General features: G+C 40.9%; 1 protein-coding gene across 1 annotated transcript; it reads right to left on the reverse strand.

Annotated features, from left to right (window-relative positions):
• Positions 1-3,081: 3,081 nt before the first annotated feature.
• TUB (TUB bipartite transcription factor) lies at positions 3,082-58,769 on the reverse strand. Its single transcript, XM_030451438.1, is given in 17 exon segments — positions 3,082-4,208; positions 4,634-4,805; positions 5,212-5,310; positions 10,216-10,330; positions 11,425-11,537; positions 12,105-12,296; positions 13,156-13,277; positions 14,179-14,250; positions 17,110-17,277; positions 25,344-25,481; positions 34,638-34,800; positions 36,208-36,259; positions 58,208-58,356; positions 58,358-58,441; positions 58,443-58,524; positions 58,526-58,671; positions 58,674-58,769. Coding segments are annotated over 17 exon segments (2,097 nt in total). The 3' UTR covers positions 3,082-4,074.
• Between the last annotated feature and the right edge of the window lie 55,689 nt (positions 58,770-114,458).

The following is a 114,458-nucleotide window of genomic DNA, read 5'->3' on the forward strand; positions in this document are numbered from 1 at the left end:
CAAAGCCAGAGAGTTTGCAGTGATGACATTGGACCATCACGACTGATAAAACTCAGTGGTGTCATTTGACTACACAGTGGTGTTTTTAAATTGTCATTAACTAGATTTTACTTCACAGCCCTTTTTACAAAAGCTCTTTCAGTTCTAGTACTTCATGAGGACAGCCAGCTGGGAACTCCATACTATTGTAAGGCAACTTGAATAGTGAGATGTTTGTCCAGTAATTATTACAAAATCACTCACACAGACTTCTTACCACCACAGTTTGTAACAATGGCCACAACATTACTATTTTATGTACCATTTATTATCCTACAAAAGTAGTAGAGTGATGTCTAGCTTCTAAAAAATTAACTCTATTTTAGGGCATCTACACATTTCAGCTCACAAAATCACTTTCAACCTTTTGAGAAAGGAGAAATAAGGCAGCACTACAAAGGGAATCTATCTGCCTCTGGGCTTGTGGACAGTTCTGCTCATTGATTTGCTACTAATGGTTTGGAAACTCTGGTAACAGAATGTTTACTGAGAAAAATTATGATTATATTTTAGGCAGGCTTTTTTATCTGCTACCTTTTAATGTGTTAATTTACTTTACTGCAAAGCCAAAGGGCCAAATTCACCCCTCTGATAAGGCTTCTATTATAGAAGCATCACTGGATGTGCACCAAAGGCATTATTCATCTGTGACGAGATCACTAAATAATATTGTCAAAATAAACACTTCTGAGTTACACACCCTTAAAGAAAAGATAAAGGGAGAATGAGAACATCAGAGATGAAGAAAATTAGATAAAGGGCCAGGAGAAACTGTTTGATGTAAACAGAGTGACAAGTTAGATTAAGAACTCTCATTAAAGCATGCAGTATTTGCCTATAAGCAATTCAGGCAAGGAATCTGTTTACAACTCTCTGCCAAAGTCAACAACAGATGCAGAAATCATCGATATTGGGACTTCAAATAACATCCAAACACTCACTAGGACTATGTGAAGGAAATACACAGCTCAGCACCATTACATTCTTTGTCACACTAAGTAAACAAGGTTATGCCCTGTTGCACATTGATATTCAGGCCCTGCAGAAGCTGCTGCTGTTATGAGTGTGCCACTGCAAAAGCAGCAGCATTCAGGGCAGATGCTGATGGCCAAGTGAGACTCAGAAGAACCCCATGCCTTGCTCAGCAGCTCTGAGGAATTAGGATTTTGGCAAAGGCCAACAGTGACAAATCCTATTGTAACTGAACCAGATTTAATGAGAGCTCCTCATTCCTTAGTCTCAGCTTAACATCCCCCTCTAGTGACCTCAATTTATGGTGGGGACTTTTTCCTCAGAAGCTCTTTGGCTGATGTCCCTCGTATGATTCTGTTGGGAATTTGAGATGATGGGAATTTGTCACCACCTTCCTCCTGGCATGCTTACAGGTCCAAGAAAACATACCTAGCTGGGAAGAACATGCAGTGAAAGTGAAGTTACACAATGTGCTGGCAGCAAAACCATTCCAAGAGGCTGAACTCTCTGCCTTCCCCAGCCCTCATTCTCACCCTTGTGCAGGAGTTCACTGCACACGAGTTTCCTTTCCGTGCCAATTCCCTGTGGGACCATGATGCAAGTCAGACCATTGTTAGGATCTGCGTTTAAAATAACCCTTCATAAACCAACTCCACTAATAAAGCCAACAGATTGTATATGTGTACCATAATACACTTTGTTCCTTTGACACAGTGTTGTGCACAAAGAGAGGCAGAAAGCTGTGTCAGGTGTCACCTTCTCAGGCATTAAAGAAAATATATGACTGGTGAGCCACAGAATGAAAGCCATGCAGATCCATCCGTTCCCATGCTGCAGAGCTCTTGAAATCCACATCCCACCTATATACCAGCAGTGGGAATTCCTGTCTGGTTTCACTGTACTCTAAACAAAAAATTCTGGTTATGGCTGGATCTAGTTTTCAAAGGTTGGCACAAGGTAACCAAGGACCCTCTCTGTTAAAATTTGAAGTGAGATCATGGATAGGGATGTGAAGTGGTGGGAAATCACCAACTACAGAGGAAGACAAAGCCCAAGTATCCCACTGCAGCTCATGACATCATTTTGATCATTCAGTGAGGGAACTGACTGCTCACTTCTCTCAAACAAAAGGTGTCTTTACATTTTATACCACTGCATGGAAAGATTTCTTAAAAAAAAGTTTAAAGAAAAATGACAGAACCTCTTGTTATTTCAAGATGACATTTGACAGGCTGAGTCCATCCACAAAATATTGTTCAAAGCCAGCAGACTTTTTTCCATAGATTTTTAAAAAGATTAGAAAAAATGCTGACAATTGCTTATTTGCATCGTTTAGCTGAGATTTCATTGTCTGTGTGTCTGGGAATGAGACCTGAAGGCAAATGTGAAGAAGAGAGAGCATTTCTTTTATTAGTTGAAATTATACAGTCCAAATGGCACAACCTCTCCTTATGGCCTGTCCCCTATAGTCAAAAAGGGACTGACAGCAATGAGGCACACAGATTTGATCTCATTTTCTCATTACATAACCTTTGGTTGTGCAATGCAAGAGTCTATAAAGAGTAAAAAGGAGGATGTAAATACACACCATACAAAACACAACTACTTCACTTTACTTGCATTTCTCTATCTTTCTGGTGAACTACATAAGAATTCTGTTACTTTGTGTGGTGTTTAGGGTAACAATGCAGAAAGACTCATTATTTTTAAAGGCATTTTACAGTGTGCTTTCAGTTGCAGCTCTTGGCTTTTGAGATGGTCAGAAGAGGCGAGAAATCGCTTGCTCTTTGCTTATGTTTTGAAATGGTGTTTGTTTGTGTATTCCAGATAAATCAGGGAAAAAAAGAAACAAAACATCCACACTATTTTAAACTATTCTGTGTCCTGCCAGTGTCTCATTTGTATGCAGCATACAGTATATTTGCCTAGAAGGATTTAGCTCAGTAGCTGGCACATTTACATTAGAGAACAACATACACAGTTTCGGTCGATTTCAAGCATTCTTACAATGGGAAATAAATATGAAAAGTTGTTGTTGCTGAAAGTTCAAAAAATGCAATCAACAAATTGTAAAATTGCAAAAGGCCAGACAGATTTAATAAAATATTTCCATTTACCTTCCTCAGCTTTACACAGCCTGTTCAAAATTATAAGATTCTCTGCAGAGAGCCTTTATCCAACTGTTTATATCACTTCATACAAAATATGTGTTTGAACTGCCACAGCAATACAAGGATATAAATTCTCAACACATGACATGCCAAACTCAACATAAGTTATGCTTTCTTGGCATCTAGACATTTTCCTTCTCCTTCTCTGTACTCCAAATACATTTTCATTTGAAACAAATTAAAAAGCATAGAGATGTTAGAACATAATGATAGCTTAGAATTCAAGTGACTTGTGCAACATTATTTTGTGCTTTCTACTTCTCTGTTTCCTCCTACTGCAATTAAAATTCACCATGCCCTTCTACATAAACAATAGCAATGCATCGAGTTCAGTCCAGTATAGGTTTTCAACCCTCAGACTTGGCTTTATACTACACGAGATCCTTGCAAAATAAAAAAAAAAAAAAAAAAGTGCATCTTTCTTTTACGTTGGATGATGTGGAGCTCTGATTAGTCGATGTAGGAATGCAACCTTGAGGTACGATTGCAGCCTCAGAATCATTCTTAAATGTAAAAAGACATTTTTTCGAGCGTGCACGCCCTTTCTGGATTTAAAAAAGATACCCTTGTACTGGTGCTATGAGAGCCACGGTACAGTACATCATGGCACATCTCCATAACATAATCAAGGACATGAGATAGAACTTCTATTTACACAAACTTTGATGCCACTTCCAGAAAAACATGACAGAAAAAAAAAGGAAAAATATTTATTATTTCCTGAATGTCCTGAATTTTTAGAAGATTCCTTTTACTCTCTCTTCAGCAACAGAGTGGTCCTCCACAACTGCATTTTCCCTGCACTGTTTAGTATGGATCATAAGTGACACCAGCAGAACTGGGAATCATATGGCAAACTGCTTCCTTTGAGAGGATGCTCACCCAGGCCCCTTTACTCACAAGCCAGCTTGCTGTCAAAACTTGAAAGGGCAATAGCAAAGGCTTGCAGTGCACACATTGGGTAGCTGTAGTCCATGGTGAAGACATCCTCAGCCACCCGGCCAAACTGCATCACTATATAGTCAGCTGCAAGAGAGGTCATAAAAAGTGACAAAGCATTATTTTTGTTTGCAAAAAAATTACTAAATTTGTATTTATCCCACAACATCCCCTGGCCCAGCTGAACAAAGGAAAGATGCACACTCATCAAACACTGACTGATGCAGGGGGGTGTGCAGGGGGATATCCTAGGGAGAAGCAAGAATAGCTTGATTGAGGAAGTGTTGAGTGATAAAGTTACACAGATAAAAAATGTTTTTCTCAAATGCAGAGAGAAAATTGCTCTGTAAAATGGTTAAGACCTTTATTTAGACCTAGTGCCAAGTTTCCCATGTACCAGGACCAATTAATCCTATTCCTATCCCATAACTGTCAGGCTGTACATGAAGTACTTTTTCTACACATTAGAGAGAAAGAGAGAGAGAGAGAGAAGGAGAAAGAGCTGTACTTACGATCATTATCATGAATAATTTGGAAATTTTTCACTGAGGCTTGTGTGACTCGACCATGGAAATTTAAAACATAGGACTGGGTGTCATCATTCCAGACTGGTGTTTTATTATGCAATTCAATGACACTCTCTGTATTTTTGTTCTGCCATCTTGCAAGAAGTGTCTCATGTTCCTGCAGACATCACAGACACAAACTTCAGTTTAACACTCTCACCAGACAAAAAAAAAAAAAGTCACAAAAAAACCCCTGTTCATAAATCATAGCCCAAAGACTAAAATGTCACCCTGAGCCCTCAAAAGAGTATCTTCAAATGAAACGGGGACCTCAGAGTATCTTAATGCAAATGTGCATTCAAGTTCTTTCCACAGTTTGGAAAAAGTTGTACCTTTTGTTATCAAAATACATTATTGTTTGTAGTGCTTTTGTGAGTCACAAAACTAGTCATGCATCCCATTGTTCTGCAATTGTTCAAATACTTTTTTTTTTTTACCTCTAAACCTCCAGAAAAGCAAAACAAACAACTCTAAATGAAAAAGAATTCAAGTAATTTTTATTGTTGACTGATGGTATGACTTACATTTCGTGGTCTGATGGAAACTCTTTCATGGTCCATATTCATTCCAGGTATGATCACACTCATTTTACGAGGTCCTTTAAACCCCAAGACATTTGTTTCCTGAAAATGTTTAGAGAAGAGATCATCATGTTCTCTATTCTTAAAGTTAATTTCTGCAACAGAGAGACACAGTGGCAGCCCAGGGAACTTATTTGTGCATTAACACAGAAAACATCTTGAAATTCCTACCTTCATTGGCACTGCCAAACATTCTAGCTTTGTCTTTGAAGCTCCGACAACAGGGAAAATGGAAATAGAGAGGTTTCAAAAAACACTCCTAGCACTGGCTGCCAGCAACCTTAATACGATTAAAAAAAAATTCCTTTGTTAAAAAAAGGATATGAACTAACCAGATTGCTTGGCCACTGCTAGATCCCAAAATAAAGTAGTTGTAATTTAAAAATCATAAAATGGAGTCACACATCACAGAATCACACAGAATCACAGAATCCTAGGGGTTGGAAGGGACCTCGAAAGATCATCTTTTTATGAAAAACATTTTTATGAAAAACAAAATTAAATATATGGGACCAACTCAATTTATTCCAGAGCCAGCAAAAAAGCAAACAAGAAAAAGGTGCCAGCAGGAGCATCTGCTACCAGTGCTATGGTTTTCCAAGTCTCCAGATATGTTATGCTTAGAGATGAGCATGGTAAAAAACAAATACATTAACATGAATGTAAATTTTTGAGCTATGAAGTCAGGGAAAGTGAAGAAACAACACAGGCAGCAAAAAAACCCAAAACATGGAAAATACAAGTTCCTCCATGAAACTTGCCTTTCTGAGCAGCTTTTCACAAATGCATTCCAATATGGCTCTATCCTCTCAAAACACGACTAAAGATCTAAGTAAGCTTGAAGTCTTATTTTTATCAAAGGCTTTTTTTTTTTCCACAGAAGCAACTAAGTGTTTCAGTAACTCATCATCTGCTTCTGAAGAAGGTGATATTTTCCAATCCACTCAGTAAAACTTAGCTGTCTATTTCAGCATTAACTCCAGTAAATGAAACAGATGCTTCTGAAAGTCCACCATGGGGGTTTTTTTGTTGTTTTTTTCCCCATTTACATGAATTTTTTCCCCTCTATTTTTTCCAAGTGAAGGGCTGGGGACACACACTAAGGAACCTCAGGAAGGAAATTCCCATTGGCACTATTCCCAGCAATGTACCAAAAGATGCCAAGAACTGGACACCCCCAGGCTCCAGCTGATGTGGCTCTACCACTGGGACATTCAGAAATCTTTGCTTTTATATATTCAATAAAAATGTCCTAATTTTAAGGAACATTAAACTTTCAAAAACATCTCTACTTTTCCAAGCAAAAATTCCCACATCTAAACTCACTGGAAACATCTGAAAATGCATGCCTAAAATTCACTTGTGTAGAAGTTTTGTCATCTGTCAGACCTTTGAAATAGCTTTGGTTGCCTCAGAAAACCATCTGGAGATTTTACACAGCTCACTAAAAAGATTTTCATGCATGCAAGAAAAATTCCACTGAGTTATTTTACTGAATACTCTTGAAGCAATCCAGGTGTATTCATATATCTTCCTAACTATATAAATAAATGGGAAGATTCTGCCTCTTTTCTGAATCATTTATGCCATAGCCTTTGGCAGAGGTAACCCCTGTTATCAGTTCAGCTGGAAGTGTATACTTGGTTCTGCATCATGGTGAGACTCAATCTAAAAATTCCTTCCAGCAGATTTTAAAAGCAGGAGAGACTCAGCACAGCAGAGGACAATTTCAAATAAAAGATTCATGTTTATGCTTATTTTCCACTAACCACTGACTTCTCTGCAATGCCTTACAAGCTCGTCTTCTCATCAAGCTGCAGTTATGCCATATACAAATAATTTAGGATACGGATTGGTTAAAGATACTGCTCAAGGTGTTGCTCACTTCCCTCCCAACAAGCTGTATGATCACTGAAAAAATATGATTATATTCCTTGGATGTACTCTGAAAGACTAAAATCAACACTTCTGTCAAATGATAAGGGAATGGTTTCTAGGTGCACATTACATCAATCACCAATTATCTCAAACATTCTATTGGCAAATGCTACCCTTTTGCTAAAATCAAAATACAGAATTGAAATTCTACAAACATGGAATATACAAGGAAAACGGTAGCAACAAAAGAGGAGCTTTAACTAAGATCAGACCTTTCCTATCTACCTGCAACCAAATAAAATTAACTCCCCTGATACATCATCTCATCTCATTCCCTGCTTCTCCTTTATTTATATTCCCTACCATTTTGTGTGTGAAAATACAAGACTACAAATGGCATTATTTGGGGAACATAGGCCAGATTCTGATTTTACACCATTTTAATGTCATGGATAGTCTTAGTTTACAGAGGAACACAAAATAAGGGCTGTTAGCTGGCAGAGCTCTATTGACTCAACCAGCAACAGCAGTGACTGAAATCTGCTAAGGACCTGGCCCAGCACTGCTCAGAATCTGCACTCTGTGTCTGAACCCAACAAGCGCACTGATCCTGCAAGCATGTGTCACCATAATCCAGACCAAAAGAACAAAGTACCTCTCTCCAGGGTTGCTTTTAAAATCCTACACACTTTCATAAAAACATGTAAGCATTTTGCTATGGTAGCAACAGCTGGCAGGATAAAAGCAGTGAGGTGTAACACCCCAGCAGGTCCCAGGAGATCCATGAGTTGAGTACCCCAGTTTCAGCCACTTCCCTTTCTGGACTCAATTCCCACAGCTGTGCCCTGTCCTTACCCCAGCCTGCAGAACCCAACAGGCCACAGAAACCAGAACAGAACCCACTCCTTTGATGCTGAGTGCAAGTGATTGAGACCTAGCTGGAAACACGAAGCTTTATTGCTTTCCTGAAACCTGAGTGACTCCTCACAGTATCAGCTGAGCCCCCTGCCTGCAGAATCTGACACAAACTGAACTGGAGGGCACAGATACAAAGGAATCCAGCACATAAAACCCTGCTACAAATACTCGAGTTACACCTCCCTGCTTCACAGCCTGCCAAGCGATTCTGAGATCAGCCATTAGGTGCTGCTGGTGGTTTATTAATACACTGCTCAGCCATCAGCAAGGACAGAGTCAAAATGGTCAACAGCACCTGGTAAAACTCATCCCTGCCCCAGCTTTATTCCTGCTGTTTGAAATATGCTGTAAGGTGAGCTCCACAATGAGAGTTCTCACCAGATTTATCCCAGAGTTGACAACATTCACCACCACCTTCTGCCTGTATAAAGCAGAGAGGTGATTCCATAGGTCAGGCTCAGTAAGTTGGTGGCAGCAGGTACAACTTGCTCTTCAGATGGGTACCTGATCAAATGAGCTGAGAAACAGGGAAAGGCACAGTGGTGCTTTCAGAAGTATTGTTTATTGTATTTTTTGCTGCAGGATAAATCTGGAGGCAGGAACTGAAAGGTTACCTTAGGACAAGGGTGGTTTAGGAGTGCTCTTTCTGGCATTCTTTGCTGTGGTTCTGCTGCAGCCAGGAACAATCATCTCACTTTAGCAAACCTGGCTAGTAATGAAAAATCATTCTGTTTTTCTTCTGTCCTCTGGCCATAGCACACCTGCAAACCTGCTGCCTTTATCCATGAGTATCAAAATATCAATGAAACGAGTCATTTTGTTATGGAAATGTACAAGTTGTAAGCAGCTGATCTCACAACAGACACAAAAGTAGCTTGTCTCAGACACATTCCAGTGTCCAGAACCAGTGGTCCTGGTTCTGTTCTTTCCAACACTCACACTTCTCATTTCCTCTGCTGACTACAACTGAGGGTTTTATTTGTATTCTTCAGTTCAGTTCTGTATTCTTCAGAACAGTTCAAATGTCATTGAATTACACAAAAAATGCCACCATTTTTTAATATTTAGCTTTTTTTTAAAACCATCTTTTGTTTACTCCTTATATTTCAAGTTTGCACCAGCAGACTAGTTGCCTAGCTCCGGGGAATGCCCTCCTATGTAAACCAGTGAATTTACCATTTATTAAATATGCAAGTTCTTCACAGTTCCTACTGAAGCTTCAGTTAAACTCTAGAATGACATCAAACACTAGATTTTCTAGTTAAATCCTGTTAGCTGGATTTTCTGAAATTCACTAAGAGTTTCAAATCCAACAGGAATGTGGGGATATGAGTGTGCCTGTCTGCAGCCATGGGCCATGTGTTAGGGTAATTGCACACATGAGCAAATACACCATTTTTACTACATTCACAGAAAACCTGCAGCTGGAAAAGAACACATTAGCAGTTACTGCTGTCACCCCTCAGTGCTCTCTGCACTTTGCAAGGAAAGGATGGACTTCTGCTTTCTTTCTCCAGTGCTAAGGCTCCCAGGTGCATTGCTCCCTGCATCCTGAAGCTGACGTTTCCAGGAGTGTGTTCTGTGTGTGCCCAGGGAAGCACTGGGGTGCCTGGACCTCCACCTGTCACAGCTCCAGGCATCCTTGATAAGAGCATTTTCTTTAGTTTTTTGGTTTTTTTTCCTAGTAGAAAGGAGTTTTAGTGGCTTTATTCCCAAAGCTCAGCTGCAGACCTGCAGCTACCTGTGTTTTGGATCAGAGGCCTCCTCCAAAATGCCATTACAAATGATCATACTTCAATGCAGTAATTCCATGTGCACATCTCTTGCACTTCAGGAGGCTCCCTCGGATGGTTCCTGCAGGCTGTGAAGCATCCTGCCCCTTCCAGAGGGTTACGAAAAGATTACAGTTCTTCACCAAAGATTACAGTTCCTTCTGACCAAAAGTGAGAACGGAGAAACCTTGCTCTGTGCACATCTTTAACCTCTACTTTCCACCGAATTTCCTGGTTTTCTCTAGTGAAGATCAGATGTTGGGTTACACAGAAGTATGAATACTGATTTACATAATCAGAAGTGAGAAGGAAATTCTCTATGCTATTTCAGAAACTGAACTGCCCTTTCTTGCCCCTTTTGCCTGTGAGCAGTACTTACATAACAAATAGCAGCCAGCTCCTGACGCAGGACAGTCGCCTCCAGGGTTGATGTTGTTTTTATTGGATTTACTCCATTGTCATAAACTGTAAACTTAGTTCCCATAAGATTTGATCTATCAAAAAAATGGAAAAGCCAATCACCATTTGTCAGTAATGCTGCCTGAGACATTTATCCTTCACTGCATTGTAGCCCTAAAGAAAAGACAGTAACAAGTACAAATAGTTGGTAATTCCAATACCAACAAAATGGTAACTCCTGGACTAAAGGCAGTAACAAAATGTAAAGGTGCACTACAATAGGATATACTAAAGGTCCCTTATTATTACACTGGAGACTTCTCATGACATCTTGCAAACTACTATATTCAAGAAAGCAATAGCTAAACACTCAGGTGGGGTTGTTTTGTTTATTTGCTTAGTTTTTAATATTTTAAAAATAATTTAACTATATTTACTTCCTCTCTACAAAACTGTCTGCTTTCTTACCCAACCACTAACTCCATTAGAATACAGAAAGTGATTTTCATAGTTATAAATAAAATCAGTCTTTCCTATGCAAATCACACTAGGGAGCACAAAATACAACTTAGAACACATTAAACCCACATTATTCTCATTTTGTGTCTGCACTACAATAAATTGCACATTAAGTTCTGAGATCCAGGCAGTCCAGTGGCAATTAGCAGCACAGTCTCTTTCCTCAGGCACAGATGATCTAAACACGTATCTGAGAGGCTCCACACAGGTATCAGCAACAGACTGGTGTGTGACAGGGCGACAGAAAACAAACCAGTGGTTCTGAAAGGAGTCCATTACTTGTAAATAATTAGTATCTTAAGAAATGGGCAAAACCAAAGAGATTTTCAGATTGCCCCAAAGAACTTCCATTCCAAGGTGTTTATATCAATAGAGGCTAGACACAATCATGCACTTCTGAAAATCCTATCAAGATCAGCTGTGCTCACAAACCCTTGAGAACCTGGCCTTGGAGCATTTAAGAACAGTCCCACTGACTTTTAATGAATTGTCATCTTGTAAATACTTGGGACATTTTGAAAACATGCCTTGGATACTGCTCAACTTTAAGACCCTTATCCCATGATGTAGTCGAGCCTCTAAGAAGTCACAGGGTTCTACAGGCTTCTTAATTTCAAATTCCTCCTATGTTCTATAAAGAATATTTCTTAGATGTATTTACAGTGTTTACCTCAGTTTTCCGATAAAACTCTCTCCACCCCGAGACAGGTCGGTTGGGTCTATGGAGATGAGGTAATTCGAGGTTTTACTCTTCTTTCGTTTCCTTCCAGCTAACAGAAACACCTGAGCAGAGCAAGAAAAAGATATTCTAGAACGCTGAAAGGGTTAGTGCACACCCCTTCCTTCTTTGATATAAGGAAACCATAGACAATTTTTCTGTATTCTAGCGTCATTAGTGAAGTAACAAAGTCTCCTAGAATTTAGCAAATCCAAATAAAAATCTGGAAAGGGAAAGTGACTTCTCAACCACTCAGTCCATTATTTAGTGCTTAAGTAATTAAATTTTATCTCTTTTGTTAAATGTATAATTCTAAGTTGCTCCAGCTCTTCCAGTTCAATTGACAATAGATGTGTTTCAGGCCATGAAATGCAGAGAGCCTCAACCACTGAATGTCACACAGAGGTGCTATGAATGGATTATTTTTATGTCAAAGATGTGACATATGAAGAAAGGCAGTAGAACAGAGTGGTACCATAGTTTTGCTTTTGGAAGACTGTAGGACAGATCTTAGTGAAAGTAAAAATATATTTAAAATACAAGACTATCTTTTCTTTGTAAGAATTCTTCAAATTTTAATAATCTTTTTATATTCAGGTGCAACTGGTATGCCATTCAAGTAATTTTATGACCTTTTTACCATGCTCCCTTTCCAAGTGGAGGTAATAAGTGGGGTACATCCCTCGGTCCATTCCCTTCTTGTCTCTTGTGATTCTGCATTTGACAGTGGCACCCTGTGGAGCAGGTCTCATGGCAAATTCCTCCAGGTCATCAACATCTATGAGAGGCTCATTTGTGCAAGGACTGGGAGCTGAAGCCACTTCCTAAAACAGTAAGCAAAATGCAGGTTTCCTCAACTTTGATGTTGAGATTTTTAAGGATAACAGAATGACATTTCATAGAACCAAACTTAAATTAAATACAAGGGACAGAATGTCTTCCTTGTTCTGATTCCTCAGCAGCCTGAAAGGCAGCTTGTCAAACTAAGGGTCAAGTTCTTGGCTACCAAAGGCCTAGGGAGCAGGTCCCCATGCCAGTGATGCTCCATGTACAGACACACCTGGTGAAGCAGAGCAGGGCAGCTGCATAGCAGAGTGCTGGGATATTACACAGCAAACCCTGGCTAACACCTTCCAATCTCACCACACTTCTTGTTGCTGAAAGGCCATACCCAAGGATAGTGATGGTCTTTCATGGAAGGAAGAAATGGGATGGGGACAGACAGATAAGGCTGGCTAGAGGTGTAACAGTGATGGGAATGCAGTGCAGTATATAAAAGAGTGAGGCTTCACCAATGGGTTTAGCGAGAACTTGTGATTTAAAACATCTGAACAAGTCGAAGTCTTATGTTTGAATGGTGGCAGTGAGATAAGGGTTGAAAAATGCTCAGTAAAAGGCAATAAAAACAAAAGATCCTTCTAAGCACCTTCAAGAGGCAGAATGGTGAATATTTACTCTTTGCCTTTCTGTTAATTCAAATTCAGACAATATTTGCTATCTTTTTGTCCTAGTCATTATTTTCATTGCTTGCTCCTGCAAACCCTGAGAGGTATCACAATTAATCACCCTAGAGATACTCTAAGGAACATTAAAAAGAAAACAGGAAAGCCAGTCCTATCCTGACTGCACTCTGAAATAGTTCATAGCAGCCTGCACACCTCTGCATCAGCACTCACCCCTTACCTTATTGGATTTCTTGCTTGTGGCAGAACCAGGCCGGGTGTTACTGTTTAACTGAGAGGAACTGGAGCTGTCTTCATCTTCCTCATCCTCTTCCTCATCAAAATTCATGCTGCTTGAAATGCCTGAGGAGAAAGCAGTGCAGGTATATAAAATGCTAACAAACTGCAAGCTGTCCGTGCTTGCTGTGTAGGATCCTTTCTGCACCCTTAGGCTCTCAGGTGAGAAGGGTGGGGGGTGTGAGAAGAGTTCACTGTGTGAGGCCATCTACAAACACACCAGTGAGACAGCACCTGCCCTGGGAAGCCAAAACATTTCAGCAAATGAGAAAGGAAATACAATGTTTTCCATTCCACTGAGAGGATTGAGTTACCCAGAGATAAAGAGCAATATCCAGTCAGGAATTAATTCAGATCTTAACCCAATCAGGTACTTCAAGTACAAAACAAAACCTTAAAACTGAAATTGGAGTGGAGTGGACAACCTATCACAGCCATTTGGAAACCTTAACAATTAAAATATGAGCCCTTTCTCAGCACACTTTTAACTGTACCTTATGTGATCTGATGAAAAGCAGATTTTGGACTGAGAAGAAACATTCACATCAAGGAAATGTTCTCATGCATATTTATCTCATGTAAAAAACAGTATCAGCCTCATCCAAAGGAACTGCCTTACAGCACTTAAAAATTTGACTCTACAAGGATTCAAAACCTCAGACGTTTCAAAGGGAAGCACAACTTTGAACATCAAATAGGACTTAGCAGCAGAAAGCATCAATGGTGGGACATTTGCCAGGCCTAGTTTTTCAAGGAGCATCATGCAGATGAAGCCATCCTGTGCTCAGGTTCAAGCTCTAGGGTCTAACGAGAGGCTAACTATGCAGTATTTTTTCCTAGGAAAAAAACCCAAAACACTTGGTCCAGAACTTCCACTACTAGCAAGTCCAATGCAGGACAGATGAAATGCAAAGATTTCCAGAGCCAAGCAGCATGGGCATAATTAACTTTTTCCTTCTGTACTTACCAGGAGCATGATCCAAGGCGACAAGACTGGATTGGGAGGTGGAAGAGGACCAGGATGGATTTGCATGGGGATCTGGGAAAGGAAAAAATCCATGGGCTTGATTCTGCAAACCCTAAAGTGAGTGAGCAAGCCTAACTTGCCAGCAGGACTCTGCACAAGGCTAAGGGCTTACTGGATGGGGTCATAATGCTGCTGCCAGAATTCTCAATTATGGACATTGATCTTGCTGCACAATCAAATTACACTTCTATCTTCTCATATCTGCTGTTAGAAAAGCCTGAGTCACAAAGCTGAGGCTTCAGAAAACATAATCCATGCTGAATGGTTGTGCTGCAACAAGATAGTAACAGCAATAGTTCTCTTCAGTTCAAATTTTGGAATGGAATGAGAAAAAGACACCAAAAAAGGCATTTAAAAACTTTTAATGTTGTTGTTGCTCCAATAACTTCAATGCATATCCCTTTAAAATAGCTTTTTACACCAGATGCCCACTAGATAATGAAACAATGCCAGCTAAGTAAGAGTGAATGCATAAAAGCAAATGAGAAGTATCTGCAATGCTTGTCTTGCATTCAGCTGCACCATTAATGGTTTTGTTGTCCACTTCCTCAGTTCCCCTAATCTGGACATGCCCCATGCTGTTTGACAGCAGAAATGTTCCAGCAGGACCTGGTAATGCAAGGGAGGCCTAAGTTCACAGGTAAATAGATATTTTCAAAGCCTGCAAAACTCGCTCATTATTAATCATATACCCAGTAATCACAAACATTATTTCTTAATAATGATAGCTGTCCTTTAGACAACTATGCATGGGTAATAGAGACAGTCCATCTCCTCATCTGGCAGCTGTGAAATAAAGCCATACTTGCACACACACAGATATAATCAGTTTATTTCTCTCTCCATGCTTACTATTTCACCACCCTTATTTTTGTAGTAGAAATTCTATGCCAGCCTTAGAGAAGTCTGCACCTGTGGCTGGTGGGGAAGAATGCTCCAGTGAGGTCCAGTTTTGGTTTTGAAGCCAAGAATCAAAAGTATTCCTTCCCTGAATCTCAAAATAGTTGTCACTTCAGGTGGCAAAGAAGAACTGAGACCAAATTGCTCATTCCAAGTTTTTAGGGAGACACGTAGGAAATTGATAAATGGGAAGATTGTGTGCTAGTTATTCAGTGATAAAACTTCTGGAAGTCTGGCTCTGTTCTAGTGACTCATTTGCCAGAGAGAAACTCTGCATATCTTCTGAAATCAAAAGGACAAATATTTCCTGTGGGAATTATTTTAGTATGGCAATTTCCAACAGATGGAGAAATCAAATCAAACATTTGGCATTTTCTTGCAAGTGGCATACTCTTTTCACAGTTAGGTAGCCTACAACCTCTTGTCTTGTAACAGAAGTTGGCTCACTGGGGAAGCAGAGACATGTGCTGAGAGATGCTTCTCTCCATGAAATTAGTGTCAAAGAACAGAATGGGCACAAATCACAAATCTAATGGGACTCAGCCTTTCCCATTAGTCCGGTAAACACTTATCTCTGTGTTCTCCTCTTGTTCCTGTTCCATGCAAGAGAAGGACTGATGTGAGACAGCAGTTCACAATGTTTAAAAATGTAATTTCATCTATTTAAGAATATGATGAAACAAAGCAAAAAAAAAACCAAACCCAAACCCCAAACAAAAACAAAACAAAACCCCCACCAAATGAGAACAAAAATCCCACTGCTTCTATTAAAATTAAACCAAAAATTTAGGGGAATAAAAATATATCTAACCTGGAAAAAACATAAAAAATAGAAATGTTCCCCAGAGTCAAAATCTGAGTGCTCTGTCCTAATTTGGGAAGTCCACTGATAGTTTTTAAGTCAACCAGCTTTAGTAGGTAGCATGCCTGATGATTAAATATTCTGAGCCATGATTTAAGGCAACACAATCACCACACAGATCAGAACTCATTAGTCATGCCAACATCCCTCTGACTCCAATGCCCAGGAAATACCACACTTGGAGAAAATCTGTCCATTTCAGTTGAAGCTGCTCACATCTGCAGAGTAATGTCCCAGAAAAAATTAATCCTAGTGAGAACTGCCCTGCAGACAAGAGGCAGACGTTTAGGTATGAATAGTCTATTCTAGATGAGTCAAGTTTGCACTTACATTTTGCTCTTTCTGCACAAAGAGTTTATTCTTAAAGCATCAGAGCACTCTTGGCTTGAGCTATCTTTGCTTCAAAAGCTGTGTACTGAAGAACAACTGCAAAGCAAATGACTTCAGAAAAAGCTTTTGTGAGGATTTTAGGATTTTTTTTTCCTTCCTACATTTTTTTTCCTTCCTACAAAGTTAACTACAGTGCATGAAGGAAGAGCCAGATGCATGAATGTGTACATACACAATCTCCCAAATCATGTATGCCTCTGGAAAAAATAATTATTCCATAACATTGTGGACTATGCAAGGGGAATGCTTTAAAATGTACAGTGCTGTAAGTTTCACCTCTGCAAGCATGAGCACACATTGCGAAAACATGAACAATCTTTAACTGACAATCTGCAATTAATATTCTGGCTTGAATGTTGATGTTATTCCATATTCTTTTTTTTTTTTTTTTTTAACCCTCAAGTATGTGATTTCAAAGTTGTACAGTATAAAAATGTGAACAGATGGGTATAAGCATTAGCATCTTGGTACCTCAATAGAGGCACTGCACTGCAGATGGGAAAGCCACATCCCTGAGAGCCTGGAGAGCTCTTGTTCATTACCATGACAGAGAAATTTATTATCTTTTTGGAGATAATAGAAGAGAGCCTAACAGGCTCTGAGGAGAAGAAACACAGTAACAATCTCTGCTTAGGCTGTGGCTGGGAGTGAGAACAGGAAAAGGAGTCAGTGTTCATAAATCAATTGAGTAGAACATGAAGGCAGCCTTAGCTACTTACCTTTTTTCTGCATTGCTGTTCTAAGATCTTGTTTGCTTTGCTGTTGTTGGCCACTAGCCATTTTCTCTCCATCATCTTCCTCATGGCTAGGCTGTCCAACAGTAAGAATCTGCACTTGACTTCCTGTCTTCTGAACATCATCTTGAAAAGCAGCTGGGCCATCAATCCCTGTCAGACAATAGCAAAAACCTTCAGTGTCTTTGTGTCAAGGAGTTAATGAAGAGAGAGCTGGTCACTCACAGAAAGCATTTTTTCTAAGAATCAAAGATCAGAGGTTCCCATTCAAGACTTAAGACTAAACTGGCCTCCAAGGCAAACATCTTACACTTCCCACATACTACAGTAGAAAAATCTCAAAGATGTGATCAGGACTTCACTGGTGCTCCTCTCCTTCAAATACCTCCCCCTATCCACACACCAGAAACACCAAAAAAGTAAAGAGCAAAGAAATTCAGTGGGGAGAACTGACAAATAAGCAGATGTAGTTTTCATAAGGACATACAACAGTTCCAGTAACAGTTAAGACCAAGTCCCAGATTATGCCATATCCCATAATAAACAAGCCTGCTTTATGAAATGATGCTTCAAAGTTTCAGCAACCTGGAAAATTCACAGATAGACTTAGCAGTGAACACAACAGGAAAAGCAACAACCCTAAATATGCCTCATGAGTTAGAAAATTGATATAAAATTAAAACATCAGAGTGAAACTCTAAAGAAGATGATACATGTTCCCTGGAACCTCTATCCTCCCATTTGCTCGATCCACAGCTGGGCACAGTTCTGGGCAACCTACTCTGAGCAGGGCCCCAGACAGACCAGACAGTCCCCAGAGACACCTGCCAGCCTCAGACATGCTGTGACTCCGTGGCTTCTGGTGACAGCCAGAACGTATTTACCTCCTCATGGCTGAAAATTGCTTCTGGAGACAGGAAAAATGAAAACACAGGGCAGGGTGGGGGATGTTTCTATCACAACTTCATATTTTTTCCTTCAGGTCAGCAAATAAAAACACTGGATTGCAAATGTACTTCAGCTCTTACTTAAGACCTAGTACTGGTACATATTACTAAATTAGCTACATATAAATGCACTTCTGCACCAATAAAAATGGTAACATTACAATGTACTGACACAGTGTGAATACTGTTAATATTCTGAAAACTTTTTTAATAGGCAAGGAACATTGTGGAGAATTAGCAAGCATTACAAACAGCTAGTTCAGTAAAAGAATATGGTGCTTCTAACAACAAAAAAGAGCTGAATAAATCCTGTATGAAAGAGCTGTAGGGACTGGGATTTTTTCAGTGGGAGATCTGTAGCAGAAGTCTCCAAGAATACCACTTCAGCCTGCTTTGCAGCAGCTGTCAGCTTGCATTAAAAGACAACTGGATTGCACTCTTCACAGGCTTTACTGTGCTTTGCCACACTTTTGTCACTGCCACTGAGACAGGAAGGCAAAAGAGAAAGAGAGTGGTCCATACCCTCAGGAACAGGAACAGCACTGGTTGTGCAACTACCTAAGAAGATGCAGTCCAACACTGCAGAAGGATTAAATTCAGGGTTCAAGGTCACCAGGCATCCTTGAAGGATTCAGGAATCCCTGAAGGATTAAATTCAGGGTTCAAGGTCACCTACATCACCTTAATCTGGTGATTTCTGCACCAACACTGGGAATTCTGATTTACTTACAGTGAAACTAATCACAATAAATAAACAAGAATCCAGCCCTGAGGGACAAAATAAAGTCCATGGAAATGTTCCTCTCATCTTTATAGGATGACAACTCCAAGGAGAAGCTGTGTGTGATGTAGAATGAAAAGTACAGTTTCCTGTATTGCAGGTGTAACATGGCACTGAACTGAATAGCACTCTTCAGAAAAGTTCTCTCAGAATCAGCACTACAGCAAAGATGATCTAGAACAGACAGGTAGCTGCCAGCATTCACTGTGGTATTTTTAACAGCTTTAACCATGTTAACTGCCATCATTAAAGTGGCTGCCTAAAGTTAGATTCCAGCCTTAACTCTGAATTTCCAAAATGTTAAGCATCAGTGAATTTAACAAGATGCTCGTACCTCATACATGTCTACTGAGCCCCTTATTTTAAGCTTTGGATGATACAAACCTACTTTCGAGATCTTGTTTCAAAAGGAACACCTTAATTATTCTGCTTCAAAGAAGACATTGATCTGCAGCAAATGAAATGCTTTTGACAGCATCAGCCATTGCACTGTAGCTGATTTTTTTTTTTTTTTTTCTGATGCCTGCAGAACATCTGCACTCACATCCTGTGCTGGTGGGAACATCACATGTCCCCAGGCATCAGGACAGAGGCTGCACTGACAGGTCACACTTTCAGAGAAGAAAAATCCATTTCAGTATTCTGAAGGCTGCATCACTGGTAGAGTGTGTACTTAAGCATTATGAATCGTTCCACTGGTGACCCCATTTAAGGGAACAGAAGATGTAGCCAGACAGAAAGAAAAAAGACTCTCTGCTGCATTAGAATATTGTGGATGGTTGATGGCATATGCAGCATTAACTATTTAGTACTTGTGTCTGTGCAGACATCTTTGTAACTAAACATGCATGTGTAAAATGGTATTAAATGCAAGCATACACATAGGTATATTTTTTCCTGCATCACGTGCTATTTTTGTAAGTCAGAGTTCAAAAGGCAGCCTTATCATCACCTACCTAATGTCTGAAAACACTTCCAAACTTGGGTAATCATGATACTCAAGGTGGATCACTCTCTCTGTTCTCATTTTCTCTGTCTCACTGACTCTTTTCCACTTGCTTATTGGAAGGATGGCTCACGGTGCAATAAAACAAACCATTCATGTCTAGAAGTTTCCCAGAGCCAAAAAAGAAAGTCTTTATTCCTACGGTCAGTGTTTTCTACAGCTTTCCCCAAAAATCAGGAAGAAAAAAAAATAATGATAGAGATGTCCTTGAGTACCTGCTAGGAAGAAGAGGGCATTTTTGAGAGGCAACCATGAAGGAGGGCAGGGAGGACAGAGGAAGATGGAAACAGCCCCCCAAATACCAGTCCCTCCAGTAAAGGTCATCTGGTAAACTTTCTTGTGGCCATGTCTCAGATGAAACCCAGAGGTGCCAGAAATGAAAACAAAAAAATAGTGGAAAAAAATGGAACAGAAAATCTGTATTCACTGGCATTTCCATCCTATAAACTATTATTCTGTTAGCACCTAGAATCTCCTACACAATATTTATAAATAGACAGTATCCCACTCTTAAAAACTGGGACTCCAAACTACCACATAGAGTATTTTTATTACCTGCATTCATCTAAATTCTAAGAAATTCAAAATACTTCAGGTAGACATTCACTTAACTTTGATCTTAGGTAGAGGATTTTTTAGATAGGATAATTTTTTTCTTTTGCTTTAAATACACAAAATGTTAACTATCTCCCTCCCCCCCCCCCAAAAAAAAAATCACAAGATTGCAGTCTGGAATGAGAGAGAAAAAGCTATGCAATAAATACAAAATTTATAAAGATAAAAAAAGATTTGTAAATATAAATACAGAACTGCTACTGAAATCCTTGGGAAGAGAATAAAGTAGCAAAATTTTACTTAGTATTTATGACATTTGAGAAACAAATCTAAGGCTTCATGCATTTTATGGTATAATTTTATGCCTGTTTGAAACTTCAGCTTCTCTAGGATGGAACAACAACCCAACATCCATTCAGTCTCACTGGATTTAGTAATCACAATACAGTTTGAGAATACCAAGAGGAGACCTTGTTTTATTGGCCTAACCAAGCTAAAGAAAATTTCCTTATGGGAGGGACACCAGGCATACATCCCTCTATCCTACATCCAGTAGCTTTCTTCTGAAAAATTTCCAACCATTTTGATATGTCCTATAGATAGATATTAAAACGAATATAGGTGAGCCATCTCAGTTCTATTAGATAGAGTTACAAAAACATTTTCTGACAAACTAAGTACAGAGCACACGGGATGGAGGCTTTAGATCCTGATGTATTTACCTCCTCCTCAGCCCCACAGATCTAGAGGTTGTTTTGGTTGGAGTTCTTTTTTCCCCACAACAGCACTGGTAGAGCATTCCTAGACAACCCATCAGAAAAATTCTCAAAGCCAATAAATTCTCAAAGCTAATAACACTATAATCTTACAACAAGCAACATTTTCTGGCCTCAGTTATGTAAAATGAAGGCTCTCCAACACCTTCTGTATCTTTCCTCTACAAACATGCTAACAGCAAATGCAGACTTATTAGAAAATTCTATTTTAAATGGCTAGAATGAAATATCATAAAATTGCATCATCCAGAAACGTAAAACTCCATTGCCTTAATATATATATAGCCCTGTTGGGTGAAACTCTCCTCAAAAGAAAGAAAAAAAATCAGAATGTTTAAGGGAGGGTGCAGCAGAAAGCTTATTTTTGTCTATTTTGGGGGGACCAAATAACTTTAGGTATATTAGAGCTGTCAGTACTTTGGAAGCCATTTCCCCACACACACCTGTCCTCCCAGGGGCTGACCATCCACTGGTATGGCTTTAACCAACTGCAAAATGACCAAGGGATTCGTTTCTAGGGGAAGGGTGCAAATATTTAGGAAAAGGCCTCTGGAGATGATTTAGTTCCATTAAAAGAAGGAGTATTGCTAACACCAGATCAGGTCACTAAAAGCAAGTGCTTGAGAACCAAGCTCTGCACTCACTTTGATGAAATCTAGAAAACTCAGCAGGAACAGCACTTTCATAAATCTTTATCCCGAGGAGGCCAAAATGACTTCTTCACAATCAAGTTCATGTGTTGCCAAAGCACAGCCTGAAAAGTTTGCCAGATCTGGAAATAACAGGACTTTTCTTGGTGGAAACTCACTCACTGTTCCTCCTGCCCCTTCTCTGGAAGGCACAGAGAAGCCAAGATAAATCTGTTCTCCATGGACTTCCCTCCCCCTGCCAGAAAGGAATGGTTCCAGTGAGCAATCAGACATCTTACCCAACAAATGGTGCTGCTTCCTTAGCCAGTTGCTTGTTACATACAAAAATGGGACAGGATGCACAAATCCAAACAGACAGACAGGCGTGAAAGAGATAAAAGAAACATGGAAGAAGCAAAGCAAATCAAAACATGAAATAGCCATCCTGGCAGAGAAAGACAGCACCGTGTGTCAGAGCAGCTCCTCTGCTTTCTGAGGCTCAGAAAGACAGCAGGGAATACCCAACATGTTAGAAACATAAGAGAGAAATGGTTGTGAAGGTATTGTTCATTCAGACACTTTTAACACATCCAGATCCTCAGTCTCAGGGAATAAATTCTTCATTTACAATGCCTGGGGCAGTGAGGGAACCAGGGCAGTTCAGAGCTTTTTCCTAGAATGTACTTACATGCTGTAAGTGCAAAAATGCTAGGAAAAAAATAAAAGCAAAAGCAACGTCAACCAAGAAAAAAAAAAAATCCCAGAACAAATTAAACCAAACATTTCACAGAATGATTCCTTAATTTTCATATCAGATTTCACTTTCAATTAGCTCCTGGCTTAGCATGGTTTTCTCAATGGTTTTTTTTTTTTGAAGGTTCCATTTTATATTCCTAATTCGATTTACCCCATTCATAAACGTAGCCAAAAAGCACTTTATCAGGTGCATTTACTAATTTCTTCCCAAACCTAAAAGAACTAATGCTAACACCAGATCAGGTTACTAAAAGCAAATGCTTTTAGTCCAAGGGAAAAAAAGACAACAAACAAAACCCCACACATCACTATGTACGTGAAATACTTTCAGGAATCTCATTTTTTAAAGAACTGTCAAGGTATTTGGTATCTAAAGTACTTTGATCTTAAATGTGATAATAAAGTGCACGTTGTATTTTTCATCAGTCCCTGCTACAACAGTTTCCACTTGCTTCCATTATTTTTCTGCTGAACCATCTAGCAATACTGAGCACCAGGTTCACCAGTATCCTTCATCACCCCTTACTAGTGTCACAAATCAAGCCAGAATTTGATGCACTATTTCCACAGGAAGGACAACCATTTTACATATTCATTTGTTACAGTTTGGGTTGGTTTGGTTTTGTTTGTTTGTTTTTCCTATAGTGAATATCATGTCAAACAATGAAATGAGAGACCAAAGCTTTCAGAAATACCAGTTTAGTGAGATAAGATACTACAAAATCTCAGGAATTTACTCTTTTTACAGGCTCTATCCCACAAAAAATTATGGCGGTTTTTGTTGTGGTTTTTTTTTTTTTTTAGATAGGCACAGTGTATATAGCATAGCATCAATAAGAATTAATTACTAGTCATAATCCCAGATTTAGAAAAAAATTGCTAACTACCACATTTCCCATCATATAATTTCAAAATGGACTGACCCCTAACTTGAGAGGAGCAATCAGCTCTACAGGAGTGATCAGCTCCATTCTTTTCTTGCTTTATGTCAGTGGAACCTCATTGAACCTGGTATTTCTCTCATGTTTCTCTTTAGCACATTGGTCAGATCATGGCTTCATCATTTTTTGAGCCACTTAAAAAAGCATTACACATCTAAACCCAGAGGAAAATTACTGCACTACAGCTTCAAAGCAATTCAGATATAATTCAATGACTGGGGATGTGTATACACAATGTAATACAATGCAGATACTTCAAACCAAACCTGTAACTGACTGGTACAATTATTTTAAGTTCTGAACACAATGCAGACATAGGCACCCCCTAAAGGCAAAACAGGCATTATATGAGATGAAACACAGCCTCAAGGCGAGGCAGAAAAGAAACCATGATTTAAGTATTACTCCAGACAATGCTCAGTTACAACCTATGTTTTCTTTCAAACTAGTAAAAGAATTTTTACTCTTCACCAAGATGAACTTCAAAACATAACTTGGCACCTGTATGCTGCACTGCCATTACTTTTTATGGTAAATCCAGAAACAGTAGCTTTCTGTTCACTTATTTTGCTAACAATTTTTACATTCAGTTAATTTCACCACTGACTTTCACTTACTATTTTGCCTGAGTATTGACACACACCTTTTTTTCAGATATATGACCAGAGTCTTCACCTCAGGGCCAGACTCAAAAGCCTATCTAGCCCAGGGCTTCCTATGAAGCCAGAGGGATTACAGACAGAGGAGCTGTAGCTTCAGATCTCACCAATGAAGTTGCAAAGAATTCTGGTAAGTTAGGCTCATGTCCTGCAAAATTTCTGTAGACAAGCCCCAATACTCTGACCTCAGTAATTACCCTTATTAGTCATTGTTCTTTAAATAAACTGTGTCAATGTTTTCTTACTTAAGCAATACCAGAGAAACTGCTGGACACAGAGAGGAAGGGAACACAGACCAGCCCAGGCAGGATAGTGTTACAGTGGCCTTATCCAAGAACAACAAATTATTGGAAAGGTATTTATTACTTTCATTACTCATTCATTGTCAAAGAAAAAGAAACTGTATGTTCTGGTACAAAAACCTTGTTCTCTGTGTGTGCAAATATATATATATATATATATATATCAAATTTACATACCTCTGAAGTAGCTCACTTCTTCCATCTATTCTTTATGGCTCAAATAGTGAAGCTAATAAATGGCAACAACATTTCTACTTACCCTTTTGCCATTACCAATCATGGGGTTTTTTGTCTACCTAATCTTACCCAAAATCATTGCTGAATTTTTTTTCATAAAAACACCACCCAGGCACCAACCAGGTGGAATACAGTAACACTGAAGTAACAACTTGAAGAGCCCCTCCAAGGATGTTAGCTCATTTTTCTTGAACAGATTTTCAAAATGCCCACTTAATTTCTCATTTGCATAATTTAAAACTCAGCAAGAGTCTGGAAAGAAATGACTGCAATTTAAGGTTGTTTCTCCAAATTACATTGCATGCAGATAGTCTAAAAAACAACACTGGTGTAAGATGGTTCTCATGTTTTTTAACTCTGCAGGAGAACACCATCATCCTTCCATTAGCACTTTTTCCTCTGCAATTTGAACAAACACACTCCTTCAGAAAAGACTCAGTTTACAAATTTTAGCCCTCCTTCCCTCCCAGGTCACACATGCTGATAAGACCAAATCAACCCCATTGTCCAACCTCATAAAAATGTCAAGAGATTACTTTTAGGCAGTTTTCAGAAATCCAAAGAAATTAAAAAAGAGCAAAGTATTTTGCAGTCAATTCAACAAGTGCCATTCAGCTGCATGCAGCTAACCTTTGTGTTTCCCTTTTTTCTCCTTTCTGGTGCTGCCAGGCTGACAGCTTGCAGCTCCTGCCTTGGTTTTTTTAGTTGGTTTCGAAGCCTGGGCATCCACTACCACCTTTACATCTTCCTGTTCCGCCTCCTGCACTGCTTGAGAGATTCAGGGTACCCCACCAAAAAGAAAAACAGAGAGAGGAGAGAGAGAGAGAGAGAGAGAGAAACAGAGAGAGAGAGAAGAGAGAATGAATTGAGAAATCTGTGAGGGCATAAAGGAGTAAGCAGACACGGCGGAGTTTATTCTGTATTTCAGATAATTCATGCAGAGAGTCAAAGAAATGAGAATTTGCAAAGCTTCAGTAAACACCTGAAAGCATTAGGTAAGCTGTGATATATTTCCTAACTTCTTTCCTCTTTCCAATAAAAACTTTCCTGACTTTCAGACCAAAAGTGACATCAGAATATTCATGTGCTGCTGAGCTATTTTAGGATCCTCTTTTCCTCATAGTAAAGCTCCACCAAACTGATTGTCAACAGTGGCAGCATGAAGGCAGAAAAAAATTATTTAGACTTTTTAGACACCACGTGTAAAGCTGCATCCTAGCCCTGAAAACAAGGAATAATCAGCAAGTTATTTTCAAAACACATCTTGCACAATTGTTTATAACAGAGTATGGTGAGTAGGATGGCCATGCAATTTATGGTGAAACTTTACCCACATTGAAATTAAAAACTCCTCCTACTAGCATACACAAGGTAATTGATTTCTTAGAAGTCTCAGCATAATATTCATGGCATAAACTGCATGTCAGCATAATTCATGCAATGTTAGTTGTTTTCAAAGTAAAAGGAGGCTTTATCATTTTCTAAAAGCATGACACACTTTGAGGTCAATATTTGAATTTGTGAAAGCAAACACAAAATAACTCTTTGTTCTGGCCAGGCCAAGCCTTAAAGGGAAAAAATACTGAGCTTACAAAGGCATAAAAGCAACTACCCTTGTAAGATACATGAAGAAATTATCAAAATTCACACCCCAAACAAAACAAGTTGCAGGTGAGCACTATGAGATTTTGGTGCCAGCTGTTGGTCACTTTAATTGCTGAGCCCCACCACCTCCTGGTGCTTCCTGTGGCTTATATCTCAGCACAGGAACACCCTGGCACTTGGGATCTCTCACCATCCCTTTCTTTTTCCCCAAAATTAAAGTGCTTTCTTTAAAAGAATAAAAGCCTACTAAGGAGCCTTACTGAAAAGAACTGGTAGCCCCTAAAATTACTTTAAAAGATCCTAACCAACTTAATAACACCCAGAAGACCAAAGGATTTTCAGTGACATGCCAGTAGTCTCTCTTTGGAGGGGGAAATTTTCCCTAGGTCTGTGAGGCAGCTTTCTCATTCACCAGATCCTTCGTGTAAATCAAAAGCAACACAAACACCATGCAGATGCTCAGAGGAGTAAGATGAAAAGATTTAGCCATGTCTGTGCATGTTACAAGCCCACAGGTACCCTCCCCAGCACAGCAATCAGTTATGAATATTATTATATTCACAATACATTGAGAATCTAAGGAGCTCAATCAACACTTGCTCCTCTCATTACAAAAAGGAAGAGTTCACATTTTATAGAGAATATACATTAAATTAGTATATTATTATTAGGGGTGACTAAAAGCCCATAGAAACAGATTGTTATTGCCCACCTCCTCTTCCTCTTCCTGTCTTTATCACACACTATCACAAGATTGCAGTATAAAGGAGCACTGGAAAGCAATAAGACATAACCAAAGGACTAAAGTGCATAGGACTCCAAGGAAAATGGCACATAAAATCAGTACCTGTGTCCTATTTCCACGAGTATGGCAGCCTCAGACTAAGTAAGGAATCAAACAGTCCCAACTCCACATTCTTTAATTAGGTGTGATTTGCTAACCCAGCAATCTGTCCTATATTCATAGCTCAGTCTCTTTTTTAAAAGCTACAGTGTGTTCTTTCCATTGTTTTAAAAATGATACTCCATATTATAATTAAATTCAATACTTTTCAAATGACCTATATTAAACAACCAGACAGTTCTCCAGATCCTTTTATATATGGCCAATATTCATTCAGTCAGCTGAATCTTCATTTACTTGGTCCAAAGCAACAATTAATCAGCAAAAGATGAAACACTGTGACACTGTTAATTGAAAAATTAAAGACACATCTTCACTACCTTGTCAGCTATCCTCTGATCTAACAAGTAAAAGCCTGAAGCTGAATTACTTTTATCTCACAACTCTCAGCAAGTACAGTGATGAAGCTGCAAGGACAGCAGAGGAAATATTTTCATTGCCTCACTCTATAAAGGCAGAGAACAAGATTTTAGCCCAGGAGGCATTTTGAGTGTGTGCTATCACTGCTTTCTGGGGCAAAAGGGACTTTCAGACATCAGTGATGAAGGCTGCAAAGTAAGATTTAAATGTGCAGATACTGCAGCTGGCTTCACAACAGGAATTGGCACAGAATTTCCTGTTTCTAAAGGATGCTTTTCAGAGAGTTAACACTACATTTAAAGCACTACCTCTAAAATAAATCCAAACCCAAAATCCTATCTCCACCCCAAAACCCCACCATCTTATTCGTAGTTGTTGATTATTCAGCAAATAGCAGACCTCAGCTCAGGCTCCTCTGCTCACTAATGTTTTCTCTTGTGGCCACAGAGAGCAGAGAAATTACACAGTTTTGCTACTGACTGTACAAATGCAGTTTGGGACAGCACAGTGTTCCAGGGGACTTGACTACCTACAGGCAGCTAAAGCCCAGGGCACACAGAGTTCTTCCCCAACAGATTTAGATGTGGAGCAAAGTGAAAAACAAAATACATTCTCTTCACAGTGCTTTCTCCTGCCCTGGAGAGTTCCAAGAACAACCATTTCTAATACCTTCTATATTACTATGCAGCATGTAGAGCTTTCAACTTCCTGAACCAGCACACCTTCCAGTCTGCCTGTGTGGAGAGGAAGGGATAATTGAGCAATTTGTACAAGCAATGGTTATCCTCAAACATGCAGTCAGGGGATCAAGTGTTCTCCCCTCTGCCCTCTATTACAGGATCAGTAAGGAACATTCTGACAAGAATTTCCCTTCTTGGTAGGATGGGAGCCTCAAGAAAACTCTCACCTGCTTTCTCCACAGATTTTAGATATTCTCAAACTGATTTACAGTTCCCCACAAGAAAGCCTGAATAAGGAAAAGGAACGAACTGGACTCCCTAGACAACATTCACTGATATGGCAACTTGATTTTGCCCTAAGTTGGATTTTAAAGAGTTAAAACCAATAATGATACCACAGGACACACACATTAATAACCTTAATGCAGGTTCAAAGGGATGCAGTTTCAAAGACTGTCACTCAAAAATGCCTTAATTTCAATACCAAAAGGCATTTAGGCAACTTTGAAAATCCCTATTGATAGTTATATTAACCAATAGGAGATTACACCCCAAATTATTAAAATCTTCATCTAAAACCACCCCAGAGATTTTCCTTCATTAATTTCTACTACAATTATTTCTTTGTACTAGATTTTGCATTTAAACAAGACAAAATGGAGACACGTGTTGTAAGACAGAATTCTAAAGAGCAAATAATGCTGGACTCTCAGATCTGGTGTTTCATTCTTACTTGGATTCATAAATTGTATGAAACAGTTCTGAGATAAATGGCAAGATTTCTAATGAAACAATTATATGATTTTAATTTTAGTGTTTTTCATTCATGCTCATCAAATCAAGAACTGACTACTAACCTCAATACAATATTATAAAAAATACTTTTGCAGAGACAGAAAACAACAGAGGTTCCAGTGTTAATTCAGGACCAAGGAACAACCACAAATATTCTATCAGCATAGTATAAGGTGACTGTAGCAGGACTTGCATCACAGCAGAGAAGGACATTGTCCTGGCTTTGCCTTGCATTACCAATGCTCAAACTGCTTAGAGTGCTGATTTTTTTTTTTCTATTTGCATGACCATTTTGCTTTATATGAGTACTTGCACACTCTTATGATCCTAGAAGAAGAGAAAAAAACAAAAAAATCCATGAATCATAACTTAGCAATCCTCATCACATGAAAATGCCATATGCTAAAAAAAAAGCAGTTTTGATCAGTACATTATGCGAAGAATTAAGTGAGTGAAAAGAAAAATCACTTTTTTTTTTTTTTTAACTGGATACATTAAAAATTTCTGTAGTCTGTAAGGAAAACTCCTTAAGTAGAAAGAGGCTGAACCAGATGATGAGGTATGTGATGCAAATCATCACCCCAGCTGTATAAAGCCAATATAGGGAAACCTAAAAATATCAACAAAAAAACTATGCCAGGATGGTTGAGGACAGTAAGAAATTACATCATTATTTTGTGTATCAGGACCCTGAGGGCACAAGTAGCCTTTAAATGCCTTGGCAAACCTCCCTGGGGGCTTCTACCTGCACACTGCCCCTGGCCTCTATCTCAGCCCAGGCCATGCCCAGATGTGGTGCTGCCCAGGGTGCCTCCTGGGAGGAGCCTGGCACTGGCCCCATCTCCTCACAAGCAATGGTAAGCAATTGTCTCTGAACTTCCTTCTCAAATCTTGCCATACCAAGAACCACAAAAAGGCCTCTAAACCACGTGTTAATGCTCTCTGGCCATTGCTGCTGGGTTACCTTGTTTATTTTGGAAATGTACTGGCACAGTAAGGGCTGCTAATAAATCAAAAAGTTGCTTTAAAGGATGAAGGTGAAGAGACTGTGGCTGAAAGGGAGGCTTCAGAATATATGCTTATTGGAAGTTAAGTATTTTGCCCACATGATACTTGGAGTGCTGCCTGAACTCTCAGTATTAATAGTCTTGTGCACAGAACATTCCTTGCTATCTTCAAAAAATTAAACTGATACTTCCACATTTCAAGGTCAGCAGAAAGCAGTGCTGGTAAGACAAGGTTTTGATGAGCATGCAAATATATATTTTTTTTAAATGAGTGTTTAACTGGTGTCATCTTACGAAGCTGACAGCTTGATAGCCATCAGAAAACTCTCTCATCATTCATGGTAAGGGAGCAGAATGACACATCAAATTTAACAATCCAGAGCTATGACTTGTCATCAGGAGTCTGTTCAACACACCACAGAGCCATTACATCTCACTGTGCTGCCAAATGTCAAAGAAAGAAAGAAAGAAAGAAATTTTGCAGTTTTGCACATGGTTGATCTAAATCTCTAAATTGGAAGTTGCCATGAAAAATACTCTGGGAGTATCTAATTGAAAACATTTTTAATTTCAAGTCTGTAAAAAAAAAAAAAAAAAGCCACAGCTGCAATGAAGTATGGTAATATTAATGAAAGCATATCTGGCACTCATTCAAATCGCTGCCTTCCACAGTGCTGTGAAAAGAAAAATAGCTCCCCAATGGAAATGAACCATTTTCACAGAAGTAAAATTATTCTCTGTAAAAATGGGCTTTCATCATTTGCATTTAATGTAATTAAATAATGTAATAAAATCACTGCAGTAACTAGTGTCGTTCTGCATGCTACGTGGCTCCAGAAATGCTCAATTTGCAATCCAGATTAAAAAGAACTGTACTCAGAGCAGAATTTTGCAATGTCATATCAGGCTAAAATGTTTGTTCAGGTTTTCAACAAACTTCACAAAGTAATTGGTGTCAAGATACATGAAAACAACCTGTAAATGTGACTGGGGGTCTTTGCAGAATGGCAAGCAGAATTTAATAAAAACTTTTAACAAAGAAGTAGTAGTATGTCCTTATGTAGGACACTGAAACAAAACTAAAAGAATGTAAGAAAGAGAAGACAGAGCAATTTGTAAGTGGTCTCTCCTACAAAGAAGGATTAAATTTATTCCAGGGAATACATGATTTGTTGTCTTTTATATGCAATTAATCTTAATATAAATACAAAATGTTATTGATGCTTATTTTTCTATTTATAATTATGACATAGCAAAGAAGTTGCATTTGGTACTGCAAGAGAGAGAGCCATTATTTGTAACAGTAACTACTGGAGCCAGGCATGAAGGAATTAATGAAAAGATGCCTATTGCTTGAAAAGGCAGCCAGACTTCAGGGTCTAACCTACAAATGCCATCCCAAAACCATATATTACTTCCACAAAACTACTTCTGCTACTGTGCCTGTGCTCCTAGACATACAGATCATAGAACAGGAGGTTCTGGTCCCATGAAATCTATCTCAATAGTCATTTTCAAGTAACAAAAGAAATTTCCTGCATGCTTGGTTCTACCTGATGTACAGATGGGTGACCTGATCTGCAGTTACCCCTGGCTACTGTGTGACCTCAAACTGACCACTAATGGAGCAGAGTGCCAAGGATTCATTCTGCCTTGGGCTGGCCTGTTCCCCCTCACTAATGGCAGCTGCTGCAGATAGCTTAAACACTTGTGGTGTTATTATTCAATTTATGCCAGCAACCAAAATATTTTCTAAAGGTATACTACATACAAGTAATTTACAAGCTACAGGATCTGAAAAAATTCACCTCTGAGTGAAACATGGGCAAGAACTAAGGAAAAAAGCCATCTGGAGATGTGTGGATGGTGAATTCTGTGGAGCCCCTTACACTGTGGAAGGGCACCCACCTCCATCAAAGTCTCAAGGCATCCGGAAGAATTGCTAGTAACACTTGGCAGGGAACAATGATACCATTTCATCCTACCAACATATCACCTTGCTGCTTTAAAGACACCTAGGAAAAAAGTATGGTGATCCTGGCAATCCATCTCTTTATTCCATAGAGACAGGCTTTCAGCAGAGCCATTTCATTATTCATTAAAATAACAAAAAAGAATCTCAGAAGATCCCTGCACTTGCTCATCTTCATGCTAAACTGAACTAGGACCAGCATCTTCAACCCTGATCAACACAAGTGTAGGAAAGCCACATCTGTATTATCCCCTTTGGGAGCTGGCCCAGATGAACTGTCACACACCCTTTATTAATATCCCTCCATCCTACTGCATCTTAAATTTACCTGCAGTTCCCTTTAGCTCCAAGCTAGATAAAGCAAGATACACCTGCAGCCACAGGACTTGTAGCAATCATGCTGCAATCCCCTGCAGAGGTTTCAAAGCAGCCAAGGGCTCCTTTATGTGGAAAAAATTATGATCAGCTTAACTAGTGAAATACACTGTTCCAGTGTATCCACCTACAAACAGATCACCAGGCTGATGTTCTATTCCAGAACAAAAGCATCTTTGACTTTTACTCCACACTCTGATAATTATTCTGGAATGAAATGAGTTTTTATTCCAGAGCAGAGTTGCCCATCAGGGAACCATTGCAGCACAGATAACTGCATCAGAATAAGCTATAGCAGTGCATGAAAGAACATTTCCCAGTGCAGAAAGCCTAACACCTAAGAATTGCTGAGATGCTGTCTTTGACCTACTTTGCTCAAAGTACCATAGAGATATCTCCTCACAGGCATCCAATTATTTGTTGAAATCAACAAGCACTTTTATGCAACACAGAATTAGTACATGGGAAAAAAAGAGAGTGGAGGAGAATGGTAGGTGGAAAGAAGTGTTCTTTGAGTAGCATTTGCAGTACAGGAATTGATTTCACAAACATGCTCATCCAGGCAATGTAGTTCATTCAGCAGCACATCAAGTTCCATCAAAGAGTCATTCTTAACTTAAAATCAGCATGCCCATAACAGAAACAAATGAACGGAAAAGAGCAGAATAGTTCTTTAGAAACAGCCCAGCTGTCTCATGCATCCGACCCTCCCACATACAAATGTTTTCATTGACAGGGAAAACAGTGCCAACCCTGATGTTGAATCCCTTAGTTAAAAATGGCCATCAAAACCTATCTACATAACATGCAAACAGTGGTCACTAAGTATATTCCCAGAGAAGACCACATCAAAAAAAGGACACTTCTAGAGTTCTTACGGTATTTTCAAATGCAATGTCCCTAACAAAGGATTTTATATGGCTATAAAACCCTCTACAAGGTAATTAAATTCTCCTAAACTGGCTTTTGCTAACTGCAAAGTTTATTACAATGACAGCTGTCCCCAGGGATTAAAAAACTCTGGGCTGAATATGAGAAACATTGCTTTTTTTTTTGCTTCTCCGAAACCTTGTGAAATCCTGAAGGGGTCTGAGAGAAGAATTTAGGACAAACTGATGTAGGGATACCAGCTGGTTTGGTTTTGTCTTTTTTCCCAGAGGTAAAGCCACAAAGGCATCTTAGATTTCAGGTCTTAGATGCTAAACCTTAAGTACTGTGCCACCTAGGAGCATTCCTGAGCTGAAAGCAGCAATCTGCATTCCCACTGTCAGTAGATTTCACCTCCTTTCTTCTACTCTTTTTTCACTGTACCAACTCTGTGTAGCACACACCCATCAATAGTCAGGGAAAGAAGCCTTTTTCTACTGAGGCTTATGAATCCCTTGTGAATCAAATTTGACTTAACATTCTGCAAGAGAATAAAATATGAAAATTACTGTTCTCTATAACTCTTGGAGGTGTTATCAATCTGGAATAAGATCCACAGGAGACACAATATTGAACAGGGGTTACCCAAGCTCCTGTCTTCAAAATTCTGAGAAAATGTATGCACCTGCCCTCACCAGGGCCAGTGAGCACTGGCCACATGAGAACAGAACTAAGTAACGACTGATTTCCTTGAGATTTACTTCTGATTATGAAATTCTTTGATGCACAAAAGAAGCATTAACTTTTTTATCCCTATGGCTGTGATGCCTGAAGCATCTCTGTTTCTCCTGGATTCTGTAATCTTTAATGAGAAAGCATAAACCACGTTGTACAAGCTTGAAATGTTCTTCTCTACCTACGCACCTCTTTCAATGAACCTTGCAGAAAAAGAATATCTTTCAAATTATTCTATTCAAACTTAGCTGAAACTAGTTAACAGCTTTAAAAATTACCATTAACACTGTCAGGCTTAAGCAAAATTATATATGGAGGAATACACAGAATGGAACAGAATGAGCTTTACTTCAGTAGGAACCAAGACACTTGAATATTCATGGCAGAAAGGACAAACTACTCTCTGTTTCCCAAAGCACTGAAAAGGCATCTATTTACCTCCCTCCTGTCAGGCTACCATTGCAAGCCCTGATGTTTTTATCCCAAAATGTAAGTGAAGAGTATCATCCATTTACTAAAATACCAGAATCAACCACCTTTGTTCTCATTAGCATAAACGTAGCATGAAGAGCAAAATACTAGCACTTGCAGTAACTATACATGCAGTAGATCATATTCATATACCATGATATATGGTGCTGCTGTTGCTGTTAAGATACGATTCAACCAGTGGCGCTTGTTCTTCCGACTGTTTCATTCTGCGTGTTCTCGTGCGACTGTCCACATTGGACTGAACCATTAATGGCTCCTGGCGCTTTTTTTTCTGCTTCTGCTCTAGCAATGCTCGCTGAGGAAAAGACAAAGAACAGCATCTGTTACTGGACTCCAAGGAGTAGCAATCTGTGGTGAAAAACAGTGGGTATTGTTACACCTTCCCCAGTTTTCCAGTGGCAGCTGTCGGTAAGCGGGATATGGGGATATCAGGTTATAGGAAATCTTTCAAAAAAAAAAATGCAACCAATCCACTGCTAAAACACCGTCTGCTGAAAATGGCAAATAATTAAAATAGATCTTTCTGAGCAGTCTACCAGCTGTCAGAGCTTGCTTGGAAATAACCCTTGGGAATGCAACAGTGTGAGAGTACTGGCTGTGAAGCTGTGAAGCAATGGGAGGGTAAGCAAGGGCATGAAGCAGAGAAGCCAGTTTATGTCTCTGTAAATTAAAAGCAGGTAATCTGCAAACTAGAATCAAGTGACAATGCTGGGCAGGAGCCTAATTTAACAACTGTACAAGATGAACTTTAATTAAATACTTGAATTTCACAGCAACACCTGCTGAAACCTAAAACTTTCAGCATTCAGTGGCACCAATAGGCACATCTTTCTTTGAGCCTTCTTCCACAACATTAGAGAACTGAACTGTTAATTTTATTTATCCATTGCCTTACCATTCCCAGTGATGTTTTGCTTTTAGAAAAGAGATGGACTAAAACTGAGAAACAAGAATGGAGCCTTTCAGCTCCATAAGTTGTGTAGAACACCTCAACAGTACTTCAGTCAGAATCTAATAAAGGATCATGACATAAATATAAAGCATTTGCATTTGAAAATGAGATGCTGGTAGACATGCAAGGTGATATAAAAGTGGGAAAGAAATGCAATTTCTTTAAAAAAAACAAAAATTAAACTCACAAGGTCTAACTCTAATCATGACAAAGTTTTGTGAAAAAGCAACCAAGGAAAAATCAAGGGAAACATGGAAACGACAAACCCCATTAAAACTTGATGACAAAATTCCCTGAGATTTCATGGCAGAGATTCTGAATCACTTTCTTATACAAGTCATGTAGGAATACAGTAGCAAAATAGGCAACATAGCAAATAGTGCCACCAGTTTACAGCCAAAAAGACCAAATCCATGGAACAAAAGGAAGACATTGTGTAAAACCTGTGTTGGCTGGTATATCTGCCAGAACCTCTTCTCCTTTCTGGTCCCTCAAAGGGGTAACAAATACATTTTAAGTCAGCTCAAAACAAGACCAAGGCAGTAAAAATAAGAATCATTCAAACACCGGTCATAAGAAAAATCTAAATGCAAGTTAAACCCCAAGTAAACTTTAATGTCCAGACCTCTCTTGCATGTCCTAATCGGAGGATGCACTCTGATTTCTATCAACTGCCAGGTAAATGTCAGCTATTTTGTTTCTCCAAGATTTCAAAATCACAGAGCAAATAGAACCCCTCCAAAATCTTACCTGTCTGTCAAGCTTCTGCTCACGCAGGCTGCTCCCCTCATCATCCAGAACACTGCAAAGACAAAGAGTACGTAATTGGAACAAATGTATCACTCAAAACAACACCCAACACCAATCACTGGAGCAAATTCCTGCAGGAGTTATCCATAGAAAACACTCAGTATGTTCTAGGAAGTTTACCTGCCCTGAGCTGCAAAAGTTGGCTCAATAGAATTTAAATGCAGTCCATGAAAACCTGAAAACTCTGTTTCACATTAACTTCAATAGAAATACACATTCCAGCAGTTCACAAGGAAATGCAAAGTCCATAGTCTACAGCTTGTTTTCTTCTTCACTGTCATCTAATGCAAAACCTCAAAGCATACAGCAACAAGGGTTGATTGAGATTTGCATATAAAGCATAGAAAAGGTAAGGAGCATAAAACAGCTGCTTAGCAACTCAGCAGAATTTCAAATTACATCAGGAAAATTAACTGTCTAATCTTCTGCACTCTGGAAATCAGAATTTATTCCTGAATATTTGAAAAGTCACATTGATTGCTGTGCCCTTCAACTTTTAGAGCCTGGCAAGACAAACAGTATTGTGCACTGCCATATTTCTGTCTGCTGATTGTTGCTACTTGGGAGATTAACTCCTGGAAATTCAATAATTTTCATTATTAGATGTTAAAAACTAATGGCATTGAGAAAACTGTATTTGTGAAGCATTTCACTGAACTACAAACTACACTTTATTTTTCTGGAGAACAAAGGTCTCTTTTGTAAGAACATTATGGTTAAACATTGAATGCAGGTAATTAAATCTTTTAAACTTTAATATATCATCTACAAGGAAAATAGTTCTATAGAACGAAAAAATAGCCTCTTACAAGTAGCATTCATTTTCTCTTAAAACATTTTCATACCATCGGCCCCCTTTTTTATAATCACTCTTAACCATCAAAAAAGCAAAAAAGAAAACATGCAGGACAAACAAACCTGAATTTTGACCTACAAATAACCAAATAGTAGAAATTTCAATAAAAATTTAGCTTCCCATGTTTTATTATATACCCTTTAGGAGACAGTAACATGATAGTAGAGTTATTAGAATGCCACCTTTCCAACGCCTGCTGTATCAAAGCCTCATAATTAAGCATTATTGGTAGCACCATCCTCTTATAATTTTTACTCAGGCCATACATTACAAAAAGCTGATATTGCACAGAATGAAACTATGCTGGACAAGTACTATGAAATTCCACATTACACAGAGTTCACAGAAAATATCAAAGATAAAAACTCTCACTTTCACAAGAATGTTCTGCTTTACAAGTATCCTTTGTTTGATACATTACAGAAACAAGTTATAAAAAGAAGACTTAACATTCCTCCATGGTATAGAGTATCAGGTTTTTTTCAAGTGTTTCACTACCACTGCAATACATATTAGCTCTATTGCTTGGAAAGTAAAACCACCCAAACGGATATATTTGGCCAAACAATTGAGGAAAAGATGTTCAAGTGTAAAGTTTTAAGTTTAATGCCCCTGAACAAATCTTCCTCATTTAAGACAGCACTTGAAAAAGGCCTAACCCATGTAATAATGCTAATACAGACCATTAAGAACTGTGCAGGCAGCCATGGATATGCAGCAGAGAGGTCAGGAGCCACTATTGCTCCAGCCCACCAGTCATTTGCAGAGCTATAGAGAAAGCTCTGAGCTCTTCTCAACTTCTACTTTATAAATCAGACTATGTTGACTCCATGAGATATGTTAAATGAGCTATATATATGCATCTCAGAGATTGCCATAAATCACCAGTTCAGTAATTATCTTTATGTGAATATAATGGTTTGGAGCATTACGCTGCACTGGCTATAATTCTAAATTCTCCATCACAGACAAGGTGTCTAAGCAACATCACAGCAAACAGCAGTCTGAAGACATGGGTAGTTTGCACTGATTAACACTAAAACAACTCTCCATATTGCCCTTCTACTGCAAGATGTTGTTTTTCAAGCCTCTGAACATATGCAATCAAAGCTGACACCAAAAGCAGCATGCCTTGAAAATCAGCTGACAGCCTTATCTGGAACTTCCAAGTCCTTCATTGTCCCACTCTGCATTTTATGAAGCTCTGGGTTGTTTCTACAATCCTTTTGTAAATATGCATTAACTACAAGCATTGCATTATTTAAGCCATAACATTTAACAACTACAATTGAACTCCCCCTTTCTTCAATGACCCCAAGGTTCAGTAGAATAGAATCAGCTATTTCAGTAATTCTTTCCCCTCCAGATTACTGGACTTGGACTAGAATGCCTTATGCCCACTAGATAGGTACAACACCCCTTTGAATCCTTTACAGTTTCTAAAAGGCCATAAAAGTAATCTCATTACTATGAAATCCTGTTTTAAAAATATCATTTTAATTGTTACTCAGTCCAAGTGGCAGAGAAAAGCTGCAGCTCTGTCTTTTCTTCATGTCTAAATATTTATTACACAAATCCAAATTAAAAGAGGATCCAACTTAGACTAGATTTTCTTCTGCTGGAATTGCAGAGTACTCTGGTCCAATACTGTGTATTTTGTTAATATTTTCTAAAGGACCAGTGGACCTTGGAGTTGCTGATTAGCAACCAGGTTTTCACATTCTCTGATTTTCAGTGGAAGAACTCTCCTGAGAATGGTTGACTCCTTAGGTTTTCCATTAAGAAACATCAGATTTTTAATAAAGAAACAAATAAACGGGTAGGTGGGTGAAAGAATGAATAAATAAATAAATAGAAATAATAAGCTTTGTTTCCATGGCAATTCCATCTGGCCCTCACTCTTGCTGCTTTCAAACTCATCTGCAGCCCACCCTGTGATGTGGATGTGTAACCACCACTGACCCTTTTCCCACACTTCAGTGAAGCCTTGCAAAAAGCTTTAGCAGCTGATCTTGCCACAGTGCCTGTCACTCCATGCACTCTGACAGATGCTCCAGGGTCCAAGAGCTGAAATCCAGAGAACTTACCCTGTACTTTTTCAGGAAAAAGCAAAAGTCTGGCAGTAGAAACATAGCCTTTGCCCTTCAAAAAAACAGAAATCTCAGAATCACAGAATTATTGAGTCTGGAAAAGATCTCTGAGGTCATTCAGTTCAGGCTATGGCCTAACACCACCACACCAGCCAGACCATGGCACTAAGTGCGACACCTGCCTTTCCTTAAACACTTCCAGGGACGGAGACTCCACCACTTCCCTGGGCAGTCCATCATTACATGAAGCTCCACAATTTACTTCTGAGATGAACAGAAGCAGGAGCTTCTTTAAATCATCATTTTGCTACATTTTACTGCAATTCCACATGGGCTGATTTTGATTTAAGTAAAATCAGAAAAGCCTTAATTCAAATAACACATTTCACAGCAAGTACTTCACCTTTACCCTTTGAACATGCAAATTTCTGGCATTTCATCAGGGCATTGCAATACAAAATAACAAGCAAGAAATGCTTTCAATTGGTTTGTGCAAGATGCATATAGCCACTAATCTTATTTATTTTTTAATATAAAAGGTCTGCCATTGTAAAGCAGCTCTATTGTTTCTGCCTGAAAATGAATCAGTGTTTTTGTTCCTTCCTGACAGTTCTTCATAAGGCAACATTTTTCATAATAAAACCTTTTTTTTTTTTTTCCAGGACAAAGGTCAAAGATCACATCTATCACATCTCTGCAGCCCAGCACTAACTGCGCTGAGAAGTGTTCCTGTTCAAACAACCAAACGTGTACTACCACTAAACTTTCATAAGCTGTTTCAAAGTGTCACCCTCTTGTTTTCTCTTTCTGCTACTTCATTATAACACTTCCCTTACATCAAAAACCCAAAATTCTACATGAAATCAGGGACCTTTGAACAAGTGAAATGAATGCACATAGTCAGGGATACCTGAAACAACCAGTTCACATCATAAAAATATGATAAATTGGATAAGAAAATACTATTCCCATTTACAGCACTAAACCAGAAGCAATGAAAAATTAAAGATATTTTCATCTTTAATTTCTTCTGCCTTAATACCAACTGCAATTCCAGAGCAATGGATGATCAAACCAGATGAAAAGCAAAAAAAAAAAAATTACATCATATCAGACAAATCTTCAAGATCACTCTTATTTTTTCCACACACTCTTGCTGTGAAGCAAGCTGGTATGTTTCTGTGTTGAGAAAAACAGGTTAGGGGATGTTTTAGGACAACGCCAACTCAAAAGGACATGAATTGGTGTTATGTGCCATTTAAATGTTACAAAGTCTCTAAAAACATATGAAATAAAATTCCTGCAACGAGATAGCACTTGGCTTATTGGATACCATCTGTCATATTCACCCAATTACACTTCTCTATAATCTCTATACTTCCACAAAGTCTCTGTAGTTCCATAAAACCCAACTGCTCTGGATAATGTTACTGTTAAGCCTTTAGGAAGCAGCTTTCCAGCAGCACTGATGAAATGCTACTGTAAAAGCCCATTAACAGGGTCAGAGACCTGCAGGCTGAATTCATGCTCAAAAGGGAATGGCACACAGTTACCTTCTTCAAATAGGAGAAATTCAGGCAACTCCTAACCACTGAAGCCAGCAATCTCTAAAAAGTCCTAACAGCCCCAAGTCCCCTCATAAAATAAGATAACTCCTGCATGTATGCCATATGCTGAGTTCAGCCCTTCAGAGAACATTATGATCTCGGACTCACACCCTAATCAAAGACTGTAAAATGAAACAAACCACTCTGAAAGACTCTGAGGGCTCCCCTCATGCTAGGAAACATCAGGGTTTTCTGAGCCCAAAGCAGCTGGTCAGTCATCCGAGTTAAATGAGGAAATTCTTTCCTCAGCCTGGCCATCTTTTTCTCTGAAGAGCAGCCCAAGGACATTCAATCTTAGTTTGATCTTCTCCAGCCAGCAGCAGAAGCTCTTGGGTTTGTCCCATGCATGCTCACAGAGCAGGGAGGGTGACAGCCTACAACTGCTACACCCATCAGTTCCCACCAAACTGACCCTGTGTACAGGCACCACAACTGCTACAGGAGTGCAGGCTGCATTTCTTCAGGGGAAGCTTCAGAGGAATAAAATGGTTTCACTGTGACTCTCCCACAGCACATAAAAGCATCCCTGTCGAGGGGAACAGCACTGCTTCCCCTGCCTGTGCAGCTCTTCTGGAGACCCTTAGAAAGACCAAAAGAGATAAAGCAAAAGGGTAGTGGGAAAAAATGGCAGGAATATGAACACAGCTATTTGTATCAGAATTCTAAGCACCAAGTCAGCTGCAAAACGCCAGAGGATGCAGAGGATTATACACTGTGTCAGTGATCCAAATGGCACTAAAAGTAATGCCTGCAGGGCAGATGGCTGATAGCAGAGACAGAATTTGTAGTTGCACAAATAATTACAGAACCAAATGCTTTATTTTCTCTCCAAATTCTGTCTGGCAAACTTAAAAATCTGTAAATGAACAGGACCTTAATGAATTATTAGTCCTATTTGCTTCAGTAAAGTTTATCTAACTGTCCATTGCACATTGAGACACTCATGTCTGTCCAACAGTTCTCTTCTGGGGATTAGAAAGAAAAACAAAAAACTTCTTAGCACTCTACATTTTTCCAGTAAGTCAACACAGAATAATACTTTAATACACAGTTAATACTTATCCATCCCTCCCCAGTCATACAATAAGTATTTGCACCTGGGTAAGAGATAACATCTTTATCAGTGACCTGGAGGAGACAACTGAGTGCATCCTTGTCCCATTTGCAGAGATGACAAGTGGGGGGGGGAACACTCAATATCCCTAGAGGTGTACCTGCTGCCCAGAAGGGCTCTGACAAGTTGAAGGAATGGTTGACAGGGGCTTTGGAGAATTCAACAAGGACAAACACAAAGCCTTTTACCTGGAAAGGAACACACACCTCCAATGACACAATCTGGGGGACCTCCTGGTCAAAAAGGACCTGGGTTCTTGGTGTACAGTGAGCTGGACATGAGCAGCAGCATGCCCTGACATCAAAGGCAGCCAGCAGTGTCCTGTACTCAGCCAACAGTGTCCTGTACTGACAGGAGCATAGCCATTAGATCAAGGGAAGTGATTAAAAAACATGCTTCTTTTCTCTATAAGTATAAGACTGCATAAATCAAACAGCATCCTGTTTTAAACCCCCTGGCAAAAGAAAGATGTTCATCATGTTGAGCAAGTCCAAAGGAGAGTGGCATCTGGGAGCTGGAGCACTTGTCCTGTAAGGAGAGGTTGAGGGACCTGGTCTTGTTCAGACTGGAAAAGGGATGGCTTTGGAGAGACCTAATCACAGTCCTCTAACACCAGGCAGTCCAGAAGGGTTGTGCAGTCTCCATTCTCTCTCACTCTCTCATTCAGACCTAAATGAATAAAGCCCTGAGCAACCTGGTCTGACCTCACAGCTGACTGTGCTTCAGTCAGGACATTGGACTGATAAACTCCAGAGGTGCCTTCCAGCCTCCAGAAGTCCCTCCCAGATCTGTGAATAGTGTCCTTGCTTCAGATGTCATACAGAACTAAAATATCAGTGTCCTGAATGAGCTGTATGGAAGATGATAAAAGGAGTTTAACTGAAAGAAAATACAGCATCAGGAACACACAGGTTTTTTTCTTAATTCCACATAGATAATTTTTAAGCTAAACTCCACTCAAATCCTCAGCATGACTACACAATTGTATCTGTGCTCTGTTTTAACAGAGCACACAGTTCACAAAAATAGATCTTCAATTGTTACAACCTCAGGCATATGTGAAACCAAGAGAAATTGTAGAAATCAAATCTCCTAAATGTTTTCCTCAGAAGAATCTTTTTTTTAAAAAATAAATCATCAGAACCAGGTAAAACACATTGGAGGAGGGGTGTATTACAGGATATACACACACACTCCCATATAAATATACACACTCAAAATGAAGCACTGGACAAGAGCAAACAGTCCAAGAGACCCTCAGTGCTGAAGAGAACAACAGGAGCCCTCTAGACACTGTAGGTATGCTTTGTATTAACAAGATCCAGATTTGAGTTCAGCCAGAAAACTGTTATTCACCTTCCAGAAACTAAACTGAAGTAACTGAGAAAAATAAACTACAGTTTAGGACCTGAAGCTGACAGTAAGCTTTCAGTAAGGATGGTAAAAAGCCAGAAAAAAAGATCTACTGAGGGGAAATTATTTCCTAAAGCACATAGCATGTTCTAAATAACCTGAAGTTGTCACTTGACCTGGAAAGATAGTTGAACCAATATTGGTACAGATTCCTTCTCTGCAATTACACAGAGGTGAATAAGGCAACACACAGCAGTATAGTGCAGGTAATGAAAATAACACCTAAGGGAAGAGTGAGGTACTGGGCTACTTCTTGCCCTGCCTCAATACACACAAGCTATGAATGCAATGTTAGAAAGAAAATCCAATGTCCCAAAAGAAGTGAAGTTAACAAACATGAATGATGTAGCACAAACACACAGTAGCCTTTGGGTATTATGTGAGCTACGCTGAAATTATATTTGAAGTAGATCAATGAGAAGTGCCTGGATCAGAGCAAATTGGGAAGTTAAAAAAAAAAAAAAAAAAAAGTCCTGGCTTGGAAATAGACTACCTGCAATGCAGATGGATCCAGATGACAAATGACATGACTTTCAGGAAGTGCATTTATTGAAAACACATTGCTGCCAGCCACAGGGAAGATCCAGCCCTAGCATTCAGACTGGTTTCTCTTTTAGTGCCAAATTTCAACCAATCTTAGTCATTAAAATAGTTAAATACATGCACAAATGAAAGCAACCCATTAGTGTAAAAAGCATCTGACCACAACAAACTGTAAATTAAATTAAGAGAAAAACTAGGGAAAAGTATTGTCTGGATAAGGAGATTGCATTTACACAAACACTGCAGAACAAGAGGTCTCTGCCTGGACCTCAGGGGACTATGACAGCTCTTCTGTTCCAGTAGTGCTGCAGTGGTAAAAGATGTGACCTAGAACAGACCTCTGTGCTTCTGACAGAGAAAAGACTGTGAAGCACTGTGATCAAGTGAAAACCTGCCCTTGATGGCTCCTTTCCCTTCCTTACACCTCTTCCATGAAACATGGTTCTGCCCAGTTGTCAGCACACTGGACCTATTTTACATCACACAGCATAACTTTCCAAGACACCTGTAAAATGAGATTAACAAGTCTTAACAGCCTTTGGAACTACCTTTGTGATGTGAGAATGAAGCATTACAGGTGCAGTAACTAACCTAAAAACAATCCTGCCCTTTAAAATAATAGGATTATTTTGAAGTGCATAACATTATTTTGAAATACATACCAAACAAAACGCTGATCCCAACAACAGGGTCAATTCTGCAAATGTTCAGGGAGGCTTCTCCCTGCAGTAGGGATGTAAACACAGGGACCAAGACGCAGTTCAAACACACAGCTCCTGAAAGAGGTGATACCTGTGGTAATTCACTAATGCAGCAACTCAGTCACAGACCTCACTCCCTTTCTGTGTTTAGGACAGGATAGGAAAAAAAGATACAGTTGTAGTTATTGGATTGGTAAAGGAATAGTAAAAGTGAACTGAATTTATTGAAAAGGTGAAGGTGAAGGAGACTACCTAGTCTCTTTTAAGCTGTTTTAACAAACAAAACTAAAGAAAAACACCATAAGAATTACAACCCTGGTAGAAGAAGTTTGAAGTTTTCCTTTTTACAGGTGGCTTTACAGTTTCTATAGAATACAGTTTGTAAGAGAAGACTTGTGTCATTTCCTGATAGATAATTACCTAGAAACAGAGTATTTTGCCACTCTTTTCCCCCACAGATACCATCTTTATAATCCAATCTAGTATTCCTTTGCTGAAACTGGGGAAATCAGATTTTTCATCTTGGTTTGAGTTCATTCTCTGCACTCACCTTCTATACTAAGTAGCAATGAGTGTAATTCTCACTAAGGTTATGCCATTGATCCCTGCACAAAGTGTACTGAAAATTTACACTCAAATGATATATTTCTGGGTACTGGTAGAAATTACCCTTCTCTAGCATCAGATTATAATTATATAGGATTGCAAATTATACGTTTGTCAGTTCCTCAAAACAAAACGGATAGCAAAATCTGCAATTCTAATGGCTGTTTTCATGCTAAATACAGATACTGAGAACACTGCTCTTCATTTACCAATTAAGACAAAAATTGCTTCCTTTGTCTTTTTCTTCTTTTGTCTTGAGGATTCAGGCATATTATAACACTATGGAAGGACAATGATAAAATAGGAAAAATCTATTAACTACTTATTGAAAGAAAAAAAGAAAAATAAAAAGGAAAAGAAGAAAAAGGGGAAAAAAGAAAGAAAAATAAGAAAGATAACAAGAAGAAAAATAAAGAAAAGAGGAAAAAAGGAAAAAAGGAAAGAAAGGGGAAAAGGGGAAAAGGGGAAAAGGGGAAAAGTAAAAAAGAAAAAAGGAAAAAAGGAAAAAAGGAAAAAAGGAAAAAAGGAAAAAAGGAAAAAAGGAAAAAAAGGAAAAAAGGAAAAAAGGAAAAAAGGAAAAAAGGAAAAAAGGAAAAAAGGAAAAGAGGAAAAAAGGAAAAAAGGAAAGTAAAAACTCTCCTTTTTAAAACACAATTCAAATGTTCAGAAGAGTGGGTTTGGTTTCTTTGAAAAACAAAGAAGGGAATAAGAAATAAAGAAAGATGAATGCTAATCCTACACTGAATTTCAGTCTGTGGATTCAATCTTTGGTGTTTAAATGAATTTTCAGTACTCAATTATATTGTGAGAAGTCTTTTCTGTGTGTTTACAACTTGCCAAGAATAGCTTCAAGATAGAAAGAATAACCAGAAACTAAATTTTTGTAAATGTCACTTTCCACACATGCAAAAAAAGTGCAAATTGTTTCCCATCCCGAATGCTTTAATAACACAGCTTGAGAAGTTCCTATAAAACCACCACTATTTCTAACTTCAAACCCAGTGCAGCGTTAAAGAGGTATCACTGATGAGAGCCACTGCTTTGTATTTGTTTGAGTATGAGACAGGTCCTGAGGTAATTCAAGATACTCCAGATCTTGGATTTTGTACTTTCTATTTTTCAGCAAAGGAAACCAGCACAATTTCATTTGCTCCAGTGTGTCTTCAAAAGAGTCTAGAGAGAAACCATCTTTGGGTTTGTGTAACCAAACAGATCACAGGTGCTAAGAAAAGATTGTGTTGACAAACAGTACAGTAAAGTCTACGGGCACTTTTTGTGGATACCAGCAGAGTCAAGCACACAAATCAGTTGGCTAGGAAGTTGTCTGAAGCTTGTGTTTAACCTGTAAAGCAAAGGCTGGAAAAGCAAAACCTAAAGGGGTTTTACTGCACAAAGAGCTGCTCAGGACATCAGCAGCAGACCATTACAGAAAAGGACTTCCCACCATTCTTCTCATATTTTTTAATATGTGCTGAAGTTGCTGTTTTAATTATTCCACTTCACGTGGCAGAATGCCTGTTAACAACAATTCCAGCAAAAGGAGACTTTCTTCTGAGAGAAGAGTTCTGCTGCTTACCAAGGACTTACAGAACAAGAAGTACTGGCTTTAAGCTGGGAGAAGGTAGATTTAGAGTACACATTAGGAAGAAATTCTTCACTAGGAGGTTGGTGAGACACTATAACAGGTTGCCCAAGGACGGTGAGAACGCCTCACCCCTGACAGTGTTCAGGGCCAGGCTGGATGGGGCTTGGAGCAATCTGGTCTGGTGGGAGGTGACCCTGCCCATGCAGGGGGGTCAGAACTGGATAATCTGAGGCCCCTTCCAGTCCAACCCATTCTGTGACTCTATGCAAAGCAATCTCCACTGGGCACTGATGTGCCACATACAGCTTTGTCAGCAGACACATTTCTAAGCCTACTAGTTCACTCATATGAAATATTTTCAATTAAAATGTAAAATATATATATAAACGTGTGGATATCAGACTGGTTGCTGCTTTTCTAGAACGGGAAGCAAATCATACAAGTAAAACTGAATTTAAAACATTTAGGTATTTATGTTTTCTTCTCCCCCATGAAACATGTCTGTTAATGATACTTTTTGCATAAGAGTACGAGACAGAAAGCAGCAAAGAAGTGTATCACTGGAAGTTTCAAGAATTCTCATTCACAGGGGTTCTGTAATAAAACTTTACCAGAGGACTCAAGTTTAAATTCCTCCACTGACAGTTCAGTGCAAGAAAGAGATTTTGTCCGATTGCTTAAGGAAGAAAGACTTGCATGTTAATAACCCCAAAAACATTGCGAAGAAAGTTTACTGGGTTCAGCTTTTCCTGTCAACATAGTTCTTATCTAAATTTTGATTTATTACAAACTGACAAGCAGAAAGCCCAAATAAAGAAAGAAAAAAAATAACTTGTTTAAGATGCAGTAAGGATGGGAGTGGAAGATAAAGAAAATATAATTCCTTCCCCAATCTTACTACTGAGTTTTTATCCTGAAAAAGCCCCTCTTCAGCTTTATGTGCAGTGTCCCCCCCTTCTGTGCCACAGGGAGATCTCCTTTGCCTTTCCAACAGCTCCCAGAGGTCCCACAAGGTGCAGTAGGTGAGGGTGAGACACAAGGTGGGCAATGCACCACAGCACCATGGCAAGATGGACCCAGACCACTGAGGAACCTGCCCCACAGAGACACCATCAGCCACCAGGTTTGTGCCAGCAGAAGGAGACAACAGCAGGAATAAGTGAGTACACACTCTCTCAGATGAAGAAAGCTACTCCAGGCAAAGCTGGAGACTCCTTTTAACAATATCAGATGTAATTAAGCTGCTTCTGGCACTGTGGGAACATATTTCCAAATGTATTTGAGTAAGGCAGAAAGTAAGAGTGAAAATAAGATCTCCCTTTGGGTCTAATCAACACTCACACACCAGCAGACGTTTTTCTACCCCTCTCAGAAAAATACACATAACTCTATCTTCTGACTTCCTTATTGAATGCTAATTGTCCACTGCACAAAACCTCTAATTGATGTAGAATGGGATCACTGTTATTTGCACATTTTCATAGCTCTCACATTTCAGGGCACAACCCTCAGTCCGTGTTTGCTGCAGGATACGGGGTTACAAGGTGAGCCATTCCAGCCTGCAGGATCATCCACTGGATCTCGTTCAGCTCCATTCTGTCAGATCAAGAAGGCTCCAATTTCCTGCTCTCTCAGGACTTAGCCAAAGCTGGAATAGGACGTAGAAGACTTCAGCCCAAGAATTATGGACAGAAAGCCACTGACACAAGCAAGCTGGAAATGCATGGGACAGCAACAGCTTCCTCCATGGGACCCTTTTAAAGGGATAGTGTTGTAACTGCTCACCATGCTGCCCCTCTGGGAACACTTTTATTTTTTTTATTTTCAACAGAAAGGACCTTTAAGATCAAGGCCAACCTTTAACCTAGCACACTACCAAGCCCTGCTCAACTTCAGGACACTTCCTCTTGTTCTATCATGGGTTACATGGGAGAAGTGACCAACCCTCCCCTCATCTTTCCCCAGCCTGTTCTCCAGACTTAACAACCCCAGTTTCTGCAGCCTTTCCTAGAGGTTCTCTAGACCATTCATCAGCTTGGTTGCTTTTCTCTGGACATGTTCCAGCACCTCAATGTCTTTGTAGTGAGGGGCCCAGAACTGAACACAATACTCAAGGTGTGGCCTCACCAGTGCTGAGTACAGGGGCACAATCACCTCCCTGGTCCTGCTGACCACACTTTCTGACACAAGCCAGGATGCTGCTGGCCTTTTTGGGCACCTGGGCACACTGCTAGCTCATATCCAGCCAGGTCTCAACCAACACCCCCAGGTCCTTTTCCACCAGGCAGCTTTCCAGCCACTCCTCCCATGCCTGTAGCATTTCCTGGGGTTGTTGTGACCTAAATGCAGGGTCTGGCACTTGGCCTTGTTAAACTTCATACAACTGGCCTCAGCCCATTGATTCAGCCAGTCCAGGTCCCTCTGCAGAGCCTTTCTACCCTCAAGCAGATCAACATTCCCACTCAGCCTGGTGTCATCTGCAAACTTACTGAGGGTGCACTCAACACACATGAAGTAAAAGACAAAATCATACAGAACACCATCTTTATAGTTGCAATTTATTGCACTAAGCAGTCATGTTTGGCATTATTACTAAGTTCATAGTAAATGCAATATTGCAGAGGTGATTGTAAACTGAAACCCCTTGGGCTGAATTCTCATCACAATGCATAGAGTTACTTTGAGGACTCCTCACACTGTCAATTTGGCATTTTTACAATACATGATGCAATGCAGTGAAAACTTCTATGCCTCCAAAGCATCTTACATTTTTCTTCAGAATAAGCTCATTTTAGATGAGAATGAGCTGTTCTTGCCAAAGAGCACATAAAAACTGCAATGTGTTATATGATGTTTGTCATTTTGACTAGGCAGCACAACAGTCATTTCCTCCCTCTCTCTTCACCACATTAAATATTTTCAACAAAAGCTTCAGATTTTCAAACAGGCCATTTGATCAGGCTGTGATTGGGAAATAAGACAAGTAGTGAATCAGAGTAACCCTGAACAATGCTGAAAATCCAGCCATAGACTCTTCACACACCCGTATGTAGCATTACATTCCAGCCTTTGAAAAGCCTATACCAACCTCATGCTGAAATAAAGCTATTCTGCACATGTTCTTAAATCCGTATACTTCAATGGAATGCAATGATCAATAAACTGAAAGTCCAGCAAGTGGATAGTAATTTCCAAGGAGCACTGGACTGGGAAATGTTTTTTTCCTTCCATTACTAATCAGAACAACCTCTATCTTGCAAAGTCTCAAGAGTATAGCATTAAATGAATCAATAACAGAAGGTGCCTGAAAATCAAAAAGGGGAGGAAAAAGGGGAGGAAAAAGGGGAGGAAAAAGGGGAGGAAAAAGGGGAGGAAAAAGGGGAGGAAAAAGGGGAGGAAAAAGGGGAGGAAAAAGGGGAGGAAAAAGGGGAGGAAAAAGGAGAGGAAAAAGGAGAGGAAAAAGGAGAGGAAAAAGGGGAGGAAAAAGGGGAGGAAAAAGGGGAGGACCGACTTTGAATTTAATTTATATTTCTCCTGTGATGTTTTTTCTTGATCTTTAAAATCTGTGAGTGATACTTAAGCCTCAAGGAAGTAATTAATACTTTTTCAAGCTGCATCAATAGTGCCTGAAAACTACATTATATCATTCCTTGTAGTTAACAGTTAAAAGGTGTCTTCCAGGATGCCTTAAAGTTTTAGCCATCTCATGATGGTTGTGCACTGATGTAATGGCCCATTTTCTCTGGGTATTAATACAGTATTTCATAATTAATATATCTGGCATATCTACAAAGAATTATCCTAGTATTCTGAAAAGCCAGAGCCTCGACTAGATTGTTCATATGTATCTAGTGCTCTTAAGAGCCAAAAATTAACATTCTCAGTTTAGACCAAATAATGAATTTTAAATTAAAAGTTACATTCACATTGTGAGCTGTGCTTTGCTAGAGACCCAGCTAGCTGGAAACAAGCTAACACAGATACTGGGAACAATTCAGTTGTGGTAGTCCCTGGCTCCTCACAGACTGAACTGCATTGCTGCTCAGAGGAGTAAATCACTTCTGCATTTTTGATGTTGTACAGCTTTCAATATCTGTGTTAGCTCCTATCTAGCTTGTCCAAGTGCTTCTCTACTGCACTGCAGTATGCAGCATGGACATACCACAGAGATCAAATACAAAAGGAAAGAATTTAACCAGTGGGACACCAAGCAAAGCTATAGGGTTCTCCATGTCTCCATCACTGCATGGATTAATGATACACAACCTGCAGAGGTACCTGAGCTCTGCCTGAAGGACAGGCAATAAAACAAATCTAGTGTTATTCCAGGGCAAACACAAAAACTTCTAAAACCTCGGACTTTACTTTCTGCAGCAACAGCCAGTGAAGTGATTTAAAATTCAGTAACCCAGAAGAGTCAATTATCAGGGTCTGACTCACTGGTGTGTAGAGACATCTTTAATGTTACTTAATGTAGTTCTACAGATGCAGTGTCCCAAAAGATGCATTATTTACCCATATAACTAACCTAAATTTTTAGGTAGGCATAGAAGAGTTCATGCAATCCCCAGGTCTGCAAAAGATTGCTTAATGGAAATTCATACTTCTGGCCTGAGTCTGGGGATTTATGTCTGCCAGAAATAGTGGGATGCATTCCAAGGTACAGTAAGTGTCTTAGTCTTTCAGCTGTCACTCAACCTGTCTGGAGTAGTTAGGATAAGTCATTGTCCAGACAAGTTATCTATTCTTATACATCAAATAATTTCCTCAGTTTTTCAGAAGTGAGAATTACAACACGATGCAACATATTTGTTGCTGCTGTTGTTGCTGCAGACACAGAAAAATGCTGCTGTAGAGGTATCAGTTAGCAAAAACCTATTCTAAGAACAACAGAACCATTTTTTTTACACTTCTTGATGTGGCAGAGGTACCACTAATGGAAATACCTAGATTTTAACTTTAATAATTTCCCTTTCAAAATGATACCAAATTTGAAAGACAGAATTGTTTTGATCCCTTCCCTAAACATGGATCAAATGCTGACATATCTGTATTTCACTTGCAGATACAGTCTCCAACTTAGTCATAATTTGAAGTTAATCAAGGAATTTCTTCTTCTTGTAATTTCCCACCTGCAGGTAGTTAGAACTGTGATTACAATTAAAATTACCATTTAAAACTTCATGCTGTGGTTTGATTACCTGTGCCAAATGAGTTATATTAATTACAAACTATTATATTCACAGACTTGTGTTAACATGCATCTCAACAGGAATCAGAAGGCTTTCACTGAAATCTGCAATTCAAGACTTGATTTTGGTAAACATTTGAGAACTCCAGCTAAAACTCAACTTTATGAAAGAGTGACTCAAGCACTTCAGTTGTCAGAGAGGAAGGAATGTCACTCACAAAGCACACTCATGCATTCCTATTAATGTATTCATGTATAAACTGCTTGGTAATATTTGCTCAGTTAAAAAGCTAGCTCAGAAAAGCTGTGAAACCAATGCAATTCCCTTTTAAGTCACCAGAGAGGCTCTTGTGGCACCTCTTTGTGACTGCTTCCTGCAAGCAGCTCCATGGAAGGCAGAGGGTGGTGTTAGGAGTCCTCAGCATCCCTGTCTCCAGGTGTAAGGATGGTGATCTGACTGCACAGAATCAGCATCCAAGGGCTGCAAAATTCTTGTACTGACAGAAGCAGTTACCAGCCTCTGCTGCACAAGACCCTGCTGCTTTTCCCCAGAGAAAGTGTTTTAAAGTCAGGCAGTTTTTCCCTTTAAGCATAAAGAATAGATAAATCTGTAATTCCCAATTTATTAGCTATCCAAAAGTATAAAAGCTACTTCTGCTATAATCACTGAAAGGAAACGTAAAGATATATTTTAGCTTTATATAAATGCAGAAGACAACTCAAATACATCTGGTAAATAAACCACAGGGCAAACAGGGCATTTGAAGACCTTCCTAAATGTCACAAAGCTACGCCATGCAGACATCAACTAAAACAATTTTGTAGATATCCCCAAATACATTCATGGGTACTGAACAGGTATAAAGAAAAAATAAAATAAAATAAAATAAAATAAAATAAAATAAAATAAAATAAAATAAAATAAATTGCTATGTTACCATAAAGTATTAAATAAACCAAGGTGGTATAAAACAACTCTCTCAGAAAAAAAAAAAAAGTTTCATTTTTGCTCACATGTACCCATCCTGTTCCTAAATACTTTTTCCACTTTCTCCCACAGTTACCTTTGCACCCTCTACATGCTGTTCTCTGGAAAGAATGGGATGGTAAAAAAAGCTGATGATCATGTGTCTGTAGCAAAAACTAAAGCAAAAAGAAGTATGCCAACAATAACCCTGATCTTTCACTGGTGTTTTGTGCCTTCCTTTTGTATCTCTTTTCTAAGATGAGAATTCTCCAGATTGAAGACTGTCTTGCTGTATAACTGCACCTATTGCACAAATGCTAACACAGCCCAGAGAAGTGTTATAATCTCAGCTGAGATCCTCAGAATTTGCTGGTGTTGTCCCAACACTAAATCATGGTAACAGATTGCAAAACTGTGAGAGAACAGTTCTTCTATTCCTTGCCATCCTTCGTTTGCATGACACAGATTATAACCAAAAAGGGCATCTCCTCATCCGAGTTACTTCCCTTAATATACTACAGTAACCAAAGCTTAAGCATTAAGTGAGATATAAAAACCACTGATTTTAACATCCAAGCTTAAAGTAATAATCTTTGAATAATCTGCAGCAAATATTGAAATTAGTTTTCAATAATCTGTGAAATAAATAATTTCACCTTTAAAAAATTGCAAATGGTACTAACTACTGAAGTATTACAGTGAGAAGTTGTGACGGATTTATTCAAAAGTTACAAATAATAAAAAATACAAATTAGATAGCAAACATATACATATCCTGCAATCACCATATAGCTAGCAAAACAAAAATTTATTTTCATGACTAATCAATTCAATCAATTTTCATGAATAATAAAAATGGGAAAGAGAAGAAAGCAAAAAAAAGAGGCAAGGAGAGAAAGATATCAGGACAAATGGCAAAAAGAAATCTGTTCAGAAAGATGAAAACCAGGAAAGGATGAATTAAAAAATAAGTCAGTGTGAGGGGAAGAGGACTGAGGAGGAAGTGTGAAAAGAATCCAGTTCTCTCGAATGGCAATTTTTAGTTACTAACAAGAAGAACCACCTTCCAGAAAGCTGCTGCCTGCATGTCTAAATGGATATTGCTTTAAGGAAAGTCCAGAAATCCTCAGACATAAGAGTCAAAAGTGCTGGACTCAAGGAACAGCAAGAGGAGCTCTAACTTTACATATCCACTTTCTGGCCGTGATCCCAATCTGGGACAGATGGCTCGGAAATTATTGCCTTTGCCAGAGACCTGCAAATGATTGCCACTACCAGAAAGCCACCAGCCTAGTATGAAATGGCTCTTAGTCTTGCTCTTGATATTGATACTGCAAAAATGGCCAGGGGTGACAATATTCCAGGACAGCTGGTGCAGCCAATTATCTGTCATAAGGCCCAAAGCACAACCAGCAAGAGATGGCAAAGCCCCTTCAGCCCCTTATTTAAATCCACCTTTGGCACACGAGCAGGTTTTACTCCCAGCTCTGCAGCTCATCTCCCTTGAGCCTGTCCCATTTCCATCTAAGCCAATTCCCTGCAACTTCCACAGATCTCTATTTCTCTTCCTCGTCAAACTGAAGCCATACTTCATTTTCCTTGCTTCTCTCCTCTGCCTGGCTGATTTAGGCTATCAGCTTCAGGGCAGCAATGGCCTCTGATGCTGTGCTTCTACCTCTCCCTACCACTGATGTTGGGCAGGAGAGGATTCTGAACTCTGCACTACAGCAGCACCACCCTACAATGAGAGCACAGAGCCTCTTCAAGGGAGAGGGCTAATGTTAATGTTTTAAAACTGGGCTAATTTTACACATCTCAATAACTGGAGACAAGACAGCCTAATTTAGAGAAGAGGAGACAGATACACTTTGTACCCTTTTCCTTAGAAAAAGCAGCACTCTCATGAATTATCAATGCCATTGCCCACAGCAGGCAGCTGAGCTCCAGTTTGCCTGCATTGCAATGCACACACAAACTGCACCTTGCAGAGGGGTGAGTGCCCTACCTGCACTGCTGCCTTTGGAACACCAAGGTAGGGGATATCCCAACACCTCAGGTGAATGCCACACCAGCATCAAATAAAAATGCATATGCAATTTCAGCAATTCTATAAATTAAAAACTAGTTCAGGAAAAAATATTTGAAATGGAAACATATTTTTGAACAAAAAACCTGAACTCCTGTGAATCCATAATGATTCCCAGATAATTCTGCTTTGCATTTTCTATTGGAAACTGCCAAAGGGTAACAAAGGAAAACACTACTGTGCTGGAGAAAATTATTCCTCTAGAAGCTATACCTTCCGTAATGGGGGCAGCTACATGAACTGCAACTGACTTTTTTTACTGGAGTCTGAACTACTTTTATTCATAATAAACTTATAATAAGGGACAGTAACATTGTTAAAAATGGGCTTAATTGAAGAAGAGTTCCTGGCTTGTCGTACCTGGTATACAGCTTCTTGTAAGTGCTTAATCATAAGCTTTGATTTCTATCTATAAAGCAGCCTCGTTAAAATTAATGCTTTTTTTAAAAATAATAATTTCTCAATTGTATTTCACAACATCAGTGAACTCAAATCCCCTCATCCTATTACTATTAGCTTTTCAAAAGCAGAATACATAAGAAGAAAACACATTAATGGTAAAATGCCAAAATGGCAAACTCACAAGTAACATGAATCTTTTATCCACCTCAGCATGAGAAAGCCTGCACTGACACTGAAAGAACTGCTGGATTTTTTTCTTTACTCACCTGAAATATTCTCAGCATCTTAAAAGTGGAAGTATAATCTATTTTATGACTTTTGGACATGCAGGTGGATTGCTTAACGAGTTGTGCATGACACACAGAGTACTGATTCCCTCTAGCTCACTTCTCTTGTATCAAAAAAGATGAAATTTTGCTAAAGAAAAAACCATCTTTGCTCGAATTAATTCAGGTGGATGTCTGCATGTACATGTGATGGCTAGGAGGAAAGATGCTGATTTAGGAGCCATGATACCATTTTAAAGTTGATGCCAAAGTTGAAAGAGCTTTGCCAAGCTCAGAGAAAGGCTTGCAAGAATTTTCTAGCACACTGTACATCAGCAAGGCTTGGGGTATATCACATACATCTTTCCATACTTCAACTTGCCCAACAGCCTGTGCCCTGTCCCCCACACCAGCATCACTGACACTTAGACATTTAATGTCTAATCTCAATCACATACGCAGTCAGAAACTGTCGTTTCATGGGTAAGAATGTTCAGGGGATCCTGGAGGGTTCTTTAAACCAGCAGGTGCAATGAGATTTCCAGTGATATACCTCTAATTCAGGGATTAGCTATGAAGACTCAAAAAGAAGTCAACTTGTAGCAAGGTAACTCTGTTAGAAACCTAAAGAAAGATACTTGTGAGCAGAAATGTAGTTTGCCTTTTGGTTTTGGGGCAGTCCTCAGCAGTTTCTGGCCATAAACATATGGTTAAGATTTAAGAATAATATTTTATTAGAAGACATGAGCATCATCAAATCTGTCTTTCTCTGAAGACCTACTGCTTTGTCTCTCTGTGTCTTTGAATAGCACTGGGCAAAAACAGAAGATGGTGTTTCTTTTACTTATTCAAGGCCACTGCTATAAAACTCAGCAAACTTCTTCCATTGCTCTCTGAAGAGCCTCATGTACAGTTAAGAGAACAGAACAGTTCCTCTGCTGCTAGGAAGAGCCACGAGCAGCTGGTTTTCTGGTATTTTTGCCTTTACTACAAGGCAAACAGCATCAGAATGCATCCACTAGTCATTTTTCAAGCCTTATTGCCAATTCCTCATATCTTTTCAAAATACATGGTCTGAAAATTGTTGGAGAGAGAGTGGTGATATTCTCAGGTTCATTGTAGTAATTTTTATTTCTTCCTGATTCTTCTATTGATCAGAACAATCATGCACTCAGATTAAGAGAGCAGAACTCCACCTTTGCATCCATTGTTTTATTTTTTTTTTCTCATATTAAGCAGTGATTTATTGTGTCTATGTTGCAATCATTGTGGCATATGGTCACTACAAATATTGTCATTTAGAATGGGGCAAACTACAACTGACCTGCTTAAATAGCTGCCTTTGTTTTAAAATGCACTCTGTAAATATTTTAACTTCATGATTCCCTGAAAACACAACAAGCAAACAAAAGCCTTGAATTTTTGTATCTACCTTGCTTTATTTGCAACCAAACGAAACAACCAAGCCTTGCTGTCTTACCCAGAACGCCTTTACACAACACCCGTGATTTCTGTGTGCAGTAACTCAGTTTGAAAGAGACTTAAATGAAAACTAAAAAAAAAGCAAAAAACAAAAACCCAAAAAACTCCATAACGTCAACGTCTCTCCGAACAGGAGATTCAGAAATTGCTTTATTACTGTTCCCCAGCCCGCCCGGAGCTTCTCTGGCTCCCTCTCCCCTCTCTCCGGTAAGTCTGACACCAACTGTGTTCCTATTCCATCACCAAACGCTCCCGCTCCAAACCCGGGCACTCGGGGAGGGGATGCACGGGAAAGGCTCCGCCGCCGCCCTGCCAGGCGACAAGAGGGCAGCGCGGCCCCTCCGCGGGGCGCGGGGGCTCCGCACCTCCCCGAGGCCGGGCCGGCTCCCGCAGCTGACGCACGGGGCTCCCGGGCAGCGGCGGCCGCACGGCGGCTCCCGTAGCTTATGGCAACGGCGGAGCCAATGGCAGCCGCTTGCCGGGCGCTGCCATGGCGATCCCGCTTCTCGCCATGGCGGCTCCCCGCCCGGCACGGCACGGCTCGGCTCGCCGCCCCGCTCTCGCCGGCACCCAGCGGACTGGGTAGCGAGAGCCCGAAGGAGCCGGGCTCCCCGCCACCGAGGGCGCAGCGCTCCGCCCGCTGCATCCCGGCCGGCCGGGGGGGGCCCTGTGGCGGAGGCAGGGAGGAAAGCGCTCCCGCTACGGAGCGAGCGTGGCTCTCCCAGCGGCGCTCCCGTTCTCCGCCTGCCGAGAGCCTGACAGCTCTCCCCAGAGACCAGCCCCGAACTTCGCGGAGCAGGACCGACGCGAAGTTGGGAGGCGGGACAGAAGCCGCCCTCCGAGAGCACCCGCCAGCTGCCCGGGACGGGACCCCCCCAGCCTCCCCACCTGGCCCCGGTTCCGGCAGCGACCTCCCGGGCTCGCCGAGGGGCAGCGGCTCCGGCTCGGGATCAGTCCCGGTCCCTCCGGCCATCCCCCGTGCCCCGCACCGCTGTACCTGCCGCCGCCCCCCGGGAGCGGATCCCCGTTACCTGTAAGGGATCCAGTCCGCCTGATGCCTTGAAGTCATCTCTCCCCGGCGACGCTGCCCAGAGCCAAGGAGGGGGACGCGGCCGCTGCTGCCCGAATCGGAACCCGCCACGGCGCGGGCAGCATCCTCCGTCCGGGGCGGGGGCGGACGGCGCTCCGGTTATCCCGGCAGCGGTCGCAGAAACATCCCCCCGGGGAGGGCTCCCAGCTGCGGGCCGGGCTGCATGGGGAGGGGGGCGGCCGGGGGCAGCGGGAGGCGGCTCCCAGCCCTTCCTCCCTGCCCGGAGCGGCGGCTGAGTCGGGCACCGGAGCGGGGGAGGGGGACGCGGGAGGGGGCGGAGGAAGGGCCAGCAGCGGGCAGGGAAAGGCAGGGCAGTAACGCCGCGTCCCCGCTGCCGCTACCCGCCCGCCCCCCCGCTGCCGCCGCCGCCGCGCTGAGGCATCGCCCGGGTGAGGAGGGCCGGGCTGGGCCGAGCCGAGCCGCCTCCCGCGCCGGGCCCGCCCCTGCCCCGTCAGCCGCGCCGACACTGACTCACGGTCGGCGCCTGCCCCGGCACTGGGCATGTGCGGGGTGAGGCGGCTGGACACGGCCCGGTCCGGTTCAGCTCGTTTCGGCCCGGTTCAGTTAGGTCCGACGTGCATCACGCCGCCCCCGCGGTCGGCAGCCGCCGAGCAGCCCTCGCAGCCAACTAAGGCAGGGGAGCAGAGTGAGAAGTGCTCAGCCGCCTTCTCAACCAGCCCTACTGGCAAAATCCCTAAATTTTAGACCTCGACCCAAAATGGCTGAGGAGCCTCGGCCCGGGGTCTGTCAATAAAGCTTAACACAGCTCTTAAAGGAAAATAAATGTTCTCTGTTCACAGACACCAGCCTGGCACCCCGTGGTGACACGGACCTGGTGGGACACGGTGGCTGCCGGTCCTGGGACGGTCACCGGGAGCAATCCAGGGGGAGCCACGCCAGCAGACCAATTCTGGCTGGGGGCAGAGTGCAGTGACAGCTCCCTGAGGAGCCCGGCTCTTGCCCCACATGCACCTTACAGGTCACCCCCCTCTCATCCCAGCAGCCACAGCAGGAGTTAAACCCATTGACGCTATTGACCGTGTAAATCCCTCCCCTCCTCCCCCCTCAGTCGGTGTCAAGATTATACAGTTACAGAAACAGTTCCTGGCTTCGTGGGGAAAAAAACATATGGTATGAAGAAAGAAGGATTTCCTGAAAGATAGGGATCAAGAAATATAATCAGTATATGATTTAGGGGCATTCTGGCACCTGGTATCTCAGAAATTCTGTTGTAGGTCATGGCTACATTGCATATGAAGGACATAGGTTTAAAGAAAAGACTGATACAAGTTAGCTGAAGTCACCTTTTTGCATGGAATTGTGGTATTATGGAATAAACCATCAAGAGTTAAGTGTGGCACCAACTGTACCCTGGAAATGCTAAAATAGAGAGGGGCAGCTAAGTGATACAGACGTGAAGCTCAGATCTACTACACCATCCTCAAATTGCAATATTGGTCTTCCATGTGAGTTCACACCATCAGCAGGGTAACACACATCAGCAGGGTAACAGCACTGGCTATCCCACTGCAAGGTATTGCAGAATTAGAAGGAGGGATGAATGGTTAAGGCAGTGGACATGTACACCTCTGAGCAGTGAGTGAAAAAACCTGTTAGCCTAAGAAAAGAGAGACTGGGAGTTTATAAGTAGGGGTCTAGAAATAGTAGAGCAGAGCACTGGAGAAAGAACTTCCATTCTCATGATTTTAAAGCATAAAACCCAAGGAAAGTGTTACATGGTAGCAAATTTTAAGTGACCGAAGGTGATAATTTCTTGCATAACATGACTGTGTGGTTGAGTTCACTACCAAAGAGCATGGCTGGTGCCAGGAAGCCAGCAAGAGCCAACAGAAGATGACCCACTTAACAGTTAACAGAAATAGTAGCATGTTGTTCACTATCATGCATTTTTAAGAGGCTATTTTGTTTTAAAGCCAGAAACTAGAATTTACATTGAGATCTACCACTAAGGATGAATTATCTCACATCCAAGTGGATAAAATTATTTGCTGCTTTCTTGGCCAGCAGCAGACACTGGACTTGATAGACTTCAGTTCCAGTTGGGCACATACTGAAGCTGTGAAACAGTTTTAATGGTTTGATGTTTTAACAATTAACAATTTTTAACAATTTAACAATTTTGATGTTTTGTAAAACAAACCAAAAGAAAACCCAAAACAAACATCAAAATTGTAACTCTAAAACTATCTGTGCTAGCTGAGGATATAATTTTAAATGCTCATGCTTAGCGCTTGAGGAACCAAATAAAATTTAAAAAAAATAAATAGATCTGATCTAATCTCAGAGATGCTTCCAACCCACAGATGTTTCCAACTCAGACATAACTTATCTGCCCTTAGAAGACATCAAAGTCACCTGACAATGAGCCAGAAAATTGAAATATTCCCAGCAGAACTTGTAAGTGGAACCAATAATGCTTTGCCATAGGTGTTCATTTGGAACAACACGATAATGACCTTCTCATTTTATACCCTCTAGATTTCTTCTTCCATCAAACATGATTACTCAAAGAAGTCAGTTTGTTTAGAAAAAAAGAGCCACTGGTTTTGAAAGAATTAATGTACCAATACACTTCAGCATGGAGTTGCAATGAAGTTAAAATGAGATTGAGTTCACTGTACAAGGGAAAAATATTTGAATAGTTTCTTTGGAGCCAAAACAGCTTGAAAAATAGCAAACTAGCTCTAGAGTAGATGAGTATTTTTATAATTAGAAGACATTCTACAGTCTTCAAGGCCTTAGGATATTTAAGATGAAATAATACCAAGTTACTATTTTCATTTGCTTGCTTTAAAATAATCTAGCTAGTAAAACTTTGAAAAAGGAGCAGGAATTAGTATTTATATATTGGTTTGTTGCTCTCTTTCCAGTAAAGTGGGTTAGATATATTTGAGCTTGCAATGGAAAAACCTGATTTTTTTCACAATTTATGCTACTTACTAGCATGACTTACTGCAACCATCTGCACTTCTGACCAATATATGGCACAATTGGTAATGTGACTGCTTTACATCATCTTTGTAATTCAATAAAATGTCACATCCACATTAGGGATGATAAACTGAGGCAAGGGCTAGATTATTTAGTTTGCCTACAGCCATATAGAAAGTCTCTGGATAAGGTAGGAACTGATCAGCTGATCTTCACTGAAACTTCCATCTGCAGTGCTTACAAATTATATTCTGGGTGTCATGAGCCAAGCACTTTCCAAGTCCTCTCTATTTGCCAGTAAAAGGATGGGATGAGATTGTATTGCTTACTCAGTGTTTCCCTGAATTACAGTCCAATAATCATTTCAAATATACAGATGCACTAAATTAACTTAAGCAGCTGGCTGAGAATTCCTGTTTGCAAGAGCTATTAATGTGATTGATTTTACCACACCATTTTTTCACTTCACCTCAAGAGAGGACTGAAGCTGTGGTCAAATAGTTCACTGTTCAATAACCTAGTCCAGCCTAAGGACATTTTTTAATGTTTGATCATATTCTTCTAAATGTTTTCATTCACTGCTGACCAGGGTCTTTGTCAAAGTTTAACAGATACTTGCTGGGCAGCTCCCAGTAGAGAATGGGGTGTTCCTTTTTGACTGGTGAAGGGATAACTCCCCATGTGGGTACCTGGGCTCAATGTGCAGCCCCTCTGCAGCCCAGTGCCCATCACCAGCACTTCATGCCCACCTTTGATGAGATCCTCCTGCACCCAGATTGTCCTGACTCCCTGTTTGCCAGTCCCTCTAAAGGCAAACACCTGAAGAGGCTGAGATGAATCACAGAATAATTAAATAGATTGTAGAGTTTGGAAGAGACCTCTGGAGATCAAGTGCAACCCCCCTGCCAAAGCAGGATCTCAGGAACACATCCAGATGGGTCTTGAAGGTCTCAGCACAGTTCAGAGGGGAGGGCACCAGCATCAGGCTGGACCCTGCTGTGCTACAGCCCTCAGCACATTTTTTGTTCAGAAGGGGAGAACCCAATGCTGAATGATTAACAGGACTTCTGTGAGAACTCTCTGCTCCACCTGGCAGACTATGAACATGTTTTCCTCATTAACTTCATCAGTGCTTTGAGCAGAGTCCCCTCACCAGCCAGTACAAATCAAAGAAGTTTGGTTTATTCTTCTTCTGTTTAAAAAGTTGGGGGAACTATTGCTTACAAAATATATTTCCTGGCAGCCAGAGAGGAAGATAAGCTTTTAAAATTTACCTTCTAGACATAAAATAAGCACCTATTAATTACTAAGCAAAACAGATCTCATACCTTCAAAGAGCACTGTAAAGAAAACACAAAAGATGAACTAAAATAAGACTTTCACTTTAAAATATTAAATTCTTCAAGGCTCTTGCGTGGCAGAAGATAAGATAAAACAATATTTCTTATGTAACTGTGGGATAAGAATTAAAACCAAAGGAAAATAAATAAAGTTATTTACATCTCTGTAGTAAATATATAAAAATTACATATATATAAAATTCTCTGAGTCTGTGCAGATTTTTATGCAGGGAGCTGACTGTATGAAATCTATCTTTTTTATTCTTTTTGTTTTGCATAAACCAATCTTCTTTTATGGTCTCTCAGACCCTTTTTAGACTACATCTACTTTCTCCTAAATTACTGCAGGTAGGTATATGTGGATGTTGTTCTCTCTAACATCCAACTCAGGAATTGGTACTTTGATACCTTGGGTTTTCTTCACACCTCCTTATCAATGACAGTTCATGCTCTTCTTCTAAGCCAAATCCTGCTGCACCTTCCTTGCACTGATACCACACTTTCCAAACAGTAATTCAGGTCTGGATCATAACACCCATCACATGGCTGTAACCATGTCCTTCAACCCCCTCTTCAGGAGAAGCAGGTTATAAAGGCAAACTGACTGAGAGCAAGGATAATTCCAGATTCACACAGAATGGATTCTTTATGACTAAATCAAAAGGAGACTGAGATCAACACAAGATTCCTTTAGTGAATCTGCAGATACAGTACATGAAACCAGAGAGATGAGCACTGCTCTTGGAGGTTGTGTGTTTCCCTGCTGTTTGCACCAGCTGTCAAATACTACTTGAGAAGTTCTTCCCTTTACTACTCAGTTTGTGTGCAGACAACTCAAGAGACCTAAATGCATCACTACATAAAGATATTGTAGAATCTGTAGCCTATGGCTCTGATGTAAATTATGTTCTGGAAGGAAATAATTGGCAATGAATATACATTTCCAGAAGTCCACTGGAACTGGTGGAAGTATTTATGCATGTTTATTCTGTGGTCAGCCTAATATAATCACAGTAGGGATTCTGAGAGGAGAAAACCACAATTATACCAGCCAGTCTCAAGATGTATTATACTATGCTGTCTTTATATCAGTAAGTGCCAGCTTTCCTTGATAAGATTTTTAATTATTTGCAATTAAATCGAACTCCGGATATTTAGAAGAAAAACTATTCATTAATTCAAAAATTTGGAAGAATCAATGAACATATAGATATATATTTTAATGATTAAACCTTTGACATAACTGTAAATCAGAAAATAATACTGGAATACTGTTAGGTTTTTATCCTGATTAACTGTCCACCATAGAGACTTTAGGATGGCAGTAAAACAAGTGGGTGTCTCTGTGCATATTGCCCCAAACCTGAGCTAAGTCTACTTTCCTCCTTTAGTATAGCAGTTGTAAAAAATATCAAGTTTGTGCTTGCATGGCACAGGCACATATTGGCTAAACATGAAATGGAGACTTTGGGCTCTTTTAACACCTGCAATCAATTATTTCTGTCACTGCATATAAATTCTTTTTATTCCCCACTGACATGAAACAAATTCTCAGCAGGTACAAAGGGAGATGCATCTCTATCCCAACTGCTCTCTCTCAAGAGCAGAATTGATTAAATATATTTATCTTGAAAAATGTCAGGTTTTCAGCATCACAAATTTACTTCCAGGAATGCTCAAGTTATTTCTCATATCTTGTGATCTGCTGCATCCCTGAAGCAATCTATCACTCCTTTATTCTAAAGAAAATAATAATGAACAAAGGGAGTGTTATGAGCACCTGTAGCCCCCGAAGAACAAGAGAATTTGGGGCATCAAAGCAAAGCATCAGAAGAGGCAGCAAACGAGGATACTGCAATTTACCAAGAGCATAGGAGACTGAATTTCAACTGAATGAGATTCTCAACTCAGGGAGTGATTACCAGATTTTTAACAAGTCACTTCACCCTTAGGACTCCCTTTTCTTATGTGATGTTTACAGTGCAAACATGCAAGGCAAAGAAAAGCCCCCAAATGGATTTGTCTGCCCTAGCAGTTCTTTTATCTGGATGAGGAGCAGTGCCAAAAAAAAAAAAAAAAAAATAGAAAAGCAAACATGGGAAAAAATTCTAAATCAGTTTACTCTGAGCTGAACTTGTAAGCCACCATAAAGTAAGTTAAAATCTGTAGGGTTTTTAAGAAGGCCAGGTCATTGAGGAGCCTACTGAGCACTCAGTCCTGAGGTACTAAACATACTGCTCCCCATCACAGAAGCACTTCAACAGCCAGGTCTCATGGGCAGGGTATTTTCTTGCACTGTCTCTAATAAGCATCCTCAGCAGAGAAGTTTAAGAAAAGAGAGCAGAGAAGTCTAATCCAAAATTTTATGCCCTAAATGAGAGTCAGTTCTATCAAGTTACAAACAGACTGTGTACTCTGAGGTGGAAAAATGAAATTTATTTCATTAAACCCAAAAGCAACTTAACTGTTTTAATCACATCCCTGAAGAACAGCCAGGCTGCTAACTGTTAGGTAATTTACCAGCACTGCAAACAGCAGAGTTCAGAGGTTATTTTGGAGCACATCTAGTTGGAAGTAGAAACTATTATTAAGAAAGTTTGCAAAGTTCCAGCAGCACACACAGAGACTGAGGACAGCTAAGGTTTAGACTCCTTCCATGCTTAGTTTTGTGACACACATGCTGAAGATTCCTCCAGGCAAAAATTAATGTATGAAACCCTCCATAGCACTGCATATAAGTTACAGGTTATGTGCATCAGAATAATAACAATAAAACAAGATGGAGCTACAGCTTCTACAGAGTTGAAAATTTATTTTACTGACAACACTTCCAATAATCTATAACTTTATTAACTTGTCTTAAAAGAAGAACAAACCCCTCCTGTACCATTATGTGAAGGCACATGGAAGCTACATCCCTCCTCAACTCCTCACATTTCTCCAGAAGAAAGATTGGAACTTCAGCCTGATCTCTGACATGACTTAAAAGTGTCCGTAATGACAGCAAAAATGGGAAGTGCAGAGGGAACAAAACCTTCCCTTTACAAAATATTTCCTACCCTGAATGTCTGAAGGTCTCTAAAGGAAGAGATGTGCCAGTCTTAACATGTGAGAAGCTGTTCTTCTGGGGAAGTCAGCTGTGTCAGTGGTTTCACCTCATTTCTGTCATTGGCCAAGGCATCATCAAAGATGTCTCTGCAGATACATAAGGGCAAGGACTAAATGAACTCTTCCAAACTTTATTTGCAAAACTGGGGGACAATTTCATGTGCCTACCACCCAGCCTCCACTCCCCTGCCATCCAGAAGTAGCACCAAATGCTTTCATTCAGTCCAGTCTCATCTTGCATTTAAAACTGATTTTTTTCTGCAAAGTATTACCCCATTATACATGCACAGGGAAAGAGAAAGAACAGACTGACTTTTGCACAGGCAGAGGTGTTCCAGGGCAAGTTAATAATTTATTTATTGGTTTAAGTCTGAATAGCTTAATCTGAACTAATAACTCACCTAAATTCATCCTCTGTGTGATTTATTCTGCCAGACAAATTAGTAAGTGTAAAGAGATGGATAGAGCAGCCAAAATCTTTTCCATTTCACTTCCAAGGGAATATAGCTGCTGCATGGTAGCAAAACATTGAATAAGAGAATAAAAGTTCATAGCTAAATAATTGAAAATTTCATTGGGTAAAATCGTCTCTTTTGCTAACCAACCCAGGGGAAGTGTTTGATGAAAAAAATACAAAGCCAGTCTCAGTTCCTAGATAAAACCTGTAATTATTTTATAAAGACATATAGTAATTGAGGATGATTCAGAGATAGCTGAAGAAATAGCAGCTCTGTCAATCAGGGAAGCAGTTCACAGAACTACGTTTTTAAAGGCTCCTCAAGGGCAACTGCTAGCTCTAGTCCATCTGTTCATAAAAATGAGCAAAAAAAATCAATTATGATTTAAATTTAAATCAGATTTCAAGCCCAAAGCTTTCAACTTCATTTGTCTAAGATGGCCAGCACACAGGCTTTAGATTTAAAATCTGCATGATCTATTTGAAAGAATGGTTGGCAGGTCACACCATTAGATGTTCAGGTCACTCCTTTAGGCCAAACTTGTAATAGTTACTGAATTTTTGCCCTTTTAATCTCAGTCAGAATGATCCTAAACTTCAGTTTCTACCAACCAGCTGCACAGCAGCCCAAAACCCGCTTTTCTCGAGGGCCCTCCCAAAGGGCACTTTGCAGTCCTGGCCCTCTGCCCCCAGAGACCAAGTGGCAGCTCCCTGGCTGTGTCTGTCCCCTGAGAGCCCTGATAGCTCAGATAATGAGCTGTTGGAAGAAGTTGGATGAAAAGATGACTGAAGTGAAGCAGAAGTCACATCAAATATCACTTTGCAAATGAACACATTGGTTCAGTCTCTCAGATTGAGACACTGCACACAGATATTCGTAGGAAACAGAACTCAAAGACAAATTGATGGGTATTCTCACATGCAAGGGATGCAATTAGAGAATTAATAGAATTAAATTTGCTGTGGCAGCATAAATGTCAAGTTATATTTTTGCTGGAAGAGCTGCAATGCTAAGAGCCAACACCATAGCAACACCTCTTCAGTGTTTCTAATTGCATTAGCAATGTGAATTCAGGCACTTGTCCTGTTGTGAGATCAACTCCATGTTATTAATATGCAAAAACCCCTGCATTCAGATGGCTTTATTAACATTGTCTATGGTACTTGAAATACATACTGCAAACCCCGTGGAGGCAGGTAAAATGAATGCAACCTCAAATCAAACTCCAAATTTCCAAAGGAACTAGTGGAACTTCATTGAGTTGGAGTAGCAGATGAAGATTTATGTCAGTTGAGAGCTTGGTCCTTCATTCTGTAATACTACTTAAATCATCATAAAACATGACATGCAGCAGTAATGATGAGCTGTTAAAACTTAACCAGGGTCTCCCTCAAACCTTGCTGCTTCAATCAGTGCAAAATATGACACTTCTGGAATAAACTGCTCTTTCACTCTGAATACATCACATTCTGTATCTTGTCTCTCCTTGAAGTGATGGGTTTTTTGCCTGGGATAAATATTACAGTCAGGTCTTGGCTTGTCCTGGGCTAGAGCTCACTAGCCTTCCTCCACTTCTGAGGATGTGTGAAATTTGTGTGAGAGTAAGGTAATCTGATGGGCAAACAAGTTCTCTTTCACTGCGCCTGGAGCTCAAACAAGCTCTCACTAGATGAGGATGAAGGGGAAATCCAGAATAATGAAGAGGGTAATTCCCAGAACCAGCTTTCCCATCTTTCACCCTCCAGGCAATGAGGAGAAAGGTATGAAGAGAGTAAAAGTGGCATTTTCACACGCTAGTACAGCTAACTAAAGGATGGACACCTGTCAGTACAGAGAGAAGCACAACACCTGCTTTTGCAAGGAGCCATGGTTTAAGCAGGCATCAATCATCTTAAGAAGTAAATACAAAAAAAACCCAAAAAACCAACAAAAAAACCCTCCAGCCTTCAGTCACTTTTTAACATTTTGAAGTCAAAGTGCAGCACATCCCCTCAGACACAGTGAATTTCTCTCCTTCTCCCACCACTCTCCATGAAGTCAGACAAGACATTTGTAGGGCATGCTGTGAAACCTGCAACTTTCCTTATGTTTATATGAAGGATGTAGGGGAAGCAAGAGAATATTTAGCCTGCTCTCCAGCCTCTTGAGGCATAAGCCCATCCCACCTCACTGCTGTGCTTAGTCACAGCTTTTTCAAGACTTTGAGGCTGCAGGTGGCTGAAGGGATTACCATGCAGGAGTGGTTACCCTGTTCAGAGGGGCTTGGGAGGCCCTGTGAAAATGGGACCTGCACTGAGGATCCATGGAGGCTTCTCCAGTGCTGCAGAACTGGATTTAAGAAAATCATAGTGTTCTCAAATACGTGGAGACTATTTTGAGCTGCTTCTTGGAATTGAGGTTTAGGATTCAGGTTTTCACATTTTCCCTACAGCAGGAAGTGCTGGAAGTCTTACCCTGGGAGTATACAGGCTCAAGAAATCACAGGTGCTGACTTTAGGCTGCATCTCCCAAGAATCTGAAAGTGCTGCAAAAGCAAGCAGTGATGTTGAGCAGACATTTAAGAAGTTGAGCTCATTTCAGTGGAAGGATTCAGTATGCAGCAGTGAGTGCCCAGGTCACCATGAAACAGTACACATGATGCACATTAACTCTGCTGCAGACAGCAGTACTAATATGGTCTTGAGTCATCTGCTAATCGCTAAATAATTAACATTTACCACCAATGAACATTTGATTAATCATTTTCTCTGTAACAGCTGAAAGTGGACCAGCTCACAAACCATCAAGATAGGAAATTTCTCAGTACTTTTTGCATTTTCTTGTAAGATGAACTAGATAAGTGTACTTAGTGTACAGCTAAGCTATCTATTCAGACCCAGTCATGGGCAGCTCGTGAGCCTGAATTTGCTGTCAACTCCAAGATCTGAGTTGTGCAAAGCTCCACCAGAGGCTGAACAAGGTCCAGAAAGCTTCCTGCTGGTTGTTGCAAGGTGTTAGACTTATGCTGCAATAGGCAAGCAGATCCTGAAATTCCACAAGCTACTCAGAAATGAAGCTTCTTCTATGAACTGTTTCCTTAGAGGACAAGAGCATTGCCAGAAATTGCTGCTTGTGTGACTTGACCCACAAAGAACCCAAATGGCTGCAGATGGAGCAGATTTTGCATTTTCATTTGATTTCTCTTACAAGTTTGTAAGAGAAATATTAATAGCACACTAATGGTAGCAATTACTATAATGAATGTAGCAGCTGGTACCAGCAGCTGAGCATACATTTTGGTTCTATACTTTCCATGTAAGGCAGGAGGTGGCTCTGAGTAGTTGCAATCACTGTCTCTCACTTTTCCTCTCTGAGTATTCTATTTTCAGCAAGTATGTGCTTGTGGCAAAAAAATGGAGAGCTACTTTTGTAAATATGTCACCTCTCAGGGGTTTACTCATGGCCCTAAGAAGTAGGTAACATGTTCAAAGTATGGTCAGTCTCTCAATCTACACCAGTCCTTTCAATGACTACATTTTCACCACGGTTTCAGTTGTGCATCAAGCAGTTTGTTCCTCCTCTTCCTAAAGAGAAAATTGGGTGGAGTGACTTTGGAAGTAGCACTATGAAGCAAGAAACAATTCTGCTCACTAGGAAACATTTACAGTCAAAATGCATGTCTGGGCTCCCAAGATTACCACCCACCTGCTCTACTTCTGTGAGAGTAAATGAAATAGAAACCTAACACAGACACTAAGAAAGGGCAGAAAGGAACTAAGGAAATTGTTCTGCCACATTTTCACTCAGATTAAAGCCAGAATTTTAATTAGGAGTGAACTAATCTCCTGCTCTGTAGTACATGGGCATCCAGTAGCCATTAGACTGATGAGTTTTACTCAAATCCACCTGAGGATGCCAGCCTCCCCGAAGGCAATTCAGATTGCTAAATTTGGCATTCAGCTTACCTGTTTTAAAGTTGCAGCTCGAGCCTATTCAAATGCTTTTACTGCATTCATATGCTTTTCATGCTAATACAGTACCAAGGAACCTGAGGCATTTCCAAGGTTCAGTAAAAGCCTGCAGGAACTGAGCTGAGTGCAGGAAACAAAGGAAGCAGGAAAGGCAATGAGCACTTCTGGTATTCACTTTGCACGGTGTGAAAGCTTAAAAGGCAACACTGACTGTGCCTTTCATCTGTTCAACTACTGAATATCCAAGGATAATATTAATTGAATCAGAATTCTTTCCTTCCTATATAAGAATTCAAGATTCCTCTTTTAAGCAGACCTTAGAGTGTTAGCCAGTCAATCAACAGAAATACCACAGAAGTACTTTGTGTCTCCTGAAGAGGTACAAGTTTTATAGCAACCTCAGATCTTTCTCAGAACAAAATGCTTCCAGAATTCACCCAGTTCCCAGACTGACATCTGCATCTATTACCACATTTGAACTTCACCTCTTGGAAACTCAAAGTTGACTTGTCATGACCCCAACCAACAATACTGGTTTCTATTCCAGCTTACACTGATGTTATGAAATGTAATTACTGCATTTTTTAAAATCCTGCCAAATGCTTCGAGAGTGAACCAAACACAAATTTTACATTTAAACTTTATGTGCACTCAGCAGGACATTATGGATCAATCCTCAGTGTCAACAGAAGTATAAGGCAGCGTAAGGCAGATTACAGAGAACGCACAATTATTTATTACAGCTGAAGATAAATTAATATACTAGAAGCAGCAAAAGAAAAACCAGCATTTTTTCATGTTAAAATACAGCTTTAGGATCTTTACTATTCTGACATTGCTGGAATGCAAATCTCAAAGTACAAGGCTCAGGGGGAAAAAAAAAGAAGACAAGTAGCATATGTCTGCAAAAGCAAAGGGACAACTTAAAGGCAATCTGTCAGGGTAATAACAAAACAGGCTCAGTTGCTGACTTCAGCAAGGAAGCAGACAGCTGCATTTTCAACAGATAAGAAGACCTGAAGAAGAATCACTGTCAGCTGTGTTAGAAGAACATTAAAATATAAAATCCTATGGTCACAAGGGCAAATGTTGCAGCTGTAGGTGGGTCAGAATATTTCAGGACACAGGTTTTTGAACCTTTCAACTACAAGAGACACCTACAACTACATCATGGCCTTACATGTCTCTGTGACAAACACATGATCAAAGTGACATCCTCAGATGACTCAGCTGCCACAGTATCATTTTTAGACACCTTTGGCTGACTTGCTTACTTTTCCCAGATTCTCTCTATGAAAGGCAAAGCAGAAGTCCTATTCCTTCTCAGATCAATGAATGCCAGGCTGGTGGGAAAAGAGCACCAAAAAGTGAAGGCTTAATGTCACAGCTGCTATAGAGTCTTTTGTTTAATTTTATTTTCTTTAAAGATGAGGAAGAAAGACTCTTACTCACATTCTAGAATGCACTGATACTGTTTTCCCAACTAAACCCTGAATATTTCAGAGAGTTCCCATTTACCTATGTTCTGCTCTGGGTCCATTCCTGCCCTGACTGATGCTCCAGCCTCTGCTGAAGCTAGACTCAAGAGCTAAATGCTATGGCAAATTCCTTAAAATCCTGAATTTTATTATGTTCTGTCCCCTGAGACAAAGAAAACAATGCATTAAATACATTTTTCTTCAAAGCAATTACTACAATAAAGAGTATGTAGCTTCATAGATCTACCACTGAGTGAATTGTAGGTTGGATAAAACATTTCTTGTCCTTAAATGCAGTCATAGACCATACCTGTGGGACTGTCCTTTTCATTCTTTAAAAAACAAATTTAAAATTTAAAAAAAATTGTAGGATGAAAAGTTTTCTCACATATTTTTCAGAACAAGAAACATTTTCTGCACTGTGGTCCCAGTATAGCTGTCTCATACAATTAAAAATGCAATTTAAATGTACGTATCTTCCTTGCTTTTCTTCAGTTGATTACTTCCAATGCCCTCCCACATCTGCTACTGTGTGTTACACACTGAAATTTTGCCATGTGAAAAGATACCATCCCAGTGAACCAAACCAAAAAATTCAGTGAACCAAAAAACCCTCACCCACAATAAAAACAACACAGGTTTCAGTCTTTCTGTAAGAAATTGCTGTGTTGTGCATACTTGGTTTTCAATATTCTTTACAAGTGTTTGTTCTTTATGTCATTGTCAAACAAATCCCTCAAAGAGAATCTTTCTGACCTTGGGGTAAACTGACCTTGCTTTGTTCTTCACTATATTATTTTCTTGCTTGCACAGCCAATTTTTCCATTTAATTTGGTCAATGAACTCTCATTTACTTTCCTGTCATACCCACCATTTCTACACCAAAACTACACAAACTAAAACTCCACTGTGCTTATTTAAATCATTAAGCCTGAGTTTCAGACAATTTTGAGAAAATTATCATAGAATGCAAAGTGGCTCTCTAACTAGCAGAGAAAACCCATGACCATGAACATCAGACAGTTTGGTTTTTCATTCACCTGTTCAGTCAATAACAAAACTCCTTGAGCTTTGACAAAGTATTCTTAAACATAGTGCCTGGCTTCAGACTCCTAAGTTACAGCCTGATGTCAGGTAATTTGCTGCAGGCTCTCTACTCTGAGGGAAATGTTCAGTTTTCCAACAAGTTTTTGCAAAGGATCTCTTTATTCCTTTAGTCAACATTTATTGGTATATATGTCATTTCAAAACATGCTTTAACTCCTGCAGCCTGTCCCATCCAGGCTGTCAACAGTGGCCCATGGACAATACTGTCCTTCAGAAAGTACTCTCACATCTGTCCAGCGTTCAAGATAAAACCAACATAGTACTACCTACAATACCTGTGCCAGCACTGAAAGAAATTCAGTTCCAAACTATTTCCAGGTTGTATTCCTTCTGGAAATGGAGCTGTTTTAACCTTTGCTGACAGCAGTGCCTTGACAATATGCTCAAGGGTGCCTGGACTACAGATTTTCCTTTTTCACTCGGGTGAGGAGTATCTATGGTGTCAAGGAGCTCCTTAAGAACAAGGTGGCTTTTGGCAAGGTCACATCCAAAGGCAGTGAGTTTTAGCAAAGTGCTCTAAGCATTGTTTCACAGAAAAAGGAGCACAGCATCTCAACTCACATACCCAATGTCATGAGGCACTGAGCTGAAAGTCCAGCTGATCCTCTATCAAATCAGCCCCAGGGGCTTCAGTCATGTAATTTATCCACTCCACAAAAATCACCAATTATAAAAACCAACAACCATGTATTGTTTCACATTGACTTATTGATATCTTAATAACTACATTTATAACAGCCTAATGAATGTTTGTAGCCAGCCTGCAGAAGCTAAAGAGGAGAAAGGCACTGAAAGCTCTATGAGGGGGGAGCTTGAATGTCAGGGAGCACTTCAGCTTTCAGTCATCTGAGCTGAGCAGTGCCTTCAGTGCAGCCAGCATGGAACAGTGCAGAAGTCCACAGGAGCACTGCTCTTGGAAATGAGAACATAACCCAAATTCTGCCCTGTTATACAAGAAAAAAATCTCACTGGGAGGCCTACTGAAACCACTAAACCTTTGCCTGATTTCCACAGATAAAAGGGATTAACAGGATTTGGCCTCCCATTGTAAATGCATTTGGCAACAACCAGATGGATAGAGCAATATACAAATATCTGACTTGTTAAAATGAGGTTTAGCAATGTCAGGTATGTGATTTTTGGTTCTTAAGTATTTTAGAACCAGGGTAACTATTTAGCACCTTGTGTTCAAGGTGGCTCAGTACCCTGGTGTATCCCAGTGCTGACTCAATATCGTGCAGGGATCCTGAGATCCTTTGCAAAGCAGTAAGCTCCTGCAATTAAAGAACACCCAAATCACTGGAGCAAAATACAGCTTTTCCTGCACAGTGTGTTAATGCCTGTTATTGATGTATTATAAGAATTTTCTTTTCTTCTTTACTTACATTTATAAACAGTTTATTGTTAAATACTAACCCAATATCATACTAACACTGGAGGGGGTGATTGGTGAGGGACTTTTTTTAAAGTAGCAGTTTCATCTAAGCAAGAAATCTAATTTGCAGAGACTGTTATTTTAGTACTTTTCTAGAAACACGCAGATTTTCTGGCATGGATTGTATGGTCAAAAAAGCCAACACAAAAATATCTTTCCAGAGTATCACTGTTCCAGTTGTGTTCCAATGACTTAATATTTATGCATTTTGAAAGTAACTAATGTGGCATTTTAAAAGGTTCCTGTGAATGGCAAGCTGACAAGAGCTTGCATATCATTCTATGTGAAACTGCTTCACATTCTTCTGCTGACTATAACGACTGTAATTACTCTTTTATTCAAAAATGCTCAACATGTTTAAAGAAATAATACAAAAATCTTCCCTCAGTGTTCTAATGCTTTCCACTGAAGAGCAAATCCTTAGGTAGCAGAACATGTAAATTAACAGTATGCCAAGAGTTGCCCTAAATAAATATCACCCTGTCACTTGCAGTTAATTTGAGTCAGTCTGACAATGCTGAGCTATAAGGCTTCTGGGTACTGAGCTTATAGGAGGAAGGTAAAAGTGTGAGAAGCTGTTGCTCGTGCTTATACAGTTATTTGTTGTTCTCCCCAGGCCTCCCCTTGGTTTTGTCACTCTGTTCACCATAGGCCTATGGAGCAGCAAGATAAATCTGGGTCACACTGTTGGCCACTGTTGTTCAAAAGTTGCATTTCCTAAGGAAATATTCCATACACCCTGGCTTCTATAGCATGGAAAAAGAAGAGCTGAGGCTGGAATTGGAACAAGCTTTACTTAGTCTATTAACAGTCCAATTTCCTTGCAGGTCATGGTAGCCTAATTAGCTCTAAATAAGGAACACCCAGAAGAGTTTGTTCTATCACACCTTTTTTAAAGCCTTTAAACATGTGATTCACTCAACTGAACTCTAGAACTTTAAAATCAGACTACTTTGGTGACCATGGTACAGCCCTTCCCCTCACATGGAGTTGTTCTTGCAACACTACAGCTCCTGGATGACTTTTTAAATCTCCATCTTAGTTTAAGCTCAACTAATAAATACACCTGTGATACATCTTAATTGCACATCCTTCACATCCTTTCAGCTCAGCCCTTCACCTGATGAAGCACAATCAGGTGGCATAACAGGAAAAAGAAAAAAATCAGGCAGAATGCCAAATAGACTGAAGCATTTGTGGTGCAGGAAATGAAACCAACACAGTAGTTCCAGTCCTGAGGCTTCTGGAAAACCAGCAAGCTGGAACACCCTTGCACTATGTGCCCAACCTCCGTGCTATACACCTGCTGCGCTGCAGAGGCCTTTGCTTTCTTTAGCAAAAGCACCTCCTTATCAGGAATATTCTGAGGTTTTGTAATAAGCAAACAAGCAACAAAACCTCTCCCAACATTTCTAAGCAGTCTGTGACCAGGTATCTCCACAGCTGGCCCTGGGAGCCTTTCCAGTCATCACTGAACAGCAGGGCTGGATAAGGGCACAAATTTAGACATAAACATAAGCTGTGTTGTTTCCCATTTGCCAAGGACAACTGCAAAATTCATGAACATTTAGGCAATGTTCATGCACACAATAATATACTATGCTGAAGAAAACAATCCTATTAATTTCCATATTCTGGTGTCTACAAATTAAAAAAAAAAAAAAGCACCAGACTGATAAAACTATTTCACATTTATAAAAATATCTAGAAGCAATATCCAAGAGCCAATAAAGCAGTGGTAGTTAAACTGATATCTTTCAGTTAAACTGATATCTTTCAGCTCAGGCATCATCATGCAAATAAGCAACTGCTGTATTTTAGTCCTTGTGAAATGCTGACATGCATACAGAAATCAGGAATCACTTTGCCAAGTTGTTCTCACACTCTCTCAGTTTAAAGTGGCAAGAGGCTCAGCTAGACAATCCTACAGTAAGTGTCACTGGTCACAGATAATACAGAATGTTTTCGTGGGCATCCAATATTTGGAAAAACCTGGATAACAACCAAAGTATGGCTTTTAACTTCAAAGGCTTAGATTCTGGAAATGGCATGCTAAAAGAATGAAAATGTCAGGCATCTTAAAAATCAGACAAATGCTTTTAAAATTATTTTGCTTTCATTCCTACATGGTGCTACTGATTATTACTATTTTATGATGATGGCTATTTCTGATTTGTGCTTCATTAGAAATCTTCTGGGTTTCCTCACATAGTTTCTTTTGAACATTTCTCCACAGATTAAGTAATTAAATTTTTTTTCAGGATGCTAATTTTCCCATTTTACAACAGTGAAAATAAGTGCCTACATCTTTTGCTTGTAATTCAGTTGATATGGATCTGTAATTTTGGGTATGAAGAAAAAGTGCTATAATTCTCTGCACTATTACAATTTTTAGCAGAAGGATTATAGCTTGTCTGTTCAAACAATTACATACAATAATGAAAATCAAAAATAAAGGCCAAGAATAGCCAATTAGTATGTATTTCATATTTCTTTTTCTGGAATCTAAAAAACCCCATAAAATCAGAAGTAACAAACTCTAAATTGCTATTGTTGTCCTACAATCCAAACATCTAGAAGCTGCTTACTTTAGCAGATGTTGCATAAATTAAGCAAAAAATGACATTTTATGTTATATTCTTACATGCAGAAAATTACAGAAACTACAACAGCTTGATTTTCTCAAGCACACTGTATTAGAATGTCCCAGATAATCTGGTATATTACACGGTTTGCAACCCAGACTACAAAAATTCATCTGCACTTCTAAATCAGCACAGTCAAACCTCTTTGAATTTTCTTCATTGTTAGAATAGACTAAAGGAACTCAACACAGCTCTACACCAAGTGACTGCACTGTTTAGACCCAAGTTACAGTGTTTAAACATTTAATTTTTCATAATTTATCCATCACAGGATCCATTCAGGATAGTCTAAGAGGGGTAGGAGAGCCACTACCACCAGTCCAGTGCCACAAGATCAGTGTGGCTGAGAATGGCCAATGGTCTGGTGTCCCCACTGCCCTGCTACCTGTCTGCTCCATGGGAATTCACCCAGCATTACATCCTTTCACCACATTCTTTCTCTGCACCAGCCTCCTCCTTCCTTTGTTGTTCTTTTTTACAACAAACAGTATTTTCAATGTATTTCCAGTCTAGACCCCAGTAACAGCTCTAGACAACTAAACACCCTCCCCAAACCATCAGCTTTCCACCTGACAGGTAGTTAACTTCCCTGACATCAACTCCCCAAATCAATCTTTCTGTTCTGAAATCAGCACCTTAAAAGCAATTGCTTTTAAGCAAAGCTTTAAAGCATTTGCTGTGTCTTTAGATATTCTCAGGCAGTATGAGTCCTGCATTCAATTCTCCAAGAGAAAACTTAGCATGTTTTCCCAGCAGAGATTACTAGAAATTTTTTCAGTGACTCAGTCAAAAATAAAATATTTTCAAAGCAGCTAAAACCCGATGAGATGTATAAAAGGATTGAGGACGCTTGAAGGATGTTGCATTGTTTAGGTAGGATATGCAGGTGATAGATAATCAAGCTCCCATTGCAGAAAAGCTGTCATCACACTTTTCTGTGAAACAAATTGCATTTGATTGACAAATGCAATTTGTCAATAAAGTTTGCTAACAGACTTATTACTACAAAAGAAGTAGCAAATTCTGAATATGCTATTTTCACATTCTACCCATAAATCTGTTATGCTTATTATAGTAATAGAGATAAAACTATCAGATGTTTTTTGGGTAGGTTTTTTTGGGTTTGGTTGGTTGGGTTGGTTTGTTTTTTCTCTAAAATGACAATTTAAGGCAGAGACAGGTTTTGAATTACAAACAGCTGATAAATGTTCTCTGGCTACAGTACAGTCTGGTAATTCACCCCTAGTTTTAAATCTGCAGCTATGACTATGAAGAGCCTGGCTTATGGGTTTGAAATATTTCAACACTTGTCACAGTGCAAGCAGACCACAAATTTGAAGGTAGCACTGCATGAAGCACAGAGTACTCCCACTGATCCCACATATTGGTTAACTCCAGCCCAGCCTAACCATCTCTTCAGTCCAGCTGGATCATCATCCCAGTAACAAACCTCTAGACAATCCAGTCTGAATTTTCTGGGCAGTCTCCATGTCCCCTGCTGGTCTGGCTGGAAGAAGTTTTCAGAGGTAAAAGCAAAAATTTTTTTCACCCAGAAGAATTTATTCTGTAGGAACAGGAAAAATCTGTCTTCTCTTTATGCATCCCCTTCAAGCCCATGGACCTCTCAGAAGACCCAGGCTGAATGCCTGCTTTACCCCTCTTTCAATGTGGGGGCCCCAGAATCATGGACTTGTTTGGATAAGAAAAGATCTTTCAGGTAATTAAGCCCAACCATTAACCTAACACTGCCACATCCACTGCTAAACCATGTCTCTAAGCACCACATCTCCACACATTTGAAATACTTCCAGGGATGGTGACTCAACCACTTCCCTGGGCAGCCCAGTCCAATGCTTTGTAACCTTTCAGTAAACCCTTTCAACCCTTTCAGTGAAGAAATTTTCCCTAATATCCAATCTAAAGCTCCTCTGACACAACTTGAGGCCATTTCCTTTTGTCTTGTTACTTCTTACTTGGGAGAAAAGACCAACACCCACCTCACTGCAGTCTCCTTTCAGGTGGTTGTAGAGAGCAACAAAGTCTTCCCTCAACCTCCTCTTCTCCAGACTAAACCTCCTCAGTTCCCTTAGCTCCTCATGGGACTTTGTAGTGTAACGAGGCAACCAGGTGCTACTAATTGCCAGGCAGTGTGTCAAGCCCACCTGTGCCTAATTAGGGTGGGCCCCAACTGCGCATGAGCAGAACCAGGGGGCCAATAAAAGGTGAGGCCTGAGGCACAGGCTCAGCTCAGTCCTGAGCTAGCCAGCAGAGGGATCAGTTGCTCTCAGAGCAACAGCACTGATCCAGGCTAGTCAACCCTTTGGACTATAGGCTCGGAGCACTGTTTGTGAGTCTCTGCTGGAACACCTGGTTGGACCTTGAAGCGCTGTACCCTAAAAGAGGTTCATCTTGCTACAGGACTTGTTTTTCAGACCCCTCACCAGTTTTGTTGCCCTCTTTGGATATGCTCAGCAACTCAATGTCCTTGTCGTGAGAGGCCCCAAACTGCTTTACCATTAGAAGCAGACAGATGGGGCTCTGAACAAGCAATTGCTGCTAGTGACTGGGAAAGTACTCCCCGTGTCAATCATTTCTCCATTTCAGGGTGGTGTTTTGTTTCTTCTCAGGGACTGGTCAGGTAAAAGTCCAGGTGTCTCTTTTACAGATGCTTCAAAAAAATTTCAAGTTTGCAAAGGCAGAAGCACAGATTTGGTCCCAACTTCCATAGGCCTCCAAACCTAAAATGTATCAAACTGCCTGATAAACTGTGCCTATGCTTTATTAATCCCAGTTTTCATCTTATCTCACCAACACGCAGAATGACAAATGCTATCTCACTTCTAGAAGCTGGTATTCAAGGTGACTGAGTGAGACTCACAGAGAATTAATTTTCTACAGTATTATTATGGTTGATTTGCAACTCAGTGGTGACACACAGATACCCAAGACACACAAATAAACATCTGATAAAGGAAAGAAAATTCTTGCCTTAAAGAATGAGATATTTCTGAAGGTGGCAATAAGAGGCTAGATGGAACACATCACAGAACCATCTGACCAAACTAAGTCACAGTCAGGAAAGCAAATTATCTGATATTCTTCTCAGTAGGACTGTTCACCTTGTATTCTTTATAATGGTTTTTTTTTAAATATTCTTAAATAGCATAACAATGGAATTGTCTCACAATGTACAAATATGAATTTACATAGAAAATGTTATATTCTACAGTAAAATGGATTGGCTCTTCTTTGAAATTTTCTCTGTTTCAAACTCTCGTGTGTTTAATGATGCTCTAATGTACATTCTCTAACATGACTTTATGCAACAGTGTGACCTGGACTTACCTGAGTTTTATAAGGTCAATATAGCAGTAAGAAGTAAACAAACATTAAAAAACAAAAGCACCACTAAAATCTACAGCCAGGTCCTGTTCATAGAGCCAAATTAGAGTTTCTTGCAAACATGCCACAGTTTCTGGGGCTCCTGATCCATGTTTTTTCCTTATTACAGCTTTTGAGAGCTGCTGACAGATTAATGAACCAAAATTTCAAGCCAATCTGAACTGAAAGTATTTATGGTAAAATAGGCACAGCTGATACTGTGTTTTCACTCAGCAGGAACAGCCACAGAGTGCATTTTGCCAATGGTCAACTGAGTGTTTTTCAAAGTACCGTTTCTAAATGGTATAGAGTGACACTGGAAAACATACATCAGATCCCAAGATGTTAAGCAACACTGCAACTAATGTTTTACTGGCTGAGTAAAGTTCCAGAATCAACAGTATGAAGATTATTTGGTTTGCTTTTGGCTCACCAGGCAATTCAAGCAGCCTCTTCTCCTGCAAAGGATCAGCATCTTCTAATACAGACAAAAGATATTTGGCTGAGTTTCAAATTGAACGGGGTGGCAGAAGGATCTGTGGAGCAATCAGCTATGTGTGGCTTAATGCATTCATTGCACTTCTGATTTTGTGATCTGACAGCAGATTTCCTTCAGGATACGGGCATCCATTTTGTCTGCAAGCCAGATTGGTCTTCCAGAGACACTATAGCATTATCTTCCCACTTGTGTTTTCTCCAGCTCTTTTCTCTAGGATAAGCTTAAAATAAAAGCCCAAAGCTGATGGTAAGGAGCAAAAAAAAAAAAAAAGAAGGTGGATCTGGCACTGCAAAGTAATGTGAACTGGCATATGATTGATAACATTAACTTGATAAATTCCCCTGTGCTGAGCTATACTTTGTGGGTGACTGATGCAGAGATGCTGGAGTGCCAGGAAAGAAGACGTGCCTTTGTGACAGGTGGGTGGATGTTTTGCAGTGTTGAAAAAGAAATGACATCCTTCTCAAAATGTCATTTTCCCTCTTGTGCTGGCATCCCCAGGCACCTCGCTGCTGGCAGAACGGTCTTGGCAACGAAAGATCCCTCGAGTGAAGGAAACTGCAGGATGCAAATAGGTGCTGCAAAACATGCAGCCAGTTAGGTCAGGGCTGGCTGGGATGATGACAATTGCTGCCAATTACAGAGGTAATTTGTTAATCCACTGCTGTTTCCTGATCTGGAAGGCACTTACAGATCTTCCCAGCTCTTCAAGAGGAGACGACTTTGCTTAGCACTGAGATGTCACCTTCCGAGAGAACCCGCCAGGGCCCAGGGCACAACCCCTCTGCTCGGCTGTGTCTGTTCTCCCCTGTTCCACCTGGATAGGCTGGGCGGAGGAAGGAACCGGCAAATTCGGTTCGTGTTTTATCAGGGTAAAGAAGGGCGCTGCCAGCCCCTCGCCTCGGGGGTCTCCGGGCCCGGAGGAGGCGGCCCCGGCCCGTACGGCCCGACGGGGCTGCAGCTCTCGTTCCCATGACAACGGCGCGGCCTTCCCGGAGAGGCGCGGCTTTGGGTGGGTGCCGCCCGCTCCCACCCGGGGGCATCCGGGCCGCGGAGGTTGATGCTGGCCTCAATCCTGCCGGGACCGCGAGGAACGAGCCCCGGCTACCGCTGGAAGCGAGCCCCGCCGAGCTGCCTCCCAGCCCGGAGAGCCCCGGAGCCCGCCCGCGGCTTAGGTGTCAGCGCAGGTGTTCTGCGCCGCAGCGAGAGCTGCTTCGGTGCCACGGGCCCCTAAAAACTGAGTTAAAAACTGAAATTTCGAGGGAAAGGAATTGCGTCGCAGCAGAACTCCGTGGTTTGGTGGCGTTGAAGCCTGCGAGCTCCTCCCTTACAGGACGCAAACGTGCAGCGCACTCTCTTGCCTCGCGCAGAAGCTTTGCACACTGGCAACTCTTATGAGGACCTCTTTGAAGTAAAAACACCTTAACAATAAGTGCCCAAAGCTGTAAACAAGGAAAATAAGAAGGAAAAAAACCAAAAACAAACGAAAAAACTCAAACAAACCCCCCCCCCCCCAAAGATCAGTCACAAAACAGTGACATCTTCCAGTAACATCTGCTAATACAGTGCAGGAAAGGATTTTCCAGTTGCTCTCCATTGTCTCTTTGCCTAGTTGAGAAAGAAATGGACACTAAAAGCCACTGGAAAAGCAAACCCTGGCGTTTATTGAGGTAAAAGAATTAACTTTAGTCTTAAGTGACAGTCTGAGCACAGCCTTTCATAAGAGCAGCTTCGCTATTCAATTCTAAGTACCTTCTAAATCATATTTAGCAGCTTTTCCTCTCGTGCAGGAGAGAAACTGATGCAGTACATTAGACTCTTGACAAAAATAGCATCTAGATTATTGTGTCTTACAGCAAGCCAACAATGGTAAAAAATACAAGATTGTATAATATAATGAAATAGACATGCCTATATTTCCCATGCATTAATTTTTACTATGTTGAGACTTTTTTAACCATTCACAAGTCCATGCTGGAGTGAAAGAAGCAAACCACTGCATATTCTACAAAATGAGCCAGAGACAGCTTTTGGTGTAAGAGTCTGCATCCTGTTCACATGAGGTACTATCCCAAAGCAAAGTGGCCTCAGTGCACCCTCTGGGAACACAAAACCCAGGCAATTCAATATTCATTAATAGATTTGGGAGCTGCTTGCCCCAAATTAGTGTAGTGTAGTGCTTTGCTTAAAGATGCAGTAAAATATGAACCACAGGTATGTAAACTTTACCACAATCAGACATGTTAGCCCTGGAGAGCCCTTCTGACCTCCTGCCTATAGGGACTCAGAGTATCACCTCCTAATTGCTGTGCCAAACCCAACTGTTTGTTGTTAGAGTCAAATCTGGTTTTCAGGAAGACAGCCAAGTCTTTATTTTGGGCATGTAGTCATACATGGGCCATTACACAATAGAAGATGAGGTGCTGCTTCTTACAGCTAGGATACTTCACTTTGATAGTGACATTAAAATTGCAATAATTAACTCTAATGAAATCAACAATTATGTCTTAATTCAATAATGAGCTGTAATATAATTAGGTAGAAGTTAGCTGAATGCTTTTCCCTCAAGTGCACAATCAGGCCTGTACTTTGATCTCTAATTTGGCAAGAAAAAGAAAAAAAAGCAAAACTAGTGGCACTGAACAGTCAGCTCTCTTCCTCCCCTTCTACCTTTGATGCACAGCTGATGCTCTCATGAGGCCAGTTTCTCACTTTGAAAGCAAGCTGTATTTTCATGTATCTTCTATCAGAATGAAAATTACTGGATTTTAGAAATCTTTTCAAATAAAAAGGCAGAGCTTAGCACTACCTGGTTTACCAAAAGTCAGAAACAGGATTTTAAGACCAAGAGACAAGCAGCTGAGGTAGCAAAATGCTCAGGAAACCTGAGTCCCATGAGCACAGGTGTAGCTCTTAGCTGTATATCTCCCAAGACAAATAGTCACAGTGTCTTCATCAGCTCTGGGGTGACTGACAAGCTCAAAAGACACAGCTCCCAGGAGCAGCTCCATTCTGTTCTATCATAAACTTCAAAATAATGAGAGCTCCACCATGGGCAACTTCCAGTGCACCCCAGAGCTACTCAGTGCCACAGCCCAGCAAGCAGTGCTCCTTTGGGAGATGGGTATTCACATCCCTGCCACTCAGTGCTGTAAGAAGTGTTTTTCTTTGACTGGCATGCCAGGAGGTTGATTCTTGGCAGGGCTGAGTCGCTTCTTTAACCCAACAACAAAGTCTGGTGTATGTGAATATAGATAAATACATGAATATGTCCACAGTGCCCTTTAATATTAGACTTGGTAATCTAAGCAGAAAAATGGGTGCTGAAATATTCTTGGCTGCTGCTCACACTGTTCCCTTTGCATCTTTTACTGGCTGCTGTCAGAAAAATTAGAGGACTAGTCAGACCTATATCCTGACCTGAAGCAACCCTAAACCTTTAGAAATCAAGATTCCTGAAGCTTCTATTTTGAGCACTATCTTTGCCATATATATATATAATTAAAACAAACAAACAAAAAACAAACAGAAATGGAGGCACTAAATGGGATATTGAATTAATACACTCATCATAAATCACTGTATTTAATACGTCCTGTTCTGAGGAATGTGGAACAGAGAGGAGAAAAGCTGTTCCATAGAAAAATCCACTCCAGTTTCTGTATTTCCACATATACCTATACACAGTATGTTTCCATATATTCTATCTCAAAGCCAAGATACTATTTTTGTAGTTTAGCCCTTAATAAAACTGTAAGCATAGTACAAACTATTCAACATTACCACAACTGCAGAACTACTGAATTCATCTCTAAGTATGATGCTAGCATGATGTATGTCAGAGGAGCCCTGAGCAGCAGAGCAGAGGAGTTCTCCAGGGGTGTGCAGTCAGCACTGAGCCCACATCCAGAGATGTGCACTGGAGCCTCACAGAGAACCAGCACAGAGCAACATAAACACACTCTGCCTCTCTCAGCTGAACATTCTCCACACTACCATTAGAATCCACACAGAAAAGCAATTTTCTGACAGTAGCCAGCATTATCCGTGGACTTCAGAGCATTCATGCATTTCAGGTAGAGAGTAATCTGGGCAAAAAACCTGTAACACAGGCACTCAGCAACAGGTTCAGAGTTAATCAGAAAGCCAGTGACCAGGTCAAGAATGTAAGGAGTTAGAATATTGCTCCCAAATGATCTTCCTTTTGGTCTGGAAGTAAGCACTACAAGCCTGTCTTGGAAGTATTGTGAAAATCTTTTGGGACTTCAACCCCACACACATTGTGCTGAAATTTTAAGCATTTTAAGGGCAAAAATTCAATATTTGTTTTCAGTTTTTTCACCTAGATCACCTAGACCATTCAAATTCAATAACCATAAAAACTAGAAATAGGAATACCTTTCAGATTACATTCCTCTGTCTCCTCAGTTTAAACCTCAGCAATCCCTACAATCCCAGCAATCCTTACAAACAATCCCTCAAACAATCCCTACATACATAGAAGTTCAGTGTCATGGAGATCAAAAAGTAGAATCATAAAACTATTTTTTTGTGTATGGCTCTTGGCATAGTAGAATTTACACAGTTACCATTTTCAACTCGGACAGTCAAAACACACAAAACATTTACAGTTACCAAAAACTTGACTGTGCTGTTATACCTGTAAAAATTAATACAAGTTCTAGATGAAAGTAAAAGTGGTAATCAGGCTGTCTTAAAATTAAGATTTCTTTTTAAATCTCAAGGGACTTTTTCCCTTCTTATTTAACAAAAGAACACTTACTTAAGAGGATTCTGACAGCCTGACAAATGCTATTGACCAATTTTTTTTTCTTTAGATGAAAGGGGTGAACCTAAGGAAAAAACAAGTTTTATCTATTGCAATAACTTAAATTTTCATCAGATTTCAAGCAGAACTTAAAGATACTTTACTCTGAGTTAGCTGCAGCCGACTATTTCTAGAATTCCTTTATCTTGGTTACCATTCGGAAGAGAAGCCTCAAGGTGGCGATATTTCTCCCTTTTCAGAAGCTCGGCTGCCAGGTGGTGCTGAATCCTTCCCCTCGTATAAAGCGGAATTTTTTTATCTTTGAGCCCAACAAGGTGTAGAAGCCCCTCTAAAATTTGTCCATCCCCCTCTGTTGAACGCTCTCAAGGGTCTTAAATGCCATCATCAAGTCTTGCACCATACAAGAGAAAGTCATGTTATTTCTAAATATTGAGAGCTTTCTGAAGTGTTCATAATCTGAAGTCCAAACCCAGTTTTCACAGTTTTATCCATACACCTTTATTTTTTATACCGAAAATGACTCACAGAACAAAAATACAAACCTATAACACACAGGGTTGCAAAAATTATCAGATATGAAGGAAAACAGATTATTCAATAAATAAATTATGAGAGCAAAGTGTTACCATAACTTCTTGTCATCAGAGCTGATATTCACTGGGCAGCCCAGTCTGTCCTGGAAACCAGTCAAGTAGGTGGGCATGAGATACAGCCTGATGCATGATTTGAATCCATGCCCCATGTCACACAGCCACCACCAGCAGTTGGTGCCTGGCCAAGGACCTGCACTGAGAATATTTAAAATCATTGTCACCTTATGTAATTACAGTGCTACCTCGTAGCTCCTTTGCATTTTGAGGAAAGACAGGCACTCAGCAAGCAAGGCCAGAGTTCAGGTTGCCCAACTCCTACATGCTCTTGAAGTGCTGCCCTACATTTAGTAGGCTTGTGCCAACAGAACCAAATCCTATTTGCTCTTCACTGCGAGGCATTTCCCACACCTCTTAGCTGATTGCTCACTCTTTCTTCCACCTCCTTTGCTTCAGGCTCCAGCCAGCTGTCATCCCCTGGGAGCCAGACATTTACAGCACAAAAAACCCCACACGTGACACGTAACCTCTCTCAAGGTTTCTGTCAAGGCAACTGCTGCCTTTAAAGCTGATTTCACTGCCTAATTAAGCATGGAGAAACACCAGACTGCCAACACTCTGTGGTGGCTGCTGCATCCATCACTTCAGCAGGATTCAACCTAATGGGCTAAAAACTGCAGCTTGAGAGCCCAGGACAACTTGTTCACTGGAATGGAAAACCCAGTGTTTACTGTGCTCTAAAATTCCCCAAGTTAGAAAGAGAAAAAAACCCAACCAACCAAACAAAACCCCTGCTTTCTCCACCCTTGAAAACATTCATTATGAATTACCAAGAGAGGAGAAACACCTGCTCCCCTTTTATCATTAACTTTTATGTATCACACCTTTCCATTCATTGCCAGGCATCAGAGCTCCCAAGGTCCTTCAGTGGTAGTTAAAAAGTACACAGTCACCCTAAGTCCCATTTGCCTACAAAAACCTTTCATCTGTTGTTTCCACCAGAGTTAAAGTTTGTTTCCCTCCCACATGTATGCTTGGTTTCCTCTGTGCATGTGCACATGTATTTTGGATAAAGTGGGTTCCCCACGTGTTGGATAAAGCATTCTCCTTCCTGTTAACTCCATAGTTCACACAGAGACTTCATGCAGAAAGACTGTGAGCCATAAGAAGTTATTTGTATGGTTTCTTAGCTTCTGCTTTCTTACAGCTTAGACCATTAAGACCCCCCCAAAACAGGTCAGAATCTGAATGGCATTTAGCAACACCAAGTGGAAGGCAATCAGACCAAAAAGAAAAGGGAAGTAAGTCAGAGACAAGGATGCTAAGAATCAAAACAACTCTTAGTGCCCCACAAAGCTCCATACTCACATTATCACCCCATATACCTGAATATGAAAAAGTATTACTTCTCTTGCAGGGAGGCAATAAGGTCCCTTAAGGAGCAATGCAGATAACACTACTTGCATTTATTAAGGACATTAGATTCTAAGATTAAGATTGCAATTGGTGATGCTTATTCTGATCAAATCAGTACCTCTGAACATGTTTGTGATAAAAATCCCAACAGGACAGACATTTGTTTTAATGACAATATTTTCATGTTTATGAAGGAAGGAAGAATATCAACTACCTTTTTTTTTTTTTTTTTTTTTTTTTTTTTGGGCAAAAAAGGACTAGAAATAAATTACTTATGACAACTAATAATGCAGGAGGTATTCCGTTTCTTCCCAGCCATATTTGAATGCACCAAATTGCAGCACTAATGTATAATAAATTTGGTAAATGTTATGGTATTTTTCAAGGGAATTACTCAGATCACATGCATTTGAAGAATGGGTACTCTTTGAAAACAGCAAATTAACCCTTACCAAAGAAAAATTAGTGTTGGTATACAAAAACAAAATTAGCAACTTTACATGACTGGGCAGTCTTCCAAAAACAGGCCTTTTGCATTTAGTCAGCCTAACAACAAGTATAAAAATGCTCTCACATCCTAAAGAAGGCAAGATTTCTTGAGCCATAATCCAACTGGCCCCAGAGCTTTTTGTTTCTTCTTATTCCTGAGGGAGATAAATGAGCTGATTGCTGGCAGAGATTCTGCAGCAACATGACACACCACTGCCTATCTGTAGGAAGTAACCTCTCCTCAAAGAACTGTAGCAAGCCCCAAAGACCATATTCACATTGTTATACCAAGATTTTTTTGTATCAGAGACACATAATGAAAAAAATATGGGCTAAGATTCAGTAGTTCATTAACCAGCTGGGCTCTGATAAAAGGGCTGTGCCATGACCCTGACAAAAGAAGTAAAAGCAGATGTTTTACTCCTGTTCCCATGAAGCCATCAGAACATGTCTGTGCTCAAATGACTTTGTGAGCAACTGAATCCAATCCCACAGCTGAGGTTTTGTGCCCTTATGTTAAATGTTAAAGCATTAAATAACAAAAGCAGTGTTGAAGCTAATGCACCCCAATCCTAGGCTAGGAAGAGTTTGGTATAACAGACTTATTAATATTAGATGATACTTGGCTTTTTTCTGCCCACTAACCATGAGGAATGTTTTGATGAACTCCAATCTCAGCAGCAGAGATAAGGAAACATTATATTTATTTCCTCTTGACATTTAAACAAAGAGCAAGGCAATTCACCTTTTTGTGGTTTGGGGGCTTGGTTCCCACCCTTTCCCCTGTTGTTAGAGTTCTTCTGTGATGGATTAAGTGAGATATTCCCCATGCCTCAGTCTCCAGAAATGTTGCCAAGTTTTGGTTTGTTTTTTTTTTTCACTTTTTCTCTTCCAGCACTCATACTCTTCCTCTGCACTATATTAAACAGATCTATGTTTGCTTACTATTTTAATGCACATAATTCAGCCTTCTAGCTACTGATTAATATTAGGGATCCCTACTTCTCCTTATGGTGCATCCTTACATGCCAGGGAAGGAACAGTGGCAGGTCATAAATCCCACCTGCTCCTTTGAAGAGAGCAGGATTTGATCCCCCTCTATGGCTACTCCTTTAAGAGATACACCTGATAAAAGCTAGCATCCCTCCTCCCCACCCTTCCTTCTCTGGGACTTCAAGTTCTGCCTCACCATTACTTGCTGACAATGGAACAATCAGCTGAGACTGAAGGACCACACAGAGGACCTTAAAAAACCCCAAGGAGCTAGAAAGGAGATGCATCAACCAGCACTGCAGCTTTTCATGCTGGTTGGGGATTTTTCCCAACCTTGACAGGTTCAATAGCTCTTTGGTTATGTCTGGAGAACGGGCAACTTTTATTGTCTACACAGAGAATTCCAGGTTACAATTATTGTTTTAGTGGGAAATTTATGAGCTATAGAGCAGAACAGTTGTTTGCCTGAAGTGTGTATAACTGCAAGAAAGCTGCTGAGCTGCTCTCATTTGTTGGTCTCTAAATCGTTTCACTCTCACCAAAAGTACTAGGCCAGAACATGACTTTCTATTTACTTAGAGAGCTCTTTTCATCTCAAAGGGATTACATCAGCCACTGCTGACATGCAGCTACCTTTAGGGTATTATTCTGTTTCCATAAAAGCCATGGAGACACCAGCAGTGTGAAGTGTGAAATCCAGTGGGAGCAGCAGAAGAGTGGTGCAGGCACAGACCAAGAGGCTGCCCAGCTGAGTCTGCTGTCTGCAGCAGTCTGTGGGCACCCAGAGAAAAGCTTGAGTAAGGCAAGTACATGCCTGAAATAAAACAAACAAAAAAACCCCTTCTTTTTCCAGAAGCCTTCAAGTATTTTCAGTTCAGGGCATTTTCTGACAAATTTCCTGAATCCATATTGAAAACTTTTGCATCCACAGCTTTCTTTGGCAAGCAGCTACATGTCTGTCATCTGCTGTACAAAAAAACTACTTCCTTTTCCTTGTTTTGATTGTGTCTCCCACTGGTTTCACTTGCTGGCGCCTAGCTCTTGTACTAGAAAATAGTTTGAGGCTTAAGAACACACTAAAAATAGGAGGAAGAAGAAAAGCTCATCATATCTAGGGTTCTATTTCTTTTACCAAATAAGAGAAGAAAACAGACCTTGGCAAAGCCCCCAAATCCTTTAAGATCATTGTATATAAATATGATGCTTTCATAAAATACCAGGGGAAAAGAATGACAAGAAAATTCCTCCTTCAATAAATTACTTGAGCTGTAATTTGGGCAAAACTGTTGCATTGAGTAGCCTCAGACATGGAGATTTTTTGATATTAAGAGCATTTACTGAGAATTCCAAACAAAGTGAGTAGCCCCTTGCACCCCTTCCCAGTGCCAGGACACGGACTCACTGCAGCTGACCAGAAAAGTGCCACTTCTGAACCCCCCAGTAGCTTTTCCTTCTTTTCCCTCTCCCTCAGCCCCCACCAGAAGTGTGGTTTTCAGTCCAATGGGCTTTACAGATAGCTCTGCTCTAATCTTGTAATCACTCAGCTGCCTGGATATTTACTCACTGGCACCTTCAGCTACCTCTTGACTATGTCATGAAACTAAAGGGTGTGGGAAAGAGTGGCAAATGCTCCAGCTAAAAACTTCCTGGCAGCACATTCTGTCCAATGACAAGTGCTATTTATTTCAATTAGAAAAAAAAACCCAAACTACTTTTATTATACTCTATTTGAAAAGACTATCTTTTTGAAGCTTTTTTCATATCTTTTCAGGCTCATACTACAATGTCTCCACGGCCTTACAGATTTTCATCACAAAAGTAGAGGACAGACATTTTGCAGCTCTCATAAATGCAGCTATTTCATACTTACTAGGACAAAACATGAAAGATTTTAAATTCCACTCAATACCCAGATCATCTTCCTAAAGAATGGCACTTCCTTCATTTCCAGCCAAGCTCCCAAGGGAAGTGGACACCTGGGACCCTGGAGATGGACTCTGCATGGAGATTCCCAGGGAGGAATCTATTTTTCAACCTTTATCAGGTGATGCTGGATAAGGTTTTTTAGATGTCAATGCCTTCCTATATTTCATTCCTTAGTTTTACTCAGTTTCTCTGCCCCAGCACCTCAGTTTTACATCATCATCCCTAAATCCCCCAGTACAAATTGCGTGCAGTCCCCACAGTTGCAATCCTACACACAAAGCACAGCTCTAGGCAAGACACCCTCCCCAGAGCCAGAGATTCAGGAGAGGGAGTGGTATTTTTCATCACTTACACAAACTCCTGAAATTATTACTTTGCCTTTTTCCAGAAGAAAAAGGAAATCTATTTGTGCCCTTTCTTACCTTCCCTTACACCAGGATAACCCCAAGACTAGGACTGGAATCTACCACAAATCACTGTACATACATGGGGTGCTTTGTGCATCTATATCAAAAATCCAGAGCACTGCTGTTCCTAAACTGTCTGTTCTCTGTTAAGTTACCAAGCACTGCCTCTGCTGGACCTTATAAGAGGTTGCTCTGCTCAGCAGAGAAATTGTTTGACATTTTGCATCATTTAGTGCTATGCCAGCCATCTGCAGAGAGGGCCTCTCCACCTTCTGCATCCTCCCATGGGGATCTGGAGCCTGTACCCAGGAGTCAGACCCATCCCTGCACTGTGGAGGGGCAGCAGCTCTGCACTACAGCAAACCAGCTGCCATTTCCTCTTGTGTTCCCCCCCTTATGTCCTTGGACTGCATCTTTACAGCACATGCCTGTAAAGGTTAAGGTTTATAAGAGCCTCAAGTGTGATGATGAGCCCATCCTTGGAGCCTTTGCAGTGAAAGGACTATGGTCTTAACTCATCTTTTTCAAGTTAGGGCTGAAGGCAGTTGCCTAGACAACAGGTCTGATTCATCAGAGGTGAACTGGCAGAGCAACCAGCTCTGGCCATACCTGGGCTGTGCTGAATGCACCAGGGACAGCTGCCACACATGGAAGGCCACACCAAAAACATTGCAGGGCAAAAAGCTTCCACCAGGGAGTCTGTTTGTTAAGATGAAAATTGATAATTTGCACTTGACACCAAATATCTAAGTACAGCTACTCCACATAAGGAAAGAGGATTATTTTTTGCCACAATATTTTTATCTCCCCATACTGTGTATCCATGTAAGGTGATTATGTACAGCCCTTCAGCAGTTTGTACACAACATCCTTTGAAGTGGCCAGGGTTTAAATTCAACTCCTCTGAAAAATCAAGTCAGAGAAAATAAGTAACTTATCTCCCAAATGAAGTAATTACTTAACTAGTCACAGTGAAGTAATTAATATCTCATCAGTTTGGTGTTTAAACAGCAAACAAGGCAGTAATTATCATGTAGGTTCAGCAAACAGGTCTTGGTGAGTTGAGAGATTTATTTATGACAAAATATAACTGCTCATAATGGGAGCTGTGTCGCATCCAACATATGAGAAAGTAAAAGCTTAAAAAATATTTCAGAAGTATCTCAGTTGTTTTGTGACAGCAAAAACAAGCACATTTTAAAATGTCTTTAAGCTCTGAAGACAAAGCCTTCTGCCTGCCCTAAGATTTCTGCCTTTTGCATTTAAATTTTACAAGGTATTTCCAGATGAATGTGAGTTATCCTCAACCTCTTCCTGCTGACTTAGTAGCAAATCAATTTTATGCAGCCAATGCAGAAGTGGAGTGAGCAAAACTGCTTCTTTGAAATCTGTAATATACTGAAGCCTTCACCAAGGGAATAGTCCTTTGTAAAATCTGCACCCTGTGGGGGGCTTATAAAGAAAAACCTGCTGTCTCACAACTATTAGAGTGGTAATAAATCCATGAAAAAATGTTGCCTCAGCTACTTTATCTGTCCTAGGCTACTGTACATGGTATAGGCAATGCCTGGAGTTTTACCAACATCAAAGTCAGCCAAATCTTACTCAGTTACCTGCAGCAACAAACGTATTAAACTGCTTATCTAAAGCCCACAGGTCCAATTCACAGGATGCAAACAACACCCTGTGCAGTAACATTCTCAAAAACACAAAGTTTATGCTGGAAACAGTGTTCCAAATGAGGACAACACCTCTCAGGACAAGAGACATAGCCCAGGCTGAAGGAAGTAACCTGCTCTCCACCATCCTTCCTCTGCCTCCTGGTTTGATTCACCCAGCTGGAAACCCCACTCTGGAGATATTCAGAAATCAGGAGGCAGGTTCAGATCCTGGGCCTGTTCCTGTGCAGGGTCACACCAAGTATTTACTCATGTTCCCTGGCCATGTTTACTTTCACCCAGCACTCATGAAAATCAGTCTCTACTTGTATTTTCTGCTGTTAGACAAACCCAGCCAAGGTGTGTACACTGGATTTAGCACAATGAGGCTCTAGGAAATGCTTCTGATGCCCTTTAGCACCAGCTAAGGGATATGCAGTCACAAGAGGGAATGGAAGTTTTTCCTCATTTTTACAGCAAAACTTTGCTGGCTACAAAGCATGGGATAAGGCTGCTAAAAATGTCCTTTTGAAGAGAAACAAGAGGATGAGCAGGCTCAGAATTAGTTAAATTACATTCACTTCTGTACTATCCTTACATTTAGATGTGATAGTCTCAATTACAGATGACAGTTTCTATTAAGGGAAAAAATGCACAGAGGGTGGAAAAAAAAAGAAAAAGAATAAAGTTTCTGGATCTGGTAGGTTTCAGGAAGAAATCCCAGCCCTGTGCTAGCAGCCTCCTCATGAAGCTCATGAAGGCTTGACCTGCATGCAGAGAGGAAAGTCTGCTATATCATTAATCACTCTATATTCCAGATATCTTGTAATCAGAAGAAAAACAATTAATTTAGAGGCCTTTGAAAAGCAGGAGCAGCACTCCATCATGCTTTGGCATGACTGCATGAGTATGACATAGTTGGACTAAAAAGCCTTTTTTTCCTCCTCCTACAAGAGCCTCAGGGAATTCAGCTTCCCCTCAGTAACTCAGGCAATCTACATAAAGCTATTTTTTGCCACAGGCACTCAATGCTGTGTGCCTGAGCACTCTGGAGTAACACTTCTTGGTAACACTTATTCTTGGCAACCAAACAGCTTGATTATAAAACAGGGGAAACATGCAGGAAAACTGCCCAGGTCTGGCTTCCCCAAAGCTTCACAATAGCTGGAGAGTAAAGGAGAGTCCATGTTCTGTGGATGTATTTCCAAACATTCCAGGCAATTCTGCTAGAAAGTGTGCAGAACAGTTTCAGATCCCCATGGAATGTGCTGAAGGCTGTGCCTGTCCCCATGGGGCTGCTGAAGACACAGAGCATATTTTTCATGATGTGAATTCCAGGAAACAAGGTATAATTTCCAGGGGAGAGTAATGTTTTCTGATGGATGCCTTAAGTCAGGGGGTAGGAATAAGGTGTATTTATTCAATTAAATACACCTTCAAAATAGACGTAATCAAGATATGTGAAAGAATTATGTCTTGCAACACCTAGCAAGGCAGCTGAGTATGAGAGATATTAGTTGGTAGGGGGGGGGGGGGGAAGAGAATGTGGATACAGGGTTTGAGGAAGGGAAGATACCAGAGCTTGCAAGAGCTGAATACAGAAGGAGGATTTGGTTGAATTTTTTGGAGGAGGATCCCCTATTTCCTCTGCTCTTTGGGAACAGGTATTTTGAAAGTGGGGGGAAAGGAAGGTGAGTCCCACCAGCACCTTTCCCCACCCAATTTCCTACAGGAGGTGCTGATCTTTCCTTTGCATTTCATTTGAAAGGAGCACTGGAGACACAGCCAGCATTCCCACCCAGAGTTCACAGCAAAGGACAAGAGCAGAAAGTGTGCAGCTCTACACGTAAGCACAGGAGGAAAATTGGAATGAGCTGAGACTGCTCCAGCTTTTGGAACCAGGTCTTTGGAGATGGCTTTGCTAGCAGAATCTACTCTGCTACCTGTCATCACAGGGCAGTCACTATTTGACAGTGCCTTTTCCTGCTTGTGATCTATTTTAGATGGCATGGTTAAAAGAGACAAAACAAACCAATTATAAAAAGATAGACAAACTCATCTTCTGCACACCTTACAGCTAAAATTTCATCTTTAGTCTGAGTCTAAACCCATCTGTATTGACAGAGACCATGAGCCCTAGCAACAGAGGAACTATTCAGAGAAAAGTATTGCAAAGAGAGAGTCCCAGTGTGGATAGTATCCTCCTTACCTACAAAAGCACTCATTGAAAAAAAAGCTTCTCCTAGGGCAACAGCACACACAATTTAAGAAGGTACCAAGGAGTGAGGCCAGCATGATCCCAAGACCTAGGAGGCAGGTCCACCAAAAGAAGGCTTTCCTGGGGAGTTTGTGCAGCCCATCAGCACAATCCCATGTAAGCAGCAGCATGCTCTCAGTTACTCACCACTGCAAAATGACATTATTGCAGATTAAAGTTAAAAAAATAAGACACGCCAGTTTGCCATTTCCAACAGTGCCCAGCCCTGGGCATTTCAGAGAGACACCCAGGGATCCTCCCTCTTGTGCCATCCAGCATTTTGTGCTGTGTAGGTTCTTCATGGTGCTAACCTGGAGCAGCTCGTGGCACTCCCTGAAGTCCCACTGAACATTTCCAATTATTGCTGCCTGCAGAGCTGGGCTGCTGGCACTGGGATCTCACACCCCCTCCTCCTATTACAGAGGCCAAGGCACAGAGGGACTGTGGCTCTACAAACTGCAATACAACATCTCTACCCTTATGATCTAGGGCTTATTTCTGAAATTAAATTAATTAGATTTGCCCTTTAGAAGAAAAGAGGTTTACTCCATATTTTAAGATATTTTTCATTAGCAGCATAAAATTACTACTTTTTGTTACAAAATAGTTAAGGAGCATTTCTAATTTAATAATAATAAAAAAAAAAACATAAGCAAACAAGAAGACCACAAGAAAAGGTCAATTTTGATGTAAATTTCCCCTTCTACAGCAATGCCTGGCAGCTACACCACCACTGCCCATGCAAGGCTTTCACCACTGGAAAGCTATGCTTGCTGCACAAGCACAAGGTAATGTTGTTTCAGAACATGAGTAATATCTCAGCATAACATCTCAGATTGTGCTGGCCAGCTGTCAGATAATACACAAGTAAGACAGCACAGATGTGGTTCAGATGGCAATTGAATCCTCCATGTGACAGCTCAGGCAAGAGCTAAACCCAGTGAATAGCTATGAGGATCCACCCTTGCTATCTCCAGACACTGCTGAAGTGCACAAAAAATAACACCCAAATGTTTTTCTGATGGTCCAACACCAGGTGTGTAACTGCAGTAAAGCTGGAAAGAAAAGACAGGAAAATAGCAGAAAAAAAAGGAATATAAAGGAAGGGAAGGGGGTTGAGAAAAATCAGTTTCCTAATCTTCCCATTCCTAATCTTTTCTTGTTTCCTCAGCAATGTTCTGCTTCTTGTATTATGAGATTATTTTTCTTTTTAAATCCATAGATAGAGTACTCATAAGCCTGGCTGAGGTCAGGATGGAAAGCACAAAGCTGTGGTTAAATGTCAGCCCACAAGACTGTAACCAAAAGCTGAACTCAAATTTAAACAAATCGGTTTCTCTACAGCAGGCTGTTCCCCTGGCACCTTGGCTCTTCTCACTTTTCCTGGCAGAGCCAGGCAGCAAGGCCACCCTTGGGCATCACATTCGGGTAAGGTAAATTTTAGGTTAGTCTGACAAACATTTAAAAACAGTCCCACCTTGTCACATTTCATTGCATAGAGAAGGGTTTTTCATTTGTCCTGTTTGTCCCCATTTAAAACTTCCAGATCTGCTGTAACTTATGCACAGAAAAACTTGGCAGTATGTAAGTTATAACTGTGCATAAGTTGTAACTTATGCATGGAAAAATTTGATGGTACATGTGGACAGAATCTAACATTAGAAAACTTTTTGCATAATTTCTGAGCCACATTAAAAGCCTGAATCTTAGATCCTTCAGAAAAGACTCATTAAAGGGCTTCAGTATTGTTCTCTGCTAAATTAGCTTTTTTATCACTCCCTCTTTCCTTGCCTATTCTTATCAAAGTCACCTACCTTGACTTTCCAACTACCTACACAAAAGTGGTGAAGAGAAACTTAGTAAAAAAAACCATGATTCAGTGTATTTTCGACACTGACATAGATTATTACATTCACTGTAATAGAATTCAGAATTTGTGTTCAGCTGCACCATGACTGAGATTACATCAAAAAGTAACTCGGATGTTAGAGCTGCAGAAAAAGAGAAATCATGGTGAGGAAGCCAGAGACCTGCAAGTGCTCTCAGAGCCTCATGCTGTGACTGGAGGGACAAGCACTTTGCTGCTGTTCAGTATATAGGAATAATAAAAGCATAAAAATACCAGCAGCTGCTCTTGGTGGCAGGGCCTGGACCAAGCAATCAGCCAGGAAGGTTACTGATAAGATGCAAACTACTATTCTTTGCAGTGCTGTTCTTGGGAAGATCCATAACATTCACAGGAAGGGGCTTAGGGACATATTTCCAATCATGCAGACAATCCCACAATTTAATGAGGGCAAAGTGAAAGCAAAGAGATATTTTTTTTAGCAGAAATATAATCACCGATGCCCAAAAACATCAAGCTGAGTCAAAGACAAATACATAGCTTCCTCTGAAAATCAGGATTATCACAGCAAGAACAGCACTTGGTATTAACCAGTACCCATGATCCAGAGGCTGCTTCCACAGCACATCTCCCCCAGGCTTGACTGGAATGTTTCACACAGGACGAGCAGAGAAAACACAGTAGAACACCCATACTTGTTAATCAAAGATGAGAATTTAGCTAAACAACTGAATTTTGTGTGCTGAGACAGGGACAGACACAGGTTGTCTCTCACAGCATCCTTAGGCTTGGCTCTTAATTCAGCATCTCAGTGGATTCTGCTACCTCTGCAGCACTATCAAGACAACAGAAAAGCCTCTGCAGTGGATAAGAAAAACAAATGTTTCTGCTTTTGCAGACATTTTGCCCTAATTACATTTTAGAACAACTAATGAATCTATATAGGTTTTCCAGTGAATGAGTCAAATGTTCATAACACATGATAAGAACACAACAGTGAACAGAAGAGTTTGGCCACCACATTTCACCTTTACTTCCCTGCACAGGCATAGACATGTTCATTCAGGATGCCTGCAGTCCCAGCCTGCCTAGGGAGATGCCTGGTGGCCAAATATTGGTTTCCCTTGCTCAGGAGCACAAGAATGGCTGCATGCAGCAAGGCCAGTGTTTGCCTTCTCTACAGCCAGGAGCTGATGCCCAGGGGACACAGTAAGTTCCAGGGAAATGTCACTGTCCTCCCTCTCAGCCTCCCAAGCGAAAGGCAGAATATTTGCTTTTAATACCATATTTAAGATTATATTTTAAATAATCCTTGTAGTCAGATTGAAGCTCAACTCTAGAAGCTTCAAAATTGATGAACAGAAATAGCTATGGCTTAGCCTCAGCTTCTTGCAAAGAGCATCCCCCCAGCCCCAGGAACTGATGAGAGGAGCACACCTCAGAAGGTACAACTGAGACAGCAACAAGGGCAATGTAATATTATTTGGTTGCTTGTGATTTTTCACAAGAGAAAGCAAGCATCACCTGTGTGAAGCAAGCCTTTCCAAATACAAGTGAACAGTGGTAGCAAAAGCTCTGGCTTTTAACAAGTCTGGAACATTAAATCTCCCCATTTTACTTTAGGCCAGTTGTTATTTTTCAGTCCAAAGCTCCTTTTCTTGCTACATATATATATATATATATATACACATGTATTCCAACCACCAGTAAATTACCTCAGATCTCAGTTCACCCGTTGCTTTGGGAATCATTTTGCTTTTGCAAAAGTATGAAAGCAAATAGCCCTGAGTCTGATATGAACAACTTTGACTCTAGTATTCAACAGCCCATGCTCCTCAAGCTAATCCTCTTACTGTGATTAGCAGAAGAACAGAAGGGTTGTAAGGAGGGACTTAAAGTGGGCTTTAGCCTCAACCTGGGTTCATAGCCCAGACTGGCTTCTACACTTCTTGCGTGAGTGGCCCACACAGAATTTCAAAATCCCCACTAATCAAAGACAGTCGAGGAATCACTAGGAAGGAGGAAAGCAAGATAAAACATGCCAAATAGAAAAATATATTTATATGGTGCATCCTCAGGTTGAAAGGAGTGAAATTTTAGGTGGTAGTGTGGGTGATAAAACACTGAAAGAAGGTGGCAGTGTGTGTGTGCACAGCACAGAACATACCAGGGAAGCAAAGCACCGCTGCCTCCAGCATCCAGGGCAAAATCAGTTTCCAAAAGAAGGCAACATTCATCTATTAGTGTCTGGATTTTAGGCCTGTTTCAAGCACAGTATGGCACAGAAGGAGAGTTACTTCAAATAGTTTATAAGCTTCTCTTCACAGAGTATGTTGGAGCCCAGCTCCAGTCCAATTGCTTCCCAGGTCCCTCTCAGTGTTTACTGAGAAGACCGTAACTATTAATTATTTAGACAGCTTAATCTTCAGAGAGCTGCATTGCACAAGTTAGCTCTTCTGAGATCCATTTAGATCCATCTAATTAAAACCAGCTAAATCCACTGACCACACGTGTCATTCTTGGTAGCCAACCATGATTTGCATAAACACAAAAATCAACTCACCTGCTCTATGGTGAGAGCAGAAGCTGTTTAAGAATGAACATCTACCTGCTTCCCTACTGGCCTCTTTCCTTATTTCCTCCTTCAAATTTATCTGCACCTTTCCAACAAAAAAGTCTGTTTAAGTCTGAAGGTTCCATAATAAAGATGATAACTTCATATCGAAAACTGGTTCAGAACTATTAGATGCAGTTATGAAGCCCAAGTTTCATTACTTCTTCCTAAAGCTAGCCAAGTTGTATTAAAAACACTTAACTTTTTCCACCAAAGATGTTTAAAAATATGATGTAGTGAGAAATCAACTTTAACCAGCACCTTCAGATTGAGAAAGTCCATGAGGTTGCCCTTTAACAGTAACAGATGAAAGAAAAATAATCAAGAGAGGAATAAAATAGAAACGTTGTTTTATTACTTAGGAAATGGAGCATCCTACAGAAAGGCAAAATGATCTGTGTGGAGACAGTCTCTCCTGGAACAATTGTCTGATTAATACCCCTTGTTAAATCCTTCTGGCTGCCTTCCTTACACAGTCTCAGACTCGCAGAGAAGCAGAGCTCCCTCAGCTCTCCTGGAGCACCTTCAAACTGTCAGACAAATTCTCTGGATTTCAGTAGGAGTTTAGGTTACAGCTCTGTAAAACAACCTGCAAGAACATGCATGAAAATGCCACAATAAGTGTTAAGGAACTGGCTTTGGTACTGGATGGGCCCCAGCAGGAGGTGTTGGAACAGGATTTTTGAATAGGATTTTAAGCTGGAAAAATTTAACTTCAGGAAACATCTGAAGGATTGCTAGGAAGCTGTGAAGGCAGGAGTGAACCTAGGTATGCTGCACAACTAAACAGGAACAGATCAATAGTTCAGCATTAATATCAATACCATCAGTGCCTGCAGGGACTACAAGGAACTGTTCCACCCTGCAAACCAGCTCTTCGTGTTCACAGACAACAAAATCACACAGCAGGAAGGAGGCTGCTGCTGGTGGTGCATGAGACAGTGAGATTTAAATACAAACTGGACTTCTCAGAACAGAAGGGAGCTCTCTCTGAACTAACAGCATCTAAGTATTACTGGAAGACTATTACCACTCATCTTGTCTCTCTGAAGACACAGGAATTGGTGCAGGAATTTGAATTGACACATTCAGCTGAACAGCAAGTAATTGGGTATTTGTCACAGTGTGGCAGAGTAAGATGAACATGATGTCACATAGTACCAGTACCATAGAAGCAATCAAACACATATCACAGCAACTTTATAAAAACAATAATTTTTTTTTCTAATGCAAGGTAACTTACTTGGCTGACTATCCATGTAGGAATGTAGCAGACATGTTGCGATTTAAAACAAAGCAAAACAAACAACTTTTGAAATTGCTTTTTATCTAATTTGTTGTCATTTTACACGTCAAAGACCTGCATTCCTCTGAGAGCATTTTTGGTTTCATACTAAAGTTTTCCCCCTGTCTTTGACCTCACTCAAGAACTGATTAATATCCCTCTTTACAAATACAGGTGAATTCTGCTAGAACTCAGTCTGGACATTTCAAAGCCTCGTGATGTACTTATTTTTCAGACACAAAGGCTAAACAAAACTCAATAGGTATAAATCTCCATTATTTGCTGGCCTGGGACACTTTGGGCTAGCCAGGGAACTGGAATGTTTTCCTGTGTGAGTAGTGAGCCCTCCAAAGACTACATCTAGGAAGGAGGATGAGACACCTAAGGACACAAGGTGGCAGAGAAGTGTGATGGTGGATAAGGGAGTCCCTCCTCAGCCACCTTCAACACCATGCTACCTCTCTTAAGAGCATATTTAGTGATCCCTGTCAGCAGGGGTTCAGAGCCCACACCCCCACAGCTTTGCTTCCCACAGAGAGAGAAGCTGATTTCAGAACAGTCAAAGAGCTCTCACTGCAGCAAACTTGGGAAGGTGAGAAGTCTACACATTTCAGGATGTTCTTCAGCTGCTTCTTCAAAGAAGAGAGGGAAGAAGAAATTACAGTTTGCCTAATAAAGCCTTTTAGAATGAAGTTGGGAAGACAAGCCCTATTTACTCATTGATGACAGCATGTCCCATTAAAGATCAAGGTAGAGGTGTTAAAAACCTTCAAAAACAAGATCTAAGATCAAAACTCCCTCACACCATGACCTGAATACACAGTCACAGCTTTTCAACATGAAATTAAAAAGGCAAAACACAAACAGCAGCTTCAAAAGAAGCCACAAACAACACTGCTATCCAGGATAGACCAAGGAGACAGATCAACAGAAAAAGTCTGCAGCTGTCTCCAACAGTGGACACATCCTGGGAGTAAGTTACCAAGTCTGTACTTCCAAGTGCCAGAGGATAAAACCTACATTATTCACATGTGGTAATCCATGAGTCTGGTATGACTGCACTCAAACACTCCAGGAAAAAGTGGAAAATACCTATGGACATGAAGCAAAGAGGGTATGGAAGAAAGAGTGTGAACATACTGGTTCAGGAAGAAACACAAGGAAGCAGAGCAGCAACTGCAGCTTTTAATGCCTCCACAGCTGGCATTTTGTTGTGGTTTGTGGTTTGTTGGTTTGTTTTTTTTTTTTTAAAAAGCAATGCTAATGTCTTTGTTGATGCATAGGTATAATCTGCAGGTTACCCATTCCTGCTGAAAATCCTTCAGAACTGACTGTTCCATTCTGTCCCTCCTCATAAGAACCACACATAGTCCACTGACACCTGAAAACCCTTGAGAAATCCTGCAGTCTGCTGCTGCCTTCCACAATTTTTCCAAACACATAATGCAGATACCCAGCACATTGCTCAGGAGGAAAGAAAACCAAATAGAAATGAGAAGTAACTGCCCAGAAAACAGCAAATCACTGAGGGCAGGAAGAGCAACATCATCTTACTCTAGGAATTTGCCAATTGACTCCAGAAGACCAGAGTGTTGGTAGGATCTTCAACATAGCCCCACTTTTATTCAAATTGATGCTTATCCACTGCTTTCAGCCACATTCAGGCTGACTTTTCAAAAAGGCCAACAAGGCAGACATGGGAATGCCACATGTGATCATTAAGATCCTTTTCATATTTTCCCTGTTTCTTTTTCACATGCACTCTGGTCTAGTGGGGGAAAAAATAAAAGCTGCCCTCTAGTTAGGAGAACAGCTGAGGTGAACTTTGTTGAACAGATTCTTCTGATTACATGCAGCTCACTGACCTCAAGTTTCACAGTCAGTGTTCGGACTTGCTCTTCATTGCATGAACTACTTGCAGCAACAAGCAGTGGATTTCCTGTAGAAAAATCCTGCACAGCAAGTCTAAAGAAAGACCACAATGGCAGGGCCCAGTGCTGAGCTGCAACAAATGCCAGAAGAACCAACTATAAAAAAAACCCTGTGTGCTGCAAACACTACTTACATCTGCAAGACACCTGCTTGGTCATTTACAAGGGACATGGCAACTCCCCTCTTTTCCGCTAGTTTCCACCATCATTATCATTTTACAGAGTCCAGAGGACAAAACCTCTGTTTAATTCTCTTAATCTGATTTAATTGATGATGAGCACTTTTAAAAATTATAGATACTGCTCCATTGGCCCTGCCTCTCTATGACTGCAATGCTGATTCATGGAGGCCAACACCAAGAGGGGAACCCTAGGTGTGCATCTGGAGGAGCAGCCATCAGCTTTGGCACAGCATAGCACCACTGCACAGAGTGCTGCCCAACTCCCCCATGCAGACTCCTAAACTCCACCTGCCTCCAGGGAAAAGGCAGAGGGGGACAAGCAAAAAAAGCACAGTGACTCCTGCAGGTCATGCAATAACGAGTAACAGAGACAATATTAAATAATATGTTTCTATTCAACCCAAACTATCAGTCATACCGTCTTTGCTGCCAGGCAATGTTGGAGGAATCCTGGCCCTAAACACTGCACAGAGCAGCTGTGAGCTTTTGTGGCTACTGGTGAGGAGGACCCAAGCACAACCCTTTAGTCTCACAGCACTCTTGTAAATGAGGTAAGTGCCATCAACCCTGCTTTACAAGCAGCAGCATTTCTTGCCCAAGGATACAAATGTCCCTTGAGGAAGGAACAAATTACGTTGATTAACTTGACTAGCAAAGCTCCTACTAGAATTTTTCTACATGGGTAGAATCATCATATGGGTTTTCTGGTTGTTTAGGGTTAGGGATAGGATATCAAAACTCCTGGAAACTTGGACTGCAAGGGCCAGACCTGGGCACTACAGAGTCTCAGTATTGTTGCTTCTGAGGCCATGGCATCAGACAGAAACCATCCTCTGTGTGTGGGTGTACAGGGAAAAAAAAAACACCAAACAACCCAGGTTGTTGTATAACTCAGCTTTGCACAGAGATAAACCTATAAACTTTTTTTTTTTTAAATAAGACACTCTTAAATTGCCACCACTGTATGCATCTGTATATATTTTCTCCTGAGGCAGTATGAATGTAGTGAAAATTAGTGTCACTCTCTAGATGCACATATAAACCATTTAAACCCACACGCTCAGGGAACATGAGCAACACAGAGTATGTGTTTAAGCACAGGAAAGCACTCACAAATGTTATTTCTTCAGAATATTGTGGTGGCTTGCAGTAGTGATTCAGTGAGATGCTAATACTGCTTAGTATCTGGCTCCTTTCCAGGTGTAACATTTACCCAGACAAAAAGTATAAAGAAAAAAAAAGCATGAAGTTTGTACCTTTTTTTTTTTTAAATGCGGGATCAAAGAACCTGTCACTTGCAACTGTGAATCACATAAAAGCAAAACTAACACGACAATAATTTTCTATTTCCCAGAAGAGGAAAACCACACACAGTTGCATCTTGCTATGGAACACGGTGTGAATATTTCAGCTGTCTCAGTCAGACACCTAACTCAGCCCCCTCAGCTGTGTGGTACCTGAACTGTACACAGGGTTCCTCACTGCTTTTGCTTAAAAATATCACTCTTAAGCCACATCCTGGCTCCCCGGTGCCTTCCTTTCCCTGGCTCTAGTTTGTATTTGTAGAAAACGTCTGGGTGCCAGCTTTCAGCAGTAGTTACCAGAGAGCACCTTTTGGAAGCCTAGGCGACTGCTCAGGTAATGACGGCGTCTCAGTCGCCCTGCTCAGAGGAGAGATCCCGGGAATCCTGTGTTGTGCTGCTGGGGCTGGGGACACTCCCAGGTCCTGCCACATCAGGGCTAAGCTACCCCCACACAAACCCCTGCTACACAACAGCAACTCCCGCTGAGAAACCAGGGTGCTCCAAGTGTCTTTCAGACTATAAAAGCAGCATCTCTAAAGCTTTGTGCTTTCCTGGAGACGGCTCTCCATCTCAGTTTATATAAATAGTTTTATAATATCAGGAGGGAAACAAGAGGGAAAAAAAGAAAAAAAAAAAAAAAACAACCAAAACGCCCCACAACAAATCAAAACCAGAGAGACGATACCTGTTGTAACTCCATCTACTGTAAGACATGGTCTTGTTGCTGCCGACACCATCCATCTCCGGCTCGGCTACGGCACTTCCAGCATCGCTGCCCTCCCGCAGGCTCCAGGCTGGGCACTCACACACCCGCCTGCAATCGGTTCCACCGCCGGGACCTGCGCGGCCGCCTCCGGCCTTGCGCGGCGGGGCCGAAATTCACCACCGAGCGGCGGCTTCGCATCGAGCTCTGGATGCGCGGAGCGAACCACTGCCCGCGCCGGGGAGGAGGGGTGAAGGGAGGGGGGAGGCTCCCGGGGTCCCTGCCGAGGGACGGGCGGCAGGATGCTCCCAGCTGCCTGGCAGCCTCAGAGGCGCTCAGGTAATAAACTGGAGCAAGGGGGGCTAAGCTGCTTAAGAGATATTCAAGCGAAGCCGTTGCTCCAGCAGCGCCGGCTTGCACGGCTCCTGTTCCAGCGGATGCGCTCTATTTAATTTTTTATTTTTCTTATTTATTTATTTATCCTGGTTGCCACAGATACGGGCCCATCGCTCTGACATCAGCCGTCGCCCACCCTGCCACCGGTCCCTGGGTCTCTCAGACCTGAGGGCCGAGGCCGGCAGTGATGCCCGCATCCCCTGCCCGCGGAGGCAACGCTGGGAGCCGGGCCCGGGGACACGGCCCCGCCGCTCCTCCTGCCTCACCTCCCCCTGCAGCCCTTTGCCTGACAGGTCAGTGCACGGATTTCTCTCCAGGGGTTACTCGGAGCACAGTCGTGTTCGCAACCCCTTTTCGGTCACCGGTTTTGCCCAGGGGACAGCCCCGGTGTGCCCCGCAGCAAAGACAGCATCAGGACACCCATCCAGGCTGGGTGTAACGCTGAGCACAGGTCCGGGTGCAGGGCCCAGAGCCGAGACACGATCTGGGGCTCCTGCCCACGTTTCTCTGTTGAGGAGCAGCAGTGGCCCATGTCAGAACCTGTGCTGGGAACTGTGGGTTGGTGTCAGAGGTTTTTCTCACCTCCAAAGGGTGCCTGGGGCTTGCTCTGCTCCCAGGTGCCCATGCCTGCACTCGGGTGGCAGTCAGACATTATTTGCTCACTCAGTATTTTCTGATCATTCCTGATAATCTCAATAGAAGGAGGATGGTGTGACAGTAGTTCGAACTGAACCACTTTGCAAACCCCCACCCCCTCAAAAAGAAAACAACCCCTAAAAAACACCCACCAAAACAAAACAAAATCCCATGAGTGACATGGACGAAACAAAACCTGGAAAGCAGAGTGAATCACAGCCCAATCTCCTTTACCTACCTGCATCTGCTCAGAGTTGTGCTCCTGAGCAGATGTAATATTGTAAATGAAACATTTACCTGACTATTGGATTACTCAAGCCAACATCTTCCCTACCAGAGCAGCTGAAAATCACCCTAACAAGTCCCTGCATCCCAGGGAAGCCTCTGTCAGAAGCAAGGGCTTCAAGGCACATGACTGAGAGCAAGGAGCTGCTGGAGCATGGGCTCTCATCTCCAGCTGCCTCACCTGAAACATAGTTCACTGGCACCTCGGTCTTCTTGTCTCCTTGTATCAGAGCACTGAGCAGAACATCAACCATTGCAGCTGGTGCTGACAGGGAGAAATTCAGCTGCACACCCAGGCTCGTCAGTGGTCTTGTCCCAGCAGCCTCATTTCCCTTATACTGTTGTTCAAAGGGAAAGCTATCCTAGCTTACTGAGTAGATGAGTTTTAAAAAATTTTGGCTGACCCTGACAAATTTCTTGGGAAATATAGACTCTTCACATGGGTAACACACACAAAAAAAGCCCCCACATCCAAGCTGCATAAACAAACAGAGCATCATTTTGTAAACCAGTGTTTGACAACTTGCTTGTACCTGGATCAGGAGACACCTCCACACATACCATTGGATAAGAGGTGCTGGAGAATAAAAATTAGTGCAATTTCCCCACTGCAGGTAACAACAGTTTGAGACTCCTCATAAAAATAGTCTGGGTGGCAGATTTAGCTGCTAGAACAGAAGTCTCACCCTGCACATGCTTAACAAGCTCCCTGAATGCAAACACCTCCCAGCTCTTTCTCTCAGGAGTTTCTCAACTCCTGGGACACTAATTCAAACTAAATACTGATGGCTTTGACAGTGAAGCCTTTGCCTGCGACTGCATCTACAGATCCTGCTGCGCTGTGTGCTATCTTCTGCAAGTCTCCCAGCTCTGCTTTTGCCATCTGACCCCACAACTTGCACTGCTGACAATATTACTTCAAACTTGAAACGTTTTTTTTTTTTAAAATAGCTTTAATAGGGAAGCCAGAGCATTCACAAGCTTCTGTAGGAGTTCAGCCAGAAAGAAAAATGCTTTTTGTGCCATTTGCTCTGCTACTAGAGCTGCAAGGTACATCACTATGTGATTGTGCATGGGCACATCCAGTCACATCTGAAACAACCCATGACTGCTCCCTGTTTCAACAGATTAACTCTGACCACTGCAGGTATGGGGGTACCTCAAAGTGGGTTTGTTAATCTGGGGGGAGCAGAAGGGTGGGCTTCTGGATTACAATTCAGTGCTGGAGCAATAATAACATTTCAGTTCTTCATTACAAGCATCAGAGAGCTGCATCACAGAGCAACCATCATCAGCCGAGGAAAAGGTTGGGTCTGAGCATTGAGAAAGCACAAAACCTCCCTTCTCTTGACTGTTTAGGATATGCCAAATTACCTTACTACCCAAATAAATATGATCTGGAATATTGTCTTGACCTGTTGAAATACCACAGAAATCAAACCGGCAGCAGTGCTGAAGCAAACAGGCTGTTCCTGCATTTTCATGCTGGCACATACCTTGCTGCAAACAAGTGACAAAGTACCTGCTGAGTCACTGGATGTGCCGAACATTTTTAACAATCTGGATTTATACCTAACCCACCACTGGTGTGGGACCAACGTGGTAGAGCCTGCCTCCTCACACAGGGCTTTGCAACCCTAAAAGAAGCACAAGATGCCTGAAAAATAAGTACTACATTATTTTACAAAAAAAAAAAAAAAAAAAAAAAAAAAAATAAAAGGCAAAGACAGGCTGCATGGTACATTATGTCCTATCACAACTAAGGAAAAGAGAACAAAAGCACTTGTGCTTCTGGACAGCAGCTTGCCATGGGGAGAAATATGTACCAACGAGACCTGCAGTGGAGGCTCCAGGTGACCTGACATCTGTGCTGGGGAACTAATAAGCCAGAGCCTCAAATAACAGAGTGTTTTATACTGGGGAACAAGGGAGGGAGGAATGCTGCTGTTTGTTTTTCCACATGCCCTCATATTACCCTGCCAAAATAAAGCTCATGAAAGTTGTGCTTACCAATTTGGTCTGAAAAGAGGATATTTACATCCTTAAAAGCATCTGGCACATTTCTGTATTCCATCTTCCTTTCAAAGGATAATAATGCAGCTTCTAAAAATTCCCTCCAAGAGTCATCATAATTTTACTTCGCTCCTGGTATAATAAACAACTTAATCCATCAATCTCTGAGCAGTTTGCAAAGAAGCCAACATCAGTAATCACTCTCACAGGAAGGAAAATGCAGCACCACAGATTTCCCAACAGCAACCAAGAAACCACAGCAGACACCCTGCAGCCTCCTGAGTCCCACTCCAGCCCCCCGTGCACTGCAATTGCCTCTGAGTCCTACACATGTACAGAATGACACCAGCCCTCTGATTCTGTCTTGGCTGGAAGTGTTTAGGAATATGACATCCTTCCTGGAGGCCATGCAATCCATCCTTGTTTCAAAGTCCTTCTCTTTACAAATAGAAGGAAATAGTGTTGTATTTGAGAGCTCAACTTCTTTGATTCTTTTGAGCTATTAGAAAACACTGTATTTAGTATTACTACATGTAGTATTATATGTACTAAATGTATGTTATATTTACTCTATAGAAAATACTGTACTGAATAAGAGAAAGTCCATGGTCACATGGGTGCTGATTTGTTGTTTTGAGCACACCGTTCCTCATGGAGCACACTACTGACAGGACTACATCCTGGTTTTATCCATCTGTACAGTCCCCATGGATAAGGCAATCTCTTAGTAGCTCATTAGCTCTTCTCATCCCCACTCATCTCTGTAATATTTGCTGAATTCCCACATGTACAGAAAGTTTTTGTACAAACTTGAAATTGTTCCAATGGATAGTTATTGGATAGTTATAGTGGCCTTCAGTGGAGCATTGCTTTGTTAATCAATACAAATGAAAAAATAAAATATAAAAATTGTTTTGACCATTCAGAATGTTTATTGTGTTAAAGAAGGTACACAGGAGCTCTGGATGTAGATGTTACATTCAACTATATTCCCCTTCTCTGGGGCACTAGCAGCTCCTTGGTGTTTACATCTGGCTGCAGCAGCTCACATCAGCCCTGAAGCCCTCTGGGAACCAGCTCACAGCTTCACTCTTGGGGAAAAAGCAGGAAAATTTCAACACAGTGCATCTATCTGTTCTGTTGCTTGCACATACAGGCTTTGCGTTTCAGAAAGCTTTGTTCCTATGAGTTAAGAGGCACTCGTAGTGCTGGATTGTACCTGGGCAAACTGCTTGAGAAGGCTCTGCTGGCATAGACCATCTTGTTCACATGGACCAGTTAACAACAAGAGATACAAAAACTAGAAAAAAAGCAAGAAGGGAGCAAAAAATGACATTAAGAAAGGGCCCAGGAGCGGCAGAAAGATGTGTGACTGCAGCAGGTGGCTACAGAGAGAAGCCAGGTGAGCAATTCAAGACCCTAAAACATCACTCAGATCCAGCAGCTGTATCAGACACCTCAGTTGCAGAGAGAGGTTGTGAAGAAATAATTCCAGAGTTTTAGAGGACTAAAAGGTATCTTTGTTCATGGAAAAAAAAAAAAAATTGTTTGATTGCAGTCCCCATCTGCTGGAGAAGTTTTAAATTGCGTTCATCCCTCTAGAGTGGAAGCCTCATATCTGTGAAAGAAGTTCCTAACTTTACCAACAGAAATTAAAGTTTGTCAAAAGCACAGTAGCGTTTGAAAAACTATAGATACTTAGGAAGCCTAGTTAAACCAGTTACTGTGCCTCCAGTAATCCACATCAGCTGCATGGAATATAAGTGAAAAATCCAAGCATCAGAGAAGATTGATGACTTCACAGCAGGTAGGTGGGAGCACACAGCCCCAGTGGGGATGTGCAGCATCACACAGGGACAAGGCTGCTCCTCCTGGCAGTGCTTCCCTGTGTCCGCACTCGGATCCCCAAGCCCCAGGAGCCTGCAGCTGCCAAGTGCTCCCAAGCAAGCTCCCAGCCAGCACTTGCCTCATCCACTCCATCCTCCAGAGTAATTCAACCAGATAATGTCCTTATTGCTAGGACTGAGCTCCAGCTGGGGAGACAAAGGAGCAACAGAGGATGTCCCATAGCAATAGTGAGGTCAAGACCACGGGGGTGGTTTCACGCAAGGGGAGGATGCTGGCTCTCAGCACTGCCTCCACCCTGCAAGACACCCACAGCTCAGAGGATCCTTCAGCCCCTGGAGTCCTGTAGGAGTGGCTGCATCACCTCCACTACAGCACTGGGTCACAAAGGCAAGAGGTGTTTCAAATCCCCACCCTGTGCCACCCGTGTCTTTCCCCCTCCTATTCCTTCAGGTTTCCTGCCAGCTCCAGCACTCAGAAGCAAACTGTTAAAACCTCCTTGGGCTGTAGCCTCCAACACAACTGAAAACTTTGGCTGGCATTAACCCTCACATGGAACCCTACCCACAGCACCACCAACAGTCGGCCTACAGGTTTCCGTTTTACCACCAACCTTGAATCTACCAGCCCTAAGCGGCCATTTTCCTGTATCACTGAATGGGGTCCCAAAAGTCCGAACAATCGGGACTGGCAAATACTCCCTGAAGATCTCTGTATCTGCTCCAGGGGATACATCATCCAGCCAGGCAGCCCCCTCCTTAAAGCTGGGTGCTTGAGGAAGGACCATCTGGTCCTTACCAGCTTCTAATATGGGATTTTTTTAACATCTTCCTGAAGAAACTCAGTACTAGGAATATTAAAACAGGCCCCATTGGGCTTTAAAAAGAAATAATAAATAATAACATCTTAAAGAATCAAAGAAAAATCTTTAAATAAATTTTCACAAACAAGTAAATTAACCAATTCAAAATTAATATTTAAAGCTCGCAAAATAAGTTAATGTTGTTTACATGCCATGGGAAATATGGATTACTTCAGGACAACAGAACATAAAAATACTGAAAAGTTAATTTGAGATTTTACAATGAAATCCAGACACATGCCCATATACCCATACACTCAGGCTGGACCCTCTCCTGGGAAGCAGGAACTTTGTCACCTCAGTGTAGTTACACCAGCCAAAAATGAGGTGGCTACCACACCTCCAACAAATGTCATCTTTGGGAGAGCTGGCAAAAAGCAGCAACATAGCTCCACACAGCTGTCAGCCCTAGCACATCTCAGGGGGGTTTATTCAAAACAATGACAGATTTCATGCTGAAAAATACACACACCCCAATTACACTCTCCAGCTTTTTTTATGTCATTCAGAAATGAATGATTTCCAGATATGTAAAGAAAAAAAAATTACTTGATCCTGCTCTGACTGAGAAGATTTTCAAATTGTAAAATCATTCACTAGACCATATAAGCACAGTAGAGATTTGCTCTTGATTTCAGAGGATATCTGAGCATTAAGAAGCAGAAACTTCTGGCAGGTGATCAGTTGGAAACTAAACTGCCAACTTAACTTACTGATTTCCTGTGCACAAGCAGCAGCTCACAAGACAAGTACAACTCACCTTGTCCTTCCACACACACAAGGCATGACACCTATTTCACAGATCATTTAAAAACCCCTGACCCTGAGCTGCACACCACCACCACCCACCTCCCCATCATACCACCCAACAAGCTGCTTCTTGCCAACAAGCCAGCTTCTCTGGTGTAGAAGTGGCACCTAACAGCTTCAAAAATAAAATACAATAAAAATTATTATCCCCCTAAAACACACTCCCAGCTTCTACTCTTTTGGTACCTCTGAGGAACTTGACCCAAGTGACACAAGTCTGGCCTGCCCTGGGCAACCACCACAGCCTGGTACAACCAACTACCCCCTTCCTGATGTGCCTGGCTGCAAACCTGACAGCAGGGTCTGGCACAGGTATGATCTGCTTTAGCTGACAGCTCTGCTTTTAAAGGGGGCTTGGCCTTTTTCCTTGTTAATTCCATAGGCTCCTGTTCAGTCCCCTCAGCCTGCCAGGGTACCTCGGGACAGCAGCTCCACACTGTTTAAAAGTCACTGCAGGTGTTGCCTGAAAGCTGCAGTAGGAAAAAAAGCAGCAGAGTTGTTTGACTTTCAGAGGTCAGTACTGAGTTCAAGAGATTTCCCTCTGCTCAGAAAAACACCAGGACTAGTGCCTAGGAGATAGACCACATTTTTCTCATGCTAACAGTAATCCTCATTTAGATGCATTATTTAATTGAGCATCAAGTGTTTACACATAACTTTCTGACTCCACATTGTACATATCACTAATGATACACAAGTAATACTCATTGTTTTGTCTCCTGTATTCCTGCCACAGCTGGTGACTTAAAAGTTTAGCAAACTATGAAGAAATTAAGAATCTGAATGATATTTTAATTAAAAGGCAATTAATGTTTTAGATCACAAGCATCCTTCCTGTTTTTCACATTAATTTCTTCAGAATCACTATTTATAAATTGTTGTTTTTTCCCTTGCTGCTGACCATCCGGATTTTACAGAGTTCACAGAACAAAATACTCTGAAATAGCACTGACACATGGCCCCGTTTAATTATAGATCAACAGCTTTGTTATGGTTCTTGTCGTTCATTCCTACCCTGCCTGTAAAAATAAGACCTTTAACTCTGTACAAGGGTCTTGCTAAAAGCTGCACTTAAAAGCCCTTTGAATACACGTGGATGGATGCCTACCAGTACTGACATCTTGTGGTTGCAAATAAAACAGCTCCTTCTGCTTGCCTTCCCTGTTAGGTTTTTTTTACAGTGAAGACAAACCCATGTTACGCTTGTATGGTGGACTGGATATATATGGTCCCAGATTGGTCTCAAAATATTACTTTACAAAATACTTTAAAAGCATGTATCACCAGATTAAGTTCCAGGCAATCTATTAAATAAGTGTAGGTAACTTTTGGCACGTGGTGACTGACTGCAGGAATCTGCTGTTGGGAATAAGTTGGTTAAAGCTCTAAGCAGAGGATGTGGCAAGGCCAGGCAACGATGGCTGCAGCTATGCCATGGGTGAAATGTCACCTAAACTGCTGTCAGAAGGGCATTAGCTAATAGTCTTGTTTGAATCCAGACTTGAACTTGATCAATGATGACTTAACCACAGGGCCATGCATAAAGTCAGAGTTTTCCTTGGCATCAGTCAGCCTTAACTTCTTCCAAATGTATTTTACTTTGTTAACCCTTTCACAACAGCTCACCTCATTACATGCTCCTACACTGGGCCAGCCAGGCTCACTCAGGGAATTTATCTGATCCCCTCTTGCCTGATAGCCTGAACCCTGAGCACTTCCACAGGGCCAGCAATACTTGTCAGTGTAATGAAGGAGGGGGCAGAGGGAAGGCACTGCCAAGGTGCACCACAGAGCGCATCCTGCACGCTGCAAGACACCGCAAACTTGAATTATTACAAAAAAAAATTACAGGAAAACAACTGATAGGAAAACCACCCACCTCCTCTGCCTACACAGCTCTGTGTTTTTCTCACACCACATTAGTTATCACCTGCAACAGGAAGGCCTAGGAGAGGTTCTTCAAGGAAATTCTCCTCTTCACCTGTATACATGAGTTAGTGTGTGGGTACCGATGCAGAGGAGCTGCTAGGTCAGAGAAAGTAAATGCATTAAGCAGAGCAGGCACACAGAACTGCAGAGTACTTCCATGGGAGAAGTTCCTTCCCCGGTTCCAGAGCACTCATAAAACCACATCAATTGCATAAAAAGGCTTTTGCCTATGAGAAGGTCACCCTCCCTCATGCAGTGAAGCAGCAGGCTCTGTAGTGGGAAGCTCCAGAAAGAGGCAAGTTACTCTGTGCTTTTAAACAAAGATCCAGACCCTTCTCTCTGCCCTAGGAGGCTCAGGATGTCACTTGTGGATACATTTTAGGCACCCCAAATTTCTGAACTGTGAACTTTAATGATTTATGGATGTGGCCTGGAACTGAAATAACTACAAACATAAGCAATGTATCTTTAAGCATTTCTTCTGCAAGGTAAAGTCATAAGGAACTCTTGGGCTGTCAGCTAAACTGTTATCCTACAGCAAAGTGGCAATATTCTAAATTCACAAATAAGGCATGTAGATCAGGGTTACTAATTTTAAGACCAAAAAGGTCCCTCTTGCACTTTGCAAGCTCCATGCTAGAGACAGAAGCCCCACTTTTCACCATTACCTTCA

This window comes from Calypte anna, chromosome 5, assembly GCF_003957555.1.
Source record: "Calypte anna isolate BGI_N300 chromosome 5, bCalAnn1_v1.p, whole genome shotgun sequence".
Taxonomy (NCBI): domain Eukaryota; kingdom Metazoa; phylum Chordata; class Aves; order Apodiformes; family Trochilidae; genus Calypte; species Calypte anna.